At 47.6% G+C, this 107,060-nt stretch overlaps 2 protein-coding genes and 1 long non-coding RNA gene across 4 annotated transcripts; 1 reads left to right on the top strand and 2 right to left on the bottom strand.

The window, feature by feature from the left end:
• Positions 1 to 333: 333 nt before the first annotated feature.
• Positions 334 to 15,844, bottom strand: TGFB3 (transforming growth factor beta 3). The gene is made up of 7 exons (XM_030482436.2): positions 14,792 to 15,844; positions 9,517 to 9,680; positions 8,021 to 8,150; positions 6,354 to 6,461; positions 5,363 to 5,534; positions 4,630 to 4,783; positions 334 to 2,271 (listed from the first exon to the last, which is right to left on the bottom strand). Exons 1-7 carry the CDS (start codon positions 15,504 to 15,506, stop codon positions 2,113 to 2,115), a joined length of 1,602 nt encoding a protein of 533 aa, XP_030338296.1. The 5' UTR covers positions 15,507 to 15,844; the 3' UTR covers positions 334 to 2,112.
• A 5,230-nt stretch (positions 15,845 to 21,074) lies between these two features.
• LOC115607221 lies at positions 21,075 to 22,143 on the bottom strand. Its single transcript, XR_003991139.1, has 2 exons — positions 21,512 to 22,143; positions 21,075 to 21,308 (listed from the first exon to the last, which is right to left on the bottom strand). It is a non-coding gene; the product is annotated as an uncharacterized LOC115607221 (long non-coding RNA).
• On the top strand, positions 21,732 to 69,410 carry IFT43 (intraflagellar transport 43). Of its 2 annotated transcripts, XM_030484233.1 has the most exons (9): positions 21,732 to 21,997; positions 22,492 to 22,581; positions 38,223 to 38,290; positions 51,769 to 51,801; positions 52,277 to 52,323; positions 64,922 to 64,994; positions 66,397 to 66,472; positions 66,818 to 66,880; positions 67,338 to 69,410. In XM_030484233.1, exons 1-9 carry the CDS (start codon positions 21,944 to 21,946, stop codon positions 67,443 to 67,445), a joined length of 612 nt encoding a protein of 203 aa, XP_030340093.1. In that variant the 5' UTR covers positions 21,732 to 21,943; the 3' UTR covers positions 67,446 to 69,410. The 2 variants fall into 2 exon arrangements, with proteins under 2 accessions (XP_030340093.1, XP_030340094.1); XM_030484234.1 differs by lacking the exon at positions 22,492 to 22,581 and having other exon boundaries at positions 21,790 to 21,997.
• Positions 69,411 to 107,060: the final 37,650 nt, after the last annotated feature.

Here is a 107,060-nt window from a genome sequence, read left to right as displayed (position 1 = left end):
TCCACATTGCAGCCACTAAATTTCTGGCCTGTCAGCATGGTAGAGTCGTCGTACTGCATATATTTAGTCCCTCCTTGGGCAGGCAGCAAGGAAGCATGGGCATGGAGAGCTGCACAGGGCACAATAGTGCTGCAGAACCGATCAGAGCTGCCTTCATGATCACACCGATGACAGGTCAAGGAGGCCCAGAGAGATGAAACGGATAAAGCTAAGCATTAAGGAGCGCCTCTGTCAGAGCCTGTGTGCCCCAGCCAAAATGTCACACAGGTTGGTGGGCTCCCTCCACAGACCCACCCATGCTAACCTCTAGCCAGCTGGTGATGGTACAGGAAGGGTTGTTTACAGTTTATTGAGATGTTTGAGATTACATGATATGGCAGCCTGATGTCAGGTATACGGAAGCGGCCACTGTTGTGAGGGGCTTGATGGAAGAGCTGAATTTTGAGCTGACCATGGAGAGCCCTGGCCACAGGCGATGAGGACCAGGAATTGGGAGGGGACCAGGAGGAACCTCTGTGGTCTCTAGAACATGACTTTAAGTAGTCATGGTTTGGACAGTCTTAAGAGGCAACCTTCTGAGTCTCATGTGGCATGCAAGCACTGAGGACTTTTACCTTTGGGAGTACCTATGGCTGAAAAAGCCCATACTTTTTAGAACAGTGCGTTGATTTCTTGCCTGGGCAACATCTCTAAGCTTTTTATGAGCGTCTCCAATGTTCATGGTAAATCAGGAGGGGCATGTTTTTTACCTGTGTGTACAAGTCTGTAGTGGCAGACTACATATATGCAAATGGACACAAGACATTTGTCAGCTGTGGCAGCTGCACTGCCTTGGTTTTTAAACAGTATTGTTGGAAGTGGTTTACATTTGAAGGGAGCTTTATATGAATCTCTCAAAAGCAGATGCCAGAGGTGATGTACATGTCTAAAGGACTAGGGCAGCACAGGGCACATAGACACCAGGCACAGTTTGAGGGTACCAAGGAATTTCCATTCCGTGTCTCTCTGGCTGACCTAAATACTGTCTGTTCCTTTGAAGAGACATTTTGGAAAGGGGAAAGATTTTTAGACTGAGTATGCCACAGCAGTAGCAGTTTAAATACAGCAAACCATCTAACCCTCCAACAAACAACTTGCTTGTGAAAAAAAGAGCATCTTCCCCTCCCCCCCAATATTTATTTTTTACAATGTTTTTGAGATTACTATTTTTTAAGTCTTGGCAGGTGAGGCCTGGGCCGTGTTCAGGTCATTGTGCAGAACACTCCAAAGCACCTCACAAATCACAACAGACAAGGGGTGTAACAGTCCTCAGGCCCAATATTCAGGTACCCACAGACATTGCTCCTGCCCTGACCCAGAAACCATCTCTCAGAAACTCCAGGAAGGGGAAAAGAGCTGAATGGAGGCTTCAGTCCCTCTGAAAATGGTCTCAGCACCCTCTTTCTTTGTGTTTGCCCACCCTCAGCAGGCTGGCTGGGAGCTACAGTCTGCATTTAGAAACCAATAGCCAGGATCTGCCAACTGAACTTACAAGTTTGGCAGACACAGAGTTTCAGTTGCAGGACTCCTGGATCACAGCTCTGAGGAACAAAAGTCTAAGTGTTATTTCTGAGCATTTTTCTCTCAGCAGCTTCCCTTCTTGGTGCATTTTCTTTCTCTGAAGAAACGTTCAGGGTTTCCTCCTACAGGGGAAACCTTTAAATCTTCAGGCCAGTGGGGAGGGCTGAGGTCCTAATATCACTAAAGCTAGAACAGAACACATATCCCCATTTCCATTCCCCCTTGCACCTGCTCTTTCTCATTCCCGTGCTTTCCCTGCTCAACCACCCAGCACTCAAATCCTCCTCTTCTGCACCAGCTGTCCAGCCACTTTGGAGACTGTGGCCTTTCTGTCACCAAAGTAATTCCCAGAAGGAACATGACATCGCCAACAAGACCAAGAAATGTTCCAGAAGAGGTCCCTAGGGGCTGCCAGACCCTAAGCCACAGGGTTTGGCACTCAGCCCTCAGCATGCATAGTCTCTGACCCCCAGTTCCTTTTGTGTTAGCCTGGGAGCAGGAGAGTGGGTGCTGACAGTTTCTCTCTTGGCTTTGGGCGGGCCAGGGTGCCTTTCAGCTGCACTTGCAGGATTTCACCACCATGTTGGAGAGCTGCTCCACTTTGGGGGTCCTCCCGACATAGTACAAGATAGTGAGCGGCTCCAGGTCCTGGGGAACACAGCAAGGCGAAGCGGATGCCTCAGGGTTCAGCGTGTTGTATAAGCCCAGCACCTGCAGAAACAAAGTAAATGCGGTGAGACAAAGTCAGGAATACATTTAAGCTGGTTAAGGATAGGAAGCAAAGCCAAAAGGTCTCTAGGTGTTTGGACTACGCTCATCAGAGGGTATTTCCCTCAGACAGCAAATACTCCCCTCCCCAATACTTCCTGATCATGGTCTGCCTTTAAAGGGTCTCACTTGCCCTGGCCTGACTCTTAAGACTTCTTTTAATTGTAGTAGCATTGCTCTGTGGCTGATGCCTAAGGGTTGAAGGAGTGCAAGTAGTTGTCTCCTTTCACCTCTAATTTAATATGGTGAATAGTGTCACAATTTTTGCTTTTAACAAGGCTGGGTGTAACCAGCCTCGGGCCATGTTGTCTTGGGTTCTATTAAAGAAACCAGAAGAAAGAACATCAGTACTGCTTATTTCAACGAACATCTCTAGATAGCACTGGATGGATGCCAATCCCTCCCAGCTTTGAACTGTCTGATGCTTTCTCCCTCCACTCCATCCTCCAAGTCATTACACTATAAAGCTGGAGCCAGGAGTGTCCTGTGGGACCCCACTGAATTCCTCCTCCCAGCTGGCCCCAACCCACAGATGACTGTACGCTTCAGCCACGTAACCACTACAGAACAGTTGCCATGTTTCTTGCCAGAAGTGGCCACTTCTCAGCAGTAAGCAACTTCTTGAATTGTGGGGCCAAAACACAATCTCACCTGCGCTACTGTGGTCTCATTAGAGCTTATCTGGTATAAATGACAGGGTCTGATACACTGTCTTTTTAACTACTTTATCTTTGGGGATAAGAGATGTTAAGGAAACATCCTGTTCTACCATCCAGATCCATGTAATTGCAGTCATTCTGGTAGCAGCTCTCTGGGATACTGAGCAAAGTACCCCTGGCTGTACCACAGGGGTACCACATGCTCTGGGGCCGCTCTACCCAACAGACAGTAGGTTAAAGAGTGGTGAGAAATCTTTTCACCATGTTTTTCCTAAGTGGTGCCGTCAAGCTGTCAGCAGCTATATTGTTCTGAAGGTTTTCTTGGATCATTCAGCTGATCTTAACGCTTGATTGTTTCCTTTCTTGCTCAAGAAAGGAAAGAACATTAGGAACCATTCTAAAATCCCTTTTCTCTCATACTGATTCAGTCCAGTTATCTACTAGAGAGCTTCTCAGGACAACCAGATGGTAAAGCTACATTCCCATTACACTTTCTAAGCTGTTCATTCCCTTGCTTTGTCTTGTGCTTAGTACCCAGCATCTGTTCACTCCTTCATTCCCATAGATTGTTCCCGCTATTAGTCCTTGAGTTCCAGTGAGCCTTGCTGCTGTGCAAACTCTCAAGCTGTCAAGAAAATGTTAGCATCCTTTCTGCAATATCATCTTTACCTAGTTATCTGTTCTTCAGCCAAATCTACTTTTTCCAGTAACTTTTTTAGTGAAACCTGAAGCTAAGTTGCTAATGAGCTGCTGCATTGTCTGGATTGCTGCCTTTTCCCTTCTGTGGACAGAAGCACAGGATTTTCCTCTGGCTTTTCTTGTCTCAGCAATGGACTGTCTGCTCCTTAGTATGGTCTTCTCCCCATGGTCCTTCTCCCATGTCTGTGCTTTTCTATTGCTTTTATTTATTTCCACTCTCGACAGTAGACAGGCTCAGGTAGTGTTCTTCCCAAAGACTGCCTAGTGGTACTCATCTTAAACAGAGGTTGTGCCTAAGTTACTTAGACATGTGCTTTCTGCCAATTTTTACTCATGAATCTCACTGCCTAGTAGGTTCCTTCCTGCCATAGGTCAGGGGAGATTTGTACAGCTGCCTGTGCAGAAAGGAAAGCTTACTGCATAGCTGTGTTCACTTCTGGACATGGACACAGAATTTCCCTTCACTTTCAGGCTACAGCTGCCCCTGTGGTAGCAGATGGCAGCTGTGTGCCATGGCACAACAGTTTTGCATGACAGCCTGGCACAGACTGTAGAGAAATCCTCTGTCCAGTGCAAACTGCAGGAGAAATTTAGGCAGAAGTTAATTACCAGAGTTGACATTTGATGTGAACAATTCAATTGATACTCTGGCCATAACCAAATAAGTACCCTAAAACCACCAGTCCTGCTATTTCACATCTTATTCAAGAGACAGCATCCTCTTCCTCAACATTTGGCTGGAAGCATGGACTCAGTATTGACTCCAAAGGAAGCACATTTCCCTGCTGGACCACCTAGGCTCTTCTGCAGTTTCCTTGGACAGTTTTTTACAAATATTGATCCAAACTGCTTCTTCTGCTTCAAAGGAACCAGATATTGATTACTTGGGAAGAAAGGGGAAATCACAGCCGCAAGCCCAAACAGGATAAAATACTGGATGTACCGTGCTGTGAGTGGTATCTGCGCTGCGGAGATACGGACAAGGGCCCGAACAAAAGTTAGCAAAGTAGCCCTTAGGCTCGTGGACCCATTTCCAGCCAAGGTCCTGTCGGAAGTCGATGTACAGAGGACGCACGCAGCAGTTCTCCTCCAGGTTCCTGAAACACAGTATTAGAACACAGTGAAGCTAAAGAGGGGCTTTATATGCGACTGTATGATGTGGCTTCCTGAGCAGGACTTGTACCAGTAGTGCCCAGTGGGACGTGGTGTTTGCCTGCACCACATGCAGAACAGCAGCACAGGCGAGCAGTGGCGGGCAGCTCAGCAGCCTGGCACTGTTCATGCCTGCTGGCAGGCAGCTTGACCATTGGCCCAGCGAGGCAGCACCCTGCTTGCCTACAGCAGCACCCGGCTGCTCTCCAGTACCTGGCGCTAGCAGGGTGCTGCCATGGGTCCCTGCCCAAGCTGTGCTGCAGGAAGCCGCTTGCAAGTTTACTTCAATCAAGGGGCTCAGCCAGAAGCACATAGCAACTCTGCTGAGCTGGCCAGCATCCCCTTCTTGGACACCACAGGGAGCAGCTGGCTGAGCTGTGCTCCTCATGTGGCCCCAGTGGCTCCATGGTGACGCACAACCCCCTTGGAGGCCTCTGCCTTTCACAGTGGCATGAAGTCTCACCAGGCTTGCCCAGCTGAGGCATGGGAGGGACCGCATCACTCCAGGCAGGATTCTCACTTACCGGAAACAGTAGTTGGTATCCAGGGCCCGTTTCTTTCTCTGGCCTCCCAATCCTGGGCCCTCCAGCCGATGTGGGGGTAACATCATCAAGATGAGGTGGGGATTATGCAAGTCTTTCTGCTTCTTCAGGCGCCCCAAGTCCCCACGGCCATAGTCGTCCTCACTGTCAATGCCTTCAGAGAAAAAGAGCATCCACAAAGAAGAAATCAGTGTGGAAGTGGAGGACGCAACAAGCCTTTCCAGTGCATTTAACATTCTCATGCCTGCCCTGAAACCAGAGTGAAAGGGATTCAGGCACCATGTCCACTCACTCTGGGAACTTCTTTCCTCACAGGGACCCCTTTACTCCTGGTGAATCTGACTGCTGCAGGCCTGAAATAGAGGCTTATAGGCCACCTGTTTTACCATTTGCAAACTCGTGGTGGGGCCATTAATCCATCCCACTGGCTCCTGGCTTCAGTCCCAGGACAGGCAGGAAGATGAATGGTTTAAAGAAGATGTCAGATCATTGGCACTCTCCGGAACAGCCTCAGAAATGGAGCCTGTGGGGGCCAGTGGCTGCAGCCCAGGGCTGCAAGCCAGGAGGTTCCTAGTTCTTAGGCCATCCAAGCCACTGACTCTCTGAGCCACCTCACAAAGGATGCCTGACTTCCTTGTGTTTCTGTCACCCTAACTGGAAAGCAGAGCCTCCACAGAAATCTGAGAAGGCATCAAGCTGCACTTCCCAGAGAGGCATTGAAATACAAAATTACTCCTTTCTGCAGACACTCCTGCAAACTTACCCAGCCTGCACTTACTTTCTTCCATTTCTAACCTACGTACAAAATAGATGTACCGATATAATCAACATGCAAACCCAGATGTGTATGTCTTAAGACAAAAGTTATGCAATGAATAATGCTCAAATATGCAAAGCAAGACCTTGTTTTTCAGTTTAGATACTCGAGGCTTTCCTTTCCCCAACAAGCCTCCCATACCCAGCTCTTCATCACCTTTGAACTTGATCTCCAAGACTTCGTGCAAATTCTCCAAGATGTCCCCATTGGGCTGAAAAGTGTGGCAAGGACAGTGTATGCTGATTTCCAGGCCAAGGTTGGACTCTGCAAAGAAGATGACTCCATGAGAAACAGTCTTCCATAGGTGGGACAGCTCCTGGCGCAGAAAAGTTTCACTGAGGACACATACTGTGGTAACTCCTAGACTGCGAGTCAGTCTCAAATTCAGGGATGCTATCAGAGTTGGGGACAGAAGCTGCCTTGGAAAGGAGAATGGGAAGCAGAATCTTGTGGCTTCACCTGTGCAAAAAGCCTTGCTCTTGCTAAAGGGAGCTTCCTGCAAAGGTGAGAAGGGTGCTCCTGGTTGAGTTTTTTAGGCTATTTAGCATCCAAAAGCATTTGTGAGCTTCAAGGAGCTGCATTGGAACACAAGTATTTTGAAGAGCTGGCTTGTGGTGTCTGTGTTAAATCATTTTGCCATCCTCAGTACCTGTCTACTCTCTGGCTTCTGGCTAGTGTCTGAAGGAGAGATGTGAAAATGAGTGGGTTGGATATGGACAAGTAATTTCACTGGAAGCACTTTTCTCAGCAGCTGCAGCCTCCTGTTTTGTTGAACTGCTAGCGGTCTAAGTCACACACACTTTCCAGAGGCAAGTCTATTTTCATAATAACTTCCTGGACCAGTCATGCTGTGTGGGCCTGATTAAGGGAACATAAGACTCTTATGAAAGCTTCTTTTTTATGTTGTGCCATGAATTAAAACATCTGGCTCCCCGGGGCATTGACAAGGTGCCTAGCACCCTTTTTCTTAAGCACTGTATACTCTGTGATGTCTTGTCAGCTAGCGTGCCTGCCCAGAGCTCACTGCAGTTCCAGCCCTGAACTCCAGCCATCAGGACACAACTTAGATTGCTTGAAAATGGAGGAGCTTACAAGCTTACATCTTACCCTTCCAGGGAGCAGCTGCTTGCCAGTACCTGCATTCCAGTTTGCAGTGGCACCTAGCTTCTATCTGCAAGGCCAGTCCAGCTGTGAGTCATGGTGCCTAAGCTCCAGTTGTGAATGGGGTCAGTGTTCTTGGGGGGAGTTGCCCTATAAGTATCTGTTGGGCTGCCCAGTGGTGGCAGAGGTATGTTCTCTGCAGTGCTAAGCCTCCATCTGTCTAGGTGTGTCAGGCTTTGGTATTTCCTCACCTTTATACCTGACAAGCTGTAAACAGCTAAAGAAACTGGGATTCTTGCTGGGTTTTTTCCTACTAGATTTGCTTTATTCCACATGAAAATTAAACCAGAGCAAGTCTCATTTTTTATGTATTACAGATCATAGTTTAGACAAGCAGAGGGGGTCCCCTCTGGGCTTAGAATCGAAGAACAAAAAGGAGTTCCAGCATGTCTCAGTGAAAACAATTTCCTCCTCCGGAGGACGAATCCTCATTCTGACTCAGCCCACAGAGCTACACAGTGGGGACTCCAGGACAGAGCTGGGAATCTAGCAAACGTCACGCACTGAGGTAGCTCTCTGGGGGAAGGCTTGTTCTCAGACTGAAAGGAGCTGCCCTCTATGTGAACCAAGCTCCTGCAATAAGGGGAGCAGAGCAATATTCCCATCAACACTGATCTACATTTCTATGATGCCTTGACAAATGGTCCAGCTAAGACCCCTACCTCTGTGCAGAAGCCACTCACGCACAGTCTCGGTGACATCGAAGGATAGCCACTCAGGGGAGCCCCGTGTCTGCACATTTCTGCCACTGAGGTAGCGCTGCTTTGCTATGTGCTCATCCGGCCGAAGGATCTGCACAAGAAGGAATGGTAGAGAGAATCAGCCAGTGCCGTGCATATGGAAGGTAGAGCCTTGGGTCTTTTTTTTTCCACAGCTTGCTAAAACCTGATTCAGAAGATTGGTCCCAGCAGATGAGACACCAGAAATACTCTGGCACAAGTGAGAGGACATACTTCACAACCAACCTGGACTCCAGAGATCTACACAATGCTTATTTCTGTGTCCTAAGCAGCCCACCTCTCTCAATTCACCCTTGTTTCAGGGCACATATCCAGAGGCGGAAGCACACAGAAACTGATCTAACGAGTGGTTTTGTTTCTGTATACACCCGTGGGATGTCGTCTGGATTTCAGTGTAGACCCAGCAGTGGGCAATAGAGCATCTTGCCACAGGCCCAGCAAGCCTACTGAGTCCTACACTGTGGTGTTCTCATGTGTCCTACGCTCTTCAACTTCTATCAAAACACCCCAGGGCTGATAAGGTTTGGAGACCTCTCCCCCTGCTCTGACATCTCTTCCTGCTTCCAAGCAGCCACAGCCTGTGCAAAGTGTTCCTTTCTGCAGGACCCCAAGTTCACTGCACAGAGCACTGAATCTATGGAGAAGCTCTGGGATTTCCTCCTTGTCAGTTGTGTCATCTGGTGGAGAATTGCTCTGACCTTTGAAACTGAATTCCAGGAAGTCCTCAAGAGCTACCAGCCATAAGGCAATTTTAGCTGCGCTTTACTGCAAAGCGGACAGACACCAGCCTGTGGGAATGTGTCACCTGGATGCTGAACTGTACCATTAGCTGCGTGGTCCAGGCCAACCTAAGACCACTTTGAAACCTGAATCAGACCTTATTCTGCCAGGGGAGTCCATGAGTTCAAACCAAACTCCAGATAAGTACTGCTGCCATTAATGGTGCCCCTGAGGAGCTGCTGCTGAAGGAACTCTGAAAGCAAGCATTATATTTCCAGTAAATCAGTGACAAGACAGCAAGCTCTACCCGTTGGATTAGCACCAACTGTACTGCAACAGTCAAAGGAACAAAACTGCCAAGAGACCTAGGTATGCAGATGTGACAGAAGGGTCAGGCCTGCTCCAGTGGTGAGGGGTTCCCCTTCCAACCCCCCTCTCAGTGCAGTAAAGGCTGCAGTGGGCCCCATGCCAGAGCGCCCTGAGCTGCCAGCCAATGTGAGTGGGGACAGGACACCACCACACTGTAAAAGGAAAAAAAGGTGACTGTATCACTGCATGTGCTGGAAGAAACCTGGGATACAGCATGCAATCTCTTCTCTCTCTGTCTTCTGTGGCCCTGCACATATCAACTGAGGCAGCCATTACGGAGCCAAGCTATTCAGGGCTCAGGCACAAGGGAAGGTGAGAAGAATACTCACCTGGAAAAGCTCAATGCGCTGCTCGCTGCGTTTGGAGCTCGGGTTTGGCACACGCAGCACCCGAAACTCGGCCCGGAATAAGTTGGTGCTGTTCTTCTCTGCCGAGGACACATTAAAGCGGAACACGTTGGAGGTGACACCTTTTGGACAAATGCCCAACTCATCTAGGAGAAAGAAAGATGGAAGGACTGAGAACCATAGGTCAGAGGGGCAGGATCTCAAATATTTAAACAACATTTGCAGCTAGTGGGGCCCATTCACAATAGAGATGATGGTGTGACTGCTCATGCTGGAGACATGAAGCCAGAGTGATCCCATTGCCACTGAATCCTAGTTTTACAAACCTTGCCATTGTCTCCTAGAATGAAACCCAGCCAAGTGTCCACAAAGCATGAGGTGTGGAATATATTTTAGGGCAGTGACTATTCAGTGTGTACTGAAAGAACTGAGTTTTAAGATCAGTTCTAACTCATTACCTGGAGAAGGAATTCATGAATAGTACTAGATACAGAGTTTTTCAAGGACAGAGTAACACTGCTGAGAGGCCTGTGGAGATCAGACACATGAACAGGGAATAACACAGCAATTCTGTGTGTGGATGTATGCCTGCTGAACAGAAAAATCCATTTCACAGATGTCCCAAAAGAGAGCAGGTAGAAGCTATGAGGTTCAAAACAGAGTCTTCAAGAGAAAATAAGCTTCTCTTCAAAGGGACCATTTTGGTCCCATGGAAAAATCTTTGTTGTTCCTCTCCTATTGACCTCTGTTACTCTTCCAAGGCTCTAGCATCATTTAAGGCATCCTTCAGACAAGACACAGCAGCTCCTGCTCTACGCCCACATGCAGGTTTGTTTGCAGCCCTACAGAGCCTCTTGTATGACCTCTGACTGTTGTCCAGTGCAACATGAGGCTCCTGTCAGCTGATAGTTGTTTTTAAACAAAAAAAGAAACAGAAAAACTATCCCCTGTTCTCAGCCACAGTTCCAGCCTGAGACAAACAGGCTAGAAACCCCAGCTGAGGCAACCTTCCAGTTGATTCCTGAAGATGGCCCCTCTCTGCACAAGCACTACTGTCTCCCCAGGGAAACAGCACCTGAGCACCACAGTTCATGTCCCACACCAAATTCTGCTTTGAGCAACACTGACGCACTTCCAGAGTCATATCCATGAAGATGAAGGTTGTCTTCTTGCGCTAAACTCAGATTCAGCAAGCAGGAGACTGACAGTTTACAAAGATGTGTTCTTTGGGACCTGTTTTACTCAGTAAGCTAAAGCTAAAGCTCACACTGGGCTTTAATTGGATGGGGGTTTGTCATTTGTACCACTGAATGAACAGCTTCCCATACAGGAAGGTGTCTGGCTGCTATTTAAGAGATGGACATTCAGTAGTCCCAGGAGACCAGACCCCACTGCAGCCATGAGTTGATATGCTCAGCTCAACAACCCTGCAGTGCGAAGAGTATACCAAGCCACATGAGGACACTCACTGTGGGGACTCCACCACTGTGACCAGTTCTAGGTTTTATGCCGCAGAAAAGCACAGCAGAAACCCAAGCTCTGATCTCATTAACTGCCCAAAGGCATCTTCCTAGCTGAAGCCTAACACTGGTAACTGTTCTGCATCCTGGACTTAGGTAGATACTGTGTTTTAATACTCCCCTTAAGCTGTTTTGCAGTCCTAGCCCTGTTAACAGTGCTGTTAATAGCCTGCCCTTCTATTTCATACCTGGTTGCCTGTCCACAAGGGATGTCCCAGTAATGCCTTCATCAGAAATGCCTTTCTAGATCAGAGCAGTGGTCAGCCTAGCCCAGTATCTGTTTGCAACAGTAGTGCTTTATCTGACAATCTATTCAGACGCTGCAGATCTAGTCCCACAGCACAGTGCAAATGAGAGACAAAATAAATTTTTGTTTATCCTTACAATTTTGGGCTGTTAGGCAGCCATGGTGGTAAGAGGTTAGTGTATCTGCTGTATTTTGCCTGCTGGCACCACATTGCCTTCTACCTACTTACTTCACCAGCAAGGTGCTGGTGTCTTGGGAGACCTTCCTAGTGGAAATAGTAATAGCTGTCTTCCCTAAGAAGAAGTATCATGTTCCCTTCATACCCTGGGAACAAGCCCTTTGTGATGGGGAGATGAAGCTGCATTCTGTGTTTCACTGTGAACACTGTGCGGTTGGAGCCTGCTTCTCGTAGCAGGGTGTCCAGGATACAGGTTGCACTCCCAGGAAGCTGACTGCTTTGGGGCAAAGCACTTTTTGCAAGAGAGCACAGGCAAAGGAGGTGAGCTGATTTTTTCAGGGAACTTGGTCCAGTCCCAGCTCAAGTGTGTTAATCACACTGGAATCCGGATGTGTCCACCTTCCACCTACCAGCATGGAGCAAAGCCCGGAGGCAAGGAATCTGCAACACCCTGTGTACCCATGCCAGGCTATGTCTGACACGACAGGATGTATCCTCACCATTAGATTGGGCTATTACTGTGGAACCCAGACAGCCCAGAGCTGTTGACTGCACAATGAGACCAGCAGCCTCTTAGTGTGGACAATGTATTACAGAGAGCAGGTTCGTCTGGGATCTTCTCTACTTTCAGTGAGGTGAAGCTCCTCCATGTGCTGCCTCTCCTACCCAGCTGCTGTTCCTGGCAAGCCCCAAGAAGGCTGAGGGCTGTGCCATTAGAGTTTGATGTCAAGGAAAAGAAGGCTGTCTGTGAGCAGGTATTGCTTCACTCTATATTACACCACTGCTACTTCAAAGCTGCATCACTTTGGATAAAAAATATTGATTCTTCTGGAAGTTTGCAGGTGGCAGGTTTGGAGGGAAGAGACGCTTGGCCCCAGTGACCTATGGCTTTAATTGCCTTGCCTCTCAAGCTGGCTTGGAAAATGGCATCTGTTTTTCCTAAGGAAGGTAAGCAAAGCCATTTGCAGGACCATTGCAGATGCTCTCTGAACTTGAACCTAACCAAATCAGTGCTTAAGGGGGTCTGAACCCCCATGAGTTTTAGGAGGACCTTGAAGTGAATGGCTGGTCAAGAGAGAGTTATTCTCTGAAAGAAAGTCCCCTGTAATTCAGGAAATGAGCCCAAGAAGCACAGCAGACAAACCATTCTGTGAGTCACCAAACAGCTCAGAGTAGGGATGGGGAACCTGGTCCTGAATATCCTTCCTTCCTAGAAGGATGGGGCTCTCCAGGCTGCTATTTTTGCTCCTCAGCTCTCCTGACATTTGGGCCTTAAGTCTTTGAGAAGGGTGAGTTATCTGAGCCAGTGAGCTGCTTGACTAATAGTTTGGAGCTAGAACAGTTCGTGTGGATGTGAGTGTGCATGCACACACGCTTCAGGCTTGTCTGCCTCGTCCTCGCAGTTCCCTCAATGGAGCAGTCCTCCCCTTCTCCCCCAGAGGAGACTGCCCCTGGCTCAGCACGTGCTCTGACATCACCACCTGGCACAGGGACAGAGCCATGGGAAAATTGAACATCGGCCACTTCTGAAGACACGGGGCCAGATTCAGTGATGGTGCAAGCGATGAAATTCCCCAGGTTTCAAAAGGAGCGTGTCTCCTGACACCACGGACCGTCTGCAGCACGTCTCTCCCAGTGTAACCCAACTCTCTGGTGGTGGCATCTATGCTGCCCACTCCCAGGAATTCAATCTCAGCACTACTTGGTCTTTTGAACCTGCTGCTCAGCACCTTGCCCCAGTGTCCTACAGGGACAGGTTCATTCATTTCCATAGGAATCTTCCCCAACCCACAGTCCCTCCTCACTGTTCCTTCTCATGCACCACATCTTCATTCCCCTTCCCCCTCTGCTTTATCCAAATCCACTCCTCTGACTTCATTTCCCGCTGCTGTGCTTTCCCCACTTCCTTCCCCAGAACACACTGGTTCACAGTGAGGCTGTACTATTTTTCACAGACACTTGGTTTCCCTGTAGATTTTTAGAATTTCACAAATGACACTTCAGTAGGTCAAAAATGCTGAAATATGGGTAAGCTGGTATACTCTGTGCACCTTCTGTTCCTCGGATCTTGGTGTCTCCTGAGCTAAGAGCTAATCATATAACCATATGGAGTGCAGTCTGCTAGGGATTAAGTGAAATTTTTTGCATTACCACACAGTAACTCTTATTCCAGCTCATCATATGTCAAGATTAACATAAACCTGGCAGAGTAAGTGCATTCTGAGGCTGCCTGCACCAAGTCACAGCTCCTCCCAAAACTGCTAGCGTTCAAATCGTGTCCCCAGGACTGCGCTACATCACGGGAGGACACCCTGGATAGTGGTATGACTGCACGCCTGCCAACGTCTTCCAATCCTAAGCACAGACTGAAAGGATTGCTTCTGCCTACATGTGCTCAGCATCTGCAGTCTGCTTGGGGTTCATGTCTGCTCAGTCTCTGTCTTTGCATCTGCATCTGCTCAGCTTTTGCACCTGAATCTGTTTAGTGTCCGCATCTGGGCGTGCTCATCATCTGTTCCACACCTGCTCAACATCTGTCATGTTTCCTTAGTGCCTGTGTTCTCTTGGGGGTCCTCTTGGCATCGCTGTCTGCTCTGCACCTGCTCAGATCCCTGTTATCTTCTACTCGCTCTCTGAACCCTCACACTATCCGAGTAACACTCTCGACAGCGTACTCCAGTCAGCAGCCTCTTCAGCAAGTGACCCGCCGCCTCTACGGACAGTGCGGGTGCTGCACAGACCGAGCAAGTTGCCGGTATCTCTGCGGCAGGCGCTGGAGCTTCAGCAGGGAGGAGTCCGTCTCTACCTGCCCATCACCAAACACGAAACCCGCTCCTTCTCCCAGCCCAGTCCGCAGCGTTCACCCCACACCCAAGCCGTATCCCCCCACCGCATCCCGCATACGTCCGGGCTCCACACACAGGCTCGCCACGCCACTCCCGCCTGGTACCTGGGCCGATGCTGCCCCCGGACCCACAGCCTGCGGCGGGGCAGCTCCCGCCCCCCAGCCCTGCGTCGTCCTGCCAGTGCTCCGCGCCCGCCGCCCCGGGGCTCCCCCGCCTGGCCCGGGCAGCGCCGCGCACCCCCGTCCGCGCTCGCCCCCGCGGGCAGGCGGAGACGCGCCTCGCCCCCCCCACCCCAGCGGCCCCCTCCTGCCACCCCACTCCCTCCCCGCCGGGAACGCGGCCCCTCCCGCGGGGGCCCGGCGCCCCTCGGCCCCGGGCGGCTGCCCCTCCTCCGCGGCCGGGATCCCGGGCAGGCTGCCCCGCGGGCGCGGCACCCCCGCCGGCGGGGGGGGAGCCCAGCACTTACTGTGCTCGGGGAGGCCCTGGATCATGTCAAATTTATGGATCTCTTTGGCATAGTATTCGGACTCGGTGTTGTCCTGCGAGCAGCTCTCCTCCTTCTCCTCCTCCATCTCCTCCAGCAGCTCCCGGGTGCTGTTATAGAGGGCCAGGATCTGGTAGGGTACATGGGCCGGCCCCACGGTCTCCGGGGGACTGGTAAGCCGCAGCTTGCTCAGGATCTGGCCCCGGATGGCTTCCACCCGCTTTTTCTTGATGTGGTCCAGATCCAAGGTGGTGCAGGAGGACAGCGAGAGGCTCACAGTGGCAAAGCTCAGGAGGCAGAGCAGCACCAGAGCCCTTTGCACGTACATCTTCATGTGCGAGGGGGCGGCCGCGGGGGCCCGCGGGAGCGGCCCCCGGGCGGCGGCGACCGGGCGCGGGGGACCGGGCGGTGTGCTGGCGGCAGCCTCCCCAGATCCCGCAGGCTGAGGTTTGGCGAGGAGGTGCATGAACTCACTGCGCCGTGCGCGACTCAGGACTTCCAGGAAGAGCTGGCAGCGCTCCGCAAGGAGAAGCGGCAGGCGCTGTGCCTCGCCGCGCCGGGCTCCTTCCCCATGCGCCGCCCCGCGTCCCGCGGAGCCGGGGGCGCCCCGCCGCGCCGCGCCGCCGCACGTGTCAGCGGCCCGCGCCGCCCCGCCGCCGCGGGGGGAGCGCCGCGCCCGCCCTTCTCGCTGCACCATTCATGCCCCCGCCGGGCCCCGCGTCCTACATCGCCCGGTGCCTGACCCCCCGCGGCCGGGAGCGCGGCACCGCGGCGCTCCCCGCACAGCCGCGAGCAGCGCCGCCGGGCCGCCCGCCGTGCCCCGGCGGCGCACCGCACCGCGCTGCACTGCCCCTCCCGCGCACACTGCCTCTCCCTCGGCCTCGCCGCTGAAATTTTATACCTCCCTCCCATGACGTCCCCGGGACGGGGCTCGGGCGGGGGAGGGAGCTCGAAGCCCGGCCTTCGGCCGCAGCACTGCGCTGATGGCTTCAGTAGCCGCGCACCCACCGCCGCCCGCCCTCCTCCTCCGCCGCCGCTACTGCCCCCCATCCCCCGCCGGGCCCCGCCGCCGCCCCCCGTGGAGCCGGGTGGGCCGGGCCCCTCGCGCCCCGGAGCCGGGCCCCTCCGCGGCGGGGCGGCCCCGCGCGCCCTCCGACGTGGCCTCCGCACCGTCGCAGCGGCGGCGTGCGGGCGCCCCCTGCTGGCACCGCCCGGGCAGCGGCGGGCGCGGGGCGGCGGCGGCCGGACCCTTCGCGGTGGTCCGCCGCGCGCTGGCGGGCGGCGCGAGGAGGCCCCGCCCGTTTCCAGCTGCGAAATCGCGTTAAAAGCCGCTAAAAATACCCCGAATAGTTTCCTGATGCGGTGCTTTCCGAGGGAGGGAGGAAGGGGCCGGGCGGCGGGCAGGGGTCTGCGGTGGCCCCGTGAGCTCCGGGGCCCGAGGGGAGGCAGCGGGCAGGCAGGGTGAAGCCGTGCGGCTCTGGAGGCAGGTGGCCGCTGGAGAGCAGAGGAGTGCCCACCCTGGCAGCGCGCGCTGAGGGAAGGGACTGCTTCGGGTATCTGCTGCCCTCGAAGGAAACCTTATCGCTCTCTACAACTACCTGAAAGGAGGTTGTAGTGAGGTGGGGGTCGGTCTCTTCTCCCAAGTGGCAGCGAAAGGACAAGAGGAAATGCCCTCAAGCTGCATCAGGGGAGGTTTAGATTGGATATTAGGAAAAATTTCTTCACAGAGAGGGTGATCAGGCATTGGAACAGGCTGCCCAGGGAAGTGGTGGAATCACTGTCCCTGGAAGAGCTCAAAAACTGTGTACATGAGGCCCTCAGCGATATGGTTTAGTGGTGGACTTGGAAGTCCTGGGGTAATGGTTGGATGTGATATTCAAGGTCTTTTCCAATCCAGTTGATTCTATGATTCTATGGCTGACAAAGCACCAGCCAAGCTGGGGTTCAGATCCATGACCAGGGCCTGTGCAGGCTCTCTCTGGGGCATGGCCTGACCATGGCTACCCACCATGCCATCCTCCCTCCTCCTTGTTCCAGGCTGTACCTGTGCCCGCTGCTCTGAAGCCCAGGGGCTCCCAGCCCCTGGAGCAAGCTCCCCTCTGCCCTAGCGTGGACCCTGCCCGAGGCACGCGGCGACTCCCCACCTCCCAGCTCTTCTCCCGGGGCCTGTAGAAGGGGAGCTGAACACCCGGAGGTCTGGGGCAGGATGGTGGCTTTGTGGCTTCCCGACCCCATGCAGCCGCAGGCAGCACTGGCTGCTCGGCTGAGGAAGCCTGCAGGTTCAGGCCGGCTGTGCTGCTGGGAAGGTGTGGCAGGGACAGCTGTTGCAGGGCTGCGGGCGATGTGGGAGCTGGGCACAGCTCTCTGCAGAAGCAAGTCCTGGGGCCTTCATGCTCTGGAGAGGTGCGCCCCAGGGGCTGGAAACACCACCAGGGCTTCGGGGAGCCTTCCCTTTGGGGTTTGGGACTGGGAGAGCATGGCCAGCTCCTTGGCCAGCTCCTCACTGAAGACATGGAGTGTGGAAGAGGTTCAGAGGAAATGCATGGGGCAGCTCGGGGTGCTGGATGCCTGGTGAGCCTGTACCCTGCAGCTCTGAGGAGACCGAAGGGTGAGCTGCTTGCTCACAGTTTGCATGTGCTTTGCTTGGGGAAGAGGAATTTCAGTTCGTTGATGGAGCAGACAAAGATGTAACAAGATCTAGTGGCTCTAAGATGATGTCAGACGAATCATGACTTGGAGTAAGGTGCAAAGTCTGAGGGCTGCTATTAAGTATCCATGGAATATTTTTATGTAGATTGGGATGGATGTTTCTAGAGCTCCCCAGGCACCTACAAAATGAATTCTGGATGCTTTTCTGCTCTGGGACCTCCTCTATCCTGCATCAGGTTGGAGGTCACACTAAATGCAGTAGAGCTGATTGCTTTGGACTTCAGTAATCCGTTTGCTACAGTGCCGCATGGTGAGTTATTAGTTAAGATGGAGATAAATACAGGAGTTATGAGAGATTATAGAGTTCCCCAGTGGCTGGTCCTGGGCCTAGTTTTCATTAATGATCTTGGCACGCCAAAATGGATATATTAATGAAATTGGCTGCTGATCCAAATTTGAGAGGCATTGTCAATACAGGGGAGGACTGGGATATCCTATAGGAGTGGGCAGGAAATTTTGATGGTGGAGACTGTAGAAGTGAGATGAAATGCAATAGTACAAAATGCAAGCTTATGTTGTTGATAGCTGAGAGTGGACTTTTCTGTTGCAAGTTGGCAGTGGGGGCTTACTGCTTGGAAATAATAGTGGAGAAGGATGTCAGTGTGATACTGGTTCCAGTATTGCGCCATTCAGTTTCTGCTCTGGGCATTGCTCATTCTGCGCTGAGGAGGTGGGAAAGCACCACGGTCTGACGTGTACAGGAATGGCTGCTGGTGGCTGCAAGCAGCAGTCTCTAACAGGTTGCGCATCTTGGACACACTGGAATCCAGCTGGGCTGAGGGAGCGGCCGGCAGGGCTACTGAATGTGTGAGTATTGTAGGAAGTATTTCACACTTGGCAACTCTGGCTGGGGTTTGACAGTCTGAGCTGGGGCTGATGTAACTCAAACAGCATCTGTTCTCGTGGAGATCAAGAGATGCGCATATGTGGGCCTTTTCTGCCTATCAAAGCCCCTTCCACCTTCCAGAGGGAGAAACCTCCTGTTTGAAGCTTTGCAACTGTTAGGAGATTTTGTCCTGGAACCCACATAAATAACAGAATATTTGCAGTTGTTTCCCTCCTCCAAAAACCCTTAGAGATGGAGCAAGTACTTTGAGGTGTGTGGAGAACCAAAGTGCTTGGTACTGTCAGTGTGCCGTTAGCATGCAGCAGGCTACGGCAGCAGTCCTGCTGAATGCTCTGCTTCCCAGTGGAAGCTTAATGTTTTCAGTGAACTGGCGCATGTCGAAACCAGAAGTCTGGCTGTCTGCCTGATGTGAGGACTAGGTGAGGAAGAAAGACACAGCGCTGTATCACTGCTTGCTACTGGAATTGCCCTGCATCCCATAAATCCTACTGCTGCTTAACAAAACCTTTGGCCGCTCTGAATAAGATGATCATTGTTCTCTCCCACAGCAGTGCTACCATGCGGGCTTCCCACCATTGCTGTAGCTTTAACTACGTGTGTATGCCCTTGCTCTAAAGGTGGTCTAGGATCAGGAGCATGTGGGAGTGCTCAAGTGTGATTGCTTTCCCAGACTTTCCGCGCTTTCTCTTGGATAGGAGGAGGACCAGACACAAGCTCTATTCATAGGTCCAGTCCAGGAGTAATCAACAGCAAACGGCGCTAGTGGGGGACCCTGTTAGTCCTATTCTGCGTGACTGGGTTTGGGTTGAAACCAGATGGAGAGAGTCCATGCTTAGGTGTGAGAACTTGTCTGTGAAAGGAATGCCTGCGTAGTTCTTACTTGCTGTTTAGATGAGAGGGGGTGGCAGCGCTGTGCTTTACAGTGAGGACAAAACTGAACAAGTAAGGCAGGCTGAGAGCTGAGAATACCCCTGAAACTGGGAAAGAGGAACCCTGGCACCATGGATCTGGACTATACAGGAAGCAGGCACAGAAAATGGCTTTAGACAGCTACAGCAGCACCAGACATTTGTCCTGTTGCTGTCTCCTCAGTTGAGTGGGACTGCTCTAGGCCCAGGATCAAGTGCTGCCTGTGGTGTCAACCAGTAGGGCAGAGGAGAATTAAGCTGTTCAGAAAAGGTGACCCAAATGTTTAAAGCAAGTGAGATCCATTTTGGCCACATCAAAAAATGATGGATGAAAACTCTTTCTCCACTGTTGCTCTCCACAAGCAGGCAAAAATGCGTCAGGGTGAGTGACAAATCTGATTCCAATGAGTGGAGGAGTATAAAGGGACTCAAAGCAGGACATTCTTTCTGCACGTCTGCTCTTCTCTCTCATCAACAATCTCTAAAATCAGAAAGTCAAAGTTCTGAGACAAGTTTTGATTCCCCAAGTGCTTAAATTTTCTTTCCTGTGCGTGGACTTCACCCTCCTTCAATCGGCCTGAGACTTCTGTCACAGCGGTGGGCAGCAAGCAGCACAGCGTGCCTTGGGGGAGTGAGGGGGTGTATGGGATGGGGACCCTGGGGAATGGTGAGGAGGCACTTGGGGAGTCAGTTCCAGACAAGTGAACCCACTTGTCCCGCTGCTTTGTGATCTGTTCGTCCATGGTGGCACCTGGTACTGGTTCCTACCCTGCCTCTGGTAGGAGCACCCCACCAGCTAACTGCCTGGGGCCGCAGCTGGCAGTGCACTCCTACCCAAGGGTTCCTGCCCTCCTGCTTTAGCAAACACTGCTCTGGATGCTACCACGCTGCTCTTAGGATGCTCTTTTTCCCATCAAGAAGGCCAGCTGTAAGCATACGCTTGTACTCGGACATCCTGCAGTAGCTACTGCAAGCTGGGGGCTGTAGTCCCCTCTGCCTCCTGGTATATGTGGAGCTGCATTGTTGCAGCAGCTCTTCCAAGGAGCAGATGGGAACTGGGAAATGCAGAGACATATCCCCATGGCCCTGGTGGCGAAGCACGGCGCAGGGTGAAAACTGCCCTCTCTACCTCATGAATACTTGAATCTGTAATTAAGAGAAGAACAAAGTATTTGGAAGATCGTAACTTCATAAAGCCTAACTAGCCTGGCTTCAAAAAAGGAAAATCACATCTCACCAAATTCCTTGAACATGTCAAGGTTTGTAAAGGGAGATAATATCTTTTATTAGACCAATTGATGTAGCTGGAAAAAACAGACAAGCTTTCAGGCACAGAAACACTTCTTGTATGTTTTTTTCCAGCTGTATCAGTTGGTCTAATAAAAAATTATTACCTCTGCCCACAAATCTTATTTCACTTAATCCTTAGATTATCACAGTCACAGCACAACTACTTGAAAATGTCAGTAAGGAATGGAAAAAAGGAGAATTAGTTGACACAATTTATTTAGACTTCTTAAAGTTCCTCACCCAGACCATGAACTGCTACTAAAACTAAGCAGGTATGGAGTGAGATCTAGGGCCTTTAGTGGAAGGTGTTCCTGGAGGGCTGAAAACTTTAGGGTGACGCAGTCAATTTTCCTCATGGCAAAGTGTTAACAGTGTAGTCTGTGGTGCGCTACAGTTGTTGAGTGTAGCAGATGAATAAATGGGTGACAATTATTTAGGCTAATGAGGATGGGTGAAGATCGTAAGGAATGTCAAATACCAGAAAAATAATACAGGCAAATGGACAAAGCACTGGAGAAAGGAATGTTTATTTAACATGTGGAGCTAAACCCAGATCTACTTACAATTAATCTATACATCTGTCCAGCCAAGAAAGGGACCAGGGGTCGTTTTATGCAGCTCAGTGGAAATCTCTGCACAACTTAGCTGGAGAGGAGTATGTGTAATGATCGCTGAGCTTACATTTCATCCCTCCACTGAGCGCTCTGGGGACCAGCTGTCCCGTCTGGAAAGCAGTGTTTGAGAGCTAGAAAGAATTGGGAAGAGCATCAGAAGCAATCAGGAGACTTGGCAAAACCACTCTGCGAGAAGCCAGATCTAGAAGGCTGGGATTATCTGCCTTAGTGGGAACTTGACTAATAAAGTAAAGAGCTGAAGAAGACAGTGTCAGGCAGTTTTTACCCTGCCCCTACTGCACGTGAAATTAAAAACTGATAAAAAAGTACTTACATGATGCATTGTGCTGCGAAACTGTAGCACCGCTGCCACTGTTAGTCAGGCCAAGATTTTAAGACTGCTAACGGGGCTGGATATTTATATGGCTACCAGGAGCACCGAGCGTTGTAATTCATCGCCGGCTGCTTGGCAGAACACCCAGCCAGTGATGAGCCAGTCTTTATGAGGAGAGCAGCCTGCCCGCTGCCTCTAGCTCCGGGGCCAGGCCCCGGGCGCAGGGCTGCCCCGAGGGGCCGGGAGAGTTCGGGCGCCCACGGGCACAGCCGCGTTCCGTGTGGATGGTACCCGGGGCGGGCGCAGTGTTTAAAGGGACAGGCCCGGCGCGGGCCGGACTCGCGGGGTGGTGCGGGCCGGCGGCGCCGCCGCTGAGGGTGGCGGTTGCTGGGGCGGGCTGTCCGCCGGAAGCACCGGCGGCGGTGGCGGCGGATGGAGGCTGAGCCGGAGCGAGCGGAGGCACCGCGGCGGGGGGTTGTTGCCGGGGTGAGCGGGCCCGGGCCGCGGCGAGGCCGCTCTGCGGCCCGCGGTGCGAGCTGGCTGTTAGCGGTCGCGGGGCGCGAGCGGACACCTCACGGCCGGGCCCGGGCTGGGCCCCGGTGTCTGTAACCGCGGCCCGCTCGCATGCGAGCGGGACGAGCGCGGCTGAGGCGGGCTCGGGGCCGGCGGTCCCCACCGCGCAGCGGCGGAGGCGGGGAAACGGCGTTGGCCGCCCGGCGGGAGGCCTGCCCGGGCTGCCTGTGGGTACCGCCGCGGGGCTGGGCGTTGGGGTTGAGCAGCCCATGCACCGGCCGCGGGCTGTAGGTGGCTGCGGGGTTGACCCTGCGGCTGCAGTGCTTTAGCACTACCCCGGGGAATGTGCCTGGTTTCACGGCACAGCGTGATGGCAGAGCTGCTGCTTGCGGTTTTCCCCGCCCTCAAGGGGTTTTTGTCAGTAACCATGTGCCCTTTGCTCCTTCGCGTTTCCCCCTGCACTACAGGTACTAAAGATGGGCCGTCGGGCCCGGCAGGACTTCTTTCCAGATGAAAATCCCAGCAGGAAGAATTCTCAGTCTACTTCTCTTGGAGAGGTGGGTGTCCTGTCAGGAGAACCTGTCTGTAATCCTGCTGGCGTCTCCGGTGGACAATTCTTCGTTTCTTTTGAGATTCTTTCCCACTTGGTGTGCTCTGTCCTTTGAAGTTTGTCCTGAGAGTCGGGACCTATGTGACTGCCCTGTACTGCTGTTGCCCTCTGCGTGATTTGTAGTTTTCACACTGGGTCATATCTGGGGCTACGGTTTCTCACGTGTCATCTATGGAGAGTAGTATCAAACAGGACTTAGGGCCTCTTCCTCCTGTACATGCATATCTTCCATAGGCATTAAAATATGAGCAGGCATATCATTTTGTGGCTAGTTTTACCACCATCTGTGGTAGCAAGAGAGTAGAGGTAAGCAGATGCCTTTTGCACTTGCTTCTTCTAGAGCCAAGTACAGTATCTGAGATGGTCAGTATCAAGCCTGTTCCTCTTTGCACAGGCTATGAAGGTCATGCTAGAAGCCAGTTTTGCCAAATCTGAGACTTTGTCTTGTGGGTAATAACATGCAAATTCATTTCCCACTTGTCTTTGGAGAGAAACTTTTGCTCATATTTTGTTAAGTCAGTACATTTTCAAAAGGTAGAAGATGGTCTGGAACCCCTCTTTCACAGGAGAGTGAGGGAACATTCCCTAACACTCAGAAACATGAGATCTGAACCCTTTAAATTCACTTTTTTGCTTTGCGCCGCAGAATGCTCAAATTCTACCTGGAAGGTTGCTCTCTGATGTTAGCACGGCTTCTCCACAGGCATCTCCTACTGGAAGGAGCACCTGTGAAGAAATGGCATATGGATTTTGCTCCCTGACACCTTCACATGGACAAAAGGGTCATCAGACTTCCACCTTACTGACAGTGATATTTGTTTAAATGAGATTGTCTTCTTTAAATTACAAACCCACTTTGCCCTGCTGGTCACCCTGACACCAACTGTGCTTCCGGCTATTGTGTTCAGAGCCCTGGGACCTTCTGTCTTGGGAGCGGCTACTCCTTGGTCTTCTGTGCTGTTGCAAAACCCTCTGATTCACTGAGTAGTTGTGTCACAGCCATCTGTGCAGAAGTGGTTTCGTGGGGGAATATCTCCTTGGAGCCCCTGTTGAAAATACGCTGTTATGGCTTAGATTACAATAACACCTCATAGAACAGGTTTAGGTTTTTTTCTGAAGAAAGTATGGTCTTTTCTCTTGATGGGTATAGTGGAGAATCATCTCCCACCTATCCATTCTCCCTTCTTTGGATATGCTGTAGGAGTTCAGGAGGAATTCCATGAGGGAGTAGAAGGTGTAATTTGAGAAATGGAACTAGCCATGGGCCTTGTAGGTAAAGAAAGTTTTAAAGAAAACAGCTGGTTTAAATGGGTGTAATGGTTGGTTAGCCTCCAGATTAGGGAGGCTCACTGTCAGATTGTTCTCTTACTGGAACTGGCCGTCCTAGTTGAAGGACTGATTCCCTGGTTAGTAAGAGCCCAGGGCTGACTGTAACTTACTGCAGTTACTTTGTGTGTCTTGCTTCACAGCCATTCTAATAGCTGGTAAGAGATCATAAAGGCTTCAGTCCTTGGGCAAGCCTGGAGACAACAAAAAAATAGTTACAATTTTCAGTTCAAAAGCAGTGAGCTTTTCAGCAGCAGAAGGGTGAGGCTTTCCACGCCTTACAAGAGTCAAATATGTTATTACTGGATCTTAACCACCAGGAAGAACTGTTTGTGTCAATAGTCTCCCTTCAGACAGTTCCTTGTTGCTAAATGTTGTTGTTAACTGCAAACCTTGGAGCTACTGGAGAAGAGACAAAATCCACTGTAAATAATCCTCAGCCTTTGCTCCAGAATTGAGGCTTCTTTTGCACAATCATATTTGACACCAAAGTGAGCATTTAATAGAACTAATATTGTTTTTTCCTTCACCCTACATTGGCAATCACCTTTTACTTTTCTGGAAGCTTGGCCTTGGCTTGCCGTCAAGTGGTGTGGTTAGCTGTTACAATGGATGTCTCATTTGGTCATCTGGTCATCTTGAAACCTTTTCAAGGAACCTTCCCAAAAGAAATGCAAAATAAATTAAAAGAAAAAAAACCAAACTCTGGACCTGGCAGTAGTGGAAGAGGCCCCATGGAATTCATTTCAGCATAGGAGGCTTTATTCTTATTGCGGATTTTGAAGACCAAGGGATTTGTCTTAAACCTTTGCTATATTCATACCTTCATGTGCAGTTTCACAGTCAGGATGGTGATTCTGCCTTCAGTAGTTCCAGACTGTTAAAAGTATTTTAAGATTCACCTTGACTTGTTTTTTTTTTTTTTTTAAATTCCATGTCAATCCACCCAGTTTCCACCCAGCTCAAATTTCTGGTATGAACATACTATTTGTGCTATTGTTCTGGTCTTTTCATGACACCGAACCATCCAGGAAGTGTTTTCCAGTCAGAGCAGCTTGCTTGAAGGAAGCAGAAAGTACCTGTCTATCCATGTTTCAACTTTTGAGCTTATTAAAAGGGAATTCACTTTGAGGGGTGAACAACTCATTTAACATAATTAAAAAGATCTTTGTTTTGAAGTCAATAGGCAAATCACCTGACTTGGAGCATAGATCTTATCTGATTACTGCTGATCTCTCCTTGACCTGGACTCTGTCTTCCAAAAAGAGGCTCTAATCAATGGTACATCTCTTCAACTATGTGTCTTTTCTCACGAATGTGTTGTTAAAACCTCCTTTCCTAGAGCATAACTGCAATCTCTTGTGCCTTGTAGCCCAATGTACTTCCCCCCAAGCTCTATGAAAATGGTACAATATCTTAGTATCTTTTCAGTGTCTGTTGTGTGTATATATCTCCCACAATAAGTCCCTGAACTACAGCAGTGTAGCTGTAATTCCCTTGCCCAAATCTCTATTTGATAATTCCCATTCCTGTGTGGAAGTATCTGAATTATCTTCAAATTCTGACCTCTGTCTCCTTATGGTGCTCAGTAAGGGTCACAAAGCTCACAGTCTGCCATCTGGCATGCAGAGCATTCCTGCCTTTTCAGAAGTACAAGTACTGACAAACAACACTGCAGCTATGTATTATTTCATGAGGCAAGAAGGAACATGATTATTTGGTGTAATTGGTGCAGTCATCATCCTCCTGCAGCAAAAGCTGTACATGTTCCTGGCCTTTAGAGCTCCTTGGCAAATCAGCAGGCCCTTCTTGGGCACCCAGGGGAATATGCCGTAAATGGGAATTCCTAGAGATAAATCTGCTTGCTGCATGCCAGAACTCTGCATTTCAAACATTCATTTTCAGAGGGGTAATTTTTCCATTGGGAGGCCTTTCCCATCCCCTGGCTTGATGTGTTACTTTTTACTCATCTTGATGCTATCAAGTTTCTGACAAAATGGGACATACTCAAGCTGGTCATGTTGTTTGTATAATGGGAGAGGCAAATCATATAATGAGATCTGTTGAAGATCTTTGCTGTCCCATCCTACCAGGACTTCTGGACACTTTTATAGAATAAAAGTCAAACCTTTTTCCTGGCTCTTACATCACTGCATCTGACATCCTGAATGCTGGCTTGATGACATCCACCAAAAGAAGCTGTTTGGCCAGGTTCAGAGCTCTTAAGGAGATTGATTTGGAGAGCCGAGTGGAAAATCCTTTTTTGTAAAGATGTATCAGCAAATTTTTCCTTTTCTGTGTCTCAGCAAGAGTGAATTGTTTGATGTTCCGTAAGAAATAAGTATGCAAAAATATTGTAATGTTATCCTGCTTCCACAGTCTGTTTTCTCTTTAGACTAGAGTGACAGGACTCCCTTGGAATCTTGTTCAAGACTTCCCTGGTTTCTACCTCTTACAGTCTCAATATGATGTTGTCCGTGTCTGTCTGGCAGCGCTTTGTAGATCCTTTGAGTTGAGACTGCTTTAGTAGGCAATATGTCAGCCTAAAAGATGAGGGTTTTCCAGGCTATGTTGAGAATATCTCCACGCAGGTAGGACAGGATCGCTCTCACTTTTTATCAGAGTTTACTCCATAATCATCTGAGTTCCCTGCTGGTTATCTTCCCTGTGTTTTACCACAGCCTGGGGAAAGGCTCTGTGCTTTCACTTCTGAAAGTATGTTCTCTTGTTGTCCTACTTAATATTTGTAAGCTTGCCTATGTAGTTTTGGTCCTTGGGTGACATTAAAAAGCATTTCTGTGCTGTAAAAAATACCTTACTCAGGATAGATTAATGTAAGCAGACAAAAGCTTGGGCCACCTCCCCTGCATATTGGAAGGATGTTCCCACAGGTGAATTTTGCAAACCTGTGATTTGGACTTCCACCACCCAGCTTATACTCTGGCAGTGATTCTTTAGGCTGACATCCAGGCATTGTTTAAGTAGGACTCAGTTATCTAACCCAAGTGGACAGCTACAAATCAATTGCTCAGGGTGAAATCAATGTGGAAGATTGCTCAAAGAAGTGGTTATTTAAATGCTTTTCCAAAACGTGTTGTCCAGCTGGATTTCTTTCTGTGCTAGTGCAGTCCTGTACCACTTGGGCTCCCTACATGCAGAGATGCTTAGGTCATGTTGGGCCCCGCAGAAGCCTTTCTGCTCTCATGTGGGAACAAGTGGATCCCTGGCTGACAGATACACACTTCCAACAGATTTTACCAGTTTGGCAAATCTGATTTCCTTTATGCTGCTCACTGATATGGACGCTCTGTACCCCAGCTGCCCCAACATGCATGTAGCCTCCTTCTGCTCCTGTCATGGTATGACCGTGAGATCAGATGACAGCACAGACGCTAAGTGGACTTAGATACCAAACCACTTTAATCAGGTATATGTCATTTATGAATCACATGGCTTCCCTGTTCCACAGGAGAGATGATGCAGTCCAGAAGAGAAGTCAGGTGGGTTAGTGTAGTGTTTCCAGCCATCCTGTGTGTACTCCTGGTGCAGGATCATAAGATACCCTAGATTGTCTCCCTGTGTGATTCTGAACACTGTCATTTCTAGGATAATGTAGAGATTACCAGGTTCTTAATTGCTTCCTTGCATTTGGTGCCTAACAAGTGGTTATCACCACTGCTGGTGTTGGAGTCTGCTCATCAGAAAGCTCATCAGAAGCTGCTTTCCTTGAGTTACGCATCTACCCCATTAACAAACCTATTCCCTTACACTATAGGGTTAGCTAAAGTTCATCTACTAAAGCTAACACTGTTGTCAGCTATGTCTATCTTATGCTAACTGCTACAGCTTCTACTTCCAGTGGAGGGTCTAAGGTTGCCTTGAGAAACAGTAGCTCATGAAAAACAGGCTGCAGCCTGCTACAGTATATAACACCTATTATGACCAGTCCAGCATAATTTCTGGTCGCTCTCATCGTTGCAGAGCCTATCCGTAGCAATTTTTTTAGCGTCCTACTCCCTTGAATAATTTGGGGTTTTTCATGCTATGGGGAGACAGTACTAAGTCTGTTCTCCCTCTCATTTGGTTGTTTGTAATGGGCTTTTCAAGGTCTGATTGCTGGCAGACTTCCCTGCTGTTGCAGTCAACCCTACTTTGTTTTGTATCAAAGTTGGTATATGCATAAATGACCATGGATATAAAGTCTTACAGTGGGAGGATCAACTTTGTCCTTTGTTCAAGTGGATAAAGTTGCAAAGCATGTACTGCAGGACAGCCGCTCATGCCAATCTTCGAGCTATTTTGTGCAGGCTTCTATAGTTCTTTTAACTTCTCTCTTTTTCCCCTCCTGATCCTTTTAGGATGAAGACTCTGAAGAAAACGTTGACCATGTAAGACTAGAGGCTTTCTAGGTAGATTCTGGCTCCTCTGAAGGGGACTAGTAGGACTAACCTATTCATGTGTCTGGAGATTACCTTATGAGGGGACTCTTGTATTGGAGAATAAGACAAAGTGTGCCTCAGATGCAGTGCCTTTCCTGCACCCTTTGTTCCTGTTGCTGACAGGTTTTTTATTACCTTTGTAACAGCTGCTCTTACCAGCTACTGCATCTTGTTCTGAGGTCACAGATATATATGTGGCCATTGGAACGATAGTCTATTTTCATTTAAAAGTCAGGGCATCAATTAACTGATAGAGTACAAAACCTGACTGAACCTAGATTTGCTGTCCAGTAGGGTCAGCTCACTCCCACAAATGAAAACTTGTCTTCAGGGATTATGAAGTCTTGCTGGTTCCCCAGAGGAGGAGGCCAGCCAGTAGTAATAAGGCTGTGTGCCTTTGTATTTTCTGAGTCTTTCCTTTTTTTCTTTTTTGCAACAACACTGGGATGCTAATATCTGTGCTTAAAAGGATGGCATAGTGCTTCTTACCAAGCTCCTGTTACGCAGAGAAAAGGAAGATACATATCTTTTCTCATCCTGCACCAAAGCTAAAATACATTTCAGCATTCATTTGGCATTAGAAGCCAGGGTGGTGCCATTCAGAACAACCTGAGAACAAGCACGTGTTTCTGTTAAAAGTCTTTGGACTAATTGTCTTGCAGTGTTCCTGAACATAGAATTGGTGTTGTCCAGTTTTTCCTGGCTAGAGTTGCTCTCTGTGTATATTAGATGATTAAAGCATCCTCTCCCATACTCTTAATTCCTTTTGTTGAAGCACCAGCCCAGTACTGGTAGTACAGTAGATTCATTTGTGAAATTTAAAGCCCAGAAAAGAAACCCGTATCACCCATCTCATTAATTCTGGCCTCAGAAGGGTATGCTCATCATAAGGAGTCAAGACTATTCAGATTAGCTCAGTTTTCTCTTGGTAGTGCTAAAGATGATATTGTAGGAAAGATCCATTGGGTTTATTTGTCAGTGATGGATAGTTAAAGACTATGCCCAGAGCACTTTTCCATTTATCAGGCACAGAGACCTTCCACTGATGGGTATAGTTTTGGGGACTGGTTACCCAATAGAAATTTTTCCTGATAATTGATCTAAACCCACCCCACTCCCCCAAACCAGTCCTTACAGTCATTGCACTGGAACTAATTCCACCTCCATACAGTGCCCTAAATCATTGATTCCCAAGGTCTGCTGTACTGCGTGGTGGCTGGTCACATGCCACAGGCGTCTTCTTGCTCCTGGCTGCTAAATTTCATTAAAATAACTAAACTGATGTGACTCTTCCACATGAGCAATTATTGTTGCTTCAGGGATGTTATGCGATGGTGCCTGGCAAGGAGATTTTCCTTAGTATGAAGTGATCCCTGCTTTGAAACCCCTCTTTGTCTGGATAATTCCTGCACCCGTATTCAGACTTATGCTTATAGTTGCACTTTATAGGATTTTTGCATTTGTTAATGCCTGTGAAGGGTAACAAAATGGTTAACTGAGTGTTCAGAAATCTTACTGATCAGTAAGCTTTTTGTAACTTAAAATACTATATGCTTACAAACTTCTGTTAATTGCATTGTAGGTCTCTTCCAAACCACTTATTAGTGGAACTTTACATTATAAAGTGTGATCCAAAACTTGCTGCAGTATATCCCTCCTTTAGTCATTGCCTGGCCAAGCTGAAATACTTGGCTTCTTGAATCATTTGTCCGAAGTTGGCCCTTTCGTCCTCCTGATGGCTCATGTAACCCTTCTCTGAACTCCCTTTGGGCTGTGCTGAGTGTTACAATCTGAACTCTTCCTGGATTTGGTCCCTTTCCTCTTGCTGTGCTGAAGATACTCTGTGGCTGCCTGAATACCAGCAAACAGCCCCATCGGGACTTTTCATGTGAACGTACCTGCTGAAGTCCTGCCCTCCAGCCATTTGCCTGCTTGGAGACTTGTTTTGCATCCCCTGGCAAAGCACTCATCTTGGATCTGAATTTTTGCCAGGTGAATCACTCATTTGGCTGCACCTTCCAATGCTGCCTGGGACATGTAGCCAAAGGCTCTAAGGCTGATCAGTGGTATAATAAAGGGTGTATCCTAATATCTCAGTCAATTTGCAGAGGCAGAATAGGCAAGAGGAGTGTGAACATGGCTGTGAGTCAAAATTTTGCTGGGTTCTCTTCCTAGCATTGCCATGGATTTGCTCTGGGGCCTTGGAGAAGTCCCTCCTATAGTTTACTTTAGTCCCTGTCTAAAGGAGGACTAGAGCTTTATGCAGAACAACTGTGGGGATTCTCTAAACACAGATCCACAGGGGTCTTTTGATCCCTTACGCTCATACAGCCTGTATTAGGTGCCTGTGTAGTGTGTAGACAATCTTAGGACAGGTCTGTGAATCTATTAGAGTGGTAAAGTGTGGCTGGGAACTGGCGTGTGTTTGAAAGCCTGTCCTTCCATAGAGATCTGCCCTGTTCTGAGAGCTCTGGGAGCACATGTCCCTGCGCCAGCAGTGAGTGATCCTGATCCCTATCCTGTGTTTTGTCACCTTCAGCAGCGGAGCAAGGTTTTTCTTTGCCTTCAGGGACTTCCAGGGATGGAGGTGTTCATTTTGATGTTGAAGCCACATGCTTTATACATAAAGATTAAACTCACCATCTCCTTTCCAAGCTGAAAGATTCTGATTTTATCGTCCTTTTCCTTCTGTTGGAAGATGTATCAACTCATGTTTATACCACCTCCCTGGAGAATATTGTATATAATGACAAAGCTATGAGCTGTCCGGGTCTGAGAAGGCTCTCAGTCCTTTCTTCTGAAGCCACTCTGCTTTGCAAATGGAACTGAAAGAACTTTGGGGCTGCAGGGAAGGACTTTCTGACTGAAGGCAACAAAATTTGAGTGGGAAGACATCTGTTCCAGTCTCAGTGAATCTAGCTGGTACCTTGTTCTCTAGTGCTTTGGTAGATATGCCATAGGTAGTCTCAAGGTCCTTCATGGACTAAAGGAGGGAGAGCACCTGATTTCTGACTGTTGGCTAGGTGGATGCTGACCTCTGTGGCTCTGTATTACTCAAAGATTGAGTGACAACATGCTTTGAGGCAACAGTTGGAAAGAGGATTTGAGGATCTGACCTTTTCGGAGGGGGCACCCAATTCCTTCTGTAGTTCTAGTTCCTAGTACTTTTAAAACAATTTTGGTGGAAAAGTGGGCAGATGCTTTTTAGGTAAGACAACATGTCAGGAACAATTGTTTTCAATGAATGTTTGTTGGAAGAACTATCGAAAAATAGAAGTACCTGAAATATGAAGCCAATTGTGGACTTAAATTGCTAGGTTGCCCAGTTCAGTGGGGTTGTTTGAGTGAGCGTATTTGCATCCTAAAATATAGCACAGAAGGATGCAGAGATCCGCTGGTGAAAAGCAACCTGCACTCTACCTGGGGAGGTACCAGTTTGGTTACCACAAGTACCTAAAGCTAGATCATTTCCAGGCTCAAGCTGACTCACATGGATCCTGCTTGCAGGTGTGTCTGCACCTGTGGTGTAGACATGGCCTGGGGCTTGTTATGATCAGGGCCTTTAATCAAACCGGTATTTTCCTGACCCAGTTCTTACCCTCACACAGTGGTTGGCACCCAGCTCCAAACTCTCATTCCATAGTCTGGTCTGGATCTGCAGAGCAGCCTCCCCACATCCCTGGAAACTTAGGAATATGAGACAGAGGAGCCCAACACTGGCTGCAGTCAGCTGTGTGCTTACTGTGGGACCTTGTTTGTGTAAAAATAATCACAGCCGTTTAGGCACTGTCCAGCCACTCTAGTGCAGAGAGTTCATGACCTAAAAAGTTGTGTGTAATTGTAATGCAGTCCCTTATAGCTCTTTTTGTATTTACAACTTACATTGCAGTAAGATCTATGGAGTGCTGGTGCATGATTAGGACAAAAATTTCCTATTCCCAAAGACCTTACAGTCTGACAGCATTGTTTTTCTCTAGTGTCCTGTTCTCCTCTGTGATCTTCAGTTTCTAGAAGAGCCCTCACCAGGAGCATTTTGTATACTGCACATTGCCGGGGTTTTGCCTTCTTAGGCATGCAATTTGGAGTGGGGTGGACTGGCAGTGGATAGCTCTTAAAGCAACTGGAATCTCCAAGAACCTGGGAAGGTTCTCTGAGACAGAATTTCCTGTAGCTGTTGCACATTGTGAATGCCCTCCCGTTCGTGTGCTTGTCCTGGGCTGAGCTGAATTTGTCCCTCCGTATCCCGGAGTTTCTGTCATCTGTTTGGATTCTTGCATTCTGCAAACACCCACCACCAAAGGGAACCAGCATCCAAGGAAGCATCAGCTTTTTTACCTGCTTCCATTTTACAGGGATTGTTTCTTTTTCCGCAGTGGTCTTCTGGTTGCTTGTAGAAATGCTGGACTTGCAGCCTGTTCCTGGGGACCGCTCAGCTGGAAGGTGGCCAGATTCTCTAGGAGGAATCTCAAAAATGCAGCTGAACTTTTGTTCCCTAATTAGGCCAACTTCCCTAGTGTGAGCCCCAGCACTGCATGGCCTGGAGCTCCCCAAGGCCTTGCGCTGCCTCTCTCCCGTGCACCCCGAGTGGCCGGCCAGCAGGGCAGTTATTTTCAGCTTTCTGAGCTTATCTACTAGCCTTTTGATGACATCTACTGAAATAGCATTTCTAGTCAGCCATGTTTCCCAACCTTTCTAGTAATATCCTTCCTGCTTGGCTACCTTGATGTGGATTAGAGACAATCCCATCGAAAATAATTCTGTTAAAAGCTTTTCCTTTTCCACACATTTGTTTTATGCTTTGAGTGCTCCTGGACCCACCCGTAGGCAAAAAAAGTACTGTAGGAGTGGTAGAGATGGAGTGGGAACGTGTCTGACAGTATGCAGCACAAGGTAGTAGCCAACTGAGAGATGTTCATGCTTAGGAGGGCTGGAGGGGCATTTCCCTATAACTGTGGGTTGTGAGAGTATTCTACTTTGGTAACGCCTTGCTCAGAGAATCAGATTAGTGTGTGCTGCTTCTCTGGTTTTATGCAGGGGAGAGCAGTAACTCCTGAGACAGGTTAAAGTGCCAAATGCTGCAATATGACAGCTTTCCTAGCAGCACAAGTAAGCTGACTAGATACCTGACCATTATTTTAGGGATTGATAGCTGTTTAACAGTATGAGCTATGCCTTTACATGCTATGATAGATGATAGAGAATATTTGAAGCCCCTCAAGAACTTTCTCTGTCTCGATAGCACTTTCCCTAGTAAAGGAAGGGCAATGACCATGAAGAAGGACAGTTTGTGGATGAAATGGAAATCCAGTATTTTCTCCTAGGCGTTTAAGACACGCAGAAGTCGTCGGAGGGTATTCACTAAAATTAGATGCACTACTTGAACTGCTTGAACGTGATAAAGAGGGCTAGCAGAGATGGGTTGTTCTTTGCAAAAAGCCAAGGCTTGCATAGATCTTTAATTGATCCCTTTTTGACATTATATATTCTCTGAAATCTGTATAGACTGTGTTATGTGGCTGCTTGGAAGCAGTGGGGCTATTTGACTTACAGCTCCTTAATTGACAGCACTCAAAACTAATTCATCAGGCCTATTTGTGGAGATTGCGTTTCCTCAGTCAGGGGAGCCTCAGGCAGCTTGCTGGAGGAGAGGAAATTCAAGACTGGCCATACTTCTTTCTTTCTGCACCATGGTCGATGTTGGATAAAAACAAGGCACCTACATACTGTATAGAATCTCACAATGGTTGTGTATTGGGCAGAACGTAGATACCACACATTTCAGGAGATGTATTACATGACAGAAAAATTGTGTGTCCTCTGTTGCATGCTGCAATGTCATTTGAGTCCCTGCTTCCCTGTACGGAGAGCTCACTGTTTCAAAGGAGTTGTCATGTTGATGAAGGTAAATTAATCCGTATTTCCAGACCCACCTGAGAGTCCGAGTTACCCAACATGTCTGTAATCTGTGGTGTGGTAGGTCCTAAAAGAAACTTAGCTGGATCCTGAGGATCCAGAGACAAACAGGTAATTGCTTCCATGAGGGAAGCAACATCCAGCTAGCACCTTCAAAACTGCAGACATGATCTGACAAGTAGCCTGGAAATTCCTACCCTAATGGGGAAGCCAAATTAGAATTCTACATCTGTCTGATAAGAAAGGGCCTGACTACAGATAAAGAAGAAGAGTTTCTACTCTAATGCAGGAGAGATGGAATTCAGGCCAGCCATTTTTGAAAGGGAGAGATAAAATACTGATTGTAGTGGTAGTATAAAAGTGTTGGTAAGGAAGGTGGCCTGAGAAATACTGGAAAAGTGCCGTCACAGAAATGGTGAACTGGATTTCTGAGGAAAAAAAAAAGAAAATAAAAACAAACTAAAAAGCTCAGACCATAGCAATGTTCCTTGAAAAGGAGACTATCTGTAGAAACTAAGGTAGAAGAAATCTGGAGCTGAATAACTGGCAAAACTTAAGTGGAAGAGCAAACCATAGCAGGTAAGTGGTTAGTTAATGCTGTGAAAGAGACTGAGCAACATGATCTGAGAGAGAACACTTGTCCGGAGCTAGTGGAATCTCAGTGTTTCAAACACCAACATATTTTGGTGAACACCTTAGCTTTTGCATTCGGGAACATACATAAAAATCTTGCCCAAGATATAATACATAAGTACCAAGAAGTTCTGATCATTTAAAGCCTCCAGTCTTTTTCACCAAAAAGGTGTGTTCAGGAGCGCATTTGCTCCATTAAAGAAGAACAGTGTCCTCTGTTTCTGCTCTGCTCCCTCTGGGGTTAGCATTCTTCCCACTTTTTGCCTCAAGCTCTTGCTTGCAGCTTCAGTGTCTCTACCTGTCACCACATTATGACAATGTATGACATTGCATTCTCAATTGTAAATAATGCTGAGGTTTTGGAAATGTGAAAGTATATGAAGGTAAGTTTATTTACTTGACAAAAGTGCATGTGGCATGTGACCTTATTACGGCACTTTCCAGGCAACTAACAAAGAAAAGCTATTTATCCTCAGCTGACAGTTAACATTGCCTTTCCTGTTGCTTGTGCTGCTGTAGGCAGTTCAAAAAGAATTACCTGATTTATTGCAAGAGCAATAAAAGACCTGTAGGTATACGTGAGGTGTTTGTCAGGGTCTGACAGACATTCAGGCTTGCCTGGTGTGTACGATCATAGAATCACAGAATGGTTTGGGTTGGAAAGGACCTTAAAATCATCTAGTTCCACGCCCCCTTGCTGTGGGCAGGGACACCTCACACTAGACCATGTCACCCAAGGCTCTGTCCACCCTGGCCTTGAACACTGCCAGGGATGGAGTATTTAGCACTTCTTTGGGCAACCTGTTCCAATGCCTCACCACCCTTACAGTAAAGAACTTCTTCCTTATATCTAACCTGAACTTCTCCTGTTTAAGTTTAAACCCATTACCCCTTCCCCTATTGCTACAGTCCCTGATGCAGAGTCCCTCTCCAGCATCCTTGTAGGCCCCCTTCAGATACTGGAAGGCTGCTATGAGGTCTCCTTCTCCAGGCAGCCTTCTCCAGGCTGAACAGCCCAAACTTTCTCAGTGTGTCTTCATACGGGAGATGCTCCAGCCCCTGATAGTCCTCATGGCCCTCCTCTGGACTTACTTCAACAGCTCCATGTCCTTCTTATGTTGAGGACACCAGAACTGCACACAATACTCCAGGTGGGGTCTCACGAGAGATCGGTGCAAATACATGACATTGGCAAGACACTGGAATCGAACCCCTAGATGCCATGGGGTCATGCCCTGTGCAAAGACTGGAGCGGTCATTCTCATCATCCTCTGATGTGGAGTCTCCCACTTGAGAGATCTTTGATCTGAAGGCTAGTTTTGGTGATGAGGAAATTAAATTGCAGGTGCATTGGAATGCCTTGGAGATGTGTTCTCCCTCAGCCTGAAGGCCCAGGTTCTTTGGTGACACTTGTGTAATTCTGCACCTTTGTGAGGAGTTGTGAGGCTGTGTGTTGGGAACATGGCCTGCTGGCTCTCAGACAGATGGTGTAAGGGGAGAGGGGTTGTTTGCATGCATGGGAAGGATCCATGTGGGAAGGAGTGTGTTTTTTGAGGTAGGGGTGTGTGTAATGGGAATAGGGATGTTTATGTGGGCACGCACGCCCATATGTGGTGTGTTTTTCCCCTTTTTCCTGGGCGCTGGGTGTGTCCAGATCAACTGAAGTCAAAATGCTCCTTTTTTGGCACTGTAGCCTCTTCTCTGGTTTGGCATCTTAAGAATCTGGGGGAATCATTTAAAGATCAGAAAACTCCATTCAATTGGGCCCCTGAAGGCTTCACATTCTGTGACATGGTCATTCCAGTCGACTGAGCTCTGTCCCCTGCGGATGAGCCCATATAAGGAGGCTGTTTCCTGCGTTTCACGCTCCCTGCCTGTCCCTCTGCCCTCCTGTGCTCCCTTTGCTGAAGAAAGCTGGTATTTTGGGACTGCAGCTCCTGCCTCATTCCTGCTCCCTGTTTATTTTTGGAGGATGACTATTTTTGCTCCTATCAGGGAGCTATGCAGGGTCGTGCCCCATCCCTGCAGCAGGCAGTGGCTGCCCCTGGCAGGATCTCTTCATTTCCCACACTCGCAAACAATGCTTCTGCTTCAAGAAATAAACACGGGAGACCCCTACCATCAGGGGTTAGCTCAACCCCTTCCTCATTTGTAGCAAAAAGTAATTTGGCTTTGGTTCAGGGTTGACCCCACCACACATGCAGGATCCTGTCTGTCAAGTCAAAAATCCTCAGGAGTGACCGTGTTCATTCCCTTAATAAAAGCTGTGGGAGCCACCTGTCCCCCCATCATTGCTCCAATTTAGACTCCTTTTCACTTACCATTTTTTCCCTGTTTTGGGACATCTTTTACCCATCATCCTTTCTCATGATAGGTCCCTGACAACCATCTTCCCTCACTGGGCACCATCAGTTGGGAGCTGTGTAAACTGAAATTCATCCATTGGGTTCACTATGCCTCCTTTCACCACTGCCTGTCATGCAAAACACTGAAGGCACTGCTGCATGAGGTGCTTCAGGCAGGAGGAACTGAACCCAAAACTGCAAAAGGATCAGGCAGCTCCCACACAGTGGGAATTCATAGCCCTGTTCTTTGAAAATTCCCATTGTAAGCCCCAAGCTGAATTCTTGTTTTCTCTTGCCATGTGGCAGAGTGCCATGCAAGACAATGCAAGATAATAGCAGGGAGTGCCTTTAAGCTCCAGTTGAACTTCCTCTTCAGCATGTCAGTGGTGGCAGTGCTGGATTTCATCTCAACTAACTTTAGGGGTATTTGGTATGGCTGGCTGTATCTGCACTTCATCTAACCTCCTCTTCTAGGCAGTGGACAAAAGCAGACACTCTTTAGGAACAATTCCCAGTCTAAACAAGGTGTCTAAAGTGTGCTGACTTGTACCCTAGGTAAGATATAACATGGCATACCTCCCACTGAAATGTGGGCAGCAGTTTGCAGTAGCCGTATTTTGCTAGGAGAACACATCATCTGTGGATCAGTCTGCTGCTGTACTGTGTGTCCTGGGCAAGTCAAAGGCACACAGATGTGAAACTTGTCAAGATACTGATCAGAGCGATGTATTTTTTGTTTACAGGGACACCTAAACCCCTGTCCTGTAATACTTGTCTTCCTTTTATTTTATGAATAAACAGCATTTAAGCACTATCTGTCCAGCTATTATTTGGTAAAGTTTTACGTTAATATGTGTGGACCTGCTGTCTTAGTTGGCTTGATTTTGCCTTGACCAGAGCTGGCTGTAACGTGTCTCTTCTCTTTACTAAAGGGTCCACCACCTAAACCCCCTCGCCGGCAAGGAGGCTGGGCAGATGATCCTGTATTGGCACCTACCAAGTGAGTCCTCACGTCTTTCCTTATTAAGAGGGGCTTAGTCATGGATTAAGTGAACATCACTGGTTGGGTTTTGCTGTCACAGGCATTGGAACAGTTTTTCTGGATGTTGTAGATGGCCTGTGTCTCTAGTGTCATTCTAACTCCTTCAAACCATTTCAAGTATTGCTTTTGATTGGTTCTGCTGGCTAATGCTCTTTATAAATTGGCCTGACTGGGCTTAGAACTGTGTACATGTCACTGTCTGCCAGAGGCAGTGTATTCCTTACCTGGTATGGTAACTGAAAGGAGTCAAGAACGTAATAAGCATGTTAAAAGCAGAAGCAGGGGGACGGGGATTTGACTAGTTGTGTCCTTTCAAGAAGAGTGACACATGACAGTGCCCCACTGACAAGAATGCAATGAACAGTTCAGGATTCAATGATCAGCCTTGACAGTAAAGGTGAAATTTGTCAATGTTTGTGTGCGTATGGGGTTATGGTATAATAGAGATGGATGGAGATGGTCAGCGATAAGAGATAGGAAGAAAAAAGTATACAAATTGTAGAGTGTAGGTTGAGAATCCTGGTGCTTATGAAGGACACCTAAGGGAAAGGAAATACCTGGACGTGGTAATAGAATGGGTATGAAAACTAAAGGACAGTTCAGACTGGGAGATGACTTGGTTTCAAACTATTTGTTATTTTGCAAGCTTAAAAGTTGTGCTGGTGTTGTATTTCCTATTCGCAGAGCTGAAGGGCTCAGTCACAGATTGATGTGAGATTGCTTGTATACATTAAGGCCTATAATAAGTATACATTGCTTGTATACAATATACATTGCTTGTATACAGTAAGGCCTGGACATATACTTTCGAGGCACCGATTTATGGAAAAAATATGTATTTTCTTTTCTGGAACCCTGAGAATGGGAGAGGACATCCAGAGGGGGATGAGAAAGGTGTTCTATATTCTGGGACAGCCTTTCTGGAAAACAGTACTTTTCTGGGAAAAGTATCATTCTGTCTCTGAAGAATAAATCAGCTGAAAATGTGCAGACTAGAGTAAAGTAAAGGAATAAAGATGTCAGCCTGAACTCCTTCTGCTCCTCTCTAGTTTAACTGTGATAGTGGTATTATTTCACATAGGCTGGCTGCAGCTAGGAGTTGCCATTGCAAAGATGCATTCACCTCAGGGTTATAATAAAAATGCCACCAGTGATCCTGGATCTTTGCAGGTGCAAGCAGAAGCTTTATGGAAATGTGACAGCAGAGAACAAGGGTGAATGGCATTGTTTAGGAAAAATAAATTATGTAATTGTTGGCTAGGTGAAGGTCTGGATTGGAGGTAATATAGTTATTCAGGGCTGTGCCTGATGTGCCCTGGAGGACAGTGTACAGGTTCCTAATGGAACAGCACTGTGACGTGCTACTTTGGGATGTTTTCCATTGTTTGATATGAGCCTCATCTGATATATTTAGAGCAGTAGCTATAAGTGGTGCTTGTCCAGCACCCCAATTGCATGGTTTACAGATATAGCAGGTGTATGGTGTAAATGCTCCTATGAGGTTGGGTGCAATTCAGTTGAAGAAGCAGAACAGGAGATAGAGGGCTGCAGACCTTTGTATCTGTAAGACCCTGCACAATTGGACATGAGGTGAAGATGTGCCCCTTGCTCAATCATGCATATGATACCCATGTTGTATCTGGCAGTATTAGTTTAATTTGCTTAAGAGCTTTTATTGAATACATTTTATGAAGGGGAGGTCTGTTCTGACTTCCTTTGGTCATGTGAGGTACAAGGATTTTGTACAGCTAGTTCCCCTGTCTTTTGTTTCCTTCAGCTGTGTATTCTCCCCGGGGTGATCTCCCTCCTTGTCTCCCTTATAAAAGTCTGAGATGCTGGCCTGCAAGGCTGTCTTTGTGACATATCCCAGAGTAAAGCCTTCATGTGAAAAGTCTGAGTCATCGGCTGATGTCATACCGATGTTGCTGTAGCTTTGTTGTTTCTGTTTTCTCAGGCTCTGTCTCCCCACAGCTTTTCAACCAGTTTGACTCAGCTTGGAAGCCCATCAAGTGAAGTGGCTCCAATTTCACTAGTTGTAGGTGTAGTTAGAATAGCATGCTTCTATTGATATATCTGATGTAGGTATAAGAACTTTTATGCCAGTGTAACTGAGCCTACGCTTGGGAATGGTACTGCTTTAAGTAATTTGGTTTTTCAGAACTGACAGGGTTAAATTAGGATTTTTTTATTTTTTTATTTTTTAGTTTTATTTTATTATTTTTTTAATTTTACTTAGGATGAGCAGAGTGGCTACAGTTAGATTTTCTGTGTTGCGTAAATGTATTGTGGGTCAGATGGGATACTGCAGCACCTTGTGCAATGATCTTGTAGATGTTTATGTGTTATTCTTTCCCCAGTTGAGGTCTAAACTTTTCATTCTGTTTCTGACAGATTCAGCCAGTTGCAACTGCACACGTGTTGCTTTCCTGCAGGGATACTTAAACTCTTTTGTACTGTATTTCTAGTTCAGAGTCTTATCAATGTGATATCATTTGAAATTGTTCTTTTTGTTTCAATTTGGCACATGTTAGAGTAGAATTTAATTTGAAACCTGTTTTTCTGTTTTTCTGCTCCCTCTTAGTCCCTTACCTGCTCAGCTCTTGTCATACCTAGGTAAACCTGTTCACCATCTTGCTGGTTCTTTCCATCAGACTACTGCTGTCTCAGACTGTTGCAAGACAGGAAGAGGATGAGGGCCCTTAAAGTTTTCCAACCTGCAGTTAGTTTTGAAATTAATTCGCACAAGTGGTGTGCAAGTAAGATGAATTTTTTTATCATGAGTTCTCATAGTATTTACAAGTGTCAGGTATTTAAATTCCAGAAAACTATCAAAATGCTGCCTTTTACTGATAAGTTTTCAGAAGTCCAGCATGGAAAGATTACTTTGGTCTCCCAGTACTTCTGCAGAATAGCTGTCATTGCTTGGAGTCCCATTTTGTAAGTCTGGATAATGAAGAGGACTGCAGGTAAGTGTCTGAGCAAACCCTCAGACTGGTCCTCTGCAATCAGCAAATAAATGGTGCAAAGCAGTGACAGTCTTTTTCCCTTGCTGATGGGGCCCTCTGCACCTGAGTCTACTGTATTTATTTAAATTTGTATTCAAAGAGGAGAATCAGTCTCTATGAGAAGAGGCAGTCCCAGCAATATTCTAGCCCCAGTACTAGAGGAAAGAGGACCAGCCAAGAACCTGGGCAGCCACCTGGGGCCTGGTACCCTGATGAGATTATATAAATAATAGTAATTACAGCTGGGTTTGCTACAGAAGCAGCTCTTTTAACCACTGGATGGAGCCCAAGTGCCATTCTGAACGCTGTGCTGATGTTCTTAATATCATCAGTTTTGACACTTGTGACAAGCAAAGCCAAGGTTTATTGTCAGGTTATCTCATGCATCAGAAAGAAGAAATACAAAGCTCCTGCCAGTGGGAAAAGGAAAAAAGAAAGGAAAAAGTTTTGCATACTGGTAAGGATTTGACGAAGGAGAGGTACTTCCAGGATCCATTTAGTTCCAGCCTCTGCTGATCTCATCTATCTGACTTTCTTTACAGAATTTCTACCATTTTCCTCCCTATTAGTATCTTTATTTCTCTGCTTCTGAGGACACTTTCAGTTTACTTGGGTCCTTTATCCCTTTGGTCTTGCAATCAGCCCCTTAAAATTCATACAGTTCTGCAGGCAGCAGCTAGGATTGGTGTGGAATAAACACTCCTTGTTTCAGGTGGCCCTACAAGCAAACGCAAATGCTGCTTTCAGTAGGAAGCCCTTTCCAGTGCCTGCACGCATACCTCCTTTCGCTACAGGGATTGTGGCAGTTTAGCAACAAGTGCTTCAGCTACAACTGAAATTTCTCCTTTCTGACTGATAGTCATACAGAGTTGCAATAATCAGACTTGTCTAGAAAGATGACCATGATGAAGATTTTGGGACAGAAGTGGTGGTACAGTAGTTCAGGAATGCATTTAACAAGAAGGCAAATATTAAGGGCCTGTAGCAAGGAAGTGGATGCAGCTGGGGTGACCTTTAGAGCAGCGTAAGCCAGCCTCTGTGTAGGTATCATTTAGGGCTCTGGAGGGTGGGCAATGGTGAGACTGCACCCTGGAGATGGAGGAAAGTTATTTAAGAGATTAAGTGATTTTATGATTCAAGGTCTCTAGAGGTAAGTAAAGTTAAAAACCTCCTGTTTCAAAAATATGGGTTTAAACTATCTTGTATTGTATCTGTACGAAATGACCCTTGAGAGTGCCTGGTTTATAGAACCTCTAGCCATCCCTGTCTTGCAAGTGGGAGTAGTAAAGTGCTCACAAGTTTCTCTGTCTGACATGGTAGGGGAAGCTTTTGCCATTGCTTCTGTCCTCTACACCCAGTCCAGCAGCGTTGAGGTAAATCTCAGGCTGGGCTCCCTGTGACACTGCTGTGTTAGGAGCAGAGCCAGGCTTCTCGCTGTGGGGAAGACAGCAGCCTCACCGAGGACATCTATGGATGTCCTTAGTGATGGGAAGAGTATAGGCACAAAGGATCAAGGCTGCCAAGTGAGGGGGCACAACTTAGGAGGAGAAGAAAGAAAAGGAAGTCTGATTAAGTTTTGTCTTGAAGTGTCTGTTTTTGGGTTTGTCCCTGCATTGATCTGCAAGGGAATGAGGCAAGTAATGGCCCCTTGGGGACCTTCAGGACTTTCCTCTCAATGTCAGCCGTCATTTTCAATCACCCTCTCCCTCCCAGCCATTAATTTTGGCCCAGGATCATGGGGACTTGTCCATCTATCACTCCTAATTGACACTAAATGATCTGTCAGTTTATTGATGAACGGCAGGAGTGGAATTGTCACAATATATTTTACTTTCTAACAACTCCTCCTGACAATTTTACCTTGTCCATCTCACTCTCCTCACATAAATCTCCATTGGCTTCTCATTCCTTCTCTTGGGCTGATCTGGTGCCAGCCGCCTCTGTGCCATCGGCACGCATCAAGGACATCAAGATGGCGGTGAGCCGCAATGTGCAGGCCCAGGGTGGTTTTTTCCTCTCTCTCCCCCTCCTTTTCTTTTTTCCATTTTTTTTTTTTTTTTTTTTTAATTTAATAGGCTGGATGTTCCAGGAATGCTAACAGGCTCTTGTCCCTCCATGTCATTGCTGGGGTGAGCTCTCCTTGGTGTTTCTGTTTAGACTCAGTAAAGATAACTGGCAGGAGAAGGGAAGTCCCTAAAAGACCGAAGAGTCACCTGAGGATCCCACAGTACCATGGCTGTGATGGGGGATTTTTTTTCCTTTTAATCCTGCTTAGTGTGACTTGCAGCATTTCTTGCAAAGGGAAAATGCTAGAGTTGTGCCCATTCCAGTGTTTTTGCAGTGCCCAGAGCAGCCTGGTAAAAGAGTTGGGGTTTCTGCTTTTTTATTGCCTTTTTTTCTTTTTTTTTTTTTTCTTCTTTCTTCTTCCTTTCTTCTTTCTTGCTTGCTTTTTTTTTTTTTTTAAGCTAGATTTCTGTTTATTTTTTCTCTGATAGTGAAGTTTTCTTTGACTTCTTTTTCTGAAAGACATGGCAATGGAAGAACTGGTAGGACTGTAGCCTCTTGCTCCCTTAGAAAATGAAGCCTGCATGGCAAAAATGGAACAGGAGTGTGACATTTTTGGTAACAGTCCATGTAAGCTGCTGAGGTGGCAGAGTGTGCTCGGGGTAAAGTCTCCTTGACTTTTTTGATGGAGGAAGAAACCATCTTTGTTCCTTAGTTCTCTGCATGTCCAAGGAATTTATCAGCAAATTCAGGGGATGCTATCCTTGCTGTCCCAAATATTTCTAGTTTAAAAAAGAAAAACCCTCTTGAAGAACACATGCAACTTGCAATCCTTTTGTATCTGTCAAAGCCATGGCTAAAAACTTGTCTGGCCTTTGTAGGTCACCTCTAAATTGGCTGTGAAGTCTAGCTTAATGCAGTTTACCTGTGGAAAGAGACCTAAGATGGCCTGATCTACTTGCTTGGCCCTATTTCCCCCTCCCCCAGCCCCTCTTCCCATATAGCCCCTCTACTATTCTCAAGTTCTTAATGCAAGTTCTTAAAATATCTTCTTTCAGAAGCTGTTGCTCTCAGATGGCAGCACAAGGTGCTATTCAGTAATAAACACCTAGTTCTTTCTAGTGTTTTTCATTTAAATGTTTTCAGTGAGGCCAATCATAAGTAAAAGGTCTTTGGCCTGGTACTTCAGAATCATGAGTTTGTTCTCTGTTATCATAGAATTGTAGAATAGTTTGGGTTGGAAGGGACCTTCAAAGGTCACCTAGTCCAACCGCCCTGCAATGAGGAGGGACATCTTCAACTAGATCAGATTGCTCAAAACCACATCCAGCCTGGCCTTGAATGTCTCCATTCAATGTCTCCATTCATTGTCTCCACAAGCAACCTGTTCCAGTATTTTACCAGCCTCACTGTAAAGAATTTCTTCCGCATGTCCAGCCTGAATCTCCCCTCTTTAGTTTAAAACCATTACCCCTTGTCCTATTGCAAGAGGCCCTGCTAAAATGTCTCTCCCCATCTTTCTCATAGGCCCCTTTTAAGTACTAAAAGGCCACAATAAGGTCTCCCCAGAGTCTTCTGTTCTCCAGGCTAAACAACTCCAACTATCTCAGCCTTTCCTCATAGGAGAGGTGCTCCAGCCCTCTGATAATTTTTGTGGCCTTCCTCTGGAGCTGCTCCAACAGGTCCCTATCTTTCCTGTACTGAGCGCTCCAGAGCTGAATGCAGTACTTCAGGTGGGGTCTCACAAGAGCAGAGTAGAGGGGCAGAATCACCTCCCTTGACCTGCTGGCCATGCTCCTTTGGATGCAGCCGAAGATACAATTGGCCTTCTGGGCTGTGAGTGCACATTGCTGGCTCATGTTCAGTCTTTCATCCACCAGTACCCCCAAGTCGTTCTCCTCAGGGGTACTCTCAATCCCTTCATCCCTCAGCCTCCCTTGTGAGATTGGAAAAAACCAACCAACCTTAGATAGATACTTTTTCCTTGCACTCTAGCCCTGTCTCCTTTAGTAGTCAGTTCTTCCATGTAACCAGGAGGCTCAGAGAAGTGTGCTTTTCCCTTTAAATGGAAACTGAAATGCTCCCGTAATCTCAAGAGCCATTTGGTGTGAGAGTTGGCCTTGGTGCTTACTGGAGACTGAAGACGTGATTGCGTGAGTAGGAGCCCCTGTTCTCAAGGACCCAAGATGTGTGGTGGATACCTCTAGAAACTGCAGTGCTGTTTTCCCACACAGCAGGAATTTGTTTTGAGTGGTGTTGTTTTTTCTGTTGCTCAGTGGGAGCTCTGAGCAGCTCTGCTGGTCAGCTGTCCACCAGTGAGTGAGTGGGGGAACCCTGGGAACATCTGGTACAGGATGATGCAGTGAGTAGGCGAGGTTCAGTGACCCCTCTGAACTCTCTCTGTCAGCTTGTTCTTTTGTGCCAGTTCCTGAAGCCGTGCTTGCCAGAGCTTTTCTCCTTTGTTGTTTCTGTTAAGCAAGCCCATGTTTTAGGACATGAGGAGAAACACCACCACTTCTGCTAGAGGTTGCTTAGTGCCTCACAAGCCCATTTCAGCTGGAGCCAACTAGCTGCAGTGTCTGTCAGATCCTTTCCCTCAAAGTATGCCTGCTCATCACTGCATCCTTCTTACTCCAGTGCCATGCTTCTAGGGCAGTGTTCAACATGTGGTCCAGGTAGCCTAGGGAGCCTGTGAGGGGCAGAAAGCGGATGGTGGGACCCTTAGTTTAAAAAAATGTGTGTCTGCCCAAAACTCTGTTGTGGAGATACAGACACCTGTGTGCCCAAGGGCTTGGGAAGTGGATATGTGTAAGGTAACATCCTATGACAGAAATAAAGGCTATAGTAGTCCTTGCTCTGCTGAAATCAATGCCAAAACTTGCCTTGGTTTTAGGAGATGTGAAGATTGAACATCCTGATTTAATGAAGGCAAATATGGCTTTTCCAGGCTGCCACGGTCCAGGGAGAGGGGGTGGAAACTGAAACAACTGATCAGAGCCCCAAGGAAGGTGCAGTGGAATAGCTGAGAAGACACCTTGTGGTAGTGCTTTCCAGCATGGGCTGCAGTTCTAGTTTACATACAGCTTTGACGAGTGTTTTTCTCTCCCTGTGCCTCTGCAAACAAGCAGTTACCATGACCTGCACTTGGAGAGCTGGGAGAACTGATCACTTAGCGCTTGTGCGTCATACTGGATGTGTGACTTAGTTGTGCCTTACGCTGTTGAACAAGATGCAACTCGTAGCTCGCCACCCACTCACTCTGGTGATGGGCACTAAAAAAATACTTAAGCAAGAGAGTACAATGTCTTTTTTAATCTTTTTTTTTTCGCCTCCTCCCTCAGCCCTAGACCTGAATTACAACCTATGCCCTAGAGGCAAAAGTCTTCATGTCTCTCTGTGGGCTGAGCCCAGCGCTGGGCACTGAGGTGGGTACGGTTTTGGATGGAGGCGCAGAGGCAGCATGCTGGCCAGTGACCCATCTCCCTTTGATTGCCCTGCTCCCTCAAAACAAAATGTAACTCTGAGCATCAGGACGTTCCCCTTTTTTCCGTTTAATTCTTTTAGCAAGAGGACAGCTTGAAGCAGCTTTCTGCTTCCACGTGATTCATAAAGAGAAGCGGTTGAGACATGCCAGGAAATATGCTAACACGCAGGCGGATGAAATCCTCCTCCCGCTGCCGGCGCCCTGTAAAGTACCGAAAACTCCCTCCGATCTCGACATGCGGCCCCCGCGGTGCGTCCCACCGTCCCGGGAGCAACGTGCCCCCCCGCCGTTCGCACGTATGACCGCCTCCAAAGTCACGTAGCCGCTTCAGCGCTCGGCTCCTTCCAGGCTCGGCAGCGGCCCTGGGGACCGAGGACCGCAGCCTCCGCGGGGAGCCCGGGCCGGGCGCCACGCCGCCAGGGCCCGGCAGAGGGCGGCCGCTGCCAGGCAATGCGGCGGCGCCGGCGGGCGGCCCCCGGGGAGCGCGGCCACCTCGGGGCCCCGAGCAGCGCCGGCTCGGCGGCAGCAGTCCCCGCGGCGGCGGGGCGGGAGGGCCGGCGAGAACGAAGCGGCACCAGCGGAGCGGTGCCCGTCGGGGCAGGGGCAACCGGGCCGGGCGAGCGGGCTGCCCGCGCTCCCAGCCCGCTGTCGGCCTCGGCTGCCGACCCGCCCCGCTAGCCGAGGCGCGCCTGTCCAGCCGCCTCAGTGTTCGTCTTAAGTCACCGTAACTGCTTCCTTTACCCCTAGCTGCGCTGGCCGCCCTCACACCCCCCTGGGTGTGCAGAAGAGCCCCTCTTGCACACTGGCCTCCTGGCACCCGGCTGTGGCTCGGTGCACAATTCAAGTGGGTCTGGAGCTCTCATGAGCTGTGGACATTAAAAGATTTCAAGGACATTTCCCCCCATTCATCCCAGTTATGTCCCCTGCTAAAATAGGTTAACGGTGTCTAATTAACCACTGCACATTGTCATGCTGCATAAAGATAGCATCCTGGCTGTTCTCTGAGCCCTGCTACTTTATCTCCATTTAGATCTCCGTGGTAGTCTATTAAATGAGAAAGAAACAGTTTAACAGAGATGATGTCTACATTAGAACTGCCTTTCACCCTTCAGCACAGAAGTTGCAGGCAGCTCCAAGACAGCTCAGCTGTGCATTAGGGGTGTGTGTGGGGGAAAGCCTCGGGTTTGAGGTTTAACCCCTTCTCACTAATGTGGAGAGACGATTCCAGCTGGCCAGAACTGAGTGAGATTAGATCTATATCCTCTGCCCCAGGACACAGCTAGGAGAGCAATAGGTATTCTGTACTAGGAGTTACAAAACATACGGTTGGATGGGGTCTTTTGTGGTCTTCTGCCCAGTTTCTCAGCTGTTCAACATCCTGAAATAGCGAGGAGGTCAGCAGCTGGCCAAAGCCAGAAGGAATATTTTGGGATTTTGGTTATGTTTAAGAGCACAGACAGCCTTGCAATGAAAGGGAGTTCAAACGGAGCTGTCCAGGTGATGGGACCAGTCCATATTCTTTGGCCTTCCAGATGCAATGGGCTTATCAGAGGAAATAAAAGAAACATAGGTATCACTGTCTCACAAAAACTGGGGGTGGCTGATGTATAATACAGCAGACTGAACGCATTTCTGAGCTCTGCTCCCAGGATTGTTTTATTTGCCCTTACTGGAGTGGCTGTATCTATAGGTCATACAAAACTGCTCATTTTATAGGCACTTGTTGCTGCCCATCATGGGCTGTCCCTCGTGCTGGAGCAGACAATCTGGGGCAGTGCACTTCTTGTTGCTGAGAACAGAAGAAAAGGGTAGGAAATCTGTCTATGCTGGCTGGAGTTTACAGTTTGGTTTCTTCCATGCCTGCCTTCACTCACCACTAGAAAGCTGTGCCCACGTGGTGAGTGAAGAGGATGCTGTGTACCCAGGCCTGATATTCCTGAGGGATGAAATGTTGGTCTCAACATGTTGCCATTGGCATTGATAAGCTGAGACAGTTCTCAGGAAGGAATACTCCACGATGCGTAAAGCAATGTGGTAACTTCATGAGGAATGCCTGCAGGGCTTCCCATAGCACCTGGAGAGCAAAGAGACAAGCAGGTAACTGGTTCTGCAGGAATAGTATCTCTGTGTATAGAACTTATTGATACATTGATAGAATATTATGGAATGGACAGGGTTGGAGGTAGGACACCTTTTGCAGACTTCCCTAAGTGCCTTGAAGGTTTTTAACCTTAGGACACAAAGCAAAGCTTGTCTTTTGTCTCAAGGTCACTTTGTTAGGTAGATTTAGGTGATGCAATTGGGCCAAAAAAGCAAAAGATTAGTCGGGAACAAACAAAAAATATTTTGTGATTTTTTTTTTTCCAGTCTGAAACAGGGAGTGAAAAAGTAATTTGCCATCAAACAAAATGAAAGGAAGCCTTATAAAAGAAAGGAAATAGTAGGCTGGTTGGTATCTTCTTTACCTAACAGCTCAATCATTAAGGTCACAGAGAGTGTAAAACACACAATTCCTTCCTGAACTGCAGAAGTCTCATACTATATTTCTCTACCTGTGAGCTTATCAGCTGGTTTGAAATACCAGTTTCATGAACTAGTGCTATTCCAAATCATATATTAACAAACATATCTAGTACAGGTGACTGGAAGTAGATGTCTCACCGAAACAGAACAACAGTAATTTCTAGCTCCTGCTCCAGTGCTGTTAGTATTTAAATGCTCTGTATAAACCACAGTACTGTCAGCATGAGAAACCTGCATCACTCACTGCCACCTTTGGATCCTGTGGCATGGGGAGTAGGGTGTTCTCCTGGCAGGGCTGACCATGGGGCTTTAGCTTGCCCTAGAGAGAGGAGGGAACTGTCTTATTTGACAAGAGAGCGTTCTAACACCTGGGGTCTGGGATTAAAGGGGTCAGTACTATTCTCTCCTCCTGGTTTATGAATTTGTTCCCCCAATTACATTCTTTTTTTTTTCCATATAGTGCAGTTATTTCATAATTTCCTTTCCTAACCTAACCTAACAAGGAAAAGTTGAGAAAGCTTAAGTCTCAGAACATAAGAGAAGCAAGCTCTGCCTCTAGGACTAACACATGACTGCCTTCCCTGTGGGCCACCTGGATACCTGTCATGACAGGGAGCTCAGAAAAAAGAAACAGAAATTGCTGTTTCTGGGCATAGCAGGAGTCACCTTCCCTCTCCTGGGAGGCACAAACATGTGGAGTGTTTCACTCATGCCTGGGGACAGGAGGTGAGCAGAGATGTAAGGAGTGTGAATACTGAGAAATAGAGTGTTATTTTGGGGCTGGACAATTATCAAGAGTAATGTGAACATGCTAAGAAGAGGTTAGATGGAACCTCCAGGAAATCATCTCACTGTGCAAGGCTGTGCGAAACCATCATTTGGGATGTTTCGGCTCAGTGAGGGCAAGGCTCTGAAGACAGTGTGGGAAGCAGTTCTGTGAAGGCAGAAGGGAGGAATAAAATAGGATAAATCTTGCATGATCTTTCCATCTCTGTCTTCTCACATTCTGAACTCCAATGAGAGCTGGTGGTGGGCTCTCTAAAACCATCCCCTTCTTTCTCGATAGTATGAGAGGGTTCAAAAAAAGTGCTTTGTGCTAACACTGGGGAGAAGGATGGAGCTGGACAATTGCTCCTCATTGGAAGAACTCTTCCCTAAATTCCCCAGCTCCATTGCTCTTCTGTTTCTTTTGGTGAACAGAAGGGTGCAGATACAGCTGAAAGCCTAGATGCAGATGTCACCTACACAGCTGCAGTTCTGATTATAGCAGTGGATATTACTGGGCTCAGATCACTGTTTCAATGTAATTTTTATCTTCTCACAGACTGCAAGCTCCAGGGAGAGCAGTGGAGATAAGATTCTTCCCATAGTTAGACATCCTCTGGGCTTGGCTTGTTGCTTTTAGAAGAGTAGGTTATTCACAGGAGAGCTAGATGAGGACCATAACCCTAGAACAGAGAGCAGATGAGGAAAGGCCTGTACCATCTCATGAAGGGGCTTTGAAAGGAGCAGTGCAAGGCAGTGAAGCAACTGCTCTTACATCTTGGTGTGTCCTGGGACAGTGCATGTGGTAGGGGAGAGCCTCATGTATTGTCATGGCACTCTGACTTAAAGGGAGGGGAGAATATTTATTCCCAATGCATAGAGATGAAACTTCACCCTGCAAAATGGCCAAAGCAATCAGTGAGTGATGGAGTATCTGCTAAAAAGAAACCTGGCATTTAATTAACTTTTCAAAGTGCTGGTTCAGCAACCTTCATGTTTTACATTTTGAATATTGAACAAGTGTCCCTAATCGGGACTGAATTACTTCTGGGCTTGCTGGGGTGGAGAGCAAGAGAGCTGCCGTTTGCCAGTGCCTCCCCCCTGCATTATTATTATGAACTCCTGTTAACTGAGCCAGATCAACCCTGATTTACTGCAGTGACAGCATATCAGACCTGAACTTGGCCAGCTCAGCTGGGGCTTCTAACCTACAAAGGCAACCAGATAATCTTCATGCACGACCAGGGGGAAGAAGGACGGACCTGTTGATCTCTCAGGGGTAGGTAGACAAAGCATAGCATACTCTTCACTCCTTAATGCGCTGACCTCTCTGCTCAGTAAGGCAACTTTTACCTGTGGCTGATGGCAGTGTGGATGAAAAAGTATCTGAGAAACTAAAAAAAAACAGGGAATATGGCTCTTGCTGTGCCGGGGCATGGCTGTCTTTTTGGACCCAGATGGTTCTACTTCAGTCTGATGCACTTGGAGACTTTTGAATCACTGGTTTAATGGTCACTCAGACTCTTTAAATTGTGATGTGCTGTATCAGACCTGGTGTAGGGATTGTTTTACACAATAACAGTAATATAGAGAAAGGTGCAGTTTTAAAATTTTCTCTAGCCTTTTCTAAGCATAAGCCTTTCCTTATCTTTCAGGTCAGGAAGAAAGCATGCAGAAGAAGTAGAAGAGTAAGTTCCTATTGTTGCTGATACTTCTTGCACATCTTTTAATCTGAACTCATGGAGAAGGGACATGCGACACCAAGACCTGGAACTTGGGAAGGGTGCAGAGCCTGGCATGAGCTCATGTCATGTGTCCTGGGATGGGGCAGGGCTGGTCATTTTATAGTTCCCTGGATATGGTGTAGGTGTTAGCTCTGTCACTCCCATATGACAGAAAGAATGAAAAGCAGAAAACATCCACTTTCCTCCCAGGTGCACCCCAGGCCCTACTGTCTGCAGCCTAGTGGTTTGTCTCAGGTGCAAGGCATCTTGCTTAAGCACTCTAAACTGAGGGGTATGGAAGAAGGTCAGTCTGCAGGCTAAGTGTACTTGCGGACTCTCCTCTTAATGGGCTGTGAGGCTTGTGGGGAGGAAGGGGGCACAAGAAGATGTTTTTCTGGATTTGAAATTGAAATTTATTCTTCCTTGTGTTTTGCTGCAGCCATCGTCTCAGACAGCAGAGCCTGGAGGCATCAGATGATGGAGGAGGTAAGGTATCACCTACTTGACTGCGAGAACTGCCTGCATGCATGTCTGGGGGTTCTCCAGTAAAGTGAGTAGTGGCATCTTGTAAGAAATTGCAAGGAAATGAACCACCCTGGGGGTAAACAAATGCAGGAGCTGCTTGTCTCCCCAGCTGCTGAATGAGGGAGAGAGCAAAGGGGATTGAGAGGAGCATGAGGAGTGAACCTGTAGTCTAACTCTGTCTCTTCATTAACACAGAATGATAAAGCACCTTCGGGAAGAAAGAGTCAAGGACATGCTTTTCTCTGTGGTTACCTCCACGTGGAGAATAGTGGACTGGGGCAAAAAGAGAACTAAAAGAGCAATAAAAGGTTAAGAACAGGGAAAGAAATCACTGCTGTCTCATAGTTTAGGTGATAGTATGCTCTGCTTAAAGTCTCTCTTATGGTTTTATGGTAACATCCTTGTCTTGTTCCCATCGCATAAGTGGCTGTACCACTCTCCTGGGGTGTCTGTTATGAGGGAATTCTTAGTTTAAAAAATCCTCTTGCCATGACCTACGATCATAGATCATAAGCTAAACATAGGCACTGGTGGGTAATGCCATCAGATCCCTGTACAGGCTGCTGTGAAATCTACTGGGCTCCTGATTTAGCACTAGTTTTCTTTACAGTGCATATTACCTGCTCTTCTCGGACTGGATGACCCAAGAGAAATCTCAGGAAAAATCCACAGTACGCATTTCGAGACAAGCACTAGAGAACTGTAGGGAGCATAGAATTTCATTAAAGTCTCTAGGAGCTACCTAAGCTTTCAAGGGCTAATATAAAAAATTGCATCTGTAAAATATCACCAAGCATCAGAAGAATTAACAGGAGTCACAAAGGATCAGACATCAGTATAGTTAATGAGATTAAATGAAGACCCATTATTTGGGCCTTCTAGACAGATTAAGCATTGCAACGTATGACCATATGACTGCCAGAAGTGGCACCTTTATAGCATTGGCATCTTCAGAATAGACTTAATTTTTCCCTTGGGAAGTTTCTTGGGCTTCTTAAATTTCAGTGTGTGTCACTGAGCCTAATAGTCTGTTCTGAACAGCTCTTTGACTGTTTGCATATGTGCTGTCCTTCTTGTTGAACCTTGGTCTTGTATTCAGAGTATAATAACTGTCTTTGCTAACCAGGCATAAAAATGCTTGCCACGTGTTTGCAGCATGTGACTTCTAGTGCTCCAAGACCTTGGGTAATAAGTACAGAATAGAATTGATGCAGAACGTGGTATGAAGACATGGCAAGTCCTAGTACACTTTACTGATTTATCTGTGTCTAACCTATGGTTAACAGTTGAATTCAGATTGTTGCAAACCAGAATTCAGTTTTAGATTAAATATCTGTGTCAGAAGAAAGATTGCACTAATCTGATTATGGTTGCTACCCAGGCAGTTTCTGGTACAGTCGCATATACTGGGTTGTGGATCTAATTTGCATATAGAAAATCTCTAAATGGATCAGTGCATTGCATGCTTGTCATCCTATTTCTGTGGGGACGTTAAGCAAGCTGTTCTGGGAGAGGAGTTTTCCATGTCTGTTCAGCAATTGCAGTGAAGAAGAGTGACATATGAATATACTCCAGAACCTGAATAAAATTACTTTTTTAACTAAGCAGACAGATACCCCCGTGGCAGGGGAGTTGGAACTAGATGATCTTAAGGTCTTTTCTAACCCTAACTATTCTATGATTCTATGGTACAATAACTGTGCAGTGTAGAAGGAAGGGAGTAGAATGCTGTGGCTGTGCAGTAAGTTGAGTTGTATCAGCCTCCCCTTTGCACAGAACTGCACTTGAGCTTGTGTCCTTAACTGTAACAGTGACACTCAGATTCTAAACATACAAAAATCAAGACATTGGTGTATGGATCCCCAAGGATGGGTCACGGTTATTTTGTGCTGCATAATGTGTTAGCTTGTACACCTTAATATGAACGGGCACAGTTGTGTAATGATTGCTGCTGTCAACCAATACATTTGGATCGCCTTCCTTTAACCTATTAGAAAGCTGAGCTGTACCATTCCATTAACATTGTTTGTCCCCCATCCAACCTTTTCACTAGAAGAATGAAGGACAGAACTATATGCCCTTAAAAAGTTATTCTTGTGTATTTGAAATGTGCTCAGCTGTGATCATTTATACATCCCTAACACCCAGATGCTCAGAATTAGCAGTCCAGAAAAGAGAAAGTGTTAAAAAAGCATGGGGCGTGGAGGGAGCCCAGTTGGGCATGTGGAGAATGGAGGGAAGGTTGTACAGGCAAGTGAGATTTTTGGGCTTGATCTGCCTTATGTTTTCAAAAATAAAAGTAGAATTCTCTCACTGCTCCTGGCCATTTACCCTGGGGATGAAATGGCATCTGACTCCTGGGGAGTTTGGGAGAGAAGGACAGTTGCTTTTCATGCTGTATGGAAAGACTGAAGTAATATGGGAGATTGTAAGTGGGGACTTACATGGAACTATCTGCAATTTCAGCCATTCCTTACAGTTGCACAGGGAAACCCAGAAGCTGCAAGTTATCCATACTGCACAATACAAACCACTGAAATACTAGTAGTGAAGTACCTTGGCTCAGGTCATACTCCAAATTAATTTTATCTAATCCATATTTCTTCTTCATGGAGGCTAGTCCAGGGCAAGAGAACCATTTCAAAGAGGAGCCAGTTTTGAGATATAGGAAATTTAAGACTTGGGTTTGACTAAAAGAACCATTTGCTCCTGTAAAACTCCGGGCTGGAAAGACTGTTTTGAAAAAGTGCAGTGTCTCTCCAGAAACAGCTCTGGAATGTCTAGTTGATGGATATTGGGGTTTCCTACAACACCCGTTGCGAGCTTAGTGCCCATCCTTCTGAACACACATGGTACGTGCTGGTACACAGGCATAGCAAATAGGTAACACATCTTTGCTAGGTGGATGTGTATCCAGCTGAAACTTGTCATGGGGGGGCCCAGGTCCTCTGCGTGGTGGAAAATCTGCTTTAGCAGGATTTAATGCATCACAACTTGAGGAATAATAAACCTTCACAAGCAACACAAAAGTGTTTAATTCCTGAAGGACAGGCCTAGTTGAGTCACTTTTGGCCAGAGGCAATTGGGGGCTTAATGCTGTGTATGTAGCAATCTGAGAGAGAGGAGTTTAAGGGTAATTGCTCAATTTTCTGTCCATGTCAACAGGGAAAAATGGGCAGCAGTGACTGAACTCTGTATGGCAGGGAAACTGCTTGAGATGGGAGATGTGAGGCTATCAGTGGCATTTAAAAAGTGCTATCTGCAGGGTACTGCTTCCTTTCCTGTAGCAGCCAAGAGCTTCTCCCAGGTGCAGACTATTCTTTGCCATGAGGTGGGAGGGAAGACAGAATCATCAAGTTCGCGTTGAAGGGCTTTCCTCTCCCTTTGGTCCTTTTTCCAGCAGGGCAGTAGAGTCTTTGATTTTGCTTGGGTATTTCATTTGGCTTTATTCTGCTCGTGTGTAGCTTTCTGGTATGCAGCTACAAAGGGCTGTTTCCTGTTCGGGTGAGAAATACTGGCATTTCCTTCCCCCCCCAAATCAGCAAACTGCTTTGTCCTTTTGGCTAAAAGTTTCTTTGTTGTTCCTTTCTTGCCCACCAGTTCTGCACTGCTGAATTGCATTCCGCCAAATGCCCGTCTCCTCACTACATTGCCCTTTGATTTTTCTCCTTAGCACTCTGTGTGGGTTTGTTAGCTAAAGTTGTGATCTCTCTCCCAGCTATCCTTCCCCCATAGACTATTGCCCCATCTTCAGAAGTCCCTTCCCCCCCTTCTCTCAGTTGCACTTGGGATGCATAGCTCCTAGAACAGGGCTTTTCTTGGAGGATTGGGATGTGATGCGTGATTTTCTGTCTGCAGGAACAACGGCTTGTTATTTGAAAGCAGATAGTGTGTTTGAATGAGACAGCTGGTTGAAATGAAAGCCTGACTGTGCTACACAGACAACCCAAACCTGACCTGCAGGTGAGGAAAGCTGCCGGGAGACAGTCACTAGATCTGTGCCCTCAAGGCAAAACCCCTTCCTGCCTGCTGGGAAGCCTCCTCAAGGAAGCGGAGCTGACGATTAGACCTCTCTTTACAATGTCAAACCTCTAGAAGGTCTTTTTACCCTTCTGGTGAGTGCCAGCAGCTCCTTTGCATTTGAACAGGATGGGAGTCCAGGCTCTGTGCACAACAGAGGAGGAAGTGGGCATATGCCATGATCCCCACATCTTTATGGGGAGTTATATCTGTCTGTCAGGTGGAAGACAGCCTGCACAGGATATCTGGCATCTGGAATTCACAGTCATAAAATATCTCTTGAGCTGCATGCAAATACACATCAGTGTGGGTTATTGTTGGCTCTACCGTTCCCGATGCCAGAATGGCAGTTACTTCCCTAGTGAGCTACTGTTTTTACAGAACACACCAAGTGCTGGTGGACTTGAAGGGCTGTGAGCTGCAGGGACAGCTGCACTGGCTGAGTGTGAGGGTAAGAGAGGGGGGGAATTTGCAGGAACAGTCAGGGATATGGCCAGTGGGTACTTCATAGGCTCAGTGGTGGAGTGGTTTGGGGAGACTGAGTTTCTGGGATTCTGCACTGTGACTTCATGTGGGGGTCTGTCAGCACACTGCAGTTCTCCCCTTGGCTGCTCCCCTAACATGCTATCCCAAGGCTCTGTGCAAGGTCAGCGAAGGGCAGACTCAGCCCAACCTGGTGGCTTCCACTGAGCTGTTGGTCCTGGCCAGTTTGAACTCCTCCAGTGACTGCTGGCGTTGTGATCTAGAGCCTCTGATGTTGAAGGAGAGCTCCCTCCTGACAGCTACAGTGGGCGGCGGTTGGAGAGAAGGGAATATGTCCCAAGAGATATGTCTGAAGTCCTGTTTGAAGCAGCAGACCACTGGCCAGGGCAGTGGACAGCTTAATTGCAAGAGAGCATGCACAGATTGTTGGGGGCTGAAAATGATGGTCTGGGTAAGTAAGCATCTTCCATCACTAAATTCTGTGATATGGTAGATACACAGTCTTATTGGGTCTGTGATTGCTGAGTCCATAAGTGTAGTTGACGGACTAGGTTTACCTAAAATACCCTTTAAGAAAAAGCTCTTGAAAGATGATTACAGAATTGAGACACCATCATTTAAAACTGCCTGAGGCAAAGTCCTTTGAAAATTGCAGCAGTGGAGGGACAGAGAGAGAACCGCGTAGCCCTTGATTGTAGTGTCATTCCCTCAGGACCCGTCCCCCCTCCTCCTCAGTTTCTCATCTGATAGGAGAGAGAGCAGCAGTAAGATTCCTCATCTGTCTTATGAAAATCCGATTCTGAGTGGCTCTGATCAAACCCGGCTGGCTGTCAGCAGCGGTGGCCTTGTGTGGAGGGAGGGAGGGTTCTGAGGAGTCGCTGGATGTGGAAGTGTCATGGGTGCTGCCGATCAAAGAGGCATTTTTTAATAAATATATATAAGAAAAATAAAAAAACCTAAGGTTTAGCATAAAAGAAATGTAGTTTGTCTTGTTTTTCCAGCGTAACACGAAGAGGATGAAACAGAATCAGACACGCCTGCTCCTGAACATACTTCCACAGGAGCATCCTGAGAAGCTGCTTTCCCTGCCACAGTAATACTCTAATGCAAAATCACTCATCTCCAGAATTGTTGAGGAGGTTTTTGTGCTTCTGAGTTCACCAGACCCTCCCTGGGCACTTCATGCCTTCTCATCTGCTGCCCCACTACCTTCCGAGTATGTTTCAGCAGGAGAATACTGCAAAGGAACAGGGAACAACAGCCTTTGAAAAGAGGAAAACAGATGTTACTGAAAAGGAGGGCAGGCATAGCGCTCTGCCAGGGGGCTATTAGTAAGGCTAGGAGGCGTGTTACCACTCTAAATGCTGATAGCCTCAGGAATGTATTGGACTCCAGGTCCTGAGTCTGGCCTCCAATCTCTTCTGTCTTCTATTGCTGGTGAACACGCTTAGGCGTTAAGAGATTCCACTTTCAGCCATCAGTGTCTGCTCTTACTACTTGCACAATACAAGCGAGCACTGAGCCCAGCAACTCATCTGACAGGGCTATTCCATGCTCTGTCTCTCTTCACGCTTCCCAGGGCTTGAAACTGGGCAGAGGCTTTGTGCCAACAGCAGCCTTGGGAAGTAGCAAATATGCCTGATGCCTGTCCCCAGCATGTTCTCAGGTGAGGAAGAAGCCATGCCATGCCATGCCATGCAGTCTGTGAAAGCACGGCACTACTGAAGCAATAGAGTCTCAGATGGACCACCCAGCCACTCATCTGTGTAGCTGACAGTATCATCAGAGCTTGGTGGCTGAAGGAAAAAGAAATTTGTCTGATGCAAGGCAGATGCATAATCTTTTAAGGCAAGACTGGAGGGTCAGTACTGAATCTGCTGCATGACCTCCCCTAGATCCTATGAATCCTCTGGCACCTGCTCACTGGGTGACTTTTCCCATTAGCTTGGCCAGGTTGTGCTGTTAGCATTATCTTCTCAAAAGAGTGCTCTGGTACATGCGACACTCAGGGTGTCTTCTGCTTGTCTCAGCTATCAAGGCAGTGCCCTAGTAGCTGTGGTACTGCCTGCTTTTCATGCGTTTTCATCTCCCTGCTGGCTGATCAGGCAGGTACGTTGTTCCATATTGGGCAATTTCAGTCAGGGAAAGGCATTCCTATGAAATTAATATCCAAGCATCCAGAGGAGTGTTCTTTATCCTCTCCGTTTGCCTGCTGCTCTCCTGAGAAAACTTCCAAGAGGCTTCAAGCTTGTTTGTGTGTTCAGCAGAAGCTATCTGTGTCCCTTGTTCCTTATGTTGTTTTGAAGATTTTTTTTTGCCTGTTGCTTTCCACTTTTTTCTTTTTCTTTTTTTTCAATTTTTCATTTTTCCACTTAGAGAGAAAAATTATTTATTGCATTGACATGCACTAATTAAAGCCATTTTCTGGTATTTGGTTACTGAAGTGTTTGATGTTTCTCTGACAAGACCATGAAATGCATGGAGTGTCCACAGGGACAGAATTTGCTGAACACAGTGCTTTGTAAATGAGGGGACACAGTGTCGCAGCAGCTCATGAATATGAAACGCCCATGATGCTACCTCAGTGGACTTTGGAACACAGATGAATCCTGTCATGTGCTAAATGAGACCAATTTCTTTCACTTAACTTCATCTTCAATCAGACCTTCTTCCATTTGCCTGTTTAAAATTCCCCAAATGTGATGCAGAAGGTAACAGCATTCAGTAAAACAAAGTTTTGCAGCAGCAGAAATATTGTAATTATTTAAGTTTTACATTTTATGAGCAAGCAACTTAAACTAAAGTTAGTTTCATTTTTATGCCTGCTTAGTGGCAAGGGACTGTCAGCTCTAGAAGCCGCTACCCTCTTTGTGTTCTCTGGATAGAGTGGTGTATGGACAGGAAGGGCAGCACAGTCCCCACTGCAAGTGTCCATTCTGAACTGGCCTTTCAAATGCTCACCCAGTTGGGGGAAGCAAATCAGACTACGTGAGATGGAGCTTTTTTTGGGTGGCAGGGCATTGGCGCAGGGAGAAAGGGGCAACCACACTGCTGACTAACTGCAGGCCTGACCTGGAAGAGATTCTGTCTGTCCCCACTTGTGTGCTGTCTTGTATCTAACGGAAAACTTAGGTCTTTGGGGCTAGGATCAGATCTTACAGTGAGCTTGGAGGATTTTAAGGGACCCAGCCTGCAGGTGTTGCTACTAAACCAAAAATCAGCTCTGCCTGGGAGGGTAAGTGCAACTCACCAACTTGCAGGAGCACTGGGGTATTAAGGTGGTGCAGGTTCTTCTACCTCCTGTTGCTTTCTGTGGTTGTCTTCCTCAGCTGTCAGTAAGTTACTCGCTCAGAGGTAAAAAAGGTGACAGTTATTGCGTGTACTCTAATATGAACACATAAAGCCCTCCTTTATCTATGACTTAAAAGGCCACTGTCCCTTGCTTATTGTTTGGCTATCCTGCATGTAGCATGGGTCATCCTCAGTCTTTCCCTTCACCTTTTCCTCCTACCATCAACACAGTTCTGCCTTAGGCTATTAGTGTTTTGCCTTAACTTAGCTTGTGTAAGACCTAGCTCAGTCCAGCTATTGTAATAAAAATAATATTCTGAGTTATATGCTGGGACTTAGATGTTCTGAGACAACCAGTTTGGTGAAGTTTATTATAACTCCCTTGTTAGCCAACATTTGGTGCCAGTGTCTCTTACCCCACTGCATGGGGTACGCATTCTGCATGGACACACTCATTTTGGTTTCATTCTTTGTTCAGTCTTGTTCATCACCATTTCAGAAATGGTGGGGACTTTCCATTTGTCATCTATCCTTTGGTGCTTGCTCATCATTTCATTCACATCTCTACCATGAGCATTTTCTAAAGCAAATATCTTATTTCTTTATGGGCTGAGATATCCATGGGGAAAGGCTTTGTGTTACTCTGCTTCCAGTCATTTTGATCCATAAAGGGAAGCCTCATCCATTCCTCTTCAAGGTCACTGCATGCAGAGTTTTTGTGTTCCCCCTTCCACCTTCTGCTGCATACACTCCTATCTTCTGCTTGTAAAACAGTACCTGCCATGTGTGCCTACCTATTCTCCCCTCACTTCAGCTAAAGTCGAAGCAGAATGCTCACTCTCAGGGGGAAAGTGAGTGTCATTTTTAGGAGCACTCACTCTGGGAATGTTATCTGCCATATGAAATGGAGATTCAGACAAGTTCTGTCTGGGGGAGATTGGTTGAGGGAGGTGGCATAGGTAACAGTACAGCGTTCAGAGGCCAGCTGGGAGACCAGGGTTGGTAAGATGGTTTGTACTCAATTTGTTCCCCTTTTAAATACTTTTTACCAGTAAGTCAACTTTTATTTTAATGTTTCTTACTATTAGTATCATACCAATTTGTCCTGATTTCAAAGTCTGCAGGAATGGATGTGAAAGTAGAAGAGCTGAAGCTATAAGATTTTCATGTTGCCTCTGAGATTTGTCTACAGTTTTGATTAAAATCTGTTGATATTGAAGACAGTATGGAAGGTGCTTTCTCCTCCAAAATGCAGCTGAGTTATGACACCACCACCCCCAACCTGTAACTAGACTGCAGAGAATAATTTTTTTGTTTCCAGGTTTTGAAGCTACCTCTTCTTTTCGGCTGCAAAACATATTCTATTTTGTAATGCACAGGCCGTTCGTTCACTTCATTGCAGTAACTTGGTATCTTTTCCTATTGCACACAGGCAGCTCCTTAGCATGCAGGTACATTGTACAGTCATTTCTAAGGTTTACTTACATGGGCACTGAATTTTGGCATGACAGCCTGGACAGTAATGTGTCAAGATTCTGCACCAAAAACACAGGCTTCTGGAAAGTGATCTGAAGCCGCCGTGCTGAACAGGAGGGAGAAAATAAAATGTGGATCACAGAGCAAAGCACACAGAGTGGAGGTTTGTCACATAACCTTCTTGCTGGAAAAAGCTGCAGTGTGAGATTGGGAGGACATGGTCCTGTGAACATATCTGCATGTACTAATGCTATATGTAAATAGTCTCACTGCAGCTAATGGCAATATTAAGAGTATAGCATATGCCTACACTCCTGCAGCGCAACAGCTCATGTGCTGCTTCTCCTTGCAATTGACATAGTGCCATGACTTGGCTGTGTTACCAGAGCTTACTGGAAAAAAAGATGTGAGTCCCAAGCAGAGCAACAAAAACAATTAGGGGGCCGGAGACTGCGTGAGAGGAAAGGTTGGGTCATTGGTGATAAAGTGAGAACTGAGGCACTTGCAAACTGTACAGAGGGAGAAGGGAGAGGGATTGTGGAGAGGTGCTACTATCAGAATTGGCAGAGAGAAGAGGAAATTATGAGTAACAAGTGAAATAAAGACCCAAATATTTCAGGGCTGATTTGCCACTGATAGCAGTTAGCGTGGGGAGCTGATATTTTCTTATAATTTGCTACATTTTTGTTCTGTTTCTTGTCAGTGTCTGACAGTCCTAAAGGGCATTGCTTCTGCCTAGAAATGGACAAATCATCCACACTTTGCAGTAAGAACGAGCATGCTCTGGCCTTTGTTGGAGGGGCTGGCAGGAGCCCTCAGAGCATTTCCAGCTCTTCTGTCTGAAATATTTTCAAAGTGTCTATAAAATATTGGAGCCTTAAATTTCTTCTGGAAAGAATTTATACACGATTGCCTGGATTTTGCTAATACAGAGTAGAGGTAGTGCTCTGCAAGGGGTTTGGAAAATCTCTCCGTGGAATTTAATGACAGTGAGATAAAATCAGCACTGGAGAATCCAGGAGTCTTCAGGAACCTGCTTAATGGAAGGTTCCATCACTGATCCAGGTCCTAAGTTTACAGTTTTCTCTTGTGCAAAAAAGAGCAACAAAAGCCAAAGGGAACTGGGAAAAGGAGACCCCAGAAATAGCTGCCAAAATGAGCACTGAGTGAAGAAATTCAGTTTGCTGCAAACACCTTCCACATTTCTGCTGTCAAAAGAGGATAAGAATCTGACCTTCTTCTGCTACAGGGAATGCTGCTCCATTGGTAAGGCTAGCTCTGTTCCCAGGCAGTTGTTTGATGAGCACCATATATAGTCTCCTGCTGAAAAGGATAAATTAGCTCAGGAGAGATTAGACTGTTTCTCATTGCCTGGATTTAACAAGGCACCTCTGCACAGGGCTTCCTTCCTCCCCTTGGACCAGTCTCACTAGTCTGTTCCCTCCTTGGTCTTTGTTGCTTACATGCAGGGACTCTCTCCCACATTATCACTGAGCAGCTTTTACCAGGTGCCTCCACAGGTCAGACTGCCTGTCCCTGGAGATGCTTTTGTCCCGTAACTGCACTTCGCTACAGGTTTTAGCAAGAGCTGGGGGCCCTACAGGGAAGAGGCAGCTTCTACTGTGTATTGTCCCTGCAAGCAGAGAGGGGAAGAGGTCTGCCCCAAATGCCCAGTGATGCACTGTTGAGGCATTTCTTGCACAGGGTTCCTCCGGCCTGGGACCTGTTGCTGCAGTTTCCCTTTAAATGTCTTTGGGAAGTTTGCTGTAGTTGGAGAGCCGTTCTGCAGGCAGCTGGGGAGCTAGAAGGCACGGCTCTGCTGCGGCCGGCCAAGCTGTCACTGCCTTTTGCTGCGGCCAGGCTCTCGCGACAGCCCCTGTCCCGCTCAGCCTTCCACCAGGCAGCCAATTAGCGAGAAATCCCACTGTGTGGCCAGCTTCAAACAGCCACCGCGCCAGGGCCCGGCCTGACCCGTGCCCTGCAGCAGCTGGGCGAGGGCTGCCTCCCGCCCGCCGGCCAGCGAGCCGGGGGGGTGCGCAGTGGACGGTCAGCAGGAGAGGGCAGCCGGGAGCCTGCGGAGCTCTGTCAGGCGGCCGGACAAGGGGCTTTTCAGGAAGACCCTGCCCAGAGCTCCGAGCACCATGGGAGGGAATGTGTCTCCAGCTCCTGAATATTCATCTCAGCCTGGGCTGTAAAATGGGGCAAAGCCAGGCCCAGCCACCTGCTGCCAGACAGCAGTAGCGTGGCCACGCTGCCGACAGAGCTGGGAGCAGCCTGTTCGGTCCAGTGCCGAAGGGGCCAGCTCTGCCTGCACGCTGTGCAAGTGAAGCCTCTTCCCAGAGCCGAACCACCACCTTCTCCGCAGCCTGAGGGCTCAGGGTCTCTGGAGAGCCTTTGTGGCCTTGAGTCTTTAAAGGAGCTCTGTGCTGGTGTACTCTGTCCTTGCTTTGCACCTCCAGTTACTTCCCCTTCTCTTCCTCTCTCCATCTCTGTTTATAGCACTTTGTCAAATCAAAAAGCATGCCATGTGGTCAGAGCCTTGCTCCTTTAGCAGGATTCTGTGTGCACCCAGTTCTTCCTCCTCTCCATGCTTTTGTCTCTAGCATCCATTCTAGGTGGAGCAGCTCTATGCCTTTTGCTGGGTCACACTCAGTGACCCAGACATCAGCCATTTCCAGGGTCACACTGGAAATCATGAAAAGGTTTATGACATTACAACCAGATGCATCTTCCTTACCCTTTGTATCTGCTAGACCACCAGCATTTCCTTCCCCAGCTATCAGGGAGGTCACGGGCCTCTGCACAGCCTGAGGCCCCAGTAGCAGCTCCCTCAACACAGTTTTACATGGTTTGTCCCAGTTTCTGCCCCACGCTTTATTTCTAATGGAGTCTAGGTGATTGGTGGCTCAGCTGAGCAAATGGTAACACACCTTATAAGAAGCAAATTCTTGCCATTCTTAGGATGATGGCAAATAGGCAGCAGGGTCTAGTGCAGCTGGCTTCTTTCAGCTTCAAGGTTGTGTTCGCATGCATGGTCTGGAGCCTATGGAGTCCTACCCAGCCCAAATCTGCTTCTCTTGCAAGATTTCTTTTGACCCCAAGCTTCAAAGCTTTATTGCTTTGTTTAATATTAAACAATATATTTCCAGTCATTGCTAAATATCTCTCTTGTGTTTTCCTCAAATAAGAAACAGGCTGTTTCATATCTGTGAAGCAAAGGAAACTTCGTCTCTAGTGAGGGGAGAGCACAACACTCCCTGCTTACTGCTGCTGCTTTCTCTTGTTGCAGACATTCCTGTGATCCCTGACTTGGAGGAAGTCCAGGAGGAAGATCTGGCCATGCAAGTGGCAGCTCCCCCCAGGTAAGAGCACTGTCAAGTGCTCCTGAGCCTCTCATCAGCAGTGCGAAATGGCTGGTGAAATTAAACTCCATCTTATCTCATGCTTTCTGGATGTCAGCAGCAGTGCCATTCAGCGGGATTTGGTGCTGTGTATTGTGGCAGTGGGGCTCCAAGCTGAATAGGGCAAATTCCTTGTTTCCGATTACACAGAGAAAGCAATTACTGAATATTCTGTCTCTATATTAAAAAACTCACTACACTAGAGTAACGTATTTGATGTTGCAAAGTCAAATTCTCAAAAGTGAGGAACTGCGTGACATAAGGTTGCCAGGATAACCTGAAATGCCTCCAGTACACATGCATTATCACATACATTTTGATTATGCATGGTTGTAGGCTGCTCTGCCCTCCACAGTATATCCTTCATACTCAATACTTAGTTAATTTGCAAAGTACAATCCTATTGTTTGAAGGTGTTATCAGAACAGTCCTGGGGTTAGCTCATGGGAGACCAGCAAGTTTTAAAAAATGAAAATTTTGGACGTTTTATCTTAAACATACCAGGAAAGTCTTCTCTTCTCTGTTGGGCCTATTGCCAAGATCACAGATGGGGATTTCTGTTGACCCTTATTTGGAGAGGTGGGATATCTTACTCCTGACCACAAGTGCCTCTCTCACAATGTGGAGTAGCTGTTGTAATAAAATAGCTGTTAACAAAAGTAAATGGCACTTTATAGTAGTAAATCTGAAAATACTTTGTCTCTCATCAGAGTTCATTTCTTTGTTTTCTTTCTTTTTTTGTATTCCCATCTGTTCCTCCTGTAGCCACAGTGTCCCTGCAATAGAAAAGATTTCATGAACAAACACAAACATAAAAATTAATATAGGTCTTTTCTGTAGAATTGCATCACGTGTAAAGTGTGGCACGACAGTATATTACCCCCTACACCGTGTTCCTCTTTGAAGGCTGCATTTTGGGAAATTGTATGTGATAGCTGTGACTCAGCTTAGACATGGAAATCACAAAGTCCCTACTATTCTGTAGCTTGTACTATGGGGCTCTCAGAGCCTGCTTTGGTACAGTGCTGGGGCTGTTTGAATGTTCACTACATTCTTATATTGTTTCTGGCCCTTGCAGCTAGTCTGTGGCTTTTCTCTCCAGCATGCTGGCTTCTCTGGGGGAGGCTGTGGTTGCTCCACATTCTGTTTTTATGCATGTGCACAGCCTGGCACACAGGTTTGTCAATGACTGTTCATTTGCTGCATGGGATTTGCTTCTGTCTGGGGACATCCATCTCAAGAGTCCACATGGGCGATGTGGACACTTGAGATAGTTGTCACCAGACTACTGTTCATGCCACCCTTCTCCTCAGATGTGCTTCCAGACTTACGCAGGCTTGTACTTGACTCCTTCTGCTTGCAGTGTGCAGGTGAACCGCGTACTGACCTACCATGACCTGGACAAAGATCTAATGAAGTATGCTGCCTTTCAGACTTTGGTAAGTGGATGGTGCTGTGGAGTGATCAATGTGACCCTCTCCTTCCAGACTCCCATCATCCTCCCAAGTGGTGCTCAGCTGCATAAAATACACAGCCCTGTCATCTGAACAACTTGCAGCCTGCCTGCAAGTCTGTTCCTCTCTGCAGTGTGGCTTTCATGCTTGTTTGTGTCTGTAAATAGTGTGGCTATGGTATTTGCTCCTCAGATGAGGCTCCTGCTGTTGTCCTGGACAAAGTATATGTCCGTTATGAGGCAAATGTGCCTCTCTAGCAGGACCTACGTGGTGAAATGATTGTGTCCACTTTCTCACTGTAAGACTGTGACTCTGTGTGTGTGTTCATAGGATGGAGAGGTTGATCTGAAGCTTCTCACCAAAGTTTTGGCTCCAGAGCATGAACTGCGAGAGGTGAGTCTGTTGTGGGAGCACCAACAGGCAAAAGCTTCTTATGTGTCTCAGACTGTACTTGGAAAGTAAGCCTTTGTCAGTGAGGTGAAGGAGAGAGGTGAGAAGGAGTTTGTCCAAGCTAATGGAAGTTTGATTTCCCCTGAATACTATTTTAAAGATAGGTAGGAGTTTCTCTGTGTGAGATTAGTGCATCACTGTAGTTGGCCCCCATCAGTATGAAAGAACTAGCAAAGGAATATGTGAATGGCCTAGCACTGTCACAGATCCATGAAGAAACGGTGCTCTGTTGTGTATTGTCTTCTGGTAGCCACCGTGTGGTTCTACAGGGTGGTACAGAGGGACAAAGTCGGAAAGCATTTGGGGTGTGGGCAGACGGATGTTTTAAAGCAGGACAGAACAACCTCAATAAACTGGGTGTACACCCATTTCAGCATGCTTGTCTTTTTCCTCTTGGTAGGATGTCAGCTGGGATTGGGACCATCTCTTCACAGAGGTGTCCTCAGAACTAGTGACCGAGTGGGATCTGGGACAGTCTGAGAGAGAGGACCACCTCAGTCTGCCCTAGAGCACTGGCACACCAGACATCTCATACTTGTATCTCCTGTAAATAGTTTAGCACTTTAATTTTCTATTCACTTGTTTGTATTTGAGAATTTATTTGAGACATGAAAGTAAATAGGAATTGTTTTCATAGGAAAGCTCGGGAGAAGTTTTGGGTATTTTGTAATAATAATCTTTGTTCTCAAAAGAGATGAAGAATTCTAAATACAATAAAATATTTACTTTGGAACAGTCACTTCCCTTTCACTAGCACCTTTACAGGTAATTGCAATGGGCGATCTTTCCTCTACCAAAATGCAGCCTCTCTGTAGTGGACCATCTTACAATGGAGTGTGGTTTTCAGTGATGGCTATCAAAGAAGTTTAGGCTAATATGATTTGTTTGCCTAGGACATGAAGATTACCATCTTCCTCACAACAGATGCCACAAGTTAATGCCAGGATATCCATTTTACATTTCATCCAGCAGCCTCCAGCCATCCCCTGCTAGTTTAACCTCTCTCCTGGAACATTACCTCTGTATTGACTCAGAAAAAGCAGCAACACGACTTCTTACAGCACCTCTTTTTTTCCCTTGAGGTTTCCCAGCTAAATTCTGACCAAGCCTAACCTCACTTAGCTTTTGCAATCAGATGAGATCACAGCCTGAATGGAGATAGCTTCAGGCAATAGGTAGTTTGCAATGAAAATACTGTTTATTCCACACATGTGGAAGAATGGAGCCTGCTGCTCTGAAACAAGGTAACTCCCTGGTGAGTGTCTCCTTGGAACCAAGTAAGCCACTCTTATTGTCATCTAAAGAAAAACCCATTTAGCTTTTAATACCTTGTCCCCAAAGAACCTTGGTCATTATTCGAAGGAAACAGTAACATTACTTCTAAGCCAATGTCCTTCAAAGCCTTGTCCTGTTGGAGAATCTTGCTATATTCTTTTGGGGGGCAGTGCAGGTGTTGGGAAGAAGGCTTGCTGTGCTGCTTTTCTTAGCTTGTTTGGTGTAAGAGAGCACTGCATTCCCACTCTTGTACTGACAGCAGGACAGGTCAAATAACTCACTGTGAATTCAGTACTCTGCAAAATTTCAGATCAGAGTTGATATGCCAAACAATTCTACCAACGCGAGAAGCAATTGGGTACCAGTCTGGGGCCACCAAAATAAGGGGAGGCTCATGTGTCTCAAGGAGAGACAAGCTGTTTTTTGCAACCAATAAATCTCCCCTATAACTAGAAAACTAAGTGAGACAGAAGCTTGGGAGTCCAGTGTATGGAGAAAAATCCTGAAGTCTTTCTCTGAGCAAAGAAACCTGTTTTGGTATGAAGACAAACTTCCCAGCTGAGCAAGAGTCTGTGTTTCTGTGACACCTATGGTTCAAAGAGAATTTCAAATGCTTCCTACGTTCCAGGAAAAAACAATTAATTCAGCAAACTATAATAGTTTAGTAAATCAGACAAATCCAACGAGTCAGTCTGGGAGGGAAAAAGAAATGGGTACTGTTGGCTCCTCTCCTCTGGCTTGGGGCCCTAGGCAGGGGGTAGGGGGCAGGTGTGTCTGGGGCAGGTCTGTGCTCACACTGGGACCTTGGGAGCCCAGCAGATACCTGGGCAGAGTTTGAGAGTAGGGCTTGGAAAAAAGCACAGTCTCATTTAATTTAAGGCAGAAGGAGGTGGCTTTGATCATTTAGCCCGACCTGCTATAATACAGGCCATGGCAAAGTCCAGTGAGATGTGGCTGAGCTTTGCCTTTCTTTTAGAAAGGCAGATAGTATATTTGAAAGTCTTCCCTGGTTAGTTTGTCTAATAGATAACTGCCCTTATGGTTCAAAATCTGCTTTATTGCTAGACTCAGTTTTTCTGTTTCATCTTCTGTTCCCTTAGCCTGCTTATACTTTCACCCTCCCAGTTGCTTCAGTATTTATGTGCACTGTGATCAAGTTGTCTTTTTAATTTCCTTCAATAAACTTAATAGACTGAGACTTGTTTCCATGTCTTTTCAATTCCTTCCCCAGCTGGAGGAGGGGAGGTGGGTGTCTAGCTCCTGGCCTTCCTCCAGCAAGCTGTTCCCACCCACCTTCCTTCCACACTGGTATTTTGGTTGCGGTGCTGGGAAGGTGGCTGAAACATGTTCCTTTTCCTCTCTCAAGTCCTGGAGCTGGCAGAGGAGAACCTGCTCCTGTTACTCTCCTTGCTAAAAAGAAACCATGAGGTGCTTTTGCATGCCCCGACCAGCTCTTGGCTCATGGTGATAAACCAGTGTGTGTTGACTGTGATAAAGCTGCCTCAGGAACTTGCATTTTCAAAAAGTCCCGTGGAAGGACATGCAAAGGAAGAAAGGGCAGGTATAAATTTTTTCTTGTAGCCTGAAAAGGCGTAGTGCTGCTTGATCGTCAGGTGAGGTGAGAAGTGAGACGGTTTTCAGAACAGTGCGCCTGGTTCCTAGGAACTCAGATCAGCCCTTAGGGCTGTGCCTAGCCAAGGAATATAGCAGCAATCCACTGTTGGTCTCCACAGACCTGTATCACAGGGGGATAAAGGAAGGTACAGTGGTTTTGTGGCTACACAACAAATCTGTGTGTGAAACACACAGTGTTAAAAACAAGGAACTTCAAGTTCCTGATTCAAACATGGCTTTCATATACCTGCTGAGCATTTCCCATCTTCAATTTAAAGATAGCAATTCAGTGTAGAGTCTTGCGTCCTGCTTACTCTTTGTTCTGCTCTGTTAATACAATGCTGAGGGAGAGCTGCAAACCTGTCGAAGTGTGTGTTGGCAACATCATGTTTAGCTCAGTGAGCTGACCTGGGGCGTCTGCCTAGGCGTTTGCTGGGATTCTGGAGGCTGGAAGTATCTACCCACAGGTAGCATCTTGCAGGCTCAATGCTCAGTAGACTTCCTGGGCAAATGGCAAGCCTCATCACAGATGAAGTAAAAGGACATAAAGGAAAAATTAGTTCTAGGTCCTATCAGTTTTAGGACTTTTGGTTTTTCTTATAATAATAGGTACAATCTTTATAGACTTTCTTGGTGGAGGTGCCTTACCAGATAGCAGTTTGTTGGTGGGGGAGGGATATTGAGGCTGAGACAGCATATGCAGCACTGGAAAAAAATGTAGAAAATAAAAGCTGAAAAAAAGCCAGACCCAGCAACTTCCCATTGAAGAGCCTCTTAGAGGGACCCTGGCTGGCTGTTTTATTAAGTGTGACAAAGTGATGGGAGGTGGAGGGGAGCTCCTATGTTAATAAGTTGGAAAGGTACCACCATTCCTCTTGCCTGAGTGTCTCAGGGAAAGTGGAATTAATTCATGGCATATGCTCCCAGCATCTGCTGTGGTGACCCGGAGTGGCGGGAGCGCAGTGCCAGGCAGCATGTGCCGGAGCCCATATTCCCTGCTCCTCTCTCGGTCGGGCCTTGCTTGCTGACTGCCTGTGGCCGAGCGTGGAGACAATGTAGCTGCTCCAGCTGGACACACACCCAGCTGCGCGCCTGCCACCCCGCTGGGACCTCACAGCCTGGCCAGGGCCTTTCTCCCTCTAAAGGAGGAGTATTGCTCTAGACTTGAGAAGGAAAAGGGGATGTTTGGATAGAAGAGACCAATTCAAATGGAAGCTAACCCAGTTTGTCCCAAACAGCCTTAATTCCTCTCACAGCATTCCCTGGCAGAGTCCTCTGTTCTCCAGCCATCTGACTTGTTCTGTGGGTTGCTGTGAGGCTCTGACTCCTCAATTTCCCTCTTCCTTCTTTTCCACTGCATCTCTACAGATGATTTGATCCTCTCCTTGACAGCGAGGATAGAGGTTGTATTTGCTGTTAGGTGGGATTTCATTCTCTGTTTAATGGCTCCCGGAAAATAACTTTCCACGCCTTATTTCCCCTTGACTGACTTGCACCACAGCCAGGAGCTGTATTCCAGCTAGTACAGGTGGGTGCAGCTGCAGTATTTCCAGTCTGCAGCTGTCTTTGCCTGTGCCTCACACTCTGCATGTGAGCTTTCCCTTGGGAAAAGGCACCCGGAGCCAATCTTCCACTGACTGCAATTTCTTCACCCACATCCTTCCACATTTTTGGACAACTGCCTAGGGTATGGGATACTTTTGTGGCCTAAAGAGCTGACAGGAGAAACTGCAGCAGTGGGTGATCCCCAGACAGGGCAGAGATGTCTCACACTGCTTCTGTGCTCTCCCAGCAACTGTCCCCACACCTCTGCAGCTTCTCCCTCTTGTGCTCCTTTTAAAATGTGTCATTCCAGTCCCAGGCTGTGCTGGGACTGTGCAGAGCTGGGTGCGGGCCAAGACAGGGTCCCAGCCACCATGATGGATGCACAATCAGCTGCCCTGCTGAGACCAGTCCTCCCATGGCCATGCTTTATCTGGGGGAAGACCCACACTCCTTGCAGCCACAGCCTGGGAAGCATCCTAATTGATTCAGTCATGAATGCTGCATGACATGGACATCCAGAGCTCCTCAGCCCATTAATCTCTCTGCCATGGTCCCTGAGGAGATGAAACCTTTCCTCTTAGTGCCCCGCTATCCAAGTCTGCCCCAGCAGGATGCTCCCCACCAACCTCACTGGGGCCAGAGCAGCTCTGGGCCATGGGCCCTCTTATCAGGCTCTATCTCCTGTCACTTTCAGGACCACTTCATTATCCTTTTATTAGCCCTTTCCTCCTGCTTATCATTATTAATAATCACATTGGATCAGCTGGAGTGCTGACAGCTGCCCCTTGTCTATTCTTTCTGTCTATTTTAATCCTGCCTGCTTATCTGGAATAAACCTGATCCTTTTTCTTTTAATTAAAGAAATTTGGTCAGCCAGTCCCTCCTCCGTGCAGAGATAGGACTGATCACACCAGTGATATGCACAGAGCAGGAAAAAGGGGCAGATTACTGGGTGACAGTGTTTTCCACAACTCGAAGATATGCGATGTCAGACTAGAGGCTGGAAAAGACCAAGGCACATGTGTGTGGAGAAGCACAGCACTGGGGCATTGTGAGGTGCTCATTTTGGCGTCTGTGTCTGACCCACCGTATTGGTGTAGTGCTGCTATGTCTGTACTGCAGGTGAGAGGCACCACTGCACCAGTGCAAGACAGGCAGGGGAGGTCTGCTCACCTCTCTCTGCTTAGCATGGGTGGCAATAGCAATGCCAGGCTAAGAGCCTGTACAAGTGGCACTGTCAGAGCTGCTGGCTCGCTGTAGTTCCTACAAGGGCTAAAGGATTTTACTTCTCAGTGCTTTATAATGTTGCCAATAGATGCAAGTACTGGGCTTCACAGTGATGCTTCTGCTTTGTGCTCCCACAGGCATTGCTTCCTGGGGCCACAGATCTCATTCCAGTCTCTTAAAAATGTCTTGCTGGGCTGTTTGCTTGAGCTGAAATATTTGTGTTGTCTGAAGGGACAGGTCACTTGAGGAAGGGCTGTGCAAATAGGCTGGGGGAAAATTGTTGTGCTAATTCACACTTTTATGAACCCATAAACTCAAATCTGCATTCATTGCAATCTGTGAAGTGACTGGAGTGTGGGCTGAAATGCTTAGAGAGTGTTAGTCAGGGGTCCGTAACAAAGCAAAACGCTCTGAAGTGCAGCAGCAGGAGCTTGGCCGTAAGCAGCAGGAGTGTTCAACCTTAGCACTAAAAATGCATATTCTTTGGTTCCCAAATGGTTCATTTCAGATACACAAGTTGCAGCGTTGACTGAATGCGTATGTACCCTCTGCTACAGAATATGGCAACTGGCTCAGATTTGTAGGGTTGTTTCACCCCTGAGAGGCTGCGGGCCCAGGAAGGGTATAGGGCAGAACTTCTGATGCTCAAGTGAGAGTGTAGCTCTGAAATCCTGTCAAGCAGAGCCATGCTGGCTTCTGTCCCTGCGCTTCTGTTGCTTTTGAGCATTTCAGCTGACTGGGATGAATGTTAGCCTGCAGTTCAGGTGTTGGTGAGGGAGCTGCCACCATACAAAACCTTGCACATGGCCTAGCAGATCCTCTAAAAACATGATTCTGTAACAATCACAGACAAGAATTGTGCATGGTGGCATTTATGCTATTGCTTCCATTTGAAATGTCCTGCTGCTCGCAGAGAATCTTTCGTCATTACTTAATGTTCAACAAAATGTTTGAAAGATGAGAAAATGCAGGGTTCACTTGCCTAAACTGAAGCAGTAATAACTCGTCGGAGCTTTTATTATCTGACCCTGCTCCTTCAGCAAAAATCATCCCCCCTTCAGACCCAAGTAAGGAAAATTCTCAGGGTGGTTTTTGGCCCTGAAATGATGAGGGACACTGTTTTTGGTGTTGTGGGACATTTTGAATCAGCCAAAAAAGATGGACTTGCAGTCAGTGTGATAGGCTGAAGTCTTGCTTTGATCATTACCCCAGTCAGCAGAACGACCCGCAAAGCCAGAAAAGTGCCTTGGGAAATTGCCAAAGGATTTGGTCCAAGTCAAGCAACCTTCTCAGCACTTCAAGCTCCAAAGCCAAACTGGAGTTAAGCTTGTGGCTCCCTGTGGACTATAGGGTTATGTGTACAGATGGCTGCATGGGTTGGTGAATCAACCAGCTAAATAAATGGGTGATAATAGTTCAGGCTATTGTAGCTATACCTGAGCTCACTCAGAGGGATGAGAAGCAGACTGGATTTGCCCAGCTGAGTGCTATGGCTCTTCTTCAAGGATCTGAGCTAGCTCTTTTAAAGCTATCTCTGATATTGTCCATCTGTACGATCAATGCCCCATAGAGATAACTCTTACTCACTTCCATGGCTTTCAAGCCCATGGTGTCCAAGACTTAAGATTCTGTATGTCCCTGTGGGAAGGTGATTAGATGCTCTTCATTTCATACACGGGGACCAGAGTCATGGGCTGATAATGCAACTTATGCAGGGTCCCAGGGTAAGACTGTGACACAGCTAGGAGCAAAGTCCAGCCCCTCCAAGTATCCATCCAGTGCTGCAGGCACATTACTTCACTAACTGAAATAAAGCACAAGGCCAGTATATTTGTTTATTTTGATGTTCAACCATAAGCTGTTTTCAGGCTATAGAGCTCCTTCCAGATTTTCAAAACCACGAAGTAAAACTTCATAGTCTCTGTAAGAAGCACCTTCCCCCAGAACAGCACAGCACACTGCCTACCTGGTAGTACCCCCACTGAGATAGGAAGCTGTAATCATCTCTTGAAAAAATGGCTTCCTACCATAAGGCTGCACCCTTCATCCCAGAAATACCCAGAGAAAGGCATGAGTTGTGAATGTGCCAGACTATTTTCCAGTGCGAATTCCAGAAGTCTGAACCCAGCAGGGCTCTTCAGCCTGCTGATGTCCCTCTACAGAGTCCCCAGAATCAAGCTCTTCTGCTGAGCTCAGCAGAAGAGGACTACAAAATAGGAATGGGAGATCCTCTCCATGCGGAAAGATGCTCAGGCCATTCAGACAGGCTTTGCTCAGTCACACAGTGCCATGTTCCCTTAAAATTAACCAGGCAGCTGCAGGTGGTTTTTTCTTTTTTATGTCACATGATGGTCAAGAGCCTTTAAGGAAACTGGGGGCCCTGTCTGTGGGCTTTTGTCTACCCCCAACATGCCTCGTTCTTATTCGAGGGGGACTGGTTGCAGCACCAGATCCGTGATGCTTCTTGTGACATAAGACACTCACAGAAAGAGCTTTGTAAAATGCCTATGACTTGAGTGACATGTGATTGAGTATGACCAGTTTGGAGAATAATGTTCAGTATAGGCAACATCACACTGGGAAGACAGACCTGGAATACGTCTGTGGGCCTAAAACATCCATCCTCCACTTCTCACTTTTTTATTTTGCTGAAGTGTATATGTGTCTGGGTCCTACGGATACATGCCTTTCCTTGGCTGGAGATGTCCTGTGCCATATAGACCATACCTATATCTCACCAGCTGAGTGGGTTCTGTCCTGTTGGGCCCAGGGATCTGTTTGTTTGTCTGTACAACATGCACATGCACCAGTGATGGCTGAATTCAGAAGTATTTATGGCAATTAAAATGTTTTGCCTGGAAGCTGTTTTGGGGCTTTTTTGAAGTGAGGATTTTCAGACTTCAAGGTGTTAACAGCCCCTCTAAATGGTTTTGTTTTTTAATTGCAGCAAATGACTGTGGAGCCATTAAACATTCGCCTCTCTGCAGTTGTTTCTAAGCCCTTTCAGTCCTTCTTCTATTTATTCTGTTTAATTCAGTCAGGTAGCTTCAGGGCAGTGAAGATCAATACTTTACTTTGATAGAAAAGAGTCAGGTTTGAAACATAGAGATAAAACTGACACATTTTGTATAAATTTAATTAAAAATGCACCTTTAGTGGCTTGTTGCAAGCACAAAGCCAGCCCTCCATCTAGCTATCTCTCTGTCTCACTCTCTGTCGCTCTCTTCCCTTTCTTGTTCCTAACAGGAAGATCTCTGAATCTGCCTCACCAACAAAGCACCTCGTTTTATGATTTTTGTCTTGAAAGTTTAGCACTGAGGGAGCAGGATGGAAGGGATGTGAAATTCTAAACAGACCTTCTGCTCTCTTCCTGGTCCCACTGCTTTTGGTGGTGGCGGCTGGGGGGACGGGGAAGGAGCCAGCTCCCCAGTGGGGGAGGAAGGGGGGTGAGGCAAAATGATGTGTTTTTTTTAAAACCCAGCAGATTGGACACCCTGGGGCACTTTCCGTTTGGATCTGTAGCTTTCCTCCACTCTCACCCCCTCTTCTTGCTTTGTTAAACTGAGAATTATTTTTCTGACTACGTGTGCATCCCTGATCCCATTAGGATAGTGCTGGCCACAAGGCAGTGTCTTTATTCTCTCTTTCTTTTGCCTCCCCTGCCCGCCCCCTTCTCCCATTTCTTCCCTCTCGCTCTTTCCCTAACCCTGCTGCCAGCGGGGACATTTGTCTTGTGTTTTATAATCTGGCCCCTTCACCCCCTTCCCCTGCATGTCTCTCTCTCTCTCTCTTTCTCAATCCTGTTTGGCTCGGTTCATTTTTCACTTGAGTGCCTCTCCTCCCAGACTCCCCTCTGCTCTGGCCTCCCTTTGCTCAACACCAATAAAACACGCACAACACAGGTAGAACAAGGTGCCAGGGCTCAGCGTGACAAATGGCTCACACACCACTCAATAACCACGGCTGTAAATTGCCCCCTCCTCACCCCGCACTGGCTTCTGAGGAGGGCGTCTTGGCTGGGCCCATGCAAAACCTGCTGCCCCGCCACAGGGTGGGATTTGGAAAACCAGTGGAGTTTGGACACCAGACACTGCTGGGGCAGAGACCTGTCATTTTGAATTGTGAGATTTAATGTCCCTGGTTCTCTCCCTCCTAAGGCCATGCAGTCCAGAGAAGGGCAACAAAGCTGGTGAAAGGCCTGGAGCATGTCTGATGAGGAACGGCTTAGGGTATCTGGGGTTGTTTAGGCTGGAGAAGAGAAGGATCAGAGGGGGCCTTATCGCTCTCTACAACTACCTGAAAGGAGGATGGAGAGAGGAGGTGGCTGGTCTCTTCTCCTAAGTAACAAGCAATAGGATGAGAGGGAACGGCCTCAAGCTGCACGAGGAGAGGTTTAGATTGGATATTAGGAAAAATTTCTTCACCGAAAGGGTTGTCAGGTATTGGAACAACTACCCAGGGAAGTGGTGAAATCACCATCCCTGGAAAGTGTTCAAAAAATGTGTAGATGAGGCTCTTAGTGGCATTGTTTAATGGTGGACTTGGCAGTCCTGGTGTAATGGTTGGACTTGATGATCTTAAAGGTCTTTTTCACCCTAAACAATTCTATGATTCAGGCCCCCAAGGGGCCTGAGGGACTTGTTGGAAAATGGGGGTTGTGCAGCAAGGGAGTGCAAACCATCTTCCTGACCTACAAACCACCTATTTAAGTAATATTTTGTAGCCAAGAGTCTCAAGACTTGTTCCATCCATGCAAGTTCTGGAAGGGCTTTAAAGGGGAAGGATGACAGTGTCTTCCTGAGGGCTGTTCCCAAGGGACAGAGCCGGGGCCTCCATGGCCATTGTTCCCCATGCCCACACCAATCCAGCCAAGGCACGTCAGCCACCTACCCCTCACTGCTGAGCCGCAGCACGGCCTTCCCTGGGATACAGCATCTCTGCCTGCTGTGGGGGCTTGGCCCTGCCAAGGCTGCCCTGGCTGCGCACGTGCACTGCTTGTGTCGCTGTAGTGCTCACACAGGCTCAGTGTTGTGCACTTGTGTTTGAGCAAACATACAGGAGTGAGAAATAAACCACCACATGAGAAGAATAAACCACACATCAAGGAACAGACAAGGAGAAAAAAAGTGGGTAACAAAATAAATGTGAACAACAGCCCTCACCAGCTGGCAGCACCTGCCATCAGCTTTTTCCTGGCTCTGCAGAAACTGTTGAGAGCAGTAGCATTAAAGAGCACATGGAAAATGGTTGGTATGTTATGGATGGTGTGGGAAAAGGGAGTGAGGGAGGGGGAAAAAGCAGGAGTTATTGGTGGAGGCTGGACAGAAAGGAAGGAAAGGGTCTGGGAGATGAGAATAATCTTGAAGCTTATGAACAAGCAAGATAAACTTGTGGAGGAGGCTGAAGGACAAAGAGTCACAGTGGGGTATATTGAAGAAGCAGCAGCAAAATCTAACCTGATGATGGGGCAAAAGAGAGGTGGTGTCCACCTCCCTGGCCCTGTGTGTGTGTGTGGCTGTCAGTGGGGCAGCATGCAGGCAGTGCCCCAGCTCAAGGCAGAGCAGGGGCTCTCGGATACAGCCACAAGGAGTGACATGCAGCTGCTGCACGGAAATGTACTCCTTGAATTCCATTGTGTTTGACTTTAGCTGTCAAACTGCAGTCACTGTGAATTCTGCTTGAGAACCAGAGGATGCTGTGTGCGTGGAGCTGCTGGTTTTGCAACAAGATGCAAAGCTGGGTCCATGCCCCATGGATTTCAGGTCTCAACCCCTCTTGTCTTAGGTAATTGCCAACTCCAGCAGATGTGTGTGTCTCCTGTTACCAGTTTCGTTTGGCTCTGGGATTCCTCATCACCTCTCCCTGTGTTAATCTGTGGCAGTAATGTATGTAGTACTTCCTACCCTCTTATGCAGGAGGCTGCGTTTCAGCTGCAAGTGAAGAGAGGTTAGTGCTTTAACTTGCCAATGTAAAAGAAAAACACTCATCTTTGCATTGCCCTGTGCCCAAGCCTGTGCCAATGTCTCTGCTCTGCAATTCAGGCTGCTCAGCCTTATCAGCAGAGTTTCCCTGCTAAGCCAAGGCATGATGGGGTTAACACTGTTAGTCTGTCTGCATAATATCGGCTGGAACATCAGTTAAAGTCCTCCTGAGTGATTCGCGGAGGTGAGTCCTGAGGGCTGGTTTCTCAGGGACTGTACCGGGAAGGAGCGTGCACATACAGTGCACTTCTGCAGACAGACAACTCCCGTGTCTTCTGCCTTTAATCACAGCAAATGAAAGTTTCTAAACAGGTGGAAGATGCCAGGCTTTTGTGTTCTGCCACCGGAGCTGCCTCTGCGCCGCTGTCAGTGCCGGTAATTGCAGACAGAAGCCACTTTGTGTTAAAATGGCATCTGTAATTGAAACGGAATTCAGAATCAGGACCTGCAGGCACCGCTCGGCGAAAGAAGAAATAAAGATCGTTTGGGTCACATCTTTTGTAATTTGTGTTTAATAATCGTACCAGGAGGTACACACAAAGGGAGAGGAGACATGAGACGCAGCCCGCTCCCCCTCCTCGCACACTGCCTCGTAGCCTTCCCGCGGAGCCTGGTGGGACCCCGCACCCGCTCGGCGGTGGTGTGGTGGGTGGTGGGGGGGCTGCCGGCTGCCTTGCACAGTGGCTGGGGCTGCTTGTGAGGCCGAGCCAGAACTGCACGCTGGCAGCCAGGAGGAGAGAACAGCTCCCTGGCTCCGTGTTAAACTGGATGCTCAAGTTCTGGTTTTACAGTTAGGCTGAGGATTTATGGGCCCAGGGGCTGGCTCTTGCTCAGTGGGTCTGGCTGAGCACTGTGCGTCAGAGGGCACTCTCCTGGTCCACAGTTTCTGAGTTTCTCTTTGAAATTGGCTCCCTCTGATATCCTTTGATGGGCTTCTGTGGTTATGCCTATACAGGTTGTCCTGGGTTCAGCGCTTAAACGACGTTGCAAGTGTATTCAAACAACCTCAAGCTGTAGGGCATAGCTCATGCTGAAATCTCCCAAACCTCTTCCACCACAGCACAATGAGGCCTCCTCTGTTCTGCTTATGGAGAACAATGTGTTGCCTGTGGTTCTGCTCCTCCAAATCACACGCAGGCAGTGCCTGGCGGCCTCTAACTGGTGGAGACCAGCACCCCGCCAGGAGCCTGCTTGTGTTCAAAGAGTGCCGGTGCTAGAGCCTGTGCTCTGGTAAATTCACTAGTGTAGATGCAGCCTTGTGGTTTCCTTCTTGCCCTGTGATGGCTGATGATGAAGAACTCTCTCAGCCTCAGACTGTCCAGGGACATTCAGCTGGTCTTACAGTGCCCAAGGCATGCACTCACAAGTTTCTGCTCCAAAGGCTGCATCAGCCACTACAGGGCTGCCTTGGTCACTTTAGCCCAAGCCCCTGATCCTGAAGGAGCTAAACTTGTCAGGTACCTCCGCTGTAATTTCCGGAATGACCACTATCTATGACACAGCATCTAGTGTATGATAAAGAAGAAGATCTGGTTCTATGCTCAGGTAGGTTGCTGACATGCCCTGTGATTTCCTCTAGCTTTGCCTCTGTTGAGCCTTGCCCTAGTGCAAAAATAACCCAAATTTCTTCTTCAGTAAAAAAACCCACCACTTCTGTTTCGTATGCCAAACCCAGCCACATCAAACACACACCTAAGGTATGGCAGTATCCATTCACACATTCTACTTTGGTCTTTCTAAAACCCAGTGACATCCTGGGAGCTGCTCTAAATCCAGACAAGATGAACACAGATACAAGCATGACCAGTCCATTCCATCCTTGAACAGTGGGTCTTTTTACCTCCGACTTCAAGTACATTTTGGGGAATAAACTCACCGCTGGTTACCTTCATTGGTGTCCTATTAATCTCTGTGGAAAGGAGCACATGGTACTGCCTGGGTTTTTTCACACTGTATTTTTTCTCTGCCGTTAGGCTTGACTGAGGGACAGGCTGCATTGTCACCTGTGGTCAAGATACAAAGGAGACATGTCCAATGTCCAGCAGCTCCCCTATGCTGTGTTTCAATGCTGTAACCTCCCCATTTCCCTCGTATGCACACTCTGCATTTCTTCCTTAAGCTGCTCCTGGCAGCTCACCATTTCACAGTTCTTGCCTATGGCCAGGAAGAGCATCATCTGCCAGCTACATCTGGAGCTGCCATCCTGCCTTCTCCCAGGGAGCCCAAGGGGTCCTTATCAGAGGGCCAGAGCTGCAGTTGTGACAGGAGAAATGTAGGTTGGGGAGAGAGGTACCTTGGCTTCTTCTAGTTTTAATTGCTTTTACAAGGAACAATCTTGTTAAATTTTAAAAGCCAATATCCTGATTTCTCTTTAGCTTGGAGAAGGCACTGATATGTGACTTGGTGTCACATATGTGACATTTTATCAGTAAATACCCAGGAGTTAAAACCCACACATCTGAAGTCAGATGAGGGAGAGTGTCTGAAAGAGGTAAAGAAAAGGAGTTTCTCAACTTCATGGAGTGTCCCAGCCCTGTATAATTACATGCAGATACCCAACCTTTCCTTTCTGCCTGAGAAACTGAGGATGCAGTAACCTTTGGATGCAGCAGCAGAGCTGTTGAGGAAGTCCATAATTGGCTCAGGAGGTTCACAGGAAGCACCGTGGACGCTTTGCCCTTTTCTCTCCAAGCCTTCCTCTCACTTAATGCATGGCAAAGACCTAGTAGGCATCGTCACATTAATCCTGTCCCTTGCAAGCACTTCAGGGTATGACTGTGTCACAGCTTGTGTCCTGCAAAGATACCCAGGTGAGCTGGACCGCTGCATATGCATGGCTTTCTGGCTGGGCTTTACATCATGCAGTGGTTTATCGGCCCTGATGAGATGCTGTGGCAATGCTGCTCTGCTCTCTGCTCTGCTTGGTTAAGTCCTGAATCCCTCCCCGAATTCTCAGCTCCAGTTTCAGCATCTCCACCCTCTTCCTCCATGGAGGCCTAGAGATCTTAGGTGAATAGTCAGATGTTAGGTGGTGGAGAGAAGAGAACACTGTTGAAGAAGAACTTAAATGAGCCCTCCTGGCCTTGCCGTGCTTTAGTAATTCTCATGGGACTGTTTCTATGGGCCTGCTGTTTGGCCCTCTGACAGCTGCGTCTCCTTTATGCTGTGCTATTAGAACCCCTTTTGCATGCTGCAGAAGATGTCATTAGGAGGAGAAGGCCATGAAACTATGAGCAACATCCTCCCCTGATCTGTACATCTCTCTCACGCACCCCTTCCACCTCTACCCATCACAGAATCATACAATCATAGTATCACAGAATGGTTTGAATTGGAAGAGACCTTAAAGATGTAGTTCCAACCTCCCTTCCAACACCTTTCATTAGACCAGGTTACTCAAAGCCCCGTCCAACCTGGCCTTGAACACTTCCAGGGATGGGGCATCCACAGCTTCTCTGGGCACAGTGATTTCCTCACACAGTGATTTCATTCACATTTCCCACACACTCACCGGGGACCCCGTAGACCCACACCTGCACACACTCACACAGATGCACTGCACTCTTATTTTCTCTGTTCCTCGGCCTCTCTTCCCTCCTCCCATCTGTTTGTTGAATAATTCCTGGCTAAGTAACTTTCTTCGCGCAGCCCCTGGGCTGGGGCATGGGGACTTGCCCCCTCCTCCCCCCTGGCTGTCCAGGGGGCTTTTGAACATGTGTTTCTGGGAGGCAGACACCAGCTGGCTGGGTGACATTTGCATAGTCAGCTAAAAGCCCCTGCGCTGAGCTGGGGACGTCTGGAGGAGCCCATGGCAGGATGGAGGGAAGAGGGAAGCACTGGTCAGCTTGAGGTCAGCTGGAACAGATTTCCCAACGAACAGACAGATGGTGAAAGGAGATGAGGGGTGGGGGGAGCACACAAAGGCTTCTACATCAAATAAATAAATCACTAAATGCAGAAGGGGAGCAAGTGACCAACGTGCCTATGGGCACGGCAGTCATTGTGCTGCTTCCTTCAGAGCCCATGGGGTGGATGGATGGCGTGAGTGCAGGCGCTCATTGCTCTCCATGTCAGGAAGGGGAGCAGGGTACACCATGGACCAACTAAGGGGCAAGGAGAAGCATCGGGCTTGGCAGGGTCCCAGTGCTTCACGAAGTAGCAGCACAAAGGCTCCCCACAGCCTCCTGCAGCAAGCTGGAGGGGCCCTGCTGCTGGCCTGCCATCCAGGCTCCAGTTGTGCCTGCTGTGGCTGCAAGCACAGACCCCAGATTCACTCAGCCACGCTGTGCTTCCAAGGCATCACCTTGGAAGGTTTGGGAGGCTTGGACAGTTCGGGACTGGGGTTGTGTAGCTCCAAGCACAGGGCACCCTCATGGTACCTACCCTCCATGCCCGCTGTTCCTCCCTGCTGTTTCCCCCACTTCTCCCTCCACTCCAGCTAATTTCATTGGACTGAAAATAATACAGCAATCTGTACGGTTTTACTCCTACAAGGACGTGTCTTTGCCATTCCAAAGTAACAGCAAAACATTATATTTACGAGCCCCTGTGCTGCCTTTTCACTCTCTGCTGATCATTGTTCCCGGCTGCCTGCCTGGTTTCATGTTCTCTCCTTTCTGCACAGCTCAGGACAGAAAATACACTTTATTCTTTGATCCTGTGGCACTTTTTGGAGCTCTGGGGATAAAAAAGCGCTCCCTTAGCATGGGAATTACCTGGGCAGAGAAAACTGACTTGCCTCCCCAGTACTCGGGGTGGCCACAATTGAAATTTTAGTAAAAAAAAGCCAAGAAATGCTGTAATGGACAATGAGGGACTTGGCCACCCAGAAAGTGCCATATTTCTCCCTCAGCCAGGAAGGTTCACAAATTACGTGTTGTCTTTAAAATCTGCCTGCCATAACTTTGAGTGTTCCCCTAAAGTACATGAGTGTCTGAGCCTCATTGGGGCTTACATCCTCCACACACAATCGGCAACTCCCACAGGCAGTTATGCACTACATTAAGAGGTATTCCTATTATGTGCCTTTTGTCTTTATTCTTCAGGAGAAGTGGAAGTGCATTTGTGTTATTTTTAATGCAGTTTGAGGGAATTGGTGGTTTTTATCTTTATTTTTTTTCTCTGCGTGTGCAGTTGCCTTTTTTTTCCCCCTAATGCTGTTGCCTGGATGGTGCTAAATCCTTTCCTGAGGCATGTGAACACATGTTCCCCATCATGAGTGCAGGCAGACAGATGTTACAGGAGTGCATGCAGAAGGCTGTCACTAAGGGCCAGCTAATGCAGAAAGGCAATTGCCTGTATGGCTGATCCTACCCCATGTGAATGAAGGGAGTCTGTATATTAAGCAACTGTCAGGGTCCTGATGACACCAATGGGCCTTAACTGCTCTTGAGACGTCTCACCTGCGGCCTACACCCTCTCCCTAGGGGCTCCATTTAGGCTCAGCCTTGGCCACTCATTCCCTTCCTAAGATGTGTTGTAAATCTGCCTGTCTCTACCTCTGTCTGTGGTCTCATCTCCTGGATGGTCCTCAGACCTATGCTGCAGCAGTGTCTCCAGCCCAATCTCTTGCTGCTCCTGATGGGACTCCCTGGATGAACCCTGGTTCATTACTTTGCCTTGTCTATGGTGGTGGATGGACCTGTTACCAGCACTCTCCTCTGCTTGCTGTGCTCAGGTGCTGGAGGACTGTGCCCTGGTCAGTGAGAACGCTGCCTGGGCTGGGATCACCATTGACTCGTAGTTCACCCTCCCAAAGGAACAGTCTGTCATCACTGCTCCATGACCCAAATTTCCGACTGCAAATGGTCTGATGAAGATAAGCAACAGAATGTGTGCTGTCTTGCATCCACCAGCATTGTGTGTACCTGCTGTCGGCCATCTCTCTGAAGCTCCCTGCTTCTCTAGTCTGGATTTGCTAATACAGCTGGTTTACTGGTTTACCCACAAATCTTACCACTTGTCTGCTCACCTTTAATCACTGACAAGTGCATCAAGCAGCATTTCTAAGAGGCTACATCCTAGTATCCCAAAGGTGTTCCTCAGCTATGCCAAGATGGGCAATCTACTTCTTCCTCTTCTAATCCCATGCCAGGACTTCACTGACACTTCTGCCTCGTCATGGCTTAGCTTCATCAGCAGCCTCTTCAAGATGATGAATTTTTTTTTCTGGAAGTCCAAGTAATGATGTCTTCTTTTCTCACACTTTTGGTCAGAAATTTCTAGAGTGGGATGGTATCTTCTCCATTGGGATAGCTGGTTCTCTTTCAGAACAGCATTTCGGAATTATCCTCAGTTCCTATTCCTTTTTGCTTTTCCAGTTTGTTACCTCTAGCCTAGAGATTCTGAGCTTGGAGAGATGATGGGCACAGCCACTTACAATCTAGGCTGATGTGGACGTTGCTCAGTGGTCTAATCTTTTGCACTTGAGCAGTAAACTCAGAAATCCCCCCTGACTGCTCAGATACTCCCTTCAGCTTCCCTAGTTAACTGTAGGGCTTTTTAATATAAGAACACCTGTCAGGAAGAAATAGATCTTATCCTTCAACAATACTGGCTGCATTTCTAGCATATTCAGTACTTTTTTTTTTTTTTTGGTAACCCATAATTTGTTAAACAATTGACTCCTCCAAAGTACCAGGTAGTCTTAACTCATCCATTTGCATTTGATCTAAATGTCTGTCCTGACGCACTAGAAATGAGTGAGATGTCCTCTGCAGTCAGGAAAGCATCACGTATGCCTGTTACAAGAAAGGAATAATTGTTATTAGTGCTCTCTATATGCGAAGCAAATGAAGTGTACCATCATTGTTTTTTTCTCCCAGAAAAGTCTTGAATTTGTTCCTCAGGGCCTTATTTATCACTTGGAAATATTCATATGCCCGCTGGGATTTCATCAGAACACTTGCACATCCCCAAAGTTTCCTGAATTCTTGCAGGGGAGGCTCTTCTGTCTCAGGTGTAAGATGTTTTGTTGTTCTGTGCTTCATAATGTTTGTCCTCTAAACAGGGAAGAGAAACACTCAGGACAAGTGTCCCATGCAGCTGTTAAAAAGCTGCATTTCTGTTGTGCCTGGAAACGTGCTGGGACACAGCAGGGCAAAGGGGGAGATCACTACTCAGGCTGTTCTCACTGCCACTTGTTCCAGTTTGGATCAGACAATGATCCTTGGTCTGAATACCTGAGTTCCGCTGCACTGAGTAACTGAAGTAACATCAATGAAGTGTGCAGGGAAAGAGAAAGTGGGGTTGTGCCAGCTATCTCTGCAAACACGTGTGCACATGCATATACACACTATCACTAACCCTGCCAGCTCCCTGAAATCTCCAAACTGCTGGCAGGGTACAGAGAGCTTGTCTACCTCCAGACTTGAAAGTCTGCTTCCCACTCCATGGGCAGCTGCTGCCAAATGCCCAGCTCATGTTTTGTTTTATGAATCCCTTGCCTCTATGAGGCTTTTCTGTATTATTATTTGAGCTAAAATGGATCCATAACCTTGTGGGACAAGGACATCGGCCTGGCTGGCAGTGCACATGCTTTCTTGTGGTCGTGCTCTCCTTCCCCTCTACAATTACTCTTCATGCAGCACAGAAAATAAAACATTCCAGCAAAATACGACTTCCCCCTCTCCTAACAGGAGGTCACCGAGGCTTGGGCTAGCATAAGAAAAAGAAAGCACAGGGAAAGAGCTGCTCCCTTTTGATTTATGTTCTGGCTGGGCAACAGGAGAGACCACTGAGTGGGAGAAAGGTACTATGAGAGCTGCTAATTGAGTAATTGCAGCTCAGAGCTGCAGATAAGGTGTCAGGAGTAGGCAAGAGAGTCCTTTTCTGGCTGGCCAGAGCCCTTTCCTTCTTTTGTCCTGGGTTTGAGAGCAATAGGACAGGTGTATTTGTCTGTTTTTTTGTTACTGCACAGCACAATTGCTGTGCCTCTGCCATAGCCAAGTCTGCCCCTAGCATTTGTTTCTCCTCCTGTTTTCCCTCAACCCCCTTTCATACTTGCAAGGTTTAATGTAGTAGTTGCGCGTCTGAGTAGAGTTAAACTCTTGGCTATGTGGTGCAGAGAGTTGGGAAGGTGAACAATGTTGTTTGCTTTCCTTCTCTCTATGCTGGATGTAGAATGCTTGGCATGAACACACCCTTATGCACAGTCCATCATCCTTTCTGTCCACACCAGACACTGAGGCTTTGAAACTGAATTCAGCAAGTCAAAAATACTTCTCCATCCCACAGCTGAGTGCGAGATGCTGCAGTTGCCAGGGTTGTGCAAGGGGGTAGGGTGTCTTCCGGCATGGCCAAGGCTAGCCAGGAACCCGCTGTTCCTTGCTCCTGCCTCTCACCACACTGAGATGGCAGCTGCTGAAGTCCTGCTCTGCCTGGATGTGAACTTCAGCACATTTCGAATTGCAGCCAAATTGCATACCATTTCCCAGCACTGTCAACTTCCTGTCTTCCTGCTGAATCGTATGCCTGATCCCAGGACGACGCTGGAGCTTGGGCAGGGTGTGGGCAAGACCTGACCCCATTTTGCTTGCATTAGTTTTTCTGACCCTCCCCGCTCTAGCGTACTTATTCCTCCGTTCTGAGCACCACCCCTCCACGGATAAGCAGATAGTTTTGTGATCTCTTGTTTTTCTCTCGCTCGGGAGGAAGGCGGTTACTGCACTACTCAGAGCAATTGAGACATATGTTTCTCACTGTGAGGGCTGCTTGGAGGGGGAGGACAAGCAGAGTCCCTCCAGCATCACTAGAGGTCTCTCTTTATCTGTATGTGCTTGTCTGCAGGGCAGTGGGAGAAAAATACACTTGCTCAGGATAGTTTCTTCATCTGCTTCTTGACATGTCACAGCCTCGTAGAGCCAGCGAAGTCATGGGGCTGAATTCTCCTGGCTCAGTTTCTCTGGATGTCAACTGCTCGAGAGTGTCTCTGTCCGGGATCTGCCTTCTGCTGCTCGGCTCTCCCAAGCTCCCATCTCCTCCCCCGCACTCTGCTCGGCACTGCAGGGCTCTGCAGCGGGGTGGCATCAATAGCCCTTTGCCCTCACTCAGCCCACCCAGGCATCTGTTCAGAAAGTGATTTGCCAAAACCATGGTCTGAGCTTTCTAGGAGTTGGTTAGGAACTGGTCCTCTCCTGGCTCCTTGTCCTCTGGCCAGGCTGTTGGCCATGGTTCTCAGCTTGCCCTTCTGTGCCTCTGCAACTCCTGTGTGCTTGATGGGTGCTCAAAGTCCTCCAGCATCCCAGCAAAGAGCACCAGCAGCAAAATCTTGGTGCTGCTTTGGAGCTGATACCAGTGGAAAGAGGGGGATGGCATTACTGATGCTGAGTTTTCTTGGATGATTGGTCATCCACTCTCCCACATCTCACTTCAATGTAATAATGATGAACCACATCCTCAAGTAAAATCTTCCTCTGCAGGCTACCTGGAGCACAAGACCTGCTCAGGAGCTGGGGTATCCACATTGATGAGAAACTCTCCGTTCAGGACACTGCAGCTTCTTTTCCTCTTTCATTTTCTGTGTGCTGTTTGGTGACAGGCAATGAGGCACAGCCTGGTGACTCCAGACACCAGTACTTCCCTTTGATGTGAGGGTCTGGTCCCAGTGCTGCGGTGAATGAAGCTTCAATTGCTTTCTTAACAGGTGAAGGAAAGTTTGTTTCTATACTGTGTTATCTTTTCCACTTGTGATGGCATGCAGCAGCCATCACTGCTGTGCAGGCTTCAGGAGTGGTCCTGTAGGGTGGTTTTGTGCAGGACAGGAGTTATCCAGCTTCTGCGTAAGGCTTCTGTATTCTCCTTCTGCCAGAAGCAGCCTTGGAAGTGGGCAAGTGGACTTCACGCAGCTTCCACCTCAGCCCTGCTGCTGTGTTGAGCTTGCATATTCCCTGCATAAAATTAGTAGTAGCAGGGGTGAAGGTTGTGCTGCAACTTTTCCTAGCTCTGCCCAAACCGTATGCTCAGCTTCCTGTGCAGTGTTCTCCTTTACTTTCTTGTCTTCTGTTTTGTTTTGTTTTTTAAGGTGAGAAGTTTTTAAGGTGAAATGTTTGTGCTTATTAAGGCACTGATAGGATGGGCACTGATAGGATGAAGTAGACTGCAAAGCCACCTGTCCCTCGGAGATCTGTCAGTACTCTCCCGGTCTCTGAGCTATTTTCTGCTGACACAGGCTTGCAACATTGAAAGCCCAGGCTAGTAGCCTTGCTGGCAACCCCTAACCTGACCTGCAGCCCTTGGTGGCAATGATTCAGCGAGGTGAGCCATGTGTATCTGGAAATCTAGTCCTACTGGTGGGCAGTGGTCTTTGGAGCTTCACTGCCATGGCTTGAGAAGGTAAAAGTACTGTTGACAGAGGTGTTGTAGTCAGTTTGCACTTAGCTGGAGGTACTGATTGTGGGATAATACTCACCTTTTGGAAGCCTTTTAGGTTAGATGCTTGTCTTCTTTTGCATTCATCAACTGCTTCGCCTGATATATCATTGCTAGCCTTTCCCTGAGCAGAAAGACTGACAGTTCAGGACGTGGCATATGAGTGACTGGAAAATGTGAATAAACAGCATGTCTGCAGCTTTCTTGTGATGCATTTGACTTCTGAGACCAGGAAGTCACTGGCTGAAAAAGACTGGTTCATGTACCCATTCTTTCATCTTTTTTTCTATCATCTGCTCCACTGCTCTAGTCTCTCTTGCTGTACTAAATACCAGCAAAACCAGTGAAGTTATAATATCCCACACCAGGAATATTCTCTAAGAGGAGCTAACAGGTGCCAGTCTCCACAGATAATAAAGGCAGATGCCTTCATCTGGTTCTTCATGGTGAGGTCCTGCCAACTGCTTCTCTTGGCTGCACATCATTCAAATTTGTTTTAGTCTACCCCCATGGCTAAATTTGCTAAATTTATCAATATAGTTAGCTTACTGCTAGCTTTACTGACTGCTGTGACCTCTTCTGTGAGGAGCACTGCAAGGTGAGATGGAGTTAGGTGGTCCTGAATGCTGGAGTCCTGTGAGGATGTGAGCTGCCTGTGGCCTCGTGGTGACAGTGATGCAGAAACCTGCCTTAATGCACTGAAGGTGCAGAGAATGATGCAATAGCTGAGAATTGCTGCTCTGTGCTTGCTCCTGGAAGGGTGAGATGCTGTGGACTAGATTTGGTCTTACTGGGCCTCTGCAGCCCAGAGGACAGCTCTGAGATGGCAGCAGAGTGGATGTTGGGACATGCTACTATCATTTGCCTGTCTGATAGATTTTTCCCTTGGATAATCTCTGTTTGAGGGAGCTCCAAGGGAGGAAAGATCTTCCCAATGCAGCTTTTCTTCCACATACATCTAGCCTTAGGTCAGTGCTGGGTACATTTGCGGAACCAGCCAGTTTAGTAAAGGCTGAGAAAATAAACTAGATCAGCAAAGGCGGGGATGTTTTGGCTTCCCAGGCCAGGAAACATGCATAGAGGCTACTGTGTAATAGCCAATCCAAACAAACCTCCAAAGAACCACTGGCAAGTACCATGCAGGATGGTTTCCTTGTCCATCCCAAACTTGGTGTCTCGCTACAGCATGCAGGATGAAAGTCAGTGGTTGAGATACAGAAATCCTCTGAATTTGGTGCTTGGGAAATGGACAGCTTCCCCATGGAGGAGAAACCATCATTAACTAAGATCCAAAACCCAGAAAAGGTGGATGCAAGGAATGCCACGGCAGCTCTTTTCAACATGTTGCACTGGTATGTAAAACCTGAAATACACTTATTCTGTGACCTCCCACCGACCAGGGAGTAGGAAAATTGAGCAGATACATTGTGAGCTGCTGGAGGAGGGGATTCTCACCCATAGGCCAAGTATTTGCCTTCCTCTGCCTGCTTTCAGTGTGGTGGGGTTTATGCATGTGTGTTAATATACCTGTTATGCATGAGAAAATTGGAGTGACACCAGCTGCTGCTGTTGGTTTCAGTGGGATTTAGGACGCCCAAAAGCCTGCCTGTGGATACATTTAACTCTGCTGTGCCTCTGCATCCAGATTACATCTTGGAGATTCCTGTACAAGTTTGCAGGCACACAGGCCTGTATTTCTGTGTGTGCTCATATGTTGGTAGGCACCTCAGTCTGTCCGTGTACCTGTGCCTCTGCCTGGGGGTACAACACAGTGCCGTAACCAGCAATGTCCTGCAGCCAAAGCTGCTGTAATAATTACAGCAGATAAACTGTTCTGCTCGAGGGTTGCTGTCCACACCAGGCTGCAAGGCAGGCAGCCTGGCTTCACCGCCGAAGTCTATTCATTTTAATAAGAGGGACACCCTGTGTTATTAGGAAGAGTGTTTATTACTGTCGCTGCACACTGACAGCAGCTTCCATCATCGTTAAAAAGCAGGTGGGGGGGAGGAGGGTAGGGAGCCATGTACTCCTGTCTCGGAGGCTAGGACCCAGCTGGCGAGGAGACTGGGGGCTGCAGGGCTTCTCCCCCAGCCTAGAGGGGAGTTGCTGGTGGAGAAGAGGCCTTCAGGAAGGATGGAGGGGAAGTGTGGGGCCCTTTTCAGTCTTGTCTCCAGGGCTGAGCAGTTTTGCCTTCACGTCCCAAACTAGATGAAGTCTCTTCTGTGCGGGTGGCAGCCCTCCCTGCCTTGAGCTCTGCAGGGGCTGGGCGCTGTAGGCAGAGATGGGAAAACTGAGGAGGGCAGCCGTAGAGGGCACTCACTGGGGGAGGAGGGTACAGGATATGCCTTCGATGCTGCTGCGTCTGTGCTGAGCCCTCTGCTTGGTCCAAGAGTGTCTCTTCTCCCCTCATTTAGCTGTGACAGCAGCATCGAGCTGTATGGTTTGTGGTGCCCCTCTGCTGGGCTATGAGTAGGTTTCTTGGCCCAGGGAATGGCACAAGTAGACCTTCACCCACTGCCACCTGGACACACCTCTCCTTTTAGCACCTGTCATTTCTTAAAAATGAGAAGGTATCTCCTGCGGCGCTGCAAGTGCTGTGAGTTTGTATGCCTCATGGAAGTGCAGGAGATGGTGCTTATGCACAGCATGAACAGCCAACATTGGTAGCTGGTTTTGCTGGTGTTTTCACTGTGCGGAAGAGATCTGAAGTCTAGAGGAGCCACTGCCAGCACAGGACAGGATGGGCACAGGGCACCAGTGTAAGTGATGTGCACAGTGCCTTCCTGCTCTGCCCCAGTGCTTTCACATTTCTGAGCACCTGAGACATGGTGGTTCCCAAATAAAGGTATTTACGGAGCTAAAGCCCTCCTGGTTACACGGCTTTCTTGTGTTCAGTCAGAAACAACTACACCCAAAGCTGGAAACGGGCTTCATCACTTTGCTCCTTGAAGCACAAGGGAAACTCATTGATGTTTTTGGCTTTCAGCTGAAGAACTACAATTTCAGATACCACTTTTAGTTTTTAAACAAATGAAAGAGAATGTACTTAAAATTTCCCTCTCCCTAATTTCTTCTCCAGTATATTCAAGACTGCCCCCAGTTCTTATCACTGTGCTTTCTTCTCCCTCCTACACCTTCTGGCTTTAAGCTCCTGAACTTCTCTGTAGGTATGGTAGTACTAGGGAACTTAGAGCACTCCCAGGGACGTCAGCTCTCCCTTGCCACTTTCCCTCCTGAGAAATATATGGATGAAGGGGACCTGTAGAGACCCTGGGTGACGACTGTCAGGTTGGATTGATGATCCAGATGGATCCTTCTGGTGCCCTTTGTCTACTGCAGCACCCATCATAGCAGGTGGCAGTGAACCCCACTCCCTCCTGTGCTCTGTACAGAAGTAGAAGGTCTCTGCAGTCCCAAGAGGAGCAATTCTGTCCCACCAGAGGAGTGATGATGGACTGCCTGTTGGTGGAAACCCCTGATATCCTATATCTTTATAATGGCAGCAGCTGACTGACGCACTAGTGATTTCATCCTACCAAGCAACAGGTGGGTGCAAGGGAGCAGGTGGAAAGGAGATACATGGCAGGGGAGCCTGCAGGTGAGCAGAGGAGTGATGGGAAGCTTGGAGGAATGTGCTAGCTGTGGGAGAAGCCTGTGTCCTGAGCCAGCGCTGGGTGCTCCGATGCACAAATCCAGCTGCGGCTGTGCTCAGCACAGATGAAGAGGAACAACTCTGGGGTCCCTTGTCCTTGTTCTGTGTGACTTAGTGCCTTGCTTCGACAGCTGAAGCTTTTGCTAGTCAGATGCCTCTGGCGGCTGGTGCTGCTCAGGCTGCTCCCGCGGCCCTAGCCCACACCGTTGAGGCTCTCCAGCCATGTGTGACATTAAGGCTCCTCTAGGTCTCTGCAGGTTTTGCAAGGTTGATTGGGACCAGCGCGTGTCACTCTCGGCCACTTCCTCATCACCATAACTCTGGGCTGAATAACAAGAGGCCGAGAATCTGCTAACGCAGGCCCCGGCAGAGTGCCCCATCACTCTCTTTTATTCACCCTGGAGATTTATGCTGCCTATCTCCCTTCCCTTTGTCCACCAGCCGGGCCCTATAAGTCATGTCCCTGGGCTGACAGGTCACGTGGCTCGTGCCGCTGCCCTGTCAGAGTGACTGATGCCAGGGGGTGATTAAAAGAGAGGAGGGGTGAGAGGTCAGCAGCAGGCGGCATGATGTGAGCGGGGGGATGTAATTATCACTCCCGTGACATACTGCTGGGGGCTTTCATGGATCGTCACCCAGGCTGGAGGTGGGGAGGGGGGTGCTGGAGCAGGGAGGGGGAGTGGATGGACACAAAATGACAGTAAGCAGTGAGGTTATGGGACACAGGGAATTTCCATTTTTGAGAGAAACTAGGAAGTGTAAAGCCCTGTCTGTTGCCCAAACTGAACTTCTAGCCTTCAGAAAGATAGAAAGAGCCTTTGGAAAGCTGCAAGGTTCTCTGCTGGGATCAGAAAGCAGCCATCTGTTTGGAGAAGCTTTTGGCCACTTGAAAATCTTTTAAGTTCCTTCCCCTGCTACATCGCAACAGTGACAACACAGCACAGGCAAGAGTACCTTCAGATGTTGAAAAATGAGATGTCTGTGTGCTCTGTGGGGAAAGATTTGACAGAGAAGTTGGCAGGCTCAGTCACCCAGTGCTCTGTGCTGACACAGCCCATTTCCTTCTATAGTTCCCCTGTCTGGAGTCTTTTGTGGACAAGATGAGGCTGTCTGGGTAAACAATCTCACAGATACACCATGCAGATTCTATCTTCGAATATCCGCTTTCTGGCCCAAGGTAGAAATGAGATCTTCAGCAGAGCAAAGAATGAGCAAAAAGTAGATGAAGATAGATTGAGAAGACATATCTCTGTCCTGGAGAAGAGGATTTTGGATGGAACAGGAGGACAGCTGTCATATAGCCATATAAATGAGAGAAATAATTTCATTTCTGACAATGGAAGATTAAGAATTCTGGCTAGCAGATAGGGGTTGGAGAGGCTAAGATGATTTTGAGGAATGTGTTAGCAGCGAGAGTAGTCATGAGTATGGTCAGGCTCCAGCACTTCTGAAGTTTAGGGCAAGAACTAAGAAGATCCATGGGAACATTTGGAGAGTTCACTGTTGTGTCTCTGATCTGACTTGGGTAATTTCATGGTATCAGAGTTTTGCCTTGGATTCTGTTTGTGCCTTCTGAAGGTTCCATTGCCTAAATGTGAATTTCTAGTTTGATTTTCTTGTAACTGGGAACCACTTCATCAAGTTGTTCCCTAGGCTAGGACTGAGCACTCCCAGCCTCCAGTTTCCTAGAGTGTACATGGGAGCATTTCCAGTTCTCATGTTTTCAATGACTCAGACTGTCTTCGTGAGCTACAGATAGCACGGGTATCTCTCTTGTAGACAAGCTTGAAGTTTAGTATTAGTACCTTGGACTCTGCATGGGAAAGTGTTCAAAAACACACAGTACTGTGGTGTCATGCCCTCAGAGTTGAGGGGTGCACGAATACCCCTGTAGAGTTGGCAAGTGGTCCATCTAGTTCAATATCCAGCCCTTTAACAGTGGCTGTCACTGATGTGCCACAGAGAAGATCATGAAGCAGGCAGATGTGCCCCACCATTAAGGTCTTACACTGAACTTCTGTAGTTGGAGCATGGTGATGTGGACAGCTGAACCTAGCGCCACTTTGAGCTTTTGACTAGAGTTTTTTTGACAGTATAAGGAATGACAGCCCTTCGGGCTCCAGGGCAAAAATGTAAGTCAGAGTTCATCTATTCCTCTCAGAGGAAGAGATGGAACTTCTTGGTGAGCCATAGGCCAAGGATCTATCTTGTTCATGTGCCTCCTGGTTACTGAGAATGAGTGGTTACCTGTCAGACATCAGAGAGCAAAAGCTATCTCAAATAAACAAAATGAAACTAATCCAAAACAAACCAAGAAAAAAAAAAAAAAGAAGGAACCAAGCAACCTCAGCAGCTTCTCACATTACTATTTCCACACTGGTATGGCCATAAGGGCAGTCATAGGAATAATTTATGGTCAGAGGAAAAATATCACTGAATAAACTAGGGTAAATATTATTCATGCAGTCTGAATTAAAGGGTAAGTGTATTCTAAACATTGTCTTTCTCACCAGCCCTGGACAGAACTACTGTCACACCTCATTGAAGCTCAAGGGCTCAGAACTTAATTTATCATTACATTACCTAAACTTAGAAAGAATCTCAAAACTCAGCAATATCTGCAGCAGGCAATCTTCAGTCTCCAAATTATGCATCCTGGCCTTTCAAGCAGAGAAAAGGACACACTCCTTCAGATCCTCAGCAGCATCGTGGCTCTTCATTTTGTCTTAGCCATGCTGGGAAGTATATACAGGACTTACTTAGGTACTGCTTCATGTTATTATCATTCACATGCTAGTGTGGCTCCACTGCAGATTTTCAGCTAGGTGTTTATTTCTGGAAGGGACTATGTGTTATGGGCAGTTGCTGTCACATTAGCAGAGTGTCATCAATATATTTACAGATTCAGAGAAAATACAGCAGGAAGGAATGCTGAAAATTCATCTAAATCAGCCCAAAGATACCTATGTGATTCCTTCCAAATGCTTACCTAACTTGATCTTTAAGAAAAATGATGGTGCTACCACAACCTTTCTAATCAAATTATTTCAAGACTTCACCTCATATACAGCTAAAAAGTTCTCAGGGCTTTCTAAATCTACTTTGATGCAGTTTGAGGCTACAATTTCTCCTACTCTCCAAAGACCCTGTCTCTTCAAAGCAGCCTGCTGTGTATTTGAAGATTGCCATCATGTCTCCTTCAGTCTTTTTTTTTTTTCCTTTAGACTAAACAAACCCGGTTACAGCCTTTTCTCTGCACGCCAGGTTTTCTAGATCTCTGATCACTCTTGCTTAGCTTCCCTGGGTCCTTCTGGCTTGTCCATTTTTTTTCTTAAACTTTAGTGTCAAGAGAGGAACAAGGAAGGGTCAAGAAGTCCAGCTCAGGCCTTACTAACACGAAGAAGAGCACAAGGACTAGTTCTTTTTAGTGTGGCTTAAAGAAATTCTGTCACTTAAAGGACCAAGGACTGAAACTAAAAGTGATTGGGAAATGGGAGACCAAGAGTGACACAGAGTAGAAAGTTACTTGGGTTAAAATGAGCTGTGTGAAAACATCCAAGATTTTTTTCTACTATTGACTCTAAAAAGTGTGATTCCTTTCCCTTGTGTTCCTTTCTCATAAAGGTTATCGGAGTGGGCATTGGCAAGAAATGTTTGGTGAACTGGAAATTTTAAATCGAGGAGGAGTTCCAGATGTGAAATCTGAGCATTGTGTCAAAAACCTTGGTTGTAGGGCTATTCTAGGATATTATAGTGTATGGACTACAAAAAGCTTTTCCACACCAAACAATTCAGTTGTAGGCTCACAAAGAAAGTACAAAATCCCTCTTTTCTTCTGTCTTCAGGCCTAGATTCATTCCTCAGAAATATTTGGTGAATTCCAAACAGCAAATACACTTGAGGGAATTCAACTTGACCAAACAACCCATCAATTGAGAAATAGGCTAAATATGGCAAATAGAGTATTTGCTGGATATTGCTTGCTTGGCCTTACAGCGGACTGGAAAGGACAAGCCAAAACAGCTGTTTCTAGTCTTTGCATGAGGGAAGTTTCCTTGAAGGGAGCATTAGAGGTCTGTTATTCTGGGACAGAAAAGGCAAGAGAAGGGGAAGAATTTACTGACTCTGGCAATGGTGATGGGAGGCAAAGGGGTATGGTGGTAAACAGAGGGACTGGATGAGGATGGGCAGGGAGAATGAGAGCAACAGATAGGAGTGGGAGATACCAGAGGGGTGGGGAGCATGGGGGGAGGAGGTGAGGGAGTGAGCCAGGAGAAGACAGCATGACTGTGTCTGATCTACATTGACGAGTACCGATGTTAACTGTCACCTCTCATCTCCAAACTAAATCACGCCTGGAATTGGAGGCAGCGAGGAGCTGATAGAGTCAGCCTTAGAGAGCCGACAAGTCAATCAGAGCGGAGATGCGTGGAGAGACACCAGCTTTATAGGGCTCGGTGCCTTCATTCATCGCGGGATTTACACCTGTCAGCCTCCCGGTGGGGGGAGCGTGCCAGGACTCACTTCAGCAGCGCTTAAAATGGGACAACAGACACATTACTGCAATCACCCTCTGCTCTCCTTTCCTCCAGAGGGTGCGTTTTACATTGCAGGGAGCTCGGCTGCCTTTGCTAATTGCATTTGAAGCTGAACACCTCCTGCCATGAGGGAAAAGACTGCCTGCGTTTCGGGACCTGGAGAGCTGTTCTCCACACAACTGCAATGCCTCAGACCAAAGCGGGAGGCAGGGCTGTGCAGGGCAGGGGGAAATGACAGGGTAACTGCTCACTAACCAAAAGGCTTCAGGAGCTATGTAGGCTGCATAAACCACCTCGTTATTTGAGTCTGTCAGGATATTTATTAGAAGAGGTCAGCAGAGGCCAGACCAAGAGATCAGACTCTCTTCTTCTACCCAGCTCTTCTCAAATACCTGCAGTGCTCCATAAAGACTCTCCTCTCTTTTCAAAAGAGCCCCCAGATCAGAACTCTTCCCTGCTGGCTAAATCCTGGGTACCAAAGCTTGTGATACAGGCTTTGAGCTGCCTGATCTCTTAATCCAGCTGTGTGTATTCATTTGAAACTGAAAGCAGCTCCTTTTTGTCATCTGCTTCTCAGCATTAACTTCTCTTTGATGTAATTCTTGCTTCCGATGCTCTCTCCCTTCATGGGGAAGATTAGTGTGAAATTGGTCTGCTTCTCCAGAGACTGCAGTGTTAAGCCTCCAACACTTGGTCCTTATTGGAAATCCTTAACCCACATCGAGAGGAGGGGGAGGGAAGGAAAGTGTAAGAGTCCCAGTCCTGACTCTGCCACGGCTCTGTTGCCTCCATTCCCTTAACTGTTTTGGAAGTGGGGAGCATGGATGTTGAAGGAAGTAGGGATGTCCTCTAAGTGATGCAAGTATTTTAAAGCAGGGACAAAGATGGCATCCTATCTGCTAGGCATATATCCTCTCAGGTTGAGAAGAGAGGACAGCAGTACAAGGGTAATCAGAGGGGACTGTGAGCATGCAAACAGTATGCCCAGTCTGTCAGAGTGACACCCATGTTTTGGGAGTTGAGCTACAAAATTGGTCATTGCTAATCTGCTTTGAGGAAGTAGGCTTAGAGATTGACTAAACCCATGTGATAAGGATGGAGTGCAGGAGACAGAAATTCCCTGTTCTGCTGGGAAGAATGTGGCTGCAGGATTGCCTTGTGCTTCATCTGGAGATTTTTCCTCATGTGAAGAGCGATGGGCTCAGTGGGGATGAACTCCACTGAGCTCCAGAACTGCAGTTCCTGAGTGTCTGTGCTTTCGACAAGTGCTCGTCAGGGTCCTCACAGTGCCAGGACAACGTCCCTTGATCTCCCTTTCACTCTGCTTCTTGTGCCTGCCTTGTCCACATGGCTGTTCTCCACTTGACTTCCATCATTCCACCATTACATGTTCTTCTACTTCAACTTTCCTCCACCAACCACTCCTGCCAGCCCTTGGACCTGCTCCTGCTGCTTCCTCCTTCACCAGCCTCTCCTGCCCACACTGTTCTTCCTGGTGGCTTTTCCCTACTCCCTGCACCCTCAGGTCCTGACATGTGCTGTACTCCAGCCCACCATCCCCTCCTGCTTGGTCCTGCTCTGTTGCTCTCCCCACAAACACATGGTGCCATTATCTCATGGAAGGGCCTTGAGCACCCCCCTTGGTTTAGCCTTGTGCTTCCTCTTGCTTGGTGGCCCCCCTCCCTCACCCAGGTCTGCAAATCACTCCTTCCCGTGTCAGCCAGCAAATTGGTTTATCCTCCCCCCATCCCAGCTTTCATTACCTTACCAAAATGAAGCGATATCTCCTCGGCGGAGGCTTCCTGTCGCTGCAGCCAGTACCCAAATCATGAGAGCTGGCATAATAAATGAAGACAAAGTGCTGGCGGCCTGGGCCATCTCTCCCACTGCGCCACTAGCCGCTGCCAGCTTCATTATTCGCTTAAGTTGCCGGAGAAAATTACTTAACCCTGACCCGTGTATTAGGGCCCTGTATTAATGCTGCGACAGGCGTCTCTTACAGCAAAGAACAATTTATTAGAGCCGAAACAGGCTGCTTTTCTCTGTCATTTTTCCAATCTGAGCTTTGAACACACATCATTAAACTTGTCTGACTCTCTCCCCTTCTCCATCATTCCTTTTTTATTTTTTTAAACAGAAAACGTTGTAGAGAATGGAGATTGTTCTGAACTCGCTGTGTGCCTCGGACTTTGCCCCCTCCTTTCTTCCCCTATGCTTTTTCCTTCAAACACAGCCCTTGTCTCCATCTCTGTCTAATTCATCCTTATTCTCCTCTCATTGTAGTCACATTTCTGTTTTTCAAATTCTTCCTCCTGAAATTCTTTCTTATTCTCTGCTTGCAGCTCTCTTTGCCTGTCCCTCTTTGTCATGCTTTTCTTCACTCTATGAGTTTGGCTATTCTCACTTCTTTCTCTGTGATGAACTGGAGGAAAGATGCTGGGAAGTGCATACTCCCTATGCCAGCATAGGGTCCATACCACCTTGCCCTGCCCTAGGACTCCCTGGAACACCAGAGATCATCGGAGCATCTCAGAGTTGCCCTAATTTTCAGCATTTTCACCCTCATACTGTTCTCTCCAAGGGCTCCACCTAACCGCTGTTTGGTCCTCTACGTCACCCAGCAGTGCCCAACCAGTGTGAGCATCAGGAAAGGTTTCTGCAGGACTGGCTCTGTGTGTGTGAGGGGGCTTTCTTCTTAGTTGCTGAAATACTTCCACATGCTGTGCTGGGGTTCAGTTATGCTCCCTTTTTTATAGCTGACTAGTCATTATAATTGACACTTCCGAGCCATCAATTGCGATGGATTTAGCAGGAGGCTGGCCATGCCGTCTCTCCCCTTTTCTACTTCCCGATGGGCCGCAGAGGGAGAGAGAGATTGCAAATGCCCAAGCAAATTTTGGTTCAAGATGCAAGGCCTGAACTTCCCCACCTGAAAGTGACCTGGGCTGCCAGAGTGCAGAATAGCTCCATCCAAAGATGGAGGCTACCAGCTTATAGCAGCTTCTGTGGAGTCTCAGTTGTTTAAGGCTTGGTGAGAGGGTGTTTGTGTCCAACTACCCAGGATTAAGTGCTTAGTCCCTGAACCAGGCAGCCTATCATGCAATGGTATTTTGCCTCCAGAACCCCTCTGGCCAGAGGTCATATTAGCTGAGGGACTGGCATGAAGCCTATGCTGGCCGTAATGATAATTGTATTAGACGAGAGATACATATCAATATGGGATCTTCCTTTTTATTCATTAGTTGACTGGTAATACTAGAAATTCAAGGCTAAGCCCTCAGCATCTTTAGAAGAAGATGCATGAGTAACCCTGAATTTCAACACACAAACTATTTATGACAAGGTTTCTTCTCCATTTCCATTTTCTGGTGATTTGCACAAGAAATCAGCAAGAAATGGGCACTTCGTTATAGAGGAAAGGCTAAATATACAGACTCTCACAAATCATTTTGGCTTCAAAGATTTCTAAGTCTGGCTCTGGGCCTACTCTTAACTGTCTGTTAACAATTTGCTCTTTGCCAGTAATTGTCTCATGGGGATAAGAGAATGAAGAGAAATTGCTAAGGATTGAATGTATCTAGGTGACCACTCTGCCCTCTAGCCAGCTTTCCAAGAGACCATATATTCCTGGACATGTCCTCTACTTGTCAGGTATGAAACCTGGTGCTAAATGAGAGGTCTTGCCTTGTGTGGGGGGTCTGGATCTTCTGCCTGGATGTCCCAGAGGAGCTGGAGATTACTAGAACTCAACACATGGTCATAGGTAGAGGGAATCCCCTCTAGGCTAAGAAGAGGCAGGAGATCTGCTTGGGGTGCGAGTTAGGAGAGGTTGGTTGTGCTACTTTATGCAGAACTCCGTTCACTGTGACAGTGAACACCTCTGTCTGCCTTCACATTCTTCTGCATGATCTAGATGAGAAGTATTTCTGTTTTCACACCAATTTACTGTGAGTGCTGTACTGGATTGAGTTTCCCGCAGCCTACAGACTGAGACAATCTGGCCCTCATCTGAGCCTAGAGGAATGGCTTTTGTCAAAGTAAGAGGAGAGTTCAGTCCCCATAATTTTTTTCAGTCTGTGGCTGCTCAGCTGACAGTTTGACTTCTCTGTTTCAGCATTTATCTCCAGTATGGACCTTGCCAAAGACCACTTTGTCATCTCAGAACAGGATTTTTGACAATCTTAAGTACTGCATTGGCAATAAACTAACAACAAAAATATCCTAATAACTAAAGCATTAACTAATATTAACTATGGGATTACTGGTTAGATAGATTAATCTAATTTAATTTAGTAGAATCTTTATTAGCTTCCTGTCCACTGCAAATTTGTCTGGGATGCCAAAGGTTTATATTGAAAAAAGAAGCAAAATTAAAGTGATGTGTTTTTTTCATTGCATCATTCACATGCAAGGTGGAAGAAGTTCAACATTTTATCCTAGTCCCATCCCCTAGTGTTTATGCTGGCTGGATGAATTTTCAAGGCTGCTTACCTTCCTGAAGAGAGAGAAAGTTATTTCTAGCAATGTCAGGAATCAAGGGGATTCTGTAGCTATTTGTCAGGGGAGTGACTGTGAGCTGAAGGACAGCAAATTCATGAAGACATAAACATGGTACAGGAGATGGCTTGGGGGCTGGTGGGCTGTATCACAGCAGTGATACGCCTAAAATAGGAGAAATATCTCAGAAGGAGACACACATGGAAAGAGAGGTGCAAAAGCTAGATCACAGTATGGTCTGGGGTAGTTTTGTTCCACTTGTGCGTCATTTCTGCGAGTGAGATAGTCAGGGGTCCTAGTTTTTAGCTACCTGTTGAGGAATTAGCTAATGACAGACTCTCCCCCATGTAGCTGGGAGAGAGACCAACACTTCTGTGCATCACCTTTGGCCATTGAGGAAAAGCATTTAAGATGAGCAGTCAGCTGGGCTTCTAGGTGCTGAACAACTCCAGTGGGCTTTTGGTTGTGAGTGTGCAGGCTCTGCCACCACATAAAACATCTCTCCGGTCACTAAAATTGTTGATCTTTGGAACTTCATTGTTGTTTATTTCCTCAGATGTGGGTAGGGGGTCAGTGGGACTGACAGGGAGAGGAGGGGTGGGAGAGGTGGCAGTGAGGGTGAGAGGGGATGGTTGGTTGGTGCAGCTGCCCTTCTGCTGGGAGTCCCTCCCGAATTCACTGCCACTCTCCTGCTTAGCCTGATAGCTTCTCCAAGTTCTCTAATCACCTTCTTGCTGTAATGAGCCTCTCATCTCACTGACGGAAATCAGGGTATTTGGTTATGAAAGGGACACTGTTAATAACACGATCTCTCTGTTCCCCACTCCATCCCCCACTCTCCCCACCAGCCCCCCTCCCGTTTCTCCACACAATTCTCTCAATTAACGATAGGCAGAAATTAATTTTTCCCCTGGACTGAAACAATTGCTTGGCGGAGGATTGCCAGCTCGGCTCCAGATAGGGACCCTTCCCAGCAGGGCCCAGAGAAAGGAGGAGAGACCGAGGTGATAAGCAGGGCCCTATCAGCAGCCACAGGACGCAGTAATACAAATGTTATCCTTAGAAATGTATTTAAAGAGGATATGTTTATAATTCGAAAGGGATTGTCAGGCTTCTCCCTTCCCCCTCCCCACAGATCTGCGCTGCTACCGCCTTCCTTACCATGAAGTGCTCTCAACACTCCGAAAGGCTTGGCAATGTCAGCACCACTGGCTCCTCTGGCCACAGCACAGGGTAGGAGGAGGGGGTGCCTAGGTGCAGTGCTGGGAATGGCTGTGGAGGGCCACAACATCCAGCATGCAAAATCAGGTAAGCCAGTGTGCAGGATCTGCTCAAGGGGCAGAAGCTTGCAGCAATTCTATTTGGGTCTAGAGCAACAAGAAGCAAGGGCCAGACAAACATGCTGTGCAGAAAGCAAGCAGTGGTAGGAGGAATGAGCAAGTACATGGAGAGAAGGGAGAAGAGCCCTCGCTGAAGGCTGGTCTGGAGGGCAGGGAGCTGGCTGCTGTTTCATGCAACTGTGTTCCAGTAACACTGGTGACTCAGAAAACGCTGTTCTCTTGGTTGCTTTCTAAAGCTACCCATTTATAGATCCCACATGCATAATAACTCCATGTTTAAAAATAAGCCATCAAGCTCAGCCCAACCTACAGATGCCAGCCAACCTGCAGGGCTACTCCAAGAAGTATGTTCCTGGCTGAAACATCCATACTGGTTTACACATCCAGCTAGTAGAGCACCTTCACCTTCCCCTTGAATAAGGAATGACAATGCACCACATGAGGCCTTCTGGCAACCCTGCTTGCCTGCTTCATGCAGACTTGTGACAGGCCCTGCAGCCTTAAATAAGACCTGCTGCCTTCTGCGTACCAGCTGAACTCACTGCAACAGGCAGATAATCACAAGATGCAAGGGATAGCAGGAGAAGAGCAAGAGACTCCACAGAGAACTTTCAAGAAGCAAAACCTGCAGCCATTATAACTGCAAAAGACATCATTCCAGCCTCCTTGAGGCATCAGCACTGTCCTTGTGGGTGATCCCTCCCACTGCTTGTTCATGCTGAGGGCAATGTAGGACTCAGTTCCTACCATGCAACATTAATATCCATGTTGTTCCAGCCCTCACCAGCATTACTAGTACCATTGCCAGCTCTGAACGTCAAAGCATTCTCAAGGGATTTAATTGGGTCCCTGTGGCTGGCTGGGAGGCTGCTGAGTGCCCCTCTGTGTGGCTCAGAGGCTGCTGTTATTACACCAGCAATGGCAGGTGGACAGGTACTCTAGTAAGAACCCACACCATTCCAGTCCTACAGAAGTCCTTGATCTATTGCCAAATAAAGCAAAATTATCAAATAAAACATGCTATATATGAGATGGGTAGCTTTATGACCAAGTTTTCAGTTGCAAGACTAAGGGGATTCCTGTGATTTGTTTAGTGGTTCTTCAGTTCCTGTCTTGCTTGTGCTCAGTTTCTCTTTTTATTTAGTTCTTGCTTCCAAGTTGCAGCATTATTAACATCCTGCTTGCTATATTTAAATGTACTTTCCATCAGATTTCCTTGGATTTCCATGGGAGAATCCAAGTAAAACTGATTTATCTTAATTTATAACATTTCTTTTCCAAGGAACTCTGTATCTGTGATGCATTGTCTCTTGCCTGTCACAGTAATAGTCACATTTGTTTTATATTGCCTCACACCTATATTTACAGTGTACTCTCCACAGCAGTCAGAAGTTTGACTTGGCCATGTCAGCAGGATTGGCACCTTGTCACAAGACCTGGCCATGTACTCCACACATGGTCATTGCTCAGCCAACTGCTAGCAGCCACAAAGTCCCTGTGAATCCTGTCGGAGGTAGGATCTGCATCTCTATTCAGTGTGCTGCACACAATACTGGAAGGAGAGTGACCCTCATACGCACCAGGTTCCACAAACTTCCTGGCTTCCCTCACTTCAGCTCATTCTGCCTCCACCATGCAGATTTTGCCCATCCTCTGCCAGACATGTGAAGGCAGGTAGCAGTCCCAGAAGGTGCAAAGCATCTTTATGACTAGTGGGCCAGCAAGAGTGGAGAAGGTGATTTGACAGACCCTGCTGGCCTGCAGGGTTAGGCCAGAGAAGATCTCTTTTGGTGAGTCTAAAGAAAAATGCATGGTTTAAAGTACAAATTTAATTTATTGCTGTTAGGTGAAAACCTCTTCCATTTGCTATATGCATGTGAAGTCTTTTGGCCTCATGCAGAGATGCTGTGGGCAAACAGTAAGCCCTAAAAGCCAGCCACAGAGGCACAAGAGCTGTCTCTGCAGTTGACTGATGAGCTTGAGCTCCTGCATTGAAGTTCCTGGGTTCTCCCCATGCCTTTGTTCCCTTCCCTCAACCTTTTCCACTGCTGCCAACCTGACAATCCTCAGTGAGGTTCTGGAGCCACCTATCCTGGTGACAGTAGCATTCTTCCCTTTTTTCCTCATATTTGGTAGTAGTAAAATGTTCTTAATTGGCAGTGGCACACCTAGCTACCCAGAAAGGGCTGAGGCTACCATTAGAAGGCAAGATCAGTTGTATGGCCTTTACTAGCAGGGGCTCCCATGAAGCCAGTGGTACAAAATGCTAGTGGAGAAGCTAAGCTCAGCAAGCGTTTTGGGTATTATGACACTGTCCTCCCTAGCCATGTCTTTGGGGCTGGTGTTCACTGATTGTAGGCCCACACCCATGGCCACAGCCTGCATGACAGCCTCCTCCCCTCCCTGCCATCTTCACTCAGCTTTGTTGTTGGGCTGCCTGTGCTGAACAGACCTGGCAGCAGTCACCTCACACAGATGTCCACGTTGGAGGCTCTTAGCGTGTGCAGGGCCTCCCAGATACCATTTATTTCCACATTCAGGTGCTGTTTAAGCTTGGACAGTGTTGGCAGTTGGGAAACTGTGCTTTGAAGGTGTCTGAGGGAGTGTTCTTACAAGACAAGTAGACACAACCTGTTAGTCACATCAACACTGGGGTTTTTTTTTTGGCAAAGTCACGCAGAGAAGGTCTCTCCCTCCAGCACACCTGTTTCTGGTAAGGACTGGATCTCTGAGCCAGGGAACATCCACCAAACCCACACAGCTTGACCAAACTGACAGCCTGAGACTTTCCAATGGGCAACTCATAGCTCTTCAGAAACTCCTTCCGGGTGGTGGGGTGGGAGGGAACCGTGGTATAGCCTTGTCCACCATGCACTTCTTCACTCCCTCCCTTTCAGCCCTGTCCTTTCTCAATACCCAGGAAAGATTAACTCCTCTCCGTGCACCAGAGAAAGTTATTATCATTAATGAAGAATTAAAAGGGAGCGATTAATAAAGGGCCCTTATCTGGCAGTGAGGAGGAGGCTGGACAATGGGAGGAAGATGGAGAAAATGAAAAACAATAAATATGAAGTGTAAAAGGAGGCGAGCACTGCTCCCACTTGTTAGATCGCAGCTGCATCTCCTGAGGGGGGAAGGCTCCAAATTGCTAATTACTGCCTCTGAAAAGACCTCGCTCTGATATGTTTTCTGCTGAAAGGTTCCCATTAATGAAGCAGCGATGATGCCGTTTCCCTTTGACTTGCCTTCAATTCCCTCCCTGAGCTTCCTCCCAAGCCGGGAACAATGAGGCCCTGGGAGCTGGCGGCTCCCCCAGGCCTCTCAGAGACTAGGCCGGGGGCAGCAGAGTGAGGGGAGCCGAGCCGGCTGTGAAATATGGAGGGGGGAGATAAGGCAAAGACAGAGGAAAGAGGCTCACTCCCAGGAGCCCAGGGAAAATTTGCAGTTATTATGAAGGAGATGAGACAGATTAAAAGCCCTTGTGTTCTGTGCTGCCCTTTTATTTAGTGGCTTCATCTCCGAGATGAAAGAAGTTGGAAATGACTTTCTCTGCATTTTGCTGCAAGAAGCTTCACGGCACATTTTTTGACTCTGTTCCTCCCTTTGTCTCTTGTCCCCTTTCTGTCTCTCTCTTTTTCCTTTTAACCCCTGGAAGGTTTTGCTGAGAAGAACCATGGGACCAGGCAGAGCACTTGCTGGGGTAGAGCAACGACCCCTCTACGCTCCCAGTCCTGCTGGGCCATACCTCTCCTGCTGCCCGCCGGAGAGGGAGCTTGGCAAAGGCTCTGCCACAACACACTGCTCGCTTACAGCCGAGCTTCCTCTCCTGCTCCCCTCGGAAGCGTCCCTCACCACTAATATCTCCTCTCCTGCCTCCAGGCCCAGCAACAGTTCAGCACTGGTGACCACAGCCTCTGGGCAGGAAAAAGAAACTGTATGCACAAAATGCAGTGACAGAAAGCAATCCAGCTGGATAAGAGTGCTGAACACTAGAGCATTTCACCTGCAAAACTAGTGCTGGGAAGATGGGCCAGTTCCCATTGTCAATGCAGTGAACCTCAAAACTGCTCAGAGAGTAAATAATTT

This window comes from Strigops habroptila, chromosome 4, assembly GCF_004027225.2.
Source record: "Strigops habroptila isolate Jane chromosome 4, bStrHab1.2.pri, whole genome shotgun sequence".
NCBI classification, from domain to species: domain Eukaryota; kingdom Metazoa; phylum Chordata; class Aves; order Psittaciformes; family Psittacidae; genus Strigops; species Strigops habroptila.
This window is presented reverse-complemented; position numbering and strand designations above follow the sequence as displayed.

What these genes read in the sequence shown, in the direction of transcription:
- IFT43 (XM_030484233.1), top strand. Translation starts at nt 21,944, where the DNA reads ATGGAGGCTGAGCCGGAGCGAGCGGAGGCACCGCGGCGGGGGGTTGTT. An exon ending in AGTCTACTTCTCTTGGAGAG is followed by an intron (nt 22,582 to 38,222) that starts GTGGGTGTCCTG and finishes TCTTTACTAAAG; the next exon opens with GGTCCACCACCTAAACCCCC. An exon ending in CCTGTATTGGCACCTACCAA is followed by an intron (nt 38,291 to 51,768) that starts GTGAGTCCTCAC and finishes CTTATCTTTCAG; the next exon opens with GTCAGGAAGAAAGCATGCAG.
- TGFB3 (XM_030482436.2), bottom strand. Translation starts at nt 15,506, where the DNA reads ATGGTGCAGCGAGAAGGGCGGGCGCGGCGCTCCCCCCGCGGCGGCGGG. An exon ending in TGAGTGGCTTCTGCACAGAG is followed by an intron (nt 6,462 to 8,020) that starts GTAGGGGTCTTA and finishes TCTTCTTTGCAG; the next exon opens with AGTCCAACCTTGGCCTGGAA. An exon ending in CAGATACCACTCACAGCACG is followed by an intron (nt 2,272 to 4,629) that starts GTACATCCAGTA and finishes TTGTTTCTGCAG; the next exon opens with GTGCTGGGCTTATACAACAC.